Genomic DNA, 144,179 nt, shown 5'->3' on the forward strand with positions numbered 1-144,179 from the left:
GTTTAATTTCTTTGAACTCTGAAATTCATAATAATGCAAACCAGTGCTCAATGTATAGACATTACAAAGGAGGAAAGAACAGAGCTAGATTTCTTCCGAGCACATTGAACGTCAGATGATTTACATTTGTTCACCAGGAACTACTGCATGAGGCAGAGCTTACTAACCTTGCTTTACAGTTTGAGGGTGTTGAGATTTGGAAAAGTGACTTCACTGATGTCACTGAAGTAAATTCTATTCCAAATACTCTCCAAATGCTCTGCTTCCAGTGGGCCCTTCCCTACATGAAGTTCCACAATCCATCATTGACCCAGGCTTGGCCTTAGGCCTTGTTTAAGCCAATGAGTAGAAATATCACATTGTTCACCACGAGTCCTCTTTTCTCCCTCTCCCATGAGGCCAACAATGTCCTCAATAACAAGATACAGGCTGTGTCTTTATTTTGGAATAAAGAAACCATGGAACAAAGACACAGCCAACCCAAAAAAACATGTAACGTGAGTGAGCAATAAATCCTTGTTGTGAACTACTGAGACGGGGCAGCTGTATATCCTAACCTAACCTCTGCTGATGAAGACTCACTAGCAACTGGTGAGGACAAAATGCAAACCCAAGTCTGTGGCTCCAACGTCCATGCTCTTTTCACTAAATCACTCTACTTTATGTTTTCAATATTTTTGGTGAAGTTTATTCTTATGCTGGGAAAGAATGCATAATGAAACAATCGCTTCTGTGGATCAGGGATGTTTTCTAAATGTAAACCTAAAATGACTACTATTTTGTCTCTCCATGATCCTGATACTTTCTATTATACAAGTAATTTTAAAGCTTTAATCTAACACGCTGTGAAGTATCACTCATGCTTCCTGACTGACACCTCGCTAAGATTCCAAGGGTTGGGTTAGCTTTATCACTTGAATGTTCAAATAGAAAACCCACATTCAAGTGAGACCCCTGCCTTTTCACTTTGGAAAGATTAATTGAACTCATGGGTATGTGCCACTCTTATTTGCAAACCATTTCTGTGGATGAGGACATAGACTTTTTTAAGGCTTCTGCTTTTGTCTTGGCAAGGTGGTGTTAAGCCACACCATGGGTGGGAACCTCTCAGTGCGAGCATTCGAGATGGCTCAGACCTATCATGAAGCCTTTCCTAAAGAAATGGGGATCCTTTCCTACTGGGCATAGCTATTTGCTGCCATGGAGACTCAAACTCTTGGCAGCTCCTACTGGACTTTCTATAGGATTTTAGAAAATTCCTGGCAAGCTCACCTGCACTACTTCAAAAGTCTGGAAACTAAAAGTTAGTTTCTAACTGCTCAAAGTTAGAGCAATAAAACTAATGATCAAACCTAGTCAAACTCATCAAGTTTTGACCTTGGGGCCCAAGAGCACACATATGAATGTAAATACATGTATACTACCTCCTTTTCTTAAAGGAGCCTAGAGGCCCTGAGGTAGCCCTCGGGTGCTACCAGTCTTGAGTATGGCTGAAGTCACAGCAATTTTTATACCTGGTGTCTCTGGCTCATCTCTCACTTTCTCGTGTTAAAACTTCAGCCTTCTTTAACATGACATCCCTATCCCCTGCAAGGATCTCCTGTGCATTCTGGAACAAGTTTAATCCACTGGACACAGTATAACTTCCAAGGCTTTTAATGGAAAACCAGCACGCTCAGGAGCATCCCATCTCCAGCATTATTTCCACTACTTCTAGATGACAGTCTTGGTAAAGGTGCTGTCTCCTCATATATTGAAATTATATGGCCCTCAAGGCACTGAAATACAGCAGTGTTCCTCCCATCCTCTCTAAGCTAGCGATCTGAATCAATATGCCACCATCGACTATCTTTATTCCTATCCTCTTATCCCTCCTAGAAATGATGAACAAGCTGTCTCCCCCAATAACCATAACATTGGTTAAATTAATGTCTCATCCCTTCTTCGGGTTGTCCTCACTGAGGACCAACACAAAGTTCCCTTGCAGTTCTTATTTCTTGACAATTTTTTAAGTTTTCTTTAATTTATGCTCATAGTGCTCTAGAGAAGTGTAGTTTACGTGCAGTGTAATCTAAACCTCGGGTGTACAGCTTGATGAAATTTTGTATACATCGATGTAGGCTGGTCAAGATAGAAAATATTTCCTCAACTCCAGAAAGTACTTCAGTCCCTTCACAAACCGCATTTTCCTCCCACCTCTGCAGGTAGCCACTATTTGAAATTCTAGGACCACGGGTGATTTTTACCTATTCTTGAACTTTATGTAAATAGAGTCATACATCTACTTTTTGTGCCAGGATTCTTTTGCTCAAAAAAGTTTCAAATGTAGTAGCTGAGTTATAGTCATATATACATGCACATTACAGTTGGTTTTATCCATTCTTCTGCCAATGGACATTTGGGTTGTCTTCATCTGAGGCCTGTTGTGAACAAGGCCACCATGAAAATGTTTGTAAAAGTCTTTTTATGGATGCATACCTAAAATTGAAGTGGATTAGCCATTGGGTGAACACATTTTTATTAGAACCTGCCAAACAGTTTTATAAAGCGAAGTTATGATTTTATCTTCCCACCACCAGTGTTCCAGCTGCTCATGTGGTGGTATTTCAGTGTCCTTCCAGTGAGTTCCTGAGATTCCATGAGCCAATCTAACCTAGTCCCATGGCAAGCATAATATACGTAGCTCCTGTTTCCAGGTTAAACAATGATTTTGTTTCTTTCATTGAAATAGAATTGATGGAAAATATGATATGTGTACGATGATGATTTTTATATGCCCACGGGATCCTAAACACTAGAAGCTCAAGAAAGATTTTCCTTTTCAGATATTAGAAAAAGAAATTACAAAAAATAAAAGAAAAAGAAAAAGAAAAAGAAATTACAATAAAATCTTGGAATCCTTGATCCAAATGCAACTTCTGTATGTGGGCTGCTACTGTTGTGCATGCCTGAAGGAAAAGTTTTTCATTTTATCTTGACGTTTTTATTACTTGATTGCTCATTTTCAGAATCTCTCACGCTTGAAGGGTATTTTGTGATTTCACACATTCATTGGCTCTCTCGCTGCAGCCTCCATAAGTGAGGGAGATAAAAGTGTTATCGTGCTGTCTGGAACTTCACGGTTGGCACTGGGTGCTGAGCAAAACTAGCAGCCACAATAATGAGGTTTCCCAGAGAAGGCACCTACAGGTGAGGCTCACTGTTGGGCCTGCACTGCAGCCATGTTCCTGGGCAACACCAGAATAAGAGCCGAAAAGATTCCGTACCTGCAGATGGAGTCACTTGAGCCCCTACTGCCCCTCAACAATGTTGATGGCACAGCATCACGTGCTGTTTACCTCACCTAGGTATTGTATAAGCAACCCGAGCTGGTCCAAATCCACAGTTGGAAGGTGGTGACACAAGGAGGGAATAATTTCCTGAGAATTTCATAGTTAAATAAACACCACCTCTTCGTTGGAAACCTTCATATGCCAGAGACATAAATCCTAGGTTTCCTTTTTCTCTGCTGCTCTTATATTAGCTGCATTCAAAGCTAAATAAAGCATGATTTGACCAATATATTCCCTGGATTAATTTTCTATCTTCTCTGTGTTCTAAAAACGTAGTCAACAGGCATTTGCCCCGGGGAGCTTGTTGGTGGCCCAAGATGCAGCTGTGACTGCTGCTGAGGATGACTTTTACTCTTCCTTAAGTCATTTGCTTTCCAACCCTCCTTGTATTCATCTCAAAGTAACAAGGGGGATTTCTTAAATCTACTTGAGGGAATAGCCTAAGTGATTCCCTAAGAGAATATTCAGGACTCATACAGGTTCTTGGTCCACCCACGCAGAGTTGCTTGACCTTTGAGAGCATCAGTTTTCTCTGAAAAACAAAATTCATAATATCTCCCCTTGGAATAGCTGTGAAAAGTGAATGGACTAGCGAATGTGAAAGTCACTTATTAATTTATGACATTATAAAAAGTATTTTTTGTTACCCTTAAAAACAGAAAAACCAAAATGAGTGCATAGAGCACGATATCACTAAATGTCTGCCTCTGAATGTACGAGTAAGACGTGTGGAATTCCTCTCAGAGTGCTCTATGTTTCATGTCAAGAGGGAAAAAAATAAGCTAAACCATGTCCAAAAAAAGAACGTGTTGACGAAACGTGGGTCAAGATGATACCCGCCGGAAGGTGCTACTAAATCTAAGGATAAGGTAGAGAAAAGAAAGGGCAACCAGAAAAGGAGAAGACAAAGGAGTCCGTGGAGACGATAACCGATGAAATATAATTGTGCTCATCAAATGTAGCAAGAGTCACGAGTATATGGTATCCACCTTCTCCAAGATACATATGAAGTGACATTTAGGAACTGTGTGAATCAAAGAACTGGGTCGATTCTCTCTTCAGGTATCCCTGATGTTTGCAGAACTTGTCCCTACTTACCACTCGGGCCCTTGTGCTGCAAAATCACTTTGAACCTTTGGCCCAAGACCCATTCTAGCGCCTGTGCTTTAGGATTCCCTGCGTGCTGCAGCTGTTTATCATCCACACCCAGCTGAGGCTCATCCGTGCTCTGGACTCTATTTGTCCTACTTCAGTTCGCCTTACTAACATTCCAGGGGCATCTTGCTTTCTGTGTCCTCTGAAAGCTCAGTAGAATGGCACTTGGATCAAAAAGGACCCGAGTCTTGCTCTTCAGGATCTATTATTACTGCTGATCAGAGCTTCAGTCATTGCAGTGAATTTGGAGGTGACTCCGGTTAAAGTTCTCTGGCTTTGCCTCCAGTAGGATTTTGTCTACTATAGACATTGTTCTACTCACACCTGACGAAGCCTGATTCACAAAAATGCCTACCTTTTAAGTGAATTCATTTGAAAATGTTCCTTGGGTTCAGGAAAAGATTTGTTATGAGATTTATTTAAATAGCTCCTTTACTGAATTGGAATAAGACTTTATTTACCACTTTTTAGGAACACACCTGTCACAGGGAAGTGGGGTATTCCTGCATAAGAATATCCTTAAACGTTTAAAGCCCTGCTGGGGTGCCTGGAAGGGGCACTTGGTTAAACAACTGACTCTTAGTTTCCTCTCAGATTGTGATCTCAGGGCTGTGATATTGAGCCCACCTCAGGCTCTCTGCTCAGTGGGGAGTCTGCTTGAGATGCTCTCTTCTCTCTCTGCCCCTCCTGCTCAAGCACTCTCTCTCTCCCTCTGAAGTAAATAAATAAATATTAAAAAAAAAAAAAGTTTAAAAACCTGCTTGAAAAGCATAAGAAAACATATCAAATGTTAGTCTTGCTCATAAAGAAGAAAATGACCTCGTTCTTTCCCCCAAGTCTTGTTAAAGCTCTATCCAAACATGAGACACCCACTCCTATGTCTTTTCCATTCTGGTTGCTTGGACTTGACACCTGATGTATCCAGAATCATTTTTTGTTTTGTTTTTATTTTTAAGATAAACCCTCTTTCTTACAGGTAAAAGGAAGAGAGTAGTGCCTAGAGGGAGTCATAAAGTTAAACATTTATTTTGAAAATAGGATGAGGGGTGCCTGGGTGGCTCAGTTGGTTAAGCATCTGCCTTTGGCTCAGGTCATGATTGTGGGGTCTTGGAATCAAACCACACAGGCTCCCAGTTCAGCAGGAAACCTGCTTCTCCCTCTACCCCCTGCTTGTGCTTTCTCTATCTCTCTCTTTCTCTCAAATAAATTAAAAAAAAATATTAAAAAAAAAATAGGATGAAAGTAGAAGCAGCCCTCAATAATCCATGTTAATAAGGGGCAAGATTAGTTTAGTTAATCCAAAAACTTTCATTTTAGAACCACATTCTAGTTTTTAATTAATTCATTCATGATAAACATTGCTTTTCATTTCTTGTTAATACCTTCACCAATTCTCTGTCCTAAATTTCCATTCAATTTTGGTTTCCTAAGACCCCAGTGGTACTCTGCAGACATGAAGGAGTTAGATCACACATCTTCAACTAATCCATCTAATTACCCAACTCACCCCCAAGCACTGTGCTAACCAGAAAGACAACGTATTTCATTAGTGAGTAACTGTGGTTTGCAGAACTGGATCAACCAGATTCTGCTCTGCCAAGGCCCAGGTTTCTGAAAGTCTGTCCTCAGTGAAGCTCTGTAGGTTCGGGTAGTATATCAGAGACATTGGAAGCTTAAGTTCATTTCCAGCTTCTTCCTCTGTACCTTCTGTCTTCCAATAGCCTTTAAACATGTACTAGATTCTCCCATAATCACTTAAAAATTTTTTTTTGATTGAAATCGCTTTATTGTTCCTCCTCCCAAGGTCACCAGGAACTTCTAAGTTACCACATCCAAAGGATGTTTTTCAGTCTTTACCTGTGGAAGGCAACTTGGTTTTAATACAGTTGATTACCTCTTGCTTCTTAAAACTCTACTCCCTTGGCCTCCATGCTGCCATACTTTCCCGGTTTTCCTTATGTTTCTGTGAGTTTTCCTTTTGCCTGTTTTCTCTGCACAACCATTCAACATTGCCCAGGCACACAGAGCTTTCTCTCACCATTTTCCATCTACATCCTACCCCTCTGTGGTTTTATCTACTCACGTAGTTCAGGAGTTATATATTTGCTAATAGCTTCCAGATTTCCCACTAGAGATTGAGATTTTTATGGCGAACTATAGGCTGGATAGCTCCATGAGAACACACAACAAAATTTCAAAACCAACATGTACAAAGCTGAAATTATGAATTTCTTCCTTAAATTTGTTCCTATTTATATATATATATATGTATATATATAAATTTTTTTTATTTATTTATTCATGAAAGACACACACACAGAGAGAGAGAGAGAGAGAGAGGCAGAGACACAGGCAGAGGGAGAAGAAAGCTCCATGAGGGGAGCCTGATGTGGGACTCAATCCTGGGTCTCCAGGATCACACCCTGGGCCAAAGGCAGGCACTGAACCGCTGTGCCACCCAGGGATCCCCTCTATCTTTGTATTTTCTATTTCATTTATGGGGCTACCATTCAAACAAATGTGTAAACTGGAAACCTGGGTGTCATTCCTGACTGCCACCTCCCTCAACCCTCACATGTAATCAATGAAATCACAAAATCTTGATGATTTTACATCTAAAATGTAAACTCTATTACCCCAATTGCTAGTATTAATACTAAGATTCTTATCTCCTCCTACACAGTGCACTAACCTCCTCAATCATCTCATTTACATTCTTTTCACCTTCCACCAGCCTCTAGAGGTAGATCTACAATATCTATCTCTTTAATGGCTCCCTACTTCTCACAATGAAGACCAAGCTCCTTTGCAGAGAACAGAGCCCCTTGCCCACCTTTCTGCCCTTATTTCTTGCCACTCAATCTCATACTTTTAATTTTTTTACCATTCAGTCTCACGCTCATATTTCAGAGAATTTGAAATGCCTGTAGTTTCCCACACAGCATTCAATTCCTTGCCTCCATACATTGTTTAAGCTGTCTCCATTCCTATCTCTTCTTATCTTCCGCTTACCTCGGCCAACACCCCCTACTGTGTAGCTTCTACTCATCCTTTGAGAATGAGCTCATGGTAATCGTCTAAAGCTTTTCTGACAGACACACCCTCCTTTCCACTCCAGGGTAGTTGAACTTCTCCAAGATTCCAGACATTTGAATATCTCCCTCTGCATACTCAACCTCAGTCTTCAGCATAATACTTGACAAGAACGGGCTCTCCTGGATATTTGTTGAATGAATGAGTGTGGAATAACAGGTTGGCTTCCTGCTGACTGGGCTTTTAGCAGTTGTATCAGCCTAAGCTATGATGTCATTTATTTCCATTGTAGAGGAGGCAGAGAGGAATATGACACATGATTTTATCACATTTCCTTTTAACAGTTCAGCCTCATGATTTTGTTTGAAATGTTAGAGACTTGCAGAATACTGAACACATCCAGGTCTAAATGTGGCCGTCGGACTATATTTCAAAAGTAATAATTTCAAATAGCTCCCACTGTGGAAACTGTGTGACTTGTTTTCTCTGAGAGAGGACACCGTCCAAAGGTTGCCTATCGCTCTCAAGTCCTTCTGATCTACATTTTCCATAGGAGACACCAACAAGTAGGACAAGTTTCATCCGTGTCTGCTTTCTCTCCAGCTCCCCCGTGCAGGGGGCGGGTAATTGATGTGAAACTTGGTTAAAATTGATCACCAAAAAGGAGAGAAGGACAATCTAAAAGCATGGGAACCACCCTGCCAATAATCAAGAGATAACATAGTGCATTTTTACACTATTTTGGCATTTTCAATTCCAGAAAAAAAAGAACAGTGCTTCCTGTAACTCACAAGTCAGCGCCTGGGCTTTGTCTCACAGGAAGCATCTGGGAGCTGCAGGTCAGAGGCGAGGAAGGTTACAACGGGCAGGTTTCACAGGCAGTGATTAAGCATGTGGAAACTGGAAGTCGGGGAATAGGATGTGAATAGTTTTTAAGACAAGGGCAAAGAAGCATAGACAACGGAAGAACTATCGGAAGGTATCTGAAAAAGAAACCAAGAAGCTTCAAGAAATAGAAAAAAAAATAAGTCAGATAATTACCACCCTGTGTTAGAAATAACAGAAAGGGAAAAGTTAAGAGACAAAGTTTTTACCTTAAAAAAAAAAAATGACAGAAGGAATGCCGCAGCGACTGTGGATGATGCATCTAACATCCTTTGGGAGATGATGAGGAACCAGGAAATACTGGAAGGGAGAATGATAGTCGTTTTTGTCAAAAAGTTTTCCAGCTTTATAGGCAAGAAAGTCTTTAGTTCTGTGCCTGCGTAATGCTTCCTTTGTTAAATCTTATGTTACGTATCACTAATGTTCATTTAAACTTTAAAAAATAAAGAATTTAAAAATTGCCTTAAATATTTGATTCTAGATAAGATACAGCTCATTAGATTTTTCCACATATGTTGGTTTATTTTCTAATTTTGCAGTATTAGCCTTTGAAGATTTACATTCACTTCCATCCATTGGGTAGCCTCCAATCAAAGCACCGTCATGAAACCCAGCCCCAAAACTCTCCAGGCTCATGGATCCCTTCAGCTGCCAGAAGGACTCAGCATGCTCTTCATTTTCCATGCCCTTCCTCCAAAGGCCCTTGACTCCCAGGCCAGCCACTCAGGGTGCCGTAAGCTTCTTAAATAACAGTTTCTAAAGAGTCAAGTTTTCATAATAGGAATAAAGCTTATAAGAGTAGACAATTACAGGTAGACAGATTAGTTTTGTCCCTCTGGTAAGTGAAATAATAGAAGCAAATATATGCACAGGTTATTTTAGCCTAAATGCAAATGTGTTTGGTCTGAGCTTGAAAAGTTCATTATATGGGGTTGGATTAATGCTTTGCAGTAACTCAGTACATATGTACTATTAACAAAAGCTATCTCTTTAGATATTTAGACAATATCTTTAAAATTTAGTATCAAGTCATCTTATATACTGGAAGCCAAAGCCCTACACAAAACAATGTATAACCCACAAATGTTTTAGGCCTAGCACAGGGGGAGAAAAAAAAGCATGCTATTGAAAAAGTCACATTTATTGCTACATTGTGGAATCCTAAATTCATCCACTTATTATGCAAAACAGCAATTTTGTTTTTCATTTCTAAACTATAAACACACCTGTAAATGTTACAAATATAACATCCAATTGATGCCTAAATCAGCTAACTCCATCATGAAACAGCCTGGCTGCTCTCCATGAGCTATAGAAGCAAAGAGCAAGAGATAGAAGGAGAGGCATTGGTACTTTATATTTTGTTTGGTTTAAGCATTTCTTTTTGTTTTAGGATGTCCCCAGGCAGTCATTTCGTTAATTTTCATGTAGGGTATTCCTACTAATCCAATGAGAAGTTCTTCTAATAACATTTCTCCATAGCAGTTGAAATAAAAACAAGGTACCAGGAAAAAAACAAAACATTCTCTGCCACACAGGAAAGCAGGATCTGAAAAATCGAAGCAGAAGGGTAGAAAAATACAGCTTATTCCCCTGTATTTTGCTTGTTCAACATCCTTTTTGGGAGGAAGAGAATCTGGCTTCTCGGTACAGGGTGACATGGTATGTGTATCACTCATCCATCGCTGGTTACAAATTACCCCTAAATTACCATAAAAAATAAACAATACCTCACACGGTTTCTGGAAAGTCAGGGACCTGACAGCGGTTGAGCGGAGTGGCTCTAGCTCAGGGGGTCCCGTGAGGTTGCAGTCAAGCTAGGATGATCAACATTCCCAGTTTGCCAGTGACAGAGGAGTTTCCCAGGAAACGCAATGTCAGTGCTAAAACTGGAAAAGTCCCTGGAAAACCTGGACCGTTGGTTCCCATAAATCAAGTGTCACTTGGGCTGTGATCTCTAAAGATGACTGGGGTTGGAGGATCCACTTCCAAGTTGACTCACACGGTGGTTGGCAGAAGGCTCAGTTCTTTGCTGTGTACACCTCTGCACAGAGCAAGCTCATACCACGGCTTCCCTCAGAGACAGTGATGCCGCGCTGCCGTTTATGCCCTAATCTCCAAGGTCTACCATCTAACTTCTGCTGCAGTCTGTTCCTTAGAAGCCAGACACTAAGCCCAGGTCACCCTAGAGGGTAGGAGATTGTAGGAGGGCTTGTATTCCAGGAGACCAGGATCGTTTAGCATCTTGGAGACAGGCGATGGTGTGGTAGGGTAGGGATCCTAATAGAACGTATTGAAATACCCCAGGTAGTTGTCCAGATGAGACACCTTCATTTTCTTTTTTTTTTTTTTCATTCAGTATTTGTTATGAACCAGATGCCATGTAAAATGTTCCTGTTTGAGCTTATACCAGGAGAATGATGAAAGCAGAGCAGTCCCCAAGGCACTCTATCACTCATATGGGAGTTTTCATGGAAAAAAAAAGCGGGGGAGAGGGAGCTTAAAAGAATTTCAAGATGAACCTTGAAAGGGAAAATAAGTATAGAAAGCAAAAAGTAGGATAAAGAAATCATCCCATTTTTCAGCTTCTGTGGAAACGCTAAAGGCCCAATTCTTGGTATAGCGCAATGCAATGCATGAGCTCAGGAGCCAGACCACCCGGGCTCAAATCCTAGTTTTACCCTCTTCTAACCACATGGCTCTTGTTAAGCTACAGCTAGAAAATGGAGGTAACAATGACATCTACCTGATGGAGTTGTGAGGGCCAAATAAGAATTGTACACAGTGTCTAGAACGGCGCTTAGCATACAACGTGCAACTATTAGCTTTTGTTACCAACTTGTCACCCTTCTTGAAACCAGTGTCCCTTACTACTTTACCACTGTGCACTTTTTGTTCCCTGTCCCCTTTGCAGATCGTCTCTTCACTAACTGATCTTTGGTTGACTCTCCTCTTCCTACTCTCGTGTTTCTCAGGATCTTAGCTTCAAACCCCCCCACCTTTTTTTTTTTTTTTTTTTTTTGAGAGAGAGAGAGAGATGCAAGCTCTATGCAGGGAGCCTGATGTGGGACTTGATCCTGGATCCTGGGATCATGCCCTGAGCCAAAGGCAGACGCTCAACCGCTGAGCCACCTAGGAGTCCCCAAACCCCCCTTTTTCCCTACATGTGCCCCCTGGGAAATGCCATCCTCACACACGTGCGTGCTGAGGACTTCCAAAACACACTTGCCTGTTCACTTTCCTCTCCTGTGAGCTCCAAATATCACCTACACTCACAAGCAGTAGCAGCACAGAGATCTAAAACTGAGATGGGCCTGCTGTGTTTCCAACTCACTATTTCCCTTGCTTGGTAAATGGTGTCACTATCTTTCTAGTTGCCCAAGCCAGAGCTCCGTCTGAGTCACCCAGCCTTATTCCCCCAAGTCACATTCAACATTCAATCAGTCCCCCATCTTCTCTCTTAAAATCTCTTAAAATCTTTGAAATTATCTCTGTCCCACTGCTTCCATCTAATGCCTGAGCAAGACCTTCCTATCCTTAGAGAGGCTGGCATAGTACGCAGAAAGGACATGGGCTTCAAATCCCAGGTCTGTCACTTTCTGGTTATATGACCTCTGTATGCCTCAGCATCCTTTCCTCCTAGAAGAAAAAAGAAAAAAAAAAAAAAAAAAAAAACAATGAAACAAAACAAAACAAAATCCTGTCCCCACCACCCTAGGAAACGTAGTGCTCCTTACTCACGGCAGTATCCTCTACCGGGGTATTGACATCTATCTGACCTCCCCCACCAACACCACCCCTGTGCTGGCAGGTCTTTAAAAATAGAGATGTGTCTCAGTGGTTTTGTATACGCAAAAAAGGGTGGTGCCTAACTCAGAAAGCCCACAAGATGTGTGTGGGATGAAGTGCATCGTAGTCAATGGTCGTCAAGCTTTTACAGTACCCAGTGTTAGAACCATCACTGAGCTCTTGTCGGCTGCATCCCTGAGCCCAAGTGCATGGACGTCCACCACACCGCCCACCTCTGACCACCAAGAACCACTAAACTGAACAGGGTCAGTGAACTGAACTGCTGGCTATTTGACCTGAAACTGCCTCTTATCAACCACAAACATATTTGCAATCAATGGAATACATTTTCCTCTTCCTTTTTTTTTAATTGACTAATCAAATCCACAATAAAACCATTTAACTTGGTAAGAATCAAACTGTTTATACTCAATTATTCATCAATGATAGAGAATTAGGGAGTAAATAGTATTCTTCACATTTTGTTTTCCTTTAAAAAGAAATCATAATCCCTCATGAAACTTTGTTTCCACTTTAGGCCGGACGGTTGCGATAATGATTTGAATCAAGTTTGAAAAAGAAATAATTATTTTTGCTGGGATAAGACCTTGAAGTATAATTGGGTTGCGTGCTGGGGGAAAAAAAACAAACAAACAGTATCAGTTGTTATCAGGCTTTCTTGGGTCTCAAACTACAAATATAAATGCTGAGGCCTTTGCAACACCAGCAAGAGATCCAGGTGTCCAGTAGTAGGAATAGGTAGAAATATCTCAGCTATTGGCAAATACCACGACTGTAATCTTGTGTCTCTCGGAATCTATAACCCTGCCATGGATTCCCAGTCCTTCGATACACTGCAGTGTTCTGAAATTCTCTGTGACTCCAGCTGCTGAATTGGTTCATACCTAAGAAAATGTTCTTGTTAAATCCTGGTTGTTGTTATTCTTGTGATCTCAGAGCAATTGACATTTGACATGTGGTAGGAAATGGCAAGATATTTTGTACAAAGGACAATCCCAACCGTTGGTCATGGGCTTAGTAATAGCAGAGAGCTCCAATGTGATTTAATCTCCTATCTAGTTTGGCTTTCTTCCCATAATCACTCACACACAGTAAATGACGTCATCAGGAAGAGGGTAAATACTCTTAGAAGGAACAAGCCCACTGATGTTCACAGTAACCTGGATAAATTGAAACTAAATTTGTAAAACTCCTTATCATAAGAGAGCAAATAAATGTAATATTTAACTTTGGAATATCAGGAACATTTCTAAGGTTTTTTTTTAAGAGGATTTGTTTTTTTCTCTATGCATGATGTTTGTTATCATTTCTCATAATTTTGATAGTCCTTTATTTCTAAGTTTTAAACTTTACCCTTTGTTCTTTTAAGAATTGATTAAGATAGCGGGATATCAATAATCAACTTAGATGTGGCAAGCAACAAAAATAATGATACAACCAATTCAGGACATAACATTCAGGTTCTGTTGCCATTTCATAAATATATGAGAAATAGCTCTCTTTATAACTTTTTTTAAAAGACTTGAGCACAAATGCTGTTTCTGGTCTCTCCCTCTGTCCCCCAACATAACTCAAAGTTCTGTACACAGAGAGAACCAAGTCATGATTATTGTTAGTAACAATGATCAGAATTAGCCACTTTTCAAATTTTTCAATAAAAATTGATGTCTTTTTCCTCATCCCCAATTCGTCTAAACTTATCGTAAAAAGTGTTAGAAATTGTAAATAAACACAAAAAAGAAAATGTAAAATATGCATATAATCTCACTTCCCTAGAAAATCACTGTAACATTTAGAGATGGTCCTTATCTCTCTCTTTTTTTTCTAACTCTTAAAACTTAAAAGTAAGATATCATGTCATACCTATATTTTTATAACCATCTACAACATTTTATGTTGATACCTCTGAGAATAGCTTCATGTCATCATGAAGAAGGAAGCAGTAGATATACTCCAGTGACCTCATGGGGAACACTTACACAAGTGCTCTCTAAAAATGAATAAATGAGTGAAGGAGTACACAGATGAATTTGTAAGTGAACACACGAATAATTTGTGGAAAGCTGACTGATTGCTTTCACAAAGAACTGTTGGCAAAATGATGGTACACAATCGTAACTCAACTTCTTGGCCTTTTTTTAATGCATTGCTAAGCTTCACGGTCACCTGAGAAGAAAGGTTTTGTCATTTCTCACCACCATATCAGTGATCTCTGAGACAACGAAAAACCTGCCCATGTTTTGAAGTGAAGATTCAAACCCAGACTTGACTGAAGTGAAAAACTCGGAGCTCTTTCCACCATAACACAAGGCCTTTCAAATATGGCTGATACACTGAAGAGAAGCTTTGTCGAAAAGACATCCCCACCACCTACCATGCAGGGATTGCATAACGACAAGAAGCCTTTCAGGGCTGTGCACTGCACGGACACTCACTGTCTTCCCTGGTGGCAGAGGACAGCTGTTACCGTCCATTTGTGTAGTAGCTGTTTCATACTGGTACCGTCAGGGTCATTGAAATCACAGACACATTCACTCAGAATAAAATGAGTGGGTTTTCTTTCTCTTTTTGAGAAAGCTTTCTACAATAATCCACTTAATCCCGTGGCTGATTTGCCATTGAAATCTGAAGCACAGCGCCTTTTACCAGGAATTTCCTAACTTTGAAAAAAATTTAAAAACTTAAATTAGCCAATGAGATTTTTTTTTATTGCTCCTTCTTCCTTAACTTTCAAAAAAAAAAAAAGAAGTGTGTGTTTGAGTGTGTCTGTTTGAGAGGGTGAGGATGGAAGGGGGAAACAGATGCATTCTTTCAGCACAATGAATATTATTTTACCTTTGAGAAGAAGTACGGCATATCCCATAAAGGCAGAGAAAACTTAATTATTGAATAGTGGCAAAAAATAGTCTGTTTTTTTTTTTTTTTTTAAGAAGGCAGGATTTGGGATACATGTCATTATGTATTTGTCAAAACCTACAAAATTCACAGCACCAAGAGTAAATCTTAATATAAACTATGGACTGTGGGCGATAATGATAAGTAGTTGGGGGAAAGAAGTGTATGGGAACTCTGTGCATTCCACATTCCACTCACTTTTGCTATGAAGTTAAAATTGTTCTAATAAAAATATTTTTTTTTAAAGCAGACTGGCATGACACAAATAAACTTACTCTGAAGTTTTAAAATGAAGTAAATGATGTTTTTTTCATTCCAGTGGACTAAACAGAACTAGATAGATAGATAGATGATAGATAGATCTATATATAAATACAAGTAGATATATAAATATAAATATAAATATAAATAGATATATAAAAATATAAATATAAATATATATATCACTGGCCTCACAATTTACTCATTTACATAAATGATTCCACAGCCATAGATTTCTGCCTTAGTCTTGAATGACATCACAACCTCCCATTACTGGGCTCAGCCCAATGCAACAAAAGTATCACCAGGGAACTTAAAAGAAATGTAGGTTCTTAGGCACCACCCAGACCCACTGAACCAGAAAATTTGTCTTTTAATAAGCCCTCCAAGTGATTCTGATGCAAACCAAAGTCTGAGGACCAGGGTTTAGAGTGTAGCACCACCGCATTCTCTAGGCGGGTCATTCACAAGCACGGAACCCAACTGCAGGGATCAAGAGTTCAAACATCTGAACATGGCAAAGCAATACCTATAAGACTGCTACGGTGATTAATGACTTAGTAGGCACAAAATATTGAAAACAACACCTGGCATATATGTGCCTACTAAATAGTAGCTATTGCCGCTACCGTTGCTACCATTGTCGTTATGCAGCTTTTTGAAACGGTCATGAGCATAATTTAAAAATCACGTTGGCACAACTGAACTCGGATTCTGTTAACTGCCCTTAAGTTCCTTTTGCGGGGAAGTGTTTGTACGTGTTGCAATGAGAGTGAACTCTCAGCGCTGAGGTAGGCCCTACACACAGGTTGTTTTCTTCACTGTCTAGCCCAGTACGGCCACAGACAACGGCCTCTCCTCACAGGTGCACAGGGCCAAAAGGATGTTGTGAGCCGGCCTCACGGCGCACGATACTGAGAACAGGTAAATAACGGCCGAGTGCTCTTAAACAGGCACTCGATTACTGGGGACATGGGGGCTGGATGACACACAGCTAAGGGAAACGTTGTGAAGAGGCACTGAAGAAATAAGCTGTGTAGGGAAACAAAGTGAGCCACCCAGCCTCGCCGCGGAGACCCATATGGCCAATTTTCCACAGATGAAGGAATAATAAAGGAACAAAGGAGGACGGATTCGGGAAGACAGGATGAATGTTGGGAATGAAAGATGACCCCATCCCTTCGGTATACTTAAAAAGTGGGGAAGTTCGATGACTTGTTTTAGCCCACGGCAAAACAGCCTTATCCAAATGGCCTCCTCAAAACGGCCATGAAGACATTAGAGACCCAACAAGGACAGAGCAAGGAAGAATCTGAACTAGAACAATCACAATGGCCACAGCTGTCACCTGGTCTCTTAAGATGCAGATCAGATGGATATAAATCCTCATGGCTCAATGCCCTGTCAAGATCTCCGTATCTTTCCAGCAGATTTATGTTACGGTCCTCATATAATGAAGACAGGCCACTGATTCACAGTAACAGCTAACACATATACCACTTGCTCTGAACCGGGCACTTTTCTCTGAGTTTTACGAACTAGAGCTCATTGACTAGTCACAACACGCATAGGGAGGGTTATCAGTATTATCAGAGGAAACTAAAGCACAGGGAAGGTCACAGGCTGCCAAGGGCCCAGCGCTGGGAAGTGTTGGTTTGAGGGCTGGGCCCAGGCGGCTTGGCTCTAGAGCCTGAGTTCTGGTCCACGGAGCTTGGCTGACTTAATACCGCCCGTCCTGCATGGGCTGTGTCTGCTTGCACCTCATGGGCTCTGCAATGCCCCCTCTACTTGACTGACCACAAAAAAGGAAAGAAAGAAAAGATGATCACTCAAGACCTGTACGTGGATAGCTGACTTTATGAAAGGTCTGAAAAGACGGATGGAGCACGTCGGCCTTACAGCAACTAAACCAACTCCGAATTGAATCGTAAATGCCAGTGTGCTTAAAAAGCCTTTTTTCTTGTGTCTTCACTTCCAGACTGAAACCGGGCCCCCTTTTTCACATCCTGGTGGCCCATGGAACTTTGTTCATAAAGAAAGAAAAAAAGGAAAACCAGTGCATTCCCTAAAAATAATTTTGGCACTTGTCACCGAGGTGATCATTTTTTTTTACTTACCCCTGTTGCCCTGGCATTCAGGAACCAGAGAAAACCAAAAGCCAGTTTTGAATAAGTGCCCTTGAAAGGGCCAAGAAGGTGCAATTATATAAGAGGCTCTGATGCAGACCTGGTTTTCCTGGAATGCAAGACGAAAAGGACTATGGATCATATTTTCGTGGGGTTTTTAGGTCATGCGTGCGTGTTAAGGGGCTACTCCATCCCCCATAGCACCTACAAATCTAGATGTCATATGGGCCCAATTAGACACCAGGATCAGTTGCCTCTTAGAGGAACTGCAATGCGGGCACCTGGCATCTTGCTGAGATGCTCGGTTCACTGACAGCAATTTGAGGACTGCATTCGGGGACAGCATCCTTCACATGTGACCTGTGCCATTGCGTAGACCCTGCCTTCAGAAGAGCTCCATACTTGGTTTAATGCTCTGCTATCACTGTCTTGAAATTCTTCATAATTTTGAATAAGGAGCCCCATATGTTCATTTTGCACTGAACCCCAGGCAGTATGTAGCCAGTGCGGGCCCCTCTAGCCAGCCGCCTTACCCCCATCATCCTATGTGCTGGTCAGCATAATGCCTTCTAAATAGACCTCAAGGTTGAGTTGAAACCATCAGAAGACATGAAGCCAAATAGCATCTCGGCTTGATCACACACCAGCCAGAATCTGACTTTGAACAGTATCAGGCACCTTGGAGCCATGTCCCTCCAGTATATGGGCCAGATACTTCAAGCCCATCGGCAAACATCAGTCCTCAGAAAGACAAATACAGAAACTGAGAATAAGCATCTGGAAAAGTTTTTTTTTAAGATTTTATTGATCTATTTTGAGAGAGAGTGTGTGCATGTGTGAGCAGGGGGAGGGGCCGAGGGAGAGGGAGAGGGAATCTCAAGCAGACTCCCACTGAGCGCGGAGCCCAAGGTGGGGCTCCATCCCACCACCCTGAGATCACGACCTGAGCCCATACGATGAGTTGGGCGCTTAACTAACTAAGCCACCCAGGTGCACCATTTTTTTTTTTTTTCTAACTATTTGACATTATCACTGTATCCAACTACATGGTCGTTTCTCTAGTCATTCATGTTCAGTAGACTTTATAAAATTATGAGCCCATGACAGACAGGGCGAGGGGGAAATACTCTGGTCCTTATGGATGTTTTGAAAAACACTGCCGAGGTCAGAATCTCTTTTCCAATCCAGACTGAGCAACAGGGCCACCTGGAGGACTTAGTGGTTGAGCGTTTGCCTTCAGCTCAAGGCATGACCCCGGGGTCTCAGGATCGAGTCCTGCATCAGGTTCCCCGCAGGAGCCTCTCTCTCTCTCTGTCTCTCATGAATAAATAAATAAAATCTTTAAGAGAAAAAAAAAAAAAAGACTAAGAAACAGAGACCATAAATGTAATGTCAGATTCAGAGGCTGCTCTTAGGAATCTGAGGCTCTGGGAATGAAACATCTTGAAGAGTTTTAAAAATTAACAAAACACCTAAGACATTTTAGAAATTCTGGTCCAATGGTTGCCATAGAAAACATAACATTATTATTTCTTGGAAAGGCTTCTTGATGTTACTGAATTAAAAGTACATTCTTTGAACTCAAAAGTAGGGCAACAGCGGTTTTATATTTCCTACCATTTCCAGGTTCAGACTTAAACGTTAAGTGACGTGCTCTAGGCCGGACTGGACCTTTCCACGTCTTAGGAGGGTCCAAGTCTGCTCTGGGCATCGTTTACTGCCTGGTGGGCTGGTCCCGAGGAAAGACTGCACGTAACAGCGCAGTGCCACCACTTACGTTCTCTGGAACTCAAGTAACTGTATGTATAGACCTACTTTCGCCCTCTCTGGGTGGACTCGGACGCCTGGTTGGCTTATGTTCCATGGAGGTGAGGAGCTGGGTGTTCGCCTATGGTCCAACCAGGATGCCCCGGCCTGTCTGCTCTCATTTCCTCTCCTGAGCCTTTTGAGTCACACTCTTGTCTATGCAACCGATAGGAAGAGGCAGAGCAGGGACCTGGGCTCACCAACTTGTCGTGGCTGAACGGAGCTTTGGCCAGATGCCATCCGCTCCCATCGAGGCTTGCCCTATGAGACAGCCCCACAAGGCCCATCCTTCCGTCTACCAGGAGGTAGTTTGTTGCATTTGCTCTTTGTACCGTTGTGCTCTGGGGAGAAATTCCTGCCTGTCCTTAATACAAGCAATAGTTCAGTTTTTCCTGCCCAATTAGTCTCTCCGTGCCATGGATGCTGTACGCTGGGTAAGTGGTCAAGCAGCTTCCTCTTTCTTCCTGGCTGCCAGGGTGCCAATTAGTACCGGATTCATAGTCCTTTTGTACCAACCGTGTACAAAAGGACTATGTTTTTATACATGGTTTCTTCTCAGCTCCATGCTATCCCCCTCTCTAGCTTGCTTTTTCTTTTCTCAACTACTTATAATTCACATCCTAGCTCACTGTAAAATACCTCAGCTGTCACTGAGAGAAGATACCAGGTCAAAAGAGAATGGAGAAAAAAAGAGATGGGAAACAGATCAGGGGAGAAACAGGAGGAAGGGATAGAAGAAAATTAAGAAAAAAAACAAAAAAAAAAAAACAAAATTTAAGGCATGGGAGGGAAGGAGCTATATTTTTGTGGAAATAAACTAAATAAGAGTCTCGCAGGATTCAACAGCGAAAGGATCGTAGAAAAGGAAGTAGAGTCTTATAGGCATTAATTATATAAAAATCATTTCAAAACTAAAAATGGGGAACTCTCGAAACAGATTGTTTGCTATTTGTTGCTATTTAATGATGTCTAAGACCCAGAATATGTAACAAAGTATGGAATGAAGCTTCTTCTGTTGTTTCTGAGGTTTGGCTTCAAATCTAAATTCTTTAAATCCGAGAATCAAGTTCACTACCATTCCGTTTCCCACTATAAAAAGATGTTCTAGACACGTCCCCGCAGAACTCACTAAGTAGCTAAACTGGTTTCTTCAACCACCAAGTCTGTCAGCCAACACCAGCCTGAAGGAGCTGAAGATGCACTGGAGGAGATTTTTCTTAGAAGGCATTAGTAGGAATGGGGAGCAGTTGATGTTTTCCCTCGCCTCCTCCTGGGAGGCTTCCTCTCCCACACACCCCTCGCACTAAGGGAGCCGCCTTGAGGGAAGCTCTCGTAGAGTTTGGAATCATCTTCTCCAAGATGCATCTGGCACCTCAGCCTCCAGGTGCTATCTGCTGAGCTGCAGACCCTTGGATGCCTGTCCCTGTAGAGAGCTGTGAAGTGTCTCCAGGAGTTGGGTGCGAGGCATGAAGACAGACGCTGAGGCCGCCTCTCCACCGAGATGTCAGGGTGGGGGGCTGGCTGACCACTATGAGAAACGGTGAGGCCACACAACAGCAGTGGGGGTGACCTGCACCTCCAGAGTTTTCCTTGAGGTCAAGCGAAAGTTGCAGAAGGTAGATAGATTCTAGGCAGCTTGAAAGGATCCCAAAGAGGGGATTGCCTGCCAGGTGGAGGGAACCCCAGGAGTCGGCATCTACGGTGAGAGGCGAAGAAGGTTCTGAGACGTGAACTAGAGGCATGCTCACTTGTGTCGGGAAATGGCAGTGTGGACGTGCCCAGGGGGCCTCCCTAGAGAACCCACCAACACACCTGGCCAAGGAGTCAGCCTCCGGCACGGGCCCCAGAGAAAGCTGACAGCTGAGTGGAGTGCAACAGCCAAGTAGGGGCCGTTCATCGCTGCTTTTCCTCTGATGCTGGGAGCAGAAGCCATGCCTGGCTTAGGCCTCAGTTACAGAGAAGCAGTATATGCCTTTGAACTGAGAACTACCTCTATTTTGTTTTTAATTTTAAATATTTTTATAGCTAGAGGAAAAAAAATACTATTGTAATACCTAAAAGTAACTTCAAGAGCAATGGGATCTCTGGTCCTGGGATGGAAAATATAAAAGATGTTGGGGGGCAGGGAGGGGCCAGGTGCGCAAGTGGCTCAGCAGTAGAGTGTCTACCCTCAGCTCAGGGCCTGACCTGGGGGTCCCGGGATTGAGTCCCGCATCCAGCTCCTTGCATGGAGTCTGCTTCTCCCTCTGCCTGTGTTTCTGCCTCTCTTCCTGGGTCTCTCATGAATAAATAAATAAAATATTTTTTAAAAAAGATGTTGGAGGGAAGAAGTTTTTCATGATTTATAGATGCTCTCGGGTCTAGCCCATCCAATAAATCATTTACGTAAAATAAAAGACAAAATAATTGAAATATCACCCCCCCAAACCCAAAGTTTGGGATACCTGATAATACACACTACCCATAGTCTCCTCAGAACACGTACAAGGTATTCAAAAATCATGTTGATCGTGTTAGCTCACACCTTAATTTTTTTTTCTTTCTCAGATAAACGATTGGCCTTCCATCTTCCCAAATCACCCCATTTTTAATGTACTTTTTCCTATTTAGTTGAGCTAGAGTAAAAGGAGGGGGGAAGACAGCAAAGGCCAGAGTGCACCTTTCCCAGCCACCGCCTGGACTGCAGTGCATCAGGGACGGCAGCCTGGACCCTTGCGGTCACGGACACGCGTGGACGGAAGACCTGCTGGCTGCATTCACCGGCCACTGCGGGCAGCGCCCGACCGGCCAAGGGGCCTGGGCCGCAGGCTCCAGGAGCATAAAATTCTCCACGAAGACATCCTGAATCATTTGCAGACTGCTCTCACGACGGCCCCTACATGGAGCCTTCACACCTTTTCTCCCTGTAAGACTGAGTTTTCTAAATGCATATGCGTTTTCTTCTTTCCTCATGACTCCTTGCAGAATCTCTATGTTCCAGGCTATATTTTAGCTGAGTTGAAACAGGTGGCTGGAGCCAGAAAACCTGAGGCCTGACACTCCAGCCCCCTGAGACACATGTCCTCCCTAGAGGCAGGTGCCCCTCGGAGCGCGTCCTCCCCTGTGAACCTCCAACAGTACAACTCAGCAGTGACCGCTTTGCGATAAGTGCATGTAAGATGGAGAATAGGATTGCATCAGAAACTGGTCCGCCCAGGAAGCCGAGGCTGTGGACTGTGTGTAAGCCTCAAACTCATAGATTGTTTGGGAAATGCATGAATGAATGAATGAATGAATGAATGAATGAATGAATGGTTTCATATATATTTCTTCTTTCCCTTCCTTTTTTTTTTTTTTTTTTTAGTTGCTTAGTTCAGATTCCATAGGAAAGCACACGGACCCCTGCTCTCCATGGAAACAACATCATAGAATTTGAGGATATGTGGGGCACCCGGAGGGCTCAGAGGCTGAGTGTCTGCCTTTGGCCCAGGTCATAACCACGGGGTCCTGGGATGGAGTCCTGCATCGGGCTCCCTACTTCTCCCCCTGCCCATGTCTCTGCCTCTCTCTGTGTCTCTCATGAATAAATAAATAAAATCTTAAAAAAAAAATTTAAGGACACATTTTGAAACCACCACATTTCAGTTCATCTATTGCAACAATAATCCTTCCCCCCCCCGTCCACCCCCCCACACACACACACACAAAAGAAAACTTCATTTTCTTTTGTGAAAAACTACCTTACCCTTTAAAAATCCTGGCTGAAATGTAAAGCATCTGAAAATACAGAATTTAATTATTTAGATTAAAATTTTTTTGGTTGTTGTGGGGTGGGGGGGTTGAAAGATATTTTGTCTATTTTCACCTGGATGGTATGGATGGAATTTTTTTTTAATTAATTTTTATTGGTGTTCAATTTACCAACATACAGAAAAACACCCAGTGCTCATCCGGTCAAGTGTCCACCTCAGTGCCCGTCACCCATTCCCCTCCACCCCCCGCCCTCCTCCCCTTCCACCACCCCTAGTTCGTTTCCCCGAGTTAGGGAGTTAGGAGTCTTTATGTTCTGTCTCCCTTCCTGATATTTCCCAACATTTCTTTTCCCTTCCTTTATATGCCCTTTCACTATTATTTATATTCCCCAAATGAATGAGAACATACACTGTTTGTCCTTCTCCGATTGACTTATTTCACTCAGCATAATACCCTCCAGTTCCAGTATGGAATTTAAACATTTTTAAATGGGTTTGACATTGTCTCACTGAGACTGAGAAGTCTCTGATGAATTTTGTTCGAAGCCATGGTTTGATAGCATTTTGACCCCATGCACTTATTTTTGAAAAAAGCGACCCGTTCAAATTTTAACCGCAAAATAATGAATCTCAAGACCCCGGACAACGCCCAGGTCATTTATAAGCATCACTATTCCTTTTGCAATGCAAAAGGTCCTTAAACGTTGTTGTTTTTTCATGACTCTGGAGTTATGCTTGGCATTATCCTCTACCCAGGCAGACCAAAAGCACTGGGTAACTCCTGGTAAGGTAAATGAATTCACCATCTTTCCAGTCAAACTTCTGAGAGTTGAAGCATTTCTAAAACTCACTTGTCCCAGAAGGAGTCACCTGCCCATCTTTCCTGTCCCACTTGCGCTATACAGGCTCAAATCCAACAGGTTGCCCAGTTAATTGTTTACTTGTCTACATACTCCATGGCAAGGGTGGAGGTTCCAGCCATCATTTCATCCCCAATGGCTACAACATAGAAGATGCTTAACAAACATTGAATTATTGTATTTTTTTTCTTTGTCTCAAAAAGGCATTGTTGCTGAAGCTTTTTTAAAAAATGTGTAAGTACATACTGCTTCTGTAAAAGAATGTCGAATACCGTGGGTTTCCATACCTTCCAGGGACTACTGTTTTGGTAACTTAAATCAGTGGGTCTCAATCCTGGGTCACAGTGAAGATCTTAAAAAGTTCCACTCTTAACCTCAGAAATCCTAATTGAATTGGTCTGTGATGAGGCTCAGACATCCATATTTTTAAAAGCATCTCTTCAATGTTTTATCTTGAGATAAATTTAGACTTACAGAAAAGTTGAAAAAAAATAGAACAGAGAGCTTCTATATGCTTTTCACCCAGCTTCCTTTAATGTTAACATCTTATAAAACCAGATTACAACTCTCAAAACTAACAAATTAACATCGGTTCAAAACTCTTAACTGAACTAGAAAGGGTATTTGAATTTTACCAGTTTTGCAGGAATGTGCTTTTTCTGTCTCAGGATCCAATCCAAGATCCCACATGGCATTTAGTTGTCATGTCTCCTTAGTCTCCTTCAATCTGTGACATTTCCCATTCTTTCCTGGTCTTTCATGACCTTACCAATTTAGAAGAGTATTGATCAGTGGATTTGTAGAATGCTCCCCAATTTGGGAGCATTTCATTTGCTGATTATGAGGTTGAGGCTTTTCATTTTTGCCAGAACACCACAGAAGAGGTGTGCTCTTCTCAGAACATGTCAGTTGCTACTTTATGTCAATATATCTTATTTCTGGTGATGCTAATCTTGATCACTTGGTTGAGGTTGTATCTGCTGGGCTTCACCACTGCAATGCTACTAGTTTCACCAATGTAATTAATGAAATTCCTGGGGAAAATAATTTGAGACTATGCAAATATTCTCTTTCTCCTCAATTTTTTTCCTCGGACGTTGAAACTAAATTTAACACATATCCATGGATCTTGCCTGCAACAATTCTCACTATGGTGTTCTAGTGGCAGTTTTCTATTTCCCTTCTTTCTTCCACAGTTATTAAATTCATCTGTACAGAAATACTATCCCTTCTTCTCCCATTTGTTTAGCTATTCATTTATTTAATTATGTTAGTATGAACATATGGATCAAATTCTTGTAAGCTCCCAGGTGATTCTAATTTGTACTCAGGATTGAAAACCACCACTAGGTGATCTTTGAACTTGGCTCATGATGTGCTTCCCCTAGTCTGTCTGCTAATATAATGGTCTTTGTCTCTTCAATGTATGTGTTGTTGATATGATCTGTTCAACCAGCTTGTTCACCATTTAAAATTATATGGAAATTGAAAGGACCCAAAATAGCCAAAAATTTTTGAAAAAGAGATCGAGAACTAGCGCGCCCCGATTAAGACTTGTAAAGCTAGTAAAGCTACAAGAGTCAAGACTGTGTGACATTGGTGCAAAAATAGGCAAAAGAGCAATGCAACAGAATAGACTCCAGAAACAGGCCCACACGTGTATACAGGCATACCTCTGAGATATTGCAGGTTAGGTTCCAGACCACCACAATAAAGCAAATATCACAATAAAGGGGGTTAAATGAATTTTTTGGTTTCCCAATGCATATAAAAGTTGTTTACACTATACCACAGTCTTTTCAGCATGTAATAACATTATGCCTAAAAAAACAATGTACATACTGTAATTTAAGAGTACTTTATTGATCAAAGATGCTAACCATCACTGGAGCTTTCAGTGAACCATAATCACTGATCACAGATCACCATACCAAATATACATGAAAATGTTTGAAATGTTATGAGAATTACCAAAATGTGACACAAAGACATGAAGTGAGCAAAACTGGTACTAGAAAAATAGTGCCAAAGACTTATTTGCCACAGGGTTGCCAGTGAACTTCAATTTGTAAAAAACACAATATCTGCAAAGCATGATAAAGCAAAGTACAATAAAATAAAGAATGGCTGTAATCAATTTATTTTCAACAACTTGCCAAGATAATTTAATGGGGAGAAAGATAATCTTTTTGGCAAGTAGCCCTGGAACAATTAGATATTTATATGGAAAAATACAAATAAGTCTTGATCTTTTCTCATAACTAACTTATAAGGATCACAGACCTAACTATAAAAGCAAAAACCATACAACTTCTAGAAATTTCAAGGAAAATCTTAGCGACCTGGAGTTTGTCAAAAGCATAAACTGCAAAAGGAGAAGTCAATAAATTTACTTAACCAAAATCACAAATTCTGCTCTTCAAAAGATACTGTTATGAAAATGAAAAGGCAAGTTCACAGAGTGGACTTTTATCTATAATATCTTAAAAACCCTTACTACTGAATAATAAAAGGACGGATGACCCAATTTTAAAAAGTTGAACAAACACTCCACCAAAGAATATATATGATTAGCAATAAGCAGATGAAAATACTCTCAACATCATTAGTTATTAGGTAAGTACAAGTCAAAGCTACAATGAGACATGACTACAAATCCATTAGAAATGACTAAAAATCTAAAAAGCAGTTGTGTCAAGTGTTGGCAAAAATGTGAAGGAACTAGAATTCTATTGCACTGCTGATAAAAATACAAAATGGTATACAGTTGCTTTAGAAACAGTTTGTCAGATGTTTAGAACTTAAATATACATTTACCATGTGTACTCTTAGATATGGAGGCAAGAAAAATGGAAGCGTACGCCTATACAAAGACTTGGACACGAGTGCTCACAGTGGCTTTACTTATAATAGCTACAATTCAAATCAAATATCTATCAATAAAGGAACCAATAGGCCAGTTTTGGTTATTCCATACAGTGGAATACTACTAGCAAATAAATAAATAAATAAAATAATAATAATAAGTTCTTAACATTTTTTATTAAATGAGTCATTGATATATCCAACCTCTTTCTGGTAAAAGACACCAGAACAAACAGTACATACTGTACAATTCTATTTACATATAATTATAAGAAATGCAGACTAAACTATAGAGACAGAAAGCTGGTTGGAGGTTGCCTGAAGTTGGTGATGGGGAGGGGGGAACAGAAGAAAGTGTTCACAAAGGGACTCGGGGAAACACGGATATATTCATTCTTGGTTGTGGTAATGATGTCACAGGTGTATACATACATCAAAACTTATTATATATTAATCATACCTCAATAAAGCTGTTTTCAAAGGGAAAGACATTATAAGGAAACAAAAGTATAGGCCCATATCCCTCACGAACATAGGTTAAAACAACAACAACAATAATAAACCTGATTCTGGGTCCCTTGCCCAGAAATTTGGATTTAATAGATTAGTAGTATGATCCAGCTATCAAGATTTTTATTAAGGTTCCTCACATGATTGTGGTATGCAGCAAACTTTAAGAATCACAGTTCTATTCCATGACCCTAGACTATACCCCTAACCCTGAAAAAAATTCACTTCAATGAATGCCCTTAGTTGCCAGGGCACAGTGTAGGGAAAATATGAGTGGGTCACAGAGACCTGTCATCACTACCAGAAAACAACCTGAAGCACTTAATATTGACAGCTCATCAGTTGTGTCTTCTTAGCAAAATAAAAGATTAGGTTTTTTAAAAAGAAAGGAAGAGGGGATCCCTGGGGGGCCCAGCGGTTTAGCGCCTGCCTTTGGCCCAGGCCGTGATCGTGGAGTCCTGGGATCGAGTCCCGCGTCAAGCTCCCGGCATGGAGCCTGCTTCTCCCTCCTCCTGTGTCTCTGCCTCTCTCTCTCTATGTCTATCATAAATAAATAAATCTTTAAAAAAGAAAAAAAGAAAAGAAAGGAAGAAGTGAGCTGCTGAGGGTTCCATGTGAGCGCTAGTAACTGAAAAACATGTAACTATGCCTGCAGCGGGTGGGGAATAAGTAACTCAGAAAATAAAACTTTCTGAAATGCCCTGACGAACAGGGAAAGATGAAAAGTACCAGATAAGTTAAAAAAATAAAAAAAGGAAAAAATCAGAAGTTCTGGGCAATGGATCAGGAAGTCAAGGAAGTCAACAACTTGACCCATCTGTCTTAAAGGCATTATCTGTCAAAAGAAGCTTATGTTTACCCTCATTTGGTGCCTTCTATGTTTTTTTTTTTTTATTGTATAGCATTCAATATACTTGTTTTACTGTTCCTTTCTTCAAAAAGATATCTGAAATTCTTTTCCTTCTTCTTATCAGCCATGCAAATAGCTGTGCAGTTTTATGTTTTGGTTTATTCGTTTATTAATTTTAAGGATTTAGGGCTTCTTTTTGAACTCCTTTTACCATAAGAATGTTTACATTCCTTTTCACCAACTACTGCTTATTAAAGGATGTGAGGAAATGAGTTCACTGTGTTCAATCCTCAGCTGTTTTCTCCCAGCAACACTGATAAGGCCCAGCAGAATTCCTTTAGGAACAAGAAAAGAGACAGAAATTGTAGATTTTAGTCATATGTCCCTCCTTAATGCTAACATTTGTCCTGAATTCCACTGAAACACTTTGTAGATAATGACAAATCTGTATGATCCTAACTGAATACTTGGCAACCTTGCTATTTTATAAAGGCAGGAACCCAGGAGGGAAGTAAGAGCACTTCCCCATCATGTTCGACCTTCAACCAATGTGCAAAACTAAAGGTGCTAAAGTCTCAATGTTTTGCATAAGGACAAAGTCCAATTTCCTGTATTTATTAGAAATGGCAAAAATACAGTTTTGTTTGATAATTATTTATAGGTGGGATACTATTCAACTACAAAAGGTACAGGACTCTTTTCCAGAAAATATGAAATAAAAGAGCTCAGATCTATGTCATTTCACACAGAAATATACCAGGTAACAATACAAGTTGATTAAGACGTGTCAAAAATGGATTCTGAATATTTATGTCATGAAATCATAAGTGTATTAAGATAAAAATATTTTTTTTTGCTTTGATTTCTATTAATTTCTATTCACAATTTTTCATTTTGTAAGAACTCTAAAAGTAGTGACTCAATAATGAGCTGTACACTGGAAGTGATTATAGACCCAGTTTAAAAAATGGACCCTGGTTCATTAATTAAGAAGAGAATGTAAACTTCCAGGCCCTCACTGTTGTGTGGGGTCCAACCTTAATGAAATGGGCTATAGGAGACAAAATATACTAGGATTTCTGGAGAGAATCTGGTGACTAGAGGAGGGAGCCACCACATGCGATCTTGAGCATGGCTTAATAAACGTGAGAATCATGATAAAAAGAGAACGAGAAAAAAAAAAAGATGACATATATTATTACTTACAAGCACGAGGGCAACTCAAATACAGAGAATTGCGAAGTAAATTCGTATGACATGCATAGTCCTGACCCAAGTCCCATACAGATATAATGAGCCTATAATTTAATATCCAAACAGGACACGTTTGAGAGTAAGAGGGCACAATTAACAATTGCTCTGGGGCAGCAGGCATAAACCAGGACCATCTTGGGCAAGCCAGGATATATAACTCCTTACAGATTGCAGAGTGTAATGAGATTTGAAGGAAGAAGGCAATAGAAAGACCAGAATCTCTTGACAAGCTTGACAAATTTGATGTGACAGGTCACTAGAAACTACTGCAAAAGAGATCATGTAAGATAAAGATAATGATATTTTTGGTGTGAATGCAGCTGATCAGATGAAAACAGACTAAAGGCAGGGAAATTGGTAAGGAGGTTTCTGGAGGCAGCAAGCTCAAGGCCATGTGGGTGTAGAATGAAAATATGCCAAGAGTGGACTTAGGAAACACCTGAGAGGAAGACATACAGGATGGACAGTATGCTGATTGCCAGACAGTCAAGTGAAACAATACAACGATGAGACCAACAACATGGGGATGGGGAAAGAGATCAGAAAAGTAACCTGGAGAACTGTCAGCATGGATAACGATGCTCGAGGAGGACATACGAAAAATGCAGGCATGTAGATAGAACACAAGATGGGAAATTAGGGGAGTCCAGGAAGATGTAAATGAAGGAAGAAGAAGACGTGTGAGGATGATGAAAAGAACAGAGTAACTATGAAATGAGGAGCCTCTAAGGTGAGAAGGAAGTTGGAGGTGTTAGAACATCATCAAGCCTGAGACGGAAAAGATAGTACATTTGACTTGAGGGACATCGTGAAGAGGTTTCATCTTGAGTAACTGAGGAAGTGAAGCCTTTTTTTTTTTTTTTTTTTTTTGTAAATATGGCTATGAAAAATGAGAGAGATTTCAGTCTTTAGAGAAATACCTGTGATCCTTTGCACATGATGTAAGGAATCTATTGCAAATATAATCAGAAAATGGGGATTTTATTTGCACAGCAAAGGAAACCATCAACAAAACAAAAAAGCAACCCGCCAAATGGGAGAAAGTGTTTGCGAATGATATATTCAATAAGGGGTTAATATCCAAAATATATAAAGAATTTCTACAGTTCAGCACCAAAAAAACCCTTTGACCTATTTTACACTTTTACCTATTTTCCTGATAAAGGACCTGAATAGACATTTTTCTAAAGACATACAGATGGCTAACACATAGGAAAAGACACTCAATAAAAAAAAAAAAAAAAAGACACTCAACATCACTAATCATCAGGGAAACAAACCACCAGTGAGATACCACCTCACACCTGTCAGAGTGACTAGTATCAAAAAGACAACAAATAACAAATTAGTGAAGATGTGGAGAAAAAGGAGCCTTCCTGCACTGTGGGTGGAACTATAATTTGGTACAACCACTGTAGAAAATGGTATGAAGCTTCCTCAAAATTTTTAAAATAGAAAAACCATAATAATCCTGTAATTCGACTACTGAGTATTTACCCAAAGAAAACAAAAACACTAATTCAAAAAACATATGCACCCCTATGCTTATTGCAACATTATTTACAGTGGCCAAGATATGGAAGCAACTCAAGTGTCCACTGACAGGTGAGTGGATAAAGAAGATGTGGTGTATATATGCAATGGAATACTACTCAACCATAAAAATGATAAGATCTTGCCATATGGAACAACATGGATGGAACTGAAGGTATTATACTAAGTGAAATAAGTCAGAGAAAGACAAATACCATACAATTTCAAGTGTGTGTGGAATCTAAAAAATGAACAGAAACACACAGAGAACAAACTCGTAGTTACCAGAAGGGTGGAGGTTGGTGAGGGTGGGCAAAATAGGTAAAAGGGTTTAAGAGGGGGGCATCTGGGTGGCTCAGTGGTTGAGCATCTGCCTTCGGCCCAGGGTGTGACCCCGGGGTCCCAGGATTTAGTCCCACGTCGGGCTCCCGGTGCATGGAGCCTGCTTCTCCCTCTGCCTGTGTCTCTGCCTCTCTCTCTCTGTGTGTCTCTCATGAATAAATAAACAAAATATTAAAAAAAAAAAAAGATTTAAGAGATACAAACTTCCACTTAGAGCTGAAGGGATTTGGGCAGTAAAAAATTCCAGTTATAAAATGAGTAAGTCACAGGGATGAGAAGTACAGCAGAGGGACTAGAGTTAATAACATTGTAATAGTGTTAGATGGTGACAGATGGTAACTACACTTATGGTGACCATCGCATAATACATGGAATTGTTGAATAACTACATTGCACACCTGAAACTAATGTAACATTGGATGCCAACTATATAACAGCTAAAAAATAAAATAAAATAAAATGGGAATTTTATAGAATTTTGGAGAAAAAAAATCATTGATAGCTGCTCTTTTGCTGCATTTATTTATTGTTGAATTCAACATACACAGCTCATCATTTCATCTCTCTTGATACCCTCATTCTTGGTATCTCTGGGCCCTCCTTGCTTTACTGTTTATAACTTCACACTCTATTTTGACTCCAAACTCCTATTAGTCAAGTTCAGTTTAAACAAATCCCACCCAAGCCAGCTAAAATATTTTAAACTATTACTCCATTATGAGCAGACTTAATTTTCACTGTGATCTAATTTGAGGAAGTATTAGACATGAGAGAAGTTGCTCTTAATGGAATTACAGAAATGGGGAAAAAATGGAAATATCTTCCAATGACCTAGGAAATGCAGAACTAGGCCCCTCAGTCACCTGTGAGATTTAAGCAGGAAAGAATTCCTCTTTTCCTAAATTGCTTGATACCTGAAACTATGTAGATTTATTTTCTAATTAATTCTAAACTTTTTTTTGAAAATTAACTGTGACACCTGAAATTTGGGTATTTGCAATGTTGTCTAATGGGACACATATTATATGGCAGCGTTTACTGTCTTCTTGTGCTCAAATATGAATTGGATTATATTCTCACTGCCTTCTAAGTGAATTGACTATGAAATAAGAATCCTAATAACTCTTCTTTGGGGCTTAATTCTCAGCTTTTTTTTTTTTTTTCATAATTTTGTTCTGATTCAGTCCCTACTTGCTTCAAGCTTTGGTATATATTAGAAAAAGCATTTCCTTCTTCAACGTTTTGCTTCAGCCCTGTTGGAACAATATAATAAACGTGAACATCTATAACCTCGCTGACGTGAACGGTGCCCCTAGAATTGTCTGGTATGTAGCCTGCACAACCACACACAGCAGCCCTGGGAAGTAGCTCCTGGTGACTTTTTCTCTCTGCTCCAGTGCACAGAGTCACCTAGATGAGCTAAGACATGGACCTGAGGCCCAGAGGAATGAGGCAACTCTTCCATAAAACACACCGTGATAAAACAAAAAGGGAGAAATGCAACTTCCTGGCATTTATGACCAGGATAACCTGAATTCTCAGTAATCCTCCCGGAGCCGCCAACCTCCCACTCAGTGGTGATGCCCTAGCATGCCCTAGGAAGGATGACATCAACATCACCTCTGCTCAGGGCTGAACCTTAGTTAGGGAAGCAGCCTTGTTCTGGAAAGGAATTTCATTTTTCTGACAATGTATCTCTAATACTTGTCTGTACTTAGAAGTATGAAGAGGGTGGGGATGCTTACCTGCACACCTTACAGACTTTGAGATTCTCAAAGGGGATCATCTATGTGAACATCTTCTTAACTCTAAGATGCTGACATCAGATACGCTGTTAGAACCTGGAAACATAAAGACATTTAATACAAGGCAAAAAAAAAAAAAAAAAAAAGAATTAAGAAAGAAAAGAAAGGAAGGGAGGGAGGAGAGAGGGTGGGAGGAAAGAAAGCAAGAAAAGAAAAACTGACTTATATATAATTAGAGGGAGGGAACTTTGGGTCGGGCTTTCCCCCTGGGGCTTGTTCTAAGAAGACGGAGTGGCAGGGCTGCCCTCTCTGTTCTTGCTTTTCCAACAGGTAGCCGCGATCTCCCAAAATAACCTGGCTGCCAGGTGATCCACGTCCAATCCAAACACATACCCCGCTCCGTGCAGCTACTCTGGAATAAGAACCTTTTAGTTTTATGCAGTACCTACCTTTCATCTAAGGATTTCTAGACAAATTTTAGTCAGTAAATTAAGTCTCAGAGTATCCAGTCAGCCTCTTAAATTCTAGAAGAGTTGCTAAAGATCAACGCCTGGATGGGAGTGAGACGTCATTCACTGAAGTCCATTCCTCCTCTCAGGACAGAAATCATCTCATTTTTACTTCTTTTCTGCACTTGTGAAGTCAATGTACATGAACTGAATTGGGAAGAGCCTTGACTCGGTGGGCAAACTGTGAAAGACCTGGGCTACCAGTACTGGCTTTGCAGCCATCTGGACCCATGGCCAAGCCACCTTTCCTTTCTGGGCCTCAGATTGTGTGCATGTGAGGGGCCTGGGGCCACTGGAGTTATTGGTTAGAGCATCAACAGGGGGTAAATACAAACTGATTCAGGCCCACGGGAAGATTACATAGCGAACACCTGCGCTGCCATTTAAATGCACGTTCCCTCCCTAAGCCTTTCATCTCCTGTTCTGTATCTGGTCTTTGCCACCAAACCTCTCAACCTATTGATCTAGTGAAAATGAGCAGTAATGAGCCAGTGATTAATTGGTTCAAACCAATGAACATATCATCAGATCATTGTTTTGAATAACAAACACTTCACACCGAGCTTTCGGAAAATCTATCAACCTGATTGGATTATTAACTAAGATACCTGACCCTCCTGAGTGATTAGATTCTGGTAGTGCCTATTCTCCCCCAAGGCTGCTTCTGCCTCATAAGATGCTCCCAACACTTAAAAATGCGACATACCCAAGCGAATTGTCATAAGATATCTCAAAGCCTCCAGCCTGCTGAATCTTCACAAATGTCTCCCATGCTTGGCTTTTCTTTGAAGTTAGCAGACAAGAATGCTTGATGTGATTTTTTAAGCTTCTCCCCCTGACCCTCATCCCATGTTGCTTTCAAAAGCCTGACATGAGATTTGTAAGGAGGAGGTGGAGGGATAAAGACAAAAAAAAAGCTGAGAAATTATATATATACCCCCTCTTCCCAGAGACACGGTCCTGTTACTATTAAAGCATCGTTTTCACAGAGTTATTTTATATCCTAATTTATATCTTACATTGCTTTATATCCTAATCTCCCAAGCAGAAGAGGTCTGAGAAGTTCTTCAGATACCCACTTCCTTTCAACTATGTGGGATACCTCTTCTCCAGAAACCTTAAGATACACTCAGTGCTGTTCTGAGGACCCTCCTTTATAAAAATAAGAATCCAAAGAAGTTTTAAAGCAGTGCTTTGCGGTTTAAGTTTTGGTACTGGCTATGCCAGGCAACTCACTCTTTTCATGATTTGGGGTGACACTTAGCCCCTGTGGGCCCCTCCGTATCAATGAGGTAGGACTGAATGACATCCAAGACCCCCCCTCACTGAGAACCTGGGTACTTTGGAGGCCCTACGTGATTAAGAGTGCAGGCTCTGGGATTAGACTGCTTGGTTTTGACTCTCGGCTCCACCACTTCCCAGCTGTAGTTTCTGTAATACATTCTTTATTCTCTCCCCAAATGTGGCCCTCATGTCCACCACACTCTGCTCAGATGCGCGTGTCCTGAATCCTTTCCCAAATGGTCTTTTTCTCCTCAGCACCGGATTCTCTCTGAACACTTCACAACGCTTCCTCTCCATGTAGCCCAACATCCCACGGCTGCACAACATGCGACCTAACAGGAAGGGCCAGAAATACTGAGGCGCTGGGTGTCCAATCGCCCACATGGAGTTGGACAGTATCTATTCATGAACTCAGGCTACCATCACTAACCTGTATGTCTCCGTGAGAAGTTCAAGTTGGAAATCATGAAGAGATAAGAAATTGCATGCTTTGCCACTCAAAATAAAGGTCAGCATTTACACTTACCCACTCCTCCTTTGAAAAATGGCCTTTATGTATTTCTTGGCATTTTTCTGTGTGGTCACTGTGGTGGACAGGCCCTCAAGTGCCCCTCTTGATCATTGCCCCATGGCGTTTACATACCCTTGTGCAGCCCCTGCCCTTGACCATAGGTGGGACCTGTGACTTGTGTCCTACCAGTAGAAAACAGCAAAGGTGATGGGATGCTTGTGATCACGTGTTTGTGGTTACTTCTCATAAAATTGGGATGCCCTTCTTCCTAGGAGACTATCCCTTTGGTCCTGGTTTGAGAAAGTAAGCAGCCATGGTAGAAGGTCCACATGGCAAGGAGTTGAGGGATGACCAACAGCCAGCAAAGAAATGGAATGTGACAGCCCACAAGGGATGAAATAACCACTGCCAACAACCCCTTGAGCTAAGAATCGGATCTTCCCCCTGTCAAGCACCAGATGGGACCCCAGACTCATTCGCTCCGTAACACCTCTCTTCCCATTGCTCACTCTATTACCCCTTCATGAAATCCCTTTCTTCTCTTTACTCCAATCCTTTCCATTTTTCAAAGCCAGACACGCTTGGCTCTTACTTCTCTGGGCTCTTAAAGTACCAAAATAAAACATCAGCCCTTTAAGAGCTAGAACCTTGTTTATGTAATAAAGCCACTTCATGGATAGTGGTACTTGCTTTTTGAAACCTAAATGAATAATGCAATGTCTTGAATATAAGAGAAACTAGAAAATGGTCATCTTTAGGTTAATAGAGGAAAACATGACAGTTCCAATTTGTATTGATGAAAAAAGTATAATGCTATGCATTTTTAATGAAAAAATTCAATTACTGTTAGAAATGAGTGTTAATAGTCCCTTAAATCAAATATATATTTTAGGGCCACCTTGCAACTTAAAGTTGGGTTTAACACTGTATCATAGAGGATACCAATACTCTGTGGAAAGAATTCCTAACAAACAAGTGAATAGGAAATAACTTTAGAAAGAACACTTTTTGTTTTGCTTATTATTTTTGTTTCCTTTTGGAAATAAGTACGTGTTTCCAAAAGGGTACTTATTATAGAGTGCAAAAAGTTAAAATGTACATTAAAATCTCGGTCTTTGGACATTATCTTTAGAAAAGAAGATAATTACTTGTTTTAAAGATAGAGTATATTTTAAATAATTCATTCATAAATACAAAAGGCTCTTTAATACCCTAGTCGGTTAAAACTAACCCTCGTTAAATTACTCATAGTAGTGAAAAAGAACAGTCAGACACTAAAATGCTGAAGTTTAAAATAACCCCCGGCACTGATGTTGTTTGCAGGGTTCACAGTGAGCTCAGACAAGGCAAGATTTGGCCTCTCTCCTTTGACCAGGGCTCTGAAACTACATGTGTTTGCACAGGGTCTGTGGGAGGTGGGGTGACTCACCCGAGGATGCTCTTATTCATACAAATATATTACAGCACTGCTCTGAGACGCAGACCGAATTGCTCTTGGGCAAATCAGAAGAGTAGGAGCTTTGTCTGTGTTTGTGGACTAAGAAAATATGCAATGTTCATTCTAAAGAGCAGTTTAAACCAGATAAGGCCAAGGAGGGAAGAACTATGCGTCTAATATGAAAAGTATTATAGAGAACCGTTCATTTTTACTTTGTTTGAGGAAAACCAAAATGGATTTGCCTTAGAAGAAAAGAGGTCGACAATTTCTGATGAGAAAAGAAGGGATAATTTGTGGTTCTAGTCCTTGACCCTGAAGTTTTCCAGGATTGTTTCTTTTTCGCATTTTATCAGACAAACAGAATGTAAGACACAATGGAGGGAATGGACATGCGCATCGATGTGTGTGTGTTTATGTGTATACAGAAGGTAGAAGAAAGTGAGGGAACAAGAGCGGGACATGATTTTTGCACACCACCAATCTAAAATACCTCTCGACCAGTTCTTTTAGGACTGAAGTCCACTCAATCCCCAACCTCCTACCCCTACATATATGTAACTATACATGTATTTATCTTACAGAAAGCATAGGAGTATGTTACGAAGCTTGACTGTATTGTCAATAAAATATTTGAAGTAATTGGGGAAAAAAGTTCTTTGCAACCTTAAGGCTTATATATTGATAGAAGATTGTACCGTGGCATTTTGAACTTGAAATAGACATGGAAACTCTAATGGTTAAGGAAAAATGAGTTCAAAACAAAGGACACATATTTTTATAGTAAATATGACAAATGCCCTTCACCTCACGATTATTAGCTTAGCTCTAATGACACAGATCACTAGGTAGCGAGTGCCCACAGTGCTAAGAAAAAAATCTGACTGGTGATAAAGAGTAGCCTGCGGCAATTGAGAAAATGGAGACTGGAGCGTTATTATTGGTTCTTCTCAGATGACGTAATCTTAGAAGATTCTAGAAGTGTCATATCACCAACCCAAGAGGAAAACAAAGCATATAATCATACAAACATTTTAATTTTCCCCAACTAACTGGATCTACTTCATTGCTTGTCATGAGTATAAAAATAAGTGTTTACAGAAAATCGAGTTTGGTAGAATGTTAAGACTTTAAGATTAAATTGTCACATGATGGATACAACCCAGATTACAAAGAAAAAAAATTCAAGATAGTCACGAATTAGATGATGTCACGTAATTATTTGGGTTTTTTTTTTTTTTTTTTTTTTTTTAGTTCTTAATAGTCAGGAGAAGTCCTAACTGAGATCATGTGATTCCCACATGAAGCTGACCAGGTTAAATTTAGACTATCCAGCTGTTATAATGTCTTGCTATTTTGCTTTTCCTTGCTGACCAAGTTGGGAGAATTTGGCTGTGGCGAGTACCTTAGTCATTTTGCCTTTAGCAGCATTTTAACTCTCAGTAATTTATCTGGCATGAAATGGAGAGAAGCTCCAACCTGTTCTGATTTCCACCGTGAAGGACCAGGGAAAAAGAGAAGTGGTAAATGAAGAGCCTTTTAAAATGCACCAAAGCAGTATTTCTTAGAATATTTGCCTTGAGGTCCGAGCTAAACTTCTCTTCTCTCCCAGCAGGGCAAATGGCTTTAGGTAAAATCCCAGAGTATTCAGTTTCAGCTCCGGAAGCCATTAACAATGGGGGCCCCTTTAGTGGAGAACAAATGATTTGCAAAGGAGCTATCACATTCTCCATTGTGGATAAGAATCTAAGTCAAAAAACAGTGATACCTTTTCTTTTTACTTTTCCTATTATCACCAGTATAAAGCAATTCCTAAGAGTTCCCTCTTTAGGGCTGTCGGGCAAAATGTGATGCTGCAGAGTTTAATATATTTGTGCCCCAAACTCTCTCTTCAGCATCTCCCCTCAAAATTTTCCCTTCCTGTCCTACTCCATCCTCCAAACCTCCACACATAAGCATACTCCAAATCTGTCCTTAGCATCTTTGTAAATATTTTGTATGCCAATGTCTAATAATCCTGTTGAATTATTCTTCCCATAGCTCTTTGCATTTTGCCAGAATCAAAGCCCACTGGGGCAGTACCAGCCGGGGCAAAGACTAGGCCTCGGAACAGGAGAAACAGAAAAGACTTGTAATTCTTAATTTTACTATTTGGGGGGACTCTTTAGCAGCAAGCCAGTTCTGGGGGAGCCCGGGGGGTTCAATCTTCATTGCCAAGAGTTGCAGAAAAGAAAAATCCTTTCAATGGAAGAAGTTGCTTTTACATCAACCAACCTACCAAACGATTTTGAGGTGACAAGCTTACGGAATTCGAAGACCATGGTCCGAGTTCAAGGCAGCAACCACAAAGATTTTAAGACTAAAAGCCACACACCCAAGGTCTGTTAATTGTGGAAATTTTGGAAGTGCGGAATTATACAAACACACAAAGGAAAAAATGAAAATCACAAATCACCTTCAACTATACTATTTAAAGAAATAATCCCTGTTATGATTTTGTTTTACATCTTTTCTGTCTTTACATCATGTATAATATAAATTGGGGGTGTTTGCAAAGTTATGACTTGATCTTTTACTCAGTACATAACCACTATTTTTCATGCCATTAAAATATTATTTTAAGACCTCATATTCGATCTTGGCTACATCATAATCTACTTAATCAATCTCCTGTTGTTGACATTTAGGTGGTTTCCAGTTTTTCACTATCATACTAATGCTTCAATGAAAAGGATATCCTGGTACATAAAACATTTTATACTGCACAGTTATTTCCTTGACATTAATACCTAGAAACGAACTTGGTAAGGCATAGGGACTTAATATTTTTAAAACTGAAATATCCAGCTATGTTGCCCTCCAAAAAGACCTTTATACTGCCACCAACAATCTGTTAAATGGCTTTTTTACCTAAACCGTTATTAAAATAGAGTAAATTATTTCATATCTACCCACATGATGAGTTGAAATGTATCCTCTGCATTACTTTCCCACATGATGCATTTCTGCCAACTGATACAAAATTCAAATGGGTGAAAATTGGATAATAAAGCAACACATCATTATGGGTTCCAAAACAGACAAAAAAATATAAAATTCCTAAATTCTTTTGTGTTTGTCCCATACTTCTCTCAATGGTATATATTCTTTTTATAATGCCCTTCAAGTGTACACTGAATTGGACGGCCTGACTTCAGTCTAATAAGCAACTAATTAAGACTATTTAATGAATGCTTTCAAAATGCCAAATGATTTCCATCCTTGTCTCTATTGCCTCAGTGTTGAGCTATATATCTTTTGTCAATAACATAAAAATGTTTAATTTTCCATTTCCACTCATTTTAGTAAAATAAAGCAAAATATGATAAAATATTCAAATAATTTTATAAACACTGTTATATGGATACAAGAAACACTGGTGAAACCAAAATGTTGGCAAACAGCATCAACCTGCCGCATTTTAAAATACTCTTTTATCAGTTAAATGTTCACATTAACTACAATAAAGGCAGCTTACATGACCCCTGGGTGGCTCAGTGGTTGAGCCTCTGCCTTCGGTTTAGGCCATGATCCTGGAGTCCTGGGATCCAGTCCTGCATTGGGCTCCCAGCACGGAACCTACTTCTCCCTCTGCCTGTATCTCTGCCTCTCTCTCTGTGTGTCTTTCATGAATAATAAATACAATCTTAAAAAAAAAAAAAAAGGGCAGTTTACTTATGTCGATGTATTAGGCACAACAGTATGAGTCAAGCCTAACCAAAGACATGGAACCCATATAATCTCATCAATGCTTTATTTCCCCCTCCTTTGATTGCTAAGGACATGGGACATGTTTCCGTAAGTGTATTGATCAATTGTTGCTCCTTTGCGAACTTCCAGTTTATGTTCTTTGTCTATATTTTATTGGGATGTATGTAGTTGGCTTATAGAATATTATAAATGCTCGTTACAAATTCAGAATATAAAAACTGCCATAGTTAATTTGAATAATGATTCCTAGTTGGCCATATGCATTTAGACTTGGCTTATGGTGTTTATTAGGAATCTGCAGATATTCTTAATGTTTATGTATGCAATTATGCAATCAAATAATCTCAGTGCTACCACTGAGGTGTTTCTATGCTTCATTACTTTAAAAGATGATTCTAATATATTTAGATCTACTTTTTTCAAGCTCTCTTTTTAGGAGGAAGAGGGATCTTTGCTCACATTTCATTAATTTAACTGCTATAGATGTAATAGCTTCTTTTAAGGTAGGAATTTAACTGTATTATATATCAAGTTATGAACAATTAGTCCAGTACCATTTTTTGACTAATTTATTTTCCTCTTGGATTGAAATGCTGTCTTATTTTTATACTAAGCATATACATATATGTGGGTCTGTTTCTTAGCTTTCTACACTGTGGAATTTCTGTTTCTTACAATTTCTTGTCTAGTTTTTTTACACATATATTACAATCAGAATTAACCTTCTAATATATTTTCATATCTCACAACCCAAATCCCCTTCCTTTCATTATTCTGTTTTATAAGTTATTTGTTCCTTTCATATAAACTTTTGGATAATTTTGCTGAATTAAAAGAAAAATCCACTTGGGTTTTTATTAGAATTGCATTCAAATTAGGAATCAATTCAGGAAAATTTATACATTTGCTATGCTGAATTTTTCCCATCCAAAGTCACATGATTAATGAAATTCATAGAACACTCCATTACTTTAAAATTTTATTTACAGTGCTCAGTAAAGTCTCATGGCTTTCCCCATAAATTTCCTATGTTCTTGCTATGTTTGTTATGTTGTGAACTTTTCCCTTTTTAAATGGTGACCACTTTCCCTAGATTGTGAGGTCTCCAAGCACATAGAACTTTGGGAAAATTGTAAGTGAACCTTATTTTATATTGTTCAACTAGTTACAACTGGTATATAGGAAAATTAATTATTTAAGCATATATTTATTTTGCTCCCAGCCACTTAACTCTAATTTTCAAGAGTAATAGTTGATTTTATTGTCATTTTTAATTAGACTATCATTTGATCTACAAATAGTGATAATTTGCAATACTTACAGTGACTCTTTTCTTGCCTGATGGTACAAATCAGTGTTCCAGAATAATGTTGAATAGTAAATGATAATAGTGACATTGTATATTTCTTGGACATTAGCTTGATGGATATTATTTACCAAGTTATAGAACTATTCTTCTGTTTTTGTAAGACTTTATATTGGTTGCTGTTTCTGTTTGTTGTAAAATTAAACATGAATGTTTAACTTTATAAAATAAATTTGGATCTTTCTGTTTCAGTGATCTCAATGGGGAAAACTTAGGGAGAAGGAAAGAAAATACTCCATAGGAAGTTACAACAGAATCAATCATGGGTTTTTTTTCAAACTAGAGTATCTTCTCACATATGTGAGATTCTGATCAATCCCACCCCTTTCTTTCCTAAGGTAAGACGGGTGGTATTGATTATTCCTATTTTAGAATTAATGATGGTATGAGCCAATTTTCTAAAACAAAACAAAACAAAAGACAAACTTTGCCAAGTACCAAATAGACAACACTATAATTTTTCTTCTTTTATCCAAAGATGTGATAAAAACAGACTATTCCTAATATTAAACCATTCTTGCATTGCTGAAATACACTTCCCTTTTGGTTTTTTTGGTTTTGTTTTTGAGATTTTATTTATTAAAATAAATATTTAATAAATAATAAATAATAAATAATAAAATAAATGACGTGTGACTAGATCCCTGGTCTCCAGGATCAGGCCCTGGGCTAAAGGTGGCGCTAAACCACTGAACCACCCGGGCTGCCCCCCTTTTGTTTTACTACACCACCAGATATGAGTCACAGACGTTTTGGGATCTCTGTTTATAAATGAGATACTTTTGTAGATTTCTATGCCATTTGGGGGCAAATGTTCATATTACTGTATCATCATAAACATTGAAAGTAAGTTGGAAAATTAATTATACATCGTTTTTCCTCTGACCTTAAATAATTTTACATAAATTGTGAAAATCTGTTCCTTGGAAGTTTACAGGATCTCATCCATGAAAGCATCTAAGCCATGCTTTAATGGAGATCATTTATCAACAACTTCTGATGGGTTCTTTTTTTTTTTCCATAATTATTGGACTACTTAGTTTTCTATTTCTTTTAAGTCAATGTCATTAAATTTTTCTAGAAATTATTCATTTCAACAAAAATTGAGTTAACAACTATAGATTTGTTTTTATAATTTTAGTCACCTTTATATATATAGTTTTGGTTTTTTTTTTTCAGGTTCTTATGGGTTTGATCCCCTATTGATTAGATTAGTTAAAGGTGGGCCGCCTGGGTGGATCAACGGTTGAGCATCAGTCTTCGGCTCAGGTCGTGATCCTGGGGTCCTGGGATCGAGTCCCAAATCGGCTCCCTTCATGGAGCCTGCTTCTCCCTCTGCCTATGTCTCTGCCTCTCTCTCTGTCTCTCATGAATAAATAAATAAAATCTTAAAAAAAAAAAAAGATAAAGGTTTGTCATTTTGTTGTTGGTATTTATTTTGTTTGGTCAAAAAAAGCTTTTGGATTTTTTACTACTACCATCTATTTTGTTTATGTATTTTCCATCTTTTTGTCTCTTGACATTTTGGTCTAGACACTTGGATGACTTCTTTCCTATTTCCAGTTCTCTAATTCTGTTTTAATGAAATCTATCTACTCTGTTATTTGCAATTATTACATTTTTTTCATTTCTCAAATTTCCTTTTAACTTAGGTATATTTTTCCAGTTTCCTGCTTAATTCTCCATTTTTTTTCTCTTAATAAATGAATCACAGATATTTTCATAACTGTACCTGACATTTCAAAATTGGGATCAACTGTGGGTCTGATTTTATTATCTGTTTAATTTTTTCTCTTGGGTTTTGATCAATATGACCATCTATTTTTTTAATGTAGTCTGGACATTGTATATGAAAAATAATTCAAAGTCCTGGACAATATTGTCTTTTTCTAGACAATATTGGATTTACTTTTGCTTCTGGCAGTGAAATAAGGCAAAGGTATATCACTTTAATCTAGTTGATTTTAGTTAGTTGAACACACTCAGAACTGAGATCTTTTTTCCTTGTGACAGCTGCTTAGTTAACTCATACTTCTAGAGCATAATTTTTCAGGAATCCCATTTGAAAGCCTTAAGTATTTACTACGGCAACTCTTCTTTAGCGGGCTCTCAACTGTAGTTGGGGTCACCAGCCTCACCCTAAACTCTACTCAGCTTCTCAGCCTCTCATATACTACTTTCTGCAAAACTTCTAGCCTCTCACCATTCACCCATGCTTCTAACTAGCAGATGCCTTAAGATGACAAGTGGTGTAAAAAGTAGGGTTCATCTCTCTGTCCTCTTCTTTTCTCCGGGATCCTGGCCCTCAAGTCTTTGCCACCTTGGTAGATTTTCAGAGTCTTCAAAAAGATTTTGTTGTTGATTTGGCTTATTTAAGTTTCTCCAGTGTGCAGAGTTGGTTTAAAATAAACAGTCTGCCATGGCCACAAAGGGAAATTTTTCATTCTGTGTTCTCACTAGTTGATTTCTGCTTTTGTCTTTATTCATTTCTTTAGTGTATTTTCTTTGGTTTGTTTCGTTGTAGTTTTTCTTACTGAGTTAAATATTTTGTCTACCTTTTCTTTAGTGCTTGTACTGTTGCCTTTAATGTAAATTCATTTTGAACTTGTTAAGTAAATGTCCAAATAAGTGTCCATCAAGGTGACCAGCAAGGTCATAGAAACTGATGTGATACCTCAAAATTAATCTAATAAATATTTAATGATTGTCTACCTGGTATCCGTTATCTACCACCCACTTTTTAACAGCACTCGGATTTGGTTCAAGCATCTACTATTCTCCCTCCAGCTAAATTATTTTGAGGGAAACTGATTTCACCTTCATTTCCAATCTTAGGCCCTGAAATGGCTTTAATCAAATGATACATGTCATTTTTTAGGCCACAAAAATTGGTTTAAGTATATACATATGATCTCATCAAATTCAGTAAGAGTGATCTTAAGATCTTGTTTGAAATCCTAAGATAGAAATGCTTTTTCTCCCCGTGTATGAGTAAGAGAACATCAAACACTGTTTTCTCTGGTATTTATCTAGCAACCATGAGAGAAGTCTGCCAGGGACTAACATGGTGCATGCATGGAATTGGACAGAGCTGGAATAGTCACAGAGAAATTGACCCAGAGCCCTGACTAAGCCATGCTGGAAGCCCACCTTCCAGCTGGACTCTAAAGTTACCGAGCCAATAAAATCCCTTTATTATTTAAGTCAGTTTGAATAGAATTGACTTTTCTTTCACACACAGCCAAATACATCTAGTACATTTGAGCACCTAACAAACACTTTGTAATGATGGTGCATTAAAGAAATCGAAACAAAAAAAAAACAAAACAAAAGCTAGGTTTTTAAGACCATATCCACTGGCCTGTTAAATAAAAATCGAAGCCACTCATTTTTAGTGGCTTCCAATCCCATGCCAAGGAAGGACTCTTAGCACTCATACGGTCTCATTCCAATGAAATACTTTTTTCCTGAGATTTCACAGGTTCAATCAAAGGGTATGTGTATAAACAATGAGAGTAAATCCCAAGTACTTATAACAATAAATTTCATGACATGTATTTTTATAGAATATCAATAAGAATAGCAGCAATGTGCAAATAATGTTTAACCAAGCCACAAGACAGTTGGGTTCTCTCATTTGTAAAATAAATTAAATGAATGATTCTAAGATTACTTCGGTTCCAAAAATAATATGAGTTTATGATCCTAAAGTTGTTCTTTTATCATCAAAGTGATCAAATTCATTCACAACTCCAATTGTTCCTTAAAAAAAAGGATATTATTTATATATTTGAGAGAGAAAATGAGAGACAGATCATGAGCAGAGGGGAAGGGGCAGAGGGAGAAGCAGGCTTCCCAGCAGAGCAGGGAGCCCGATGTGGGGCTCAATCCTAGGACCCCAAGATCATGACCTGAGCCGAAGGCAGATGCTTAACCAACTGAGCCACCCAGGTGCCCCCCAACTGTTCTTTGGATGGCTTCTGTGGCACTTTCACCAGTGAGGTAATCAAATTCAGACTGAAGAACCTTAGTGATCTGGGATGTGCATCTCCAAAAACCAGGATTACTTCAAAAAGGGATCTAAGCTTAGCTGATTAGAGACAGCATGAATCAATACTCCTCACCCAAGGGAGGACTCACAAAAGAACTCTTCGGTGAAGACTATGGATGGCAAGCGCAGGGTGAGATATGAATCCAATCAGATACACTCCAAGCTAGAGCAAGGGTCGAATTAAAGTAGGGTTTACCAGTATGGACAATATTGGGGTTAGGGAGAAAAGAGGGAAGTCATTGTATTCTTAGAAGCAAACATAGTTCATGTTCTTATATTTTTCCAATAGAGGAGGATTTGAGTCTACGCCAAGCTGGTAATAGCAAATGCTTGGCCTTCGAAATGTTTCCCACCCCAACATCTGCCACGGGAGAAGAGACAGTAGCCAGTAAGTAAGGGGCTGTGGGGACTTAGAATCAACAGCACTGGGTGGGGGAGGAGTGGCAAGGGTCCTGGGTAGCAGCACAGGTGGCAGCCAAGTGGCAACTTGCATGCCAGATGGGAGAGTGTCACATGCTGCCCTCTGGCATACACAAAGCCCATTTTAGAGAATTAAGGAAGCCCTGTACTGCTCAAATGAACATATGGTGCCAAAGAGGAAGGTATAAAATTTTACTTTGGGAAACTGATGAATAAAACCAAAATATTTCTTTTTTTTTTCTTACTTAGAAGCTGTAAATAAATGGAATCATCAATTATGATTTTCTAATAAAAGAGACAAAAACTTCCACTGGAACCATTAGAAAGAAATCTGCCTAAATGAGTTCATTCCCCAGGATGGCTACGCCCAGGTTCCGTGTACAATCCACCTCCTTTCTCGGCATTAATTTTCTCCCATCTTTATCCTAGTTGCTCATTTCAGGGCTGAGCTTCCCCCATAAGTTACTATCGTGGGGGAGCTTTTCCAATCCACCCACATTCTTGTAGGCATGGTAATGGATCCCTTCAAATAGGAAATTGCTAGTGTAAAGATACAGGACACTTAAAGCTGGGGCGGTTGAAAAGATGTCATTGTGAGTTAATACAACAGACAAACAGAATCTGGAGAGAATTCTTTCCAAATGTATTTGGACATGAAGAAGGAAGTGGGTCAGAAAATTATGACCTCTGTATATTTAGCCTAATCTACATCCTCATTCCAGGCAACTAATTGTGAGCTATTGAAAATGAAAGTCTAAAGAGAATGTCATAAAAAGACATTCTCATGGCTTGTCCTCTGAAGATTCCATAAATAGATTGGAAATAATCTCCAGGGGACCTTTGTAACAGCTTGTGGACTGGTAGCAGTAATTAACAGAATCCAAACACAATGTAATCTACTTAAACACTGTCACCATTTCTTATTTTTCCTTAAAATTTTGATTGTTTCTTGCTAGCTTTCTTGGCTCAAAAGATATATTTAAATTGCCCTACTTCTGTTCCCTCTATATCAAAAAGGAAGAAAAAAAAATGTAGCCTAGTGAGCCAGAAAGGAAAACAACATTTCTATAAGTATATAATCTTACTTTAAGACTGGCAAAGCAAACAGAAGTGACTAAAAATATTCTGTCTTTGATTTCCACATTCATTACCTCGAAGTGAAAGCATATAATATGTGGTAGTTGCAATAATCGGGTCTTTGTTTCTCCCTACATGTAAAAAAGTTCAATCATAAATTTTTTAAAAAGGGGATTTTACTTAGATATTAGGAAGAATTATCTTCCTTTAGGGGATTCTGAAATGCTGGAAGAGGAAACGAGGAAGGTTATGGAATTTTCTTTTTATGAGATTATACAGAAGAAAATAACAATTTTTAAGGACAACTTATCAACAATACTTCAGAGAGAAAGAAAAAATGTGAATTCGCCTATATCCCATAAACTCATTGATGGCATGATACTGTAGTTTATTTTTTTTAATGAAGGGTGGGGATACCCTTTATTACAGAAAATACTTGCCTAGGAATAGTTCATAAATTCTCTACATTAAATTTTGAATTTCCTTTCTTCTTTTGAGTAGCAAGATGATTCTGAAAATTATTCCAATGGTAACCGTCCAACTAATAAAATGAGGTTCAAAAGCAATTAGGCTTCTCAGCCACTGGTGAGCATGTGTATAAAATACAAATTCTATGGGGTCCCCTTTAAGGCACATCTTTTGTTTCACTATGATATCCAAAAAAAATATGCATAATTTTTCAATGTGTGGGAATGTGAGTGTGTGTGTTCAAAACTAGCATTGAAATTAATAAGGATTTGATCTAAACACTGTTCCAATACACAATACTAATACAATGCCAGTAGGAGTTTCCTAGGGCTGCTCTAATAAAGGACCACAAACCGAGGGGCTTAAACAGCAGAATTATTATTATCTCATAATTTTGGAGGCTAGAAGTCCATGATCGAGGCATTAGCAGCGTTGGTTCCTTCTGAAAGCTAAGGAAAAAAATCTGTTCCCACACTTCTTGCCTAACTTTTGGTGGTTTGCAGGCAATCTTTGTCATTCCTTGGCTCAGAGAAGCATCTAGATCTAGATCTAGACCAATCCAGAATTCTATCTTCATCTTCACATGGCATCCTCCTTGTGTGCATGTCTGTGTTCAAATTCCCTTTTTTTATATAAGGACATTAAGCATATTGGATTAGGGGCCACCGTAAAAACTTCATTTCAATTTGATTACCTTTGTAAAGTCCCTGTCTCCAAATAATGTCACATTCTGAGATAGTAGGGGTTAGGACACCAACACATCTTTTTTGGGGAGCTGAGAGTTGGGGATGGCGAGGGGACACAATTGAACCAGTAACATATAACCTAAAAGAATGACTACATCAATAGGCTGGGAGATAGAAAAGCAAGCAAGCCTATTTAACCAAACCAGATGCCTATATTTATTTATTATATAAAGATTAGTCCTCTTTGGGCAGCCCAGGTGGCTTAGTGGTTTAGCGCCTCCTTCAGCCCAGGGCCTGATCCTGGGGTCCTGGAATCAAGTCCCACGTCAGGCTCCCTGCATGGAGCCTGCTTCTCCCTCTGCCTATGTCTCTGCCTCTCTCTCTCTCTCTCTCTCTCTCTCTCTGGGTCTCTCATAAATAAATAAATAAATAAATAAATAAATAAATAAATAAATAAATAAATTCTTAAAAAAAAAAGATTAGTCCTCTTTAATACCAGAACACATGGGCATTTTAATTTAGTCCTCAGATTGAGCTAGCTCGTTGATTAGTGTTTCAAAGATACGTAACTCATTGGTTCCTTTTTTTAAAATTCAATTTTCATAAAATTGAACAATGTGTAGTCACTGCACAAACTAAAACTGCCATACCACTGGAATGACTCAGAGCTCTAATCACAGGTCACATAGGCACAATGTCTTGTTCTAATGATGAATATCAAATGGGCATCACAAAGAAAACTCTTACAATTAATGGTTTCACTGTCTGATGTATACAGATTACTTCAGGCACTCCCTGAAACAGAACTTTTCTAAGTTTTATATTACAATAGTGAACTTACTACTAGAAGAGAAAATAGAAGATATTGCAACTTAAAAGGGATTTCAAAACCGGCTGGTCTGATTATAGATCTGAAAACTATGTGTCTGAGCAAGTAAATGACTTGTTCAAGGTCATCTAGCAAATTAGAACAGAGCCAGGAAAATAATCTGAGATTTGGCTTTTCCTTCAGGTTAATCATGTTCGGCTGCTATATCTCCATCCCATCACTTTGTCTGAGAAGCGCCCCTCACACTCGAGTTAGGCCCTCAATGGCTACATGGAGGCTAGTTTAGAATCAGTCACAAAGGTCATGATTTATCTTTGCACAGGCTAGAATTGCAGTCCCCCTCATGGACTCACACAAGGGCTGTGCTGTCCTAGAGCTTTATTTAAAATGTAGTATGTACTTTTATTACTGTAGTTGTCTGCTTCCCCCTTTAAATCTTGAGTTCTCCTTAGATTATGGGTAGAAGTGACATATTTTCAAATCTAAAAATCAGGACACATGCTCTACTAGGAAATGTGTTTATCCCAATAGGTTGGCACACAACCCAGTATTTGTTTCAAAATGACCCTTTTGTGAAAGTCTCAAGTTGGGTTGGATTCTTTTGCACATATGAGCGTGACACTGACACCCGAGGTGGTATATGGCAATGGAACAATTGAATCTGGATTGCCCAGGATTGCTGGTAAGATGGGGTGGAGGGCTATTAGGACACTCTGGTTATGGCAAACAAAAGATTAGAAAAGCTTGAATGGGTGGGGAAGTGAGAATGATTATAATGAGGGCTCTACAAAAAAACATGTTTTCTTCCGATAAGTGACAGGTGACAAAAATATGAAGGTGAATAATCGGGAGTCGTTTTGGTTTAGGGATTAATATACCCCTCATCAGGGCTGGAAGTAGGGCAAATGAGGCACCGAGGATGCAACGTTTAAGGAAATCATCACTTTTAACTCACTCCTTGATGGACGGAGTATCTCCTTAAATGTTACATTCTGAGGGCTTCTCACCTCACCCGGGCCCCGACTGGCTCCCAGACATCCCCCAACGATTCTTGAGAGAAGCATTATTACACTACGATATATTAATTAACGTGCATAACAATTATTCTCAATCATTGAGACACTAAATTACTACAGTCATACTCTCTGATAAAAAAGCGAAATAGAGTTAAAAGTTTTAAATAATTTAAGTGTTAAGTTTTGCCAAACAAGCACTAACCTCAAATTCTCTGAACTATGCAGTCAACCAGGATGCCTCATCCCTGGTACCGTTCCATGACTCTGGCGATGACCGAACATCATTGTTGGCACCTTATATGTGGATGTGCCTTTCCCTTTCCTGATTGGTCCAGCGCAGAGCTGGGTCCATCAAATGCTACCTTCAGAGAATTTGAAATTTAGATGCAGAATTTGAGGTCACCAGAATGTGAGCATACTCATCGCCACGTTGTAGAGCCTGAGTCCATACATTCCTGCAGTCAAGGTGGTGGCTCTTCCTTTCCAGTCTTGGCTCTTCACTACTTAGAGTCCATATGATGGCTCATCACCTTCGATAAATCCCTCTTTGGGCTGAAGTTTGCCATTAACTTCTGTTCCTTGTAACCCCCAAAGCTGAAACAGAAACACTCTCCTCCGCGGCAAGAATTGTGCTAGGAGCTGGGGTGATGAGGATAGACATGATACAGTTTCCACCTCTGCCCATTTCACAAAGCGTCGATCAATGCCAACTGTGGTATTACTCTCCCTTATTTGATTATCCCATAACTAACATACGTGGGCCCATATCTTTTCTTCGTATGAAGAATTCCCTTGGTGTTGTTTGATGCTGGAAATCCCGGGAAGATAGAGCAGGTCTAAAACACTGTGGTTATGCGCATTATCTATAGGTTTCAGCTAATGCTGATAACTTCATTTGCTCAGCTATAGGATATGATCTCTTAATAAAATGGTGTTTCGGGGCAGCCCGGGTGGCTCAGCGGTTTAGCGCCGCCTGCAGCCCAGGGTGTGATCCCAGAGACCCGGGATCGAATCCCACATTGGGCTCCCTGCATGGAGCCTACTTCTCCTCCTGCCTGTGTCTCTGCCTGTCTCTCTCTCTCTGTCTCTCATGAATAAATAAATAAAATATTTTTAAAAAATAAAAATAAAACGGTGTTTCATATAAGATAACATTTGATCTTAGTAAAATTTAAATATCATTTAGAGACATTTTGAAGAAAAAAAAATTTTTAGAGAAAAAAAACAAACAAACAACACCATCACCATAAGCTTCCTCGATGATTAAGAAGGAAGAAAGGAAGGAAAGTATTTCGAACGCAAAACTAGTATCTGGCGAATGTTTTTCATACTTTGAAAATACATTTTGCTATAAACATGCAAAATCTCAGCAGCTGGAAACCTGCTATATGTTGAATTCAATGGGCCACACATGTGTTTATAATACACAGAACTGTGGCCTGTGAACGGATCCCTGGGGCGTATGGTCAGACTTTTGCCTCAATCGAACTCCCATCTGGAGGTCATGGGAAAGGGGGTACTTGTTTGCGTTTTCTCCTTCTTAGGGACACATTTCCTCCCCCAGCTACTGGCGTACAAACAAACTCATGTCCTCAAGGTGACGGACTTCACTGACCTCCCCTGGCCTGAAGTGCCAGACCTGTCCACGCGTCCTCGGGATGAGACCAGCATGTCCAGCTCACCCCGACTTCCCCTAGGGGAAGGCCCGGCCTGTCTCCCCCAGGCCAGGTTCATCTGACTGATTTGCCTTTTGCTCCCTTCTTCCCCGGGGAGGGGAGATCCTCGGCACCCACTGGGGCGAACAGAATGAAGCTGAGATGCTGCTTCTTCCTTAATGAGCTCAAGTTCTCCAGATGGCAGCAAGCGCTCGTCATGCAAATTCTTGGCAGCAGGGAGCCTGTCAAGTGGCTACTGCTGCTTATTGTTACCACCACTCCCCACCCCCTCCACACAAACGCAGAAGAAATACCATCTGTCTACCGTGGGGCTGAGTGGTACTTTCCCAGTGCTGTGGCCGGGGCGCTCAGGCCTGCGCTGCACACGCAGCCCCAACATGAGCTGCCTCAAGACGGTGTCAGGCTGGAGAAGCGCTGAGCCAGGAGGCCCACCCCAGCTGGCAAGGCCCCTGCGCCCGGCCTGGCCCCCACCTGGCTCCGGGCAGGGGCAGTTTGCTAGCAGATTTCTCACAAGACCCTTATGGAACAAAAATAGCAAAACCCATTCTGTCCACCCCTGCAGAGTCTGAGAAAGGAACAAGATGAACTGACTTAGCGACGTGTCTCCGTCCCTAGTGACCAATGGCGTGGAGAGGAGAACTGGTTCCAGAGAGCACGCTGGAAGCGCAGAGGGTGCCTGGGTCATGGACATGATTTCCTTGTGCTTTCCTTCCTCTCTCACAAACATCCCAAGTCCTGAGTGGTAACGAACTGTCCTTAGATGTAAAAGTCTTCACGGTACATGACAGCGTCACACAGAAGGTTCCAAGCTCTAGGGAGGGCTCAAGACCTGGTCCGCCGCAGAGTCCCAGGACCAATGTGGTCATTCAATAACCGTTATTTTTTTTTTATTTTTGTTGCTGATTTTTTCGGACATGCAAGTAGAAGGCAAGATCATATTATGCCATATCATTTCCCTCATCCCTAGCGTTCCCTCCACGGGTAGGGGAGTGAGCTGTTCACGTGCCTACATTCAAGTCACACGACCTTCCTCTATTTGTGCATATCTCCTCTTTTTTAAATTTTCAGTATTAATCCCCCATAGACACAGGCACCGACATCCACAAAGTATGTGTAATCTCTACTTTCTAATCCACCTTCCATATATTTCCTTAGATAAGCATCCCTGAAAACTATGCTGTTTACTTTGCATTTTTGTTCCTTTTTTAAAAGAAAATTATACATGTATGTGTATATACAGCCGTATGTAACTATGCATTGTGTCATCGCCAACTTTTCCCACCAATATGGGAGTCAGTTTTCCCAATCTATAGACCTTTAGGTCTATCCCTGTTGCTAATCTTCCTCGCACAGGAGGTCACTTTCCCATAAAGAGCCTCATTTTACCCTGCTTTTCACTCTGCTTTTGGGAGGCACAGTGACCTCTTGATGAGTAATCTGAGAATGGTTGGCACGCTCTGCTCCGTGCTGCCTCCTTCTTCATGGGTCCTGATACTTGCAGGGAGTTGTTCACCTTGTCTTCGGCTCAGAGTTGAAGAGCCTGCGTACTTTGGTTTTCAATTACTGCGCCCCTCTTGAAATTTTGACAAAGTCCAATAACTGCATTGAACTTTGTCTTCCAATACCACACGATCAGTAGTAGGAGCACGATGTAGACCTCCATCTATTCCTGCCTTTATTCCTCTGTTCAGAATCCGAGTAAGGAAGGGGATCATTCTTTATTGGGCGGCCTCCCGAGAGACCTCAGTAGCTTTAATAAATCTTACACATGATACTTAGGTATTTTTCTAGTGATGAACACACGTAGATGCCTCCTACCCTTTTTGCTAATGTAACTAAAACTGTAATAAACAGATCTTCCTAGTGAAGCAGAGAAAGTTCCTCTGGCGTGTATGTCAAGAGTGGGATGATTGGATCACAGATACACGAGGACTTAATTTCACCAAATACTGACCATTTCTCACCAAAGTGCATCTTCTTCCCTCCACCAGCAGTTGATGTTATGAGGCTTTTTAATTTTTTTTGGTAATGATATCTCATGATTGCTTAAATTATTCGATATCTGCTCCTTACCATTTGATCCCTATCCTCATGCTGCTGTGAATTCCATTTATTTTATTCAAGTGTTCCTGAAGTTATAGACTTTCTTACTTTTTGCAGAAAACCAACTTACACGCCGTATGGGTCTAAGTAATACAATTATCACTTGTTGGTTTTCATGTTATAAATATCTTCTTTTGATCTACACCTGCCTGTTAACTCTGCGTACCGAGTCCTTTGTTAAACAGAATGTTTATATTTGGACTTTGCTAAATGTATCTTTTCCTCTTCTCATTTGTGCTTTGGGACATTTTGGGGGGTTCCCCAAATGAGATCACAGAGTTAAACTCCTATATTTTTCTTTCCATGAATGCTTTAGATTTTTGTCTTTCAAGTTAAGAACTTTAATCTGGTTGGAGTGGGGTTTTCTTCTTTTTACATGGTGTAAAGTATGAATTTCAAATTCATTTTCCTTCAAGTGGTGACCTAATTCTTCTATTGCTTATATTAAAGAATCTATCTTTTCTTTTCTAATTTATGATGTCACCTCGATCATATTCTTTCTTCTTTTTCTGGGGTCTGTTCCATTCCATTATCAACCTTTATGTTCCTACACTAGTACCATGGATTTTTCAACAATAGTTTTGTGATATGCCTCAAGTTCCATTTGGACAAGTCCTTTCTTGGCTTCTTTGTAAAAAAATTCTTTAACTATTCATGGGCCTTTATCTCTCTACTTATATTTATTTTAGAATCAATTTTTAAAGTTTACTCAAAAGTCCTCAGATTTTGACTGGATAAGATAGAATTAATAGATTAAATTGTGAAAAACTGAAATACATATGTAATATTAAATAGATCTTTCATTTTACTCGAGTCTTTTTGTCCATTTATTATGTGAATACTGTATTGATTCTTTTGACTTTTCTGTTATATATAATTAAGGAAATTTTTGTCTCTTCCCTTCTAGTATTTGTGTTCTTTATTTTTTTTCCTTTTTTTCTTCCTTTTTTTTTGTTAATTTTTTTATTTTTTTTTAAATCTTATTTCACTGGCTAGGAGCTCCCAGAATGTTTTTTCACTGGGACTGAAAGTGGACATCCTTGTCTTCTTCCCACCTAGAAATGAGCTGGACCTGGAACTTTTCCATTAGAGCTGATATTTGCTGTAGTTTTTCTCACATAGCTTTGTCATACCGAATATTTCTTATGAATTGAAATGTTAAAATTGTTTGATGACACTTCAGGCTTATACTTTCAAGTAGACCATTACAAAAAAGTGAGTGAGTTTATCTCAGGATGCTGGCAATCCAAAATGTTAAAAAGGTTTCCATCATCTTATTGACATCCACTTTTTCAGATATGAATCTGACCATCTTTTTGATGGTATTTTGCAGCCGTTACCGACATTTGCCTCTCACTTGAAAAAAAAAACACATAAGTTTCAAAACACAAAAAGCATTTGCTGTCCTCTAATCCTAGAGTAACGGAGTAATTAACCTCAGTGTGTTCTGACAGTGGAGCTTCTAATCCTAGTTTCATCTTTGAGCAGCAGCCTTGACCTACTCATAAGACCACTGTTTCCACATTTGTTCCACTCTCTGAAACTTCTCAAAACACTATCTCATATTGAAATCTCTGTCCCTTGGTTCCTTTCTCTCTAACACTTTTCTTTATTTGTCCACTTAGCTACACATCTCATTAATATAGGTCTTCATTTGTTTCCTTATATTTGGGAATATATATGCATCAAGTGGTTTTGTTCCTTCTTCAAAACCTCACCCCCTTCCTTGATAATAAGGAAGTATGATTTCCTACTACCATCAAATCTTTTCTAAATGGGAGAATGAAAGGATAGCATAAAAGACAGAACTATAAGCATATAATAACTCTCACATTCAAATGTATAGAATAGAAAGATTGTGTTGCTGTTGTGTTTTCTATGTCACTTGGCATAGATATTTAATAAATATAAGTTAAATTCAGTTCAATTCAATTCTCAGTGATAGTGAAGACATATATTCTGGAAAAGCCATAGTCCAGGGGTTCTGAAATATTTGTATATATCAAAATCATTTGAGGGCTTATTAAAGAATAAATTTCTAAGCTCCACTCCAGTGTCAGATTCAGAGGATCTAGGGTGAGGCTACATATGCATTTCTAATAAGTCTCCAGGTGCTGCTGCTGCTGCTAGTGGTCTAGAGAACCACTTCAGCATCCCTTGACATAATTACTTTCACTTAATATTGATCTTCTAGAGACAAATTAATTTTTTATTCCAGATTCAAGTTACACTTTGTGTCTTGAGCCAATAATCATTACATCTTTAACTTATTTCAGTATCTCAATGTATCTTGCTGAAGTATATGAAATTTTTGCTATTCATCCATTTTTAAGCATCAAAATTGAAATTACATATAATTTAACCTAATATTAAACTTTACCAAGAGAGGCTTTTTAAAATATTTATATCTATTCAGACAAAAAAACCTCCTGATTATAACTTTCACATAATTACCCCTACTCAATTTCTCAGCCTGAAGAGTCTAGTTAGCTTCCCCAGGCTTGAGTTACATCTTGTTTAGTTCCACAGAGAAGGATAAGAGAAAGAAAATGTTCTTTGCTTAAGATAACACATAGAAAATTAGAAGATTCTTAAAAACCAAATAATATATCTTTACAGGAGTAGACCATAACCTTTAGGTTAATTTTCTTTGTTAGGCTGCTTTTTAAAGTCAAACTACTAAAAAAAAAAAAAGTATCCTTTAAAATCCCAATTTGTGGGCAGTCCAGGTGGCTCAGCGGTTTAGCTCTGCCTTCAGCCCAAGGCATGGTCTTGGAAACCCTGGATCAAGTCCCACGTCTGGCTCCCTGCATGGAGCTTGCTTCTCCCTCTGCCTGTGTCTCTGCCTCTCTCTGTGTGTCTCTCATAAATAAATAAATAAATAAATAAATAAATAAATAAATAAAAAGTCTTTAAAAAGAAAAAGAAAGGAACATGGACTTTTAAAACTGGTAAATGTGAATTTTAATCCTAATTATGCCACCAATTATCTAGGTGACCTTAGGCAAGTAATGTATTTCCTTGAAAGCTTATGTTGTTTCCCTTTTAAAAATAAATGTGTAAAAACCTGTCTCTGTATGAGAAAAATCAGCACAGTTCCTGAAATTTAGTTGAAATACAAAAATTTTAGAAGGTAACACTATAAATATATTACATGAAAAATTATACTTGAAGAAAAGTTATAAAATATCAGACTACCTCAAGTGATATATGAAGCTGATTTGAGTTTTTAGGAATTAATCCATCCCACAAACATGTATCTGTCAAGTTTGAGATCTGAGTCGCCATGAGATTTAGACCAGAGTTTAGAGATCCCCATGGGATCAACTCATAGGGTGAGTCCCTAAAGTAATGTAACTTCCAGGCAGTCTCCTAGGCACTTGGCATGTAATCTACAAAACATCACTTTGGACCAGGTCTTGGTCTCTCTTTCCCCAAGCCCTATGTTCTATTACAACATCACGCTGTGAAAAAGAAGGCTGACGTTTACTCCTGGCAGAGCCGAGCTTTGTGATGTTTCACCCAATCCAGTATGTCAAATCTTGTAACATACCATTATTTTACATATTGCTAAGAAAGAGTAAAAGGTTGACAATGAAATTATAACCCATACTTTTTCTCTTAGAATATTAATTTTACACGTACTGAAAGAGCCCATTTGGACTTATTCAGCGTTATATGCTACTCTTACGCGTATAAAAAGGAAAACATAAGCAAAATAGATAGGTGAAGGCATTTGAAAAGCTTTTTCATATTTCAAGTTCAGCTCTACTAAATCATGTTTTGTACAAGGATTGTTAATGTCTGTGATTTTTCACACAATAGCATCATCTGTGCCATTAAGAGCATTGGTGATACAGCATTTCTTACAAAAGAGCTCTATCATTGTGTCCAGAATTTTCTTCCAAGCCACTGGCACTAACTCTGTCAGTTCCTATGCACATGGGCAAACAATAACACCCACAATAGGAGAGCCACCTAGCCAAAAGCAATTGTAAAACACCTAATTTCAGAGATAAAAATATGTAAAATTAAATGTACATCTTTGAATCAGTAAAACAAAACCCTCAGTGAAAGAGCTATAACTTATTAGGTAGAACTAGTTGACTAGCTCATAGAGGTTGACATCGGTTTTAAATATGAAAGGTAGTTTTCTATCGATTTGTATTCTGTCCTCTCTTTTGTTGCTGTTTCCTCATTCTTCCTCTGGAATTGCATTTTGTTTCTAACTCTCTTAAAATTCCATGAAACAGAAAACTGACCACAGCAGCCAAGTCAAATAGGGATTTATTCTTCTCACGTAACAAAGAAGACTTGAGGTGGAAGCCACCACAATGCCATCAAAGATCCATGCTGCTGCCTTTCTCTGCCATAGTTCAAAGGTTATCACATCCTAATGTGATAGGTTGCAAGATGGCTGATGCACCATGGCCACATTCCCAAGAAGATTTGGGAAAGATCAAAGGGTGAAAGTCATCATGGAAACACCAATCCTTCTTCATCAGATTTCTTCTTATATCTCACCAGTAACAATGGGTTATACGATAAACCTAATTTCAAAAGAGTCTAAGGAGAGGCATAATGTTTACCTGGGAATATTGCTTCTCTGATAATATTGTTGTTCTCTTGGTATAAATAAATGGAAGAAGAAGAAGAAGAAGAAGAAGAAGAAGAAGAAGAAGAAGAAGAAGGAGGAGGAGGAGGAGGAGGAGGAGGAGGAGGAGGAGGAGGAGAAGAAGAAGAAGAAGAAGAAGAAGTTGTTGTTATTGGTAAGAAAGTAGCTCCACCTGTTACCACTCCATGGCCCCAAAAGTTCAAATGAAGCAGTATGTTTGCCACATGCACGTGGAAAGCTATGGTTTTTGCTTTATTTTATCTAATGCAGTTGGGTAGGATTTCACTGGTAATTAAATACATCTCTTTGATAACGTGGCTAATATATTGTTCATTCTCATCTTCATAAAAAGCATTAGCCATAAAGTAAAAGCAAATGAAAGACATCAAAATGCTTAAGAAGAATTAAAGTAACATAATATTGTAGTAGTCATCTAATCCAGAACACTGCTTTACACATAATAAGCATTTAATGAATGTATATAGTATGAATTAGTGGTTTTTTTTTATCACTTTTCAAAAGATCCGTTTTGGGTTTTTTTTTGGGGGGGGGGTTTGTTTTTTATTTCTACATCAGATTTGGAGGAAAGATCGATATGAAAGAGATCTAATAATGATTCCTAACATGTGAATAACATTTAACCCTAAGTACTTTCTGCCACATTCAAAGTTTAGCTTCCAAAAAGTTAAATTATGTAAGATATATACATAGTAATCGTAAATTGGTATGATCATTCCACTAGCAAAGCGAACAGTATGTCCCGAGATATTACGGTCACGCTGGTATTCAGGTTTTACTCTGAAATGTTTACTGTTGCTTCTTCTCCTGTCACCTGTCTCACCCTCACCCTTTCTTAGCCCTTTGCTCTTCTTGGCAGTTGTTTTAACTCTTTCACCCCTATATGTACTTGGAATTTGCTGCTTTTCCTGGAAACCATCACCATAATACCATGATTCCCTGAGATTCCTTAGACTGGTAAGGATAAGATATTGCAAACTCTCCTTTTCTAACTAGGCTGCCCCTTCCTTCTCTCTCCATCTCCAATCGGCTGTTTTCTGGACCCTGCTTCCTTAAAACACATGAGGAAAATTGACGTTGCTGTGTTCGTTCTTACCTGTACCCTTCTCCAGGAGGATACTGTCTCTACAACCATAGAATTTTAATCCAGAGGCATTACATGGGGTATCCCACGGACATCGGCTCGGTGCTAGTTCTTAGATGTCTTTACAGACAGTTGACAGTCATAATACTCAAAACTTCAAGTTCATTGACTGATTTCACAATCAGTATTTGATTTTGTTAGTGTGTTCTGACTGTAACACAGTCCTGTGGTGGGTTTGGTTTTGTGTTGGTGTTTTTGTTTCTGTTTTTGTTTGTTTGTTTGTTTGTTTGTTTTTTGTAACCCTTTTGAGGTTTTGAGTATAAACTTAAAGTTTATACAAGCCTACATAATCTCTATTGCTTTTTACCTGCATTATATGCTAGGTCACTAGGAATACTGAAATTATGTCTAAATAATCTGCATAATCCTACAATTCCAGAAGACTATAGAAATGCACAATACATTTTGGGGAGGGTGAATGATCCTTCTACCAGATTTTTTATAGCTCCCCCTTACTATTAAAAAAATCATTTTAAGTGATGTGCCCATTTCACCAGTCATTTGACAAGAACAGGCGGAAGCCAAGGAGCGCCCTCATAATTGCTCATGCGTTCAGCCTTCTAAAGTAAACATACACATCAAACTTGAAAAACATCCAAATCGGTGTGCCTGGAATCTCATTCTCTTTTGGCAAACATTGTGAGCTGCCTTCCTGTTTGCAGTGTTGTTTCATTAGGTCATGACAAAGGCCTCATCAGAAGGCTGGCACGCCCCATTAGTGGAATTACACTCAACTAAGGTTGAAAAACAAGTTAGCAACAACAACAACAAAAGAAACATTTGATCAATATCACTGTTTTTTTTTTAATATTGGTTTGCTGACTTCTCTACTGCCTATGTTTTCATCTGTTTTCTTTTGCATCTTCTTCCCATCAGAGGATACTCCAAGAATGTTCATTGGCCCTTTTGTTCACGTGTTCAACAAATGCTAAACCACGCCCACTTAGCTCCTCATGCTGCATCCTGGACTCTAATCTCCCGTAAATTGGTCTACCTCTTGCACTAATGCTAAACATTTTTGTAGCTGTGTGATTAATCTTCTGGAGCTGGTATCCACCAAAGGTAGGAGAAGGTGGTCTCCTTGGTAATTTTACTGAAATGATGTATAAAACTGAAAATTATGACTTGAAAGCAAACAGAATTTAGAGAGAGGATAAACTGAATTATCTTCTCTTCTCCAACCCCATTCTCTTGACCTTAGAATCCAGATGTTGTCTAGTATATGCATGAGGTTGGGAGGAGAAAAATGGCCATTGCCGTAGTGACATCAAAATGAAAGTAAGGCAAGGTGGGAAGCAAAAATTTGGACTAGTGACTGAGGAGAACAGTAACCAGACTGTAAGTTATTTTCTGTTGCTACCCATTAGACTGAAGAAAGTTTTGTTAAAGGCTACTGGTCACGCTGTGTGGTATGAGGAGACAGCCTCACATCCACTCATTTCAGAAAAAGTGAAGGAGAGTGTCCCCGAGGCCAACAAAGACATGGCAAATTGTGGTTAGTGAGATCCCTGAGGGAAGGACCAGCTCCTGGGATATGCTGATGTTCTGAACACCGGCAACCCTCCCTCACGGTGGGATTTGCTCTCTACTGACAACCTTAGGGTCGAATAACTTGCTATTATCAAGAGAGCTAGGGGTGGGAGTGGGGAGGGGCACCTGCAGAGCATTCTGTGAGCTACTTATTTTGAACAGAAGGATAAAGAAATGGACAACTCTAACCAGAAGGAGCTTACATGCTAGGAAAGCAAGTAGCCAATGCAACAAGCAAGTCTATGAAGCATGTGACATGATAATAATATGTATCTGGGAGTCTTTCTTTGATACCTTCAATACCATGGCAAATTTTTTTTGTCTCTCCTTTTTAAGGCTTTCTTTGTTGTACTAAAACCAGCACAGAATTTTAAAACTTTAGACACTTCCTCCTATTGTAACATAACAAGCCCTGTGTTTACCATGTAAAATACTCTATAGTTTTCCGGGAGTCCTTAAAGCCATAGGATCAAATGATTCATTTTCTAAGAATTGCAATTGTACTAGATTTTTAGAGGAATAGCTTTATTCCAGTATTGAAATAATCACCGAAATATTATGGAGTAGAATGCAAACTTAATGACCAAAGTTTTTAATGTCACTGGAGAATTCAAAGACAGTCTCTGCTCAAAGCAAGGGGCTTTGACTTTATCCCCAGACCTCAGGAGTAATGGTTGCTTAGTGGAATACTTTGAGAAGTTCTAATTAAAAACTGTAAGTGATATCAGCCCACACGCTACCATTGACTCTCTTAGGACAAAAAGTATACATATACACCAAAGAATACGTATAATGTATACGTAAGGTATCAAGAACAGTACAATGGAATATTGCATTGCCATTGATGTGTCCGTGTATCTTTGTCCGCCATACCACTACCCTCGAATTTTTACATTCTGTTTTTTTGCTTGATATTTTTGTGATACCCTAAGCAATATATTGGTTTTGCACAGGTTGCATATTTGAAAAGTTTTTATGAAGGTATTCCCACCGTATTATCCTGCTGAAAATAGATATTTCCACTCACATAGATACTTGTAGCTATTGTTTATTGATTTTTTTTTCACAGCTGTATAATTGACATGGTACAAAAAAGGATAAAAAAAATGTTTCATATGTTCTAATGTCAATAAACATTTAGGTTGTTTCCAGACATTCACTTTTATATCCATTGCTGCTGTGAACATTATTGTACACGTTTCCTGGTGCACATTAGCAGAGATTACTCTGTTTATCTAGGAGTGATTTTCTGGGTCATAGGATATGCACATTTTTAACTCTACAAAATAGTGCCAAATCATTTTCCCAACTATTTATACTATTTCCTGTCCAAAATACATGAGTTGCTATTGCTTCATATCCTTTACAACATCCATTATTGTCTGGCTTTTTGATATTTGCCAATCTTTAAAGCTGAAATTGTATCTGAGAGTTCAACTTACCTTTCCTCGGGGTCTTATAAGATCCAACTTTTATTCATGCCTATTGGCCTCTGAGTTTCTTCTTCTATGAATTGACACTCAGGTAGTCTTCCCTCCTGCCCCCATATTTCTATTGAGTTGTTTATTGTATTGATTTTATTTTATTGATTTTTAGGACTTTGGGGTTATATAACCTATTTTAGTTGAACATGCTGCACAGACAGTCTGTGCTCCGCTTTCATGTTATTCATGTCTTCTAATGAAAGTAGTCCTTAATCTCAATGTCTTCAGGTTATCGACCTTTTTATTGGGGTTTGCCCTTTGGGGTTCTTATCTACAAACCTTTTCCTATTTCTAAGTAGGAGTAAAGGTAAGAAATAACTTCTTTGAGGAGCAAATATCATAACAATTAGAAGCTCTGTTTTATTATTTTCATTTAATAGCTTTGCCTGAATAACCGACACTCTTTATTTTCTCCATAAAAAAATTGAATTTTCAGGGGCACCTGGGTGGTTCAGTCAGTTAAGTGTCTGATTCTTCATCTTGGCTCATGTTATGATCTCAGAGTCCGGAGATCAAGCCCCTGTTAGGCTCCAGGCTCTGTGCTGGGCGTAGAGCGTGCTTAAGATTTTCTTTCTCCCTCTCTCTCTGCCCCTCTTTGTCCCCCTCACTCCCTCCACCCTCCAGCTCATGCTTGCCCGCTCACACTCTCTCTAAAATAAACAATAAATAAATTGAATTTTCAAAGTTAATAGATTTCTTCTCAGTTGTGGTAGATTGCAAAAATGATCGCAAATGCCTCCCTTCGCTACATACACTCTCCTTTGCAATGTGATATTGCTGCGTCTACCATGGTGAGATGTTCTTTATCTTTCCACCCCTTACAGCCGGAGCATATCCATGTAAACTTCCTTGGTCAATGGGACTTTAGCAAGTGTATGCAAGCAGAGGCTTGGAGATTGCTTATGCCTTCAGAGCTTGCACTCTTGCTGCTTTATGGAACTCTGAGATATCTGTGAGAAGAAGCCTGGGCTAGTCTGTTTTAGAAGAGAGACCACGTGAATCAGAAACAGATTATCCTAATGAGATCATCCTAGTTCATGCAACCCCGGTTAAGCCAGCCAGACCAGAAGTACTCGACTAATTCAGAATCATGTGGAGAATAAATGTTTGTTGTTTCAAGTAACAAAGTTTGGGAAAATCTGTCATGCAACAAAAGTTAATCAATACAATATTATATAAGACTGACTTCTATTTCTGCTGAGTACTTTCTTTGTTTATGGGGTTAGAGACTGTGAGTGCCAAGCATTCATCCTCTCTTTCTTCCTTTAAGTAGCAGATGTTCCCCCTTTATCTGGATACACGGCCAGCTATGGACTACATTTTTCAGCCATCTAGCAGCTATGTAAGGTCACGTAACTAGGTTTGCACCAGCAGAATGTGAATAGTAACGGCAAGTGCAGCTTCAATGTGTCTTCCTAAATATAACGCTGCTTGCCTTGGACTCTCTCCTTTTCCCTCCCCCTACCCCCCTTCTTTGGATTGGAATGTAGGCACAGCATAGTTCACCTTTAACTAAGCAGGAAAAGAAAAATACCTCCAGGGTTATTGTTTACACTCACCTGATTTTGAACTGTCCTCTGAAAATATATTTCCACCATATTGAAACCACTCTGTTAATCATCTTTATTATAGCAACTTAACCTACATCTTAACTAACATACTTACCAAGAGTCCGTTGTATTTGTCTTCAAAGGTGTTTATGACAAACTTATTTGCTATTGTGATTATATGGTTTTTTTTAAAGAATATTATTTGATCCGATGAAATAGAAGTGTAAAATAAAAAGAAGTTATGGTTTCCATGAAAACTAACTTCAGTACTTTGGAACAATTCAGTAAAGGCAAGTCACTAAAAATTAGATGTGAATGAGACAATTGGAAATGATGGGGAGAAAATCATCAAAATCGGAAGGATTCTTCCCTCAGAGTGCTTCACAAACATCTATAAATTCTCCCTTTACTTTAAAAAAAGATATTGAATGGATGGTATTATGGTTAAGATTTGTAGAAAAATGACAGCTGACTTTGAGCTCCAACCAGTAGACATATGTAAAGAAAGGACCTTGACCCAAGATTATAAATACAGCCAATGAAAGTAAATTTATATGCTTTAGAATAGTATAGAATGTCCAAAGGACCTTTTTAAAATTATTATTCCCTGATTTGCCTATTTTTACTTTTTAATGAACCAAACAAATACCGACCTCAATTACATGCATAAGAGGACTTCTAACTAGAACTCCTTCAAGCATGAGTTGATCATATGTAGGTAAAGTAAAGTAGGAGTGGGATTGGGGCAAACATAGAGGTGGTGAGGATGCTAGTGACCCAGAGACAGCATGTGCTTTGCAAAGGGAAGCTACTACTTGACTCCAGCAAATTGTTGCCATGTGGCATTCAACCAAATTTCCCAGATATTTCCATTTGGGAGAAGTTAGAAATTGGCCTCTGTGTGTGTGTGTGTGTGTGTGTGTGTGTGTGTGTGAAATCTGTGGGTTTTAAATGTCAGCAACCATGGCAGAGACTGCTAGCCAGTACCAAAATACATTCTGGTCTTTAGCGAGACCACACTTCCCAAGCTTCTCTGCATTTAGCTGGGGCCACGTGACCAGATTCCTGCCAATCTCAAGTATGCAGAAATGATTGATGTGTTTTCTTTCCAGGTCTGGTGGAGAGCACATCATGAGATCCTTTCCCCCTCTACTGCCTGCAATGCTGTTAACCAGAGAATCCGTGGAAGGCACCTGTTGAAAATGATGGAGTTGTGTGCGTCTCAGGTCCCTGAAAGACTGCATGCATAGAGCCCTTTCACCACCTCCTAACCTAGAACATAGGAACGTCCAGTCTAGACTGAGTGGAAACTCAAGTTCAGTTGCAGCAGAGCAATTACACTTTGACTTTATTGGTTATACCATTTAGTCCGCACTCCCCGTGAGAGCTGCTACTAACTTCAATGTACAACATCGTGTGGGGCAGCATCCAGTCCTGTTTGGAACCTGCATGTAGACATCTTCGGACTTTCATCACCCCCTCCTGAAGATGCAAGGGTTACCTTATTATTTTTCTTCCTCCTGGGGCTCACTCCTTCCACAATCCCTCTGAAGAAGATGATGGACTGATAGTTACTTCTTTCTTTTCTTGTTCTCATTTTACCCTCCATTCTATCCTTTTCTCCTTCCTTATTCTGCCTTTGTCACTTGCTTTTCATTTTAGCTTTTCCTTTAGATGCCCTCCTTTTGAAGCTCTCTTGTCCGAGAGTAAAAACGTATGTGTCCAAACTCGCGACGCCCACCTTCCCACAGTTCTGATTTTCTTGTCCATGTTGATTTTTTTCAGTGAGGGTTTCATGACTTATACTCACATCCCGGCCTCACAAACCTCAGCATGAACAAATATTTTTAAATAAATGGATCTGAAAGATGAGGATTGGAGTGTAGCCATGTTGAGGGGGACACAAGGTAACAATACTCCTGAGCCAACAGGTACCCAAGACCTCACCTCTCTTCCTATTTCCTCACTCCGCTCTTGCCAGCTTTCCTTGCACATTAATTTCTCTTGCTAGGAACTTCTTTTCTGACAAATGATCAAAATGAAATGGTAACTCTTAAAATAGATTTTTCAGCGTGGTTCTTTATAAAAGGTACTAGTCTGCTGGAAGGGGACCCAGTTGTCACAACACTACCAGCAGCACTTGCTACGGATCAGACACACACTCTAAATGCCTTACTATGATTCCAGAAGACTCACAGCAAATCTGTGAGACTGGTGGTAGTAGCAGCAGTATCTTCTAAACACTTTACAATATACTGTATCTAATTAGCATATTCCACGGAACCTCTTCTCTTGAAAATACCTTCATTTTGGGCAGGCATCTACAAAACAAATACATTAATGTTCTAGTGTAACATCTGGGTATCGTAGCTGTAATAGTTTCAAATTGTTGAATATGGAGAACACGTCTTGTTTAATATTTTGTAGGCACACTATCTAAATATCTGATAGCATTTTTCATCTCTATCCAGAAGTTTTAGCTGTTAAGTGGGTAATCTTAAATGTTTTCATTCGAGGGGAAAAAAACTATATTGACTTCTATGCATCTGACTGTTTAATCTGTGTATATTATGGCTGCCTATTGATTTACTCCGAGTACTCTGTTGAGATTCATGAAACACAGATATTGAGATCTCAAGATCTTCCCATTGCCTGGAGTACTCTTAGCTCCCTAGGGAAATGTAAACAATGTGGTCCCTCAGGAAATATTTTTAAAGTGCTAGTCATCTTTTGTTTTGAAACTCGGCATAAAACAGTATACATCACCTCCTTCCCCGATAAGGTACAACAATTGGCAGAAAACTAATAAGGTAACTCCATGAGGTTATTAAACCAATGGAGCAAGGAAGCTTATGAGAGAACAACTTGAAAATTAAAATTTGGCTGGAATACTGCCCCTCACATTTCTCCAATACTGAGGTGATGTATTTGTACACAAAGTAGAATAAGAACTGTGGCAATTATTTGGATAATTTAGGCTAAGGACCCCTTTTGCTGATAATCATTCACACAATTACAGTCTCTTTTTTGGCTTGGCTAGAATTACTCAGGCAGCTGCCTCAATTTTCTTGCTTCATGTTCCATCTGTAGAGATCATACAAAATAAAAGGAAAACCATCATTGGAATTTTAAACAGTTTCCCATTTCATTCAAAACATGAAACTTGTTAGGCTAGAGAAGTCACTTCTAGAAGGAGATGGTCCTACAGTGACAAAAACTCCATCCATTCACAGTTCCCTACTGAAAGAATGACTAAGTCAGGGGCACCTGGGTGGCTCAGTGGTTGAGCGTCTGCCTTTGGCTCAAGTCATGATCCCGGGGTCCTGGGATCGAGTCCTGCATCGGGCTCCCTGCATGGAGCCTGCTTCTCCCTCTGCCTGTGTGTGTGTGTGTGTCTCTCTCTCTGTGTCTTTTATGAATAAATAAATAAAATATTTTTAAAAATAAAATTAATAAAAGAATGAGTCAAATCTTAGCATTCACAATGCTCGCCCTCTCATCCAACTTTTTAAAGCTATATAAAGAAAAATAATTATTGAACTCCTACCTACTAGGTCAAAAAGTATGAGTGGCAGGATATTAAAGCTTATTTCATTTAATTCTTTTAAAAAAAATCCTTTATACAGAGATACCGTTTCATCTATCTTGCAGATAGGTACAGCAAAGATAAAACAGAAATAAGACATTTGTCCCACAGCAAAATTTAATACATGAAGAGCCAGATCATTCTCTTGATATCAAATCTAATAGCGTATCCACTACAGAGACGTGAATGACAAAAATTTCTAAACAAGAAATTGAAAAGTCATATCTTTGATAGTTTTCCCTTTTTAGCATAAAAGTCTTTAAAATATAGGAAATCTTCTCTAATTAGTAATATCAAAGACATTTGGAAACTTTCTTAGATTTTGCCGCTCAATATATCTTGGCTATTAAGTTAGAAGTCTTAATTTTTTTTTTTCTTTTTAGAAGTCTTAATTTTAAAAGTCAAGTAACTTGGTTCAGCCAAAGGGAAATTCATCGGAAAATAAGAAAAGGTAATAAAATCATATTTGAGAATGCTTATTCTTCACAAAATTTATGTTGTGATAGATAACACCATCACGTATGATGAATCATGTATGATGAATGAGCCTAGTGTTTGAATGGGTTCTTTGAATTAGGAATTTAATAAAGGCCTCATCTTTATCTTGAATTTTACTTACATAGAGTTATCTAACAGTTAAGCATGAGTACAAACCAAGTAAATTCCAAATAACACGGAGATACAATCCCAAAATGGTTGTGGAGTTTACATCTAGGAGTTGATCTCTCACCAGGAGTTGCTCTTGTGATCCTATTAATCAGAGAAGCAGATCAGAAACTTGGAAAGCATTATCTCATTACACAGGTCAGATCCCATCCTAGTCCTTTAGGATCCAATTTCTAAAGGATAGGGCTTGGACATATGTATTTTAAAAATTTTCCATATGTGATTTGATGTCTATCTTGATTAAGAACTACTGGATGATGTGTCAACCTGAATTTACTAGAGCAGTCAATGTCTTCCGTGATTCTAGTCCAGATACTCCTCCAATTTCATCACCCATGTGTTAGTTTTTTACTGGTTCTACATCAGCCCCTCATCTGCCTTGCCTACCTCTACATGTGATTACATCCACGTTACAATCATTCCCGCATGCATAGGAGAAGCGAAGAATGGAAAGGCTGCTGTAGACCAGCCTTTACACTGGGAGATGTGAGTTAGAGAATGGCTTCCACCACCAGGGGTTCAGAGCCTTGTAGGGTCTCTACATGGCCCTTATTTGTCATGGCTCAGTGCCAGAGTCACGCCCCAATCCCTTGCAGTTCTGATGAGTTATTGTTTCCCTTCATGAGCCTTCCCAGTCTTCCCTTTATATCTCTCCCATATTGCTCATTGTGATGACCAGCAGAACTCCAAAACCTAATAGACTTTGATATTTGTAAATTACTAAAACTAAAACCATCATTGGAGGCAACTGAACTCTAAAACTCAATTGGTTCTTTCTAAATGATGCCATACCAGGCAAGAGTTTCTATGAGGATGTAACAGAAATTTTATTATAGGGCCAGGAAGGGCAATCATTAACCACCATACTTTAAAATGTTTATAGATAAACATCATTTTATCTCCGATTTATGGCAGCGAGCTTTGGGTTTCTGGTTTGTGTTTATTTGTGTCTTTAAGATTAGAACTGGGAGATGGTTTCGTTTTGTTAGATGCCCTAGCCCACCAACTGTGGATCAGTCCTATAGAGTTGACAAAAAGCACCCGAAGTTAAAAATTTCTACAAAAGGACATCAAACTATCCTTCAAATTGTTGATAAGCAACACATGCTGATTAACCCTCAGTCAACGACATCGGAGATGTTTGTGCTCTGTATTCTTTCCAGAGCACAACCCCGGACATTCTGCTGTTTAATTCTTGGGAAGAACTTATTTATAAATCACAGAAATAATACTTATGGAAGATTTTCTGAAGGCCATGTAACCCCATCATCATATATAAATAAAATAAGCTTTTTCCTGGGTCAGGCCAGACCTTCAGAGACCACCTATTTGCCTATGCTGTTCGCCACCTTGCAGGTTTCTCACACTACACTTGAGCTTGTACTTCAGGCTGTGCCACCGGTCGCTTCCTTAACTTCTCTGACAATGACGAAAATCAGCAATTCTCTCTAGTTAGGTCCAGTAATAAGTACAAACCCACATCTTGAAGGAAGAACAGAAGGTAATAGAATTAGGCCCCTGGGAAACCTGCTCTGTCATCCAGAAAGCACCAGGGTCCCGGCGATCATCTCAAACCCCAGCTCAGCAGCAGGAGCTTATTGATTACACCATTTCTGTCCCCACGAAATCATCACCTCATCCCTCGCTCTGTGTGTCCCTTTCACTTGATGCCTATTTATTGTTTCAGCTGCCTCTTGGCCTTTGCAACCCAACTTTTCTCTCTGTGCCCTTTGGTTCCTGCTCACACTTCCAAATAATTGCCTCCCTCTGTGTATCTCTTATCTTCAAATGCTCCAAAAGAAAACATCCAATTGTTTCCTCTCAACTTCGATCGTCCCTTTTGAGCAAGGGTTTTTTTGTCAGATGTCCTTGTAGGCCACCAGCCAGTCTGTAAACATCAGTTACTCTTGAGTCAAGTGCCCTCCCATCTGCAGGCCAATTAGCTGTGGCCATAATGTTTGTAATTGGGAGGTTGGATTACTCTGTGTGTGTGTATGTTTGCGCGTGTGCTGGAGGGAAGGTCGTACTGTGCAGAGCGCGGCTATTTGTGGTCAAGCCAACTATGTACCTTTCATACAATCCATAAAGGAATTTTCTCTTATATGTCAATACAAGTAAAAGCTTGGCTTATCATTAGTTTCTGTTGACTCTGCTCTTATGTACACCATCGATTTTGTAAACAATACTTTTTTAGACTGGCTACTAAAAAATTCAAGGTCAAATCTATGAATCACTTCTGGCAAACATATAGGATTTTACGGTCTGTGTCTAGAGCTCACCTTACCCATATTTTCATTTTATTTTATTTTCTGTGTTGCCTTTCCTTCACCTATTCATCCTCGTTTTTTGAAAAATATTTTGTCGTGTTATGTCTCCTGAAGCTACATCAAATCTTAATTCAGAAGAGATGAAATATAAAAAAAGTGACAAGAGCCGTAATTATCTATTAATATAATTATCCATTTCACTACACTATAAATTTTTCAAGAAAAGCAATCATAGTGTCATCTTAGCCCCTACAGAATTTCATCCAGTTCTGGTCCGCAATAAGCACTTACTAAAAGCTTGTTGAATGAATGAATGGTTCAATGATTTTTACCAAAATATTGGACAATGATAAATTTCATGCTGCAAATATTAAGTAAAATATGCATTTGGAAATAAATCATTTTATGGCAACTGGCATATTTTGATAAAATCATGGTAACAATATTGTCAGATCCCAAATTCTGATTTATCATAGCTACAATATCTCTTTTATTTTCATTGAACAACACAGCTACAGTCACTAAGAGCATGAAAGTGAGATTCTTTTAAGTTCATGAAGGTTTTGAGAAAAAAAAAACAAAAAACAAAACAAAACATGACTTACAGTGAAGACCAAAGCCAATACTTTAAAAGCAAATTGAAAGTTCTTTTAGGGCTCATTTTGGCGTTACTATTCATCATTGTGACCTGACTCTGAATGAAGTTGTATTTTCATGTTAGTGTCCTTTGAAATATGTAATTCCATAAGCATTCCATTGTGATGAAAGCTCTTGTGTCCATCCAAACAGAGAAAACACTGTATCACAAGTTACTCATGGCAAGTTTTTGGCAACTACTTAAAGGGGACAAATAAGAAGAATTTAAGAGAATTCAATCAAAGACGGACAATCCACACGAGAGAAAAACAAGGCCGGACAGAAAATTAGTATAGTCAGCATTATTCCTGAATGCAACACTTCGCAGCGTTTTAGAACTGCCTCGAAGGAATGCATTGTGTAGCACCATACAACAGCTAATTGATGTGTGTAACTACTTAAGTCAAAATAAAAATTTAGCTGTACGAGACATTGGGAAATCTGGCATGAGGGTGTCCCTTCTTGTTTCTGGAAGCCTAAACAGCCAGCCAGGATTTCTTTTCATTGGTTACCAGGGCCCAGGAAGGCCCTCGTGTCCTCCTGTGGGCTGGCGGGTGCGTCTTGTGCAGTTTCAACCTGTCGCTGGGGATAACGTGCTGCACCACGTTCCAAGGCGGCCTGGAGAGGAGAGCAGGTCTCTCCCTCTGCCTTTGCCCCAGTGCCCAGCTCCCAACGCCTTCTCCCACTCCGAGATGAAAGCCCTTGACCTTTGCACTGAAAACTGAAGTGCAAGATCATAGGCCCTGATAGTCTACGTGCATTCCCGGTCCCCACTGGAAGCTCTGACACGTTCTCTTGGTTTCAGATTCTTATTTAGAAGCTTCTAAGAGGGAAGCATCATGGAGGGTGAAGTTTGGGCTCCTGAAACTCTGCATGAATTATACACTGACTCTGCACTATTAAAACAAAGCCCTTTGACAAGCGGCCATCAGATACCTTTCAGAGGGGGGGCCCGGCTGCTATTCTCACAGCGCCCCTGAAAGAGCACTGATCCTCTCTGGCTGTAGCTTTTGTTTCCAGCCCTTCTTTTTCAATGGTTGTCATGGAATCGACTTATTAACATATGAAAAGCCATGCACAACACTCTTCCCTGCACCCCTACCTCCCCCTCCACCAAAGCCTGTTGCTAAAGCCTCCGTCCTTAATATGCATGTAAAGGAGGGTGGGGTGTGAGAACAGAAATAAAATTGTGGGCGGAAAAAAAACAAAGAGGTTTTCAAGTTGCCTCCACTGGGGCAGAAGTGGTTGGTTTTTTTCGTGGAAATTTTCTCAATTTCTATCTTTTCACCGACTCTTCCCCAAATTATGGTAACTGTAGTCGCCTACCCTGTTACAACCGATTTATTCACCAGAATTGATTTTAATTGCTTCGTGAGTCAGAGGAAAGACTTGCATGCTTCTCTGTGTATCCTGTCAACAGCTTTCGCTGAATTTAGAGTTCATGTCTAGGGCCAATTGTTCTGGTTTCTTAAAAATAATTTTTAAGTTTCCTTAAAATCCTCACCTCACAATTTTCTCTAAAATAATGTTCGAATTTCTTTAAAATCTTCTAGGAGTCACAGAACTTTTTATTTGTTGTTAAAGTTTAGCTTAGTGGTTATCTGGACTGCAGCTCTTGGAAAAGGCTAGAACTGTGTTTGCTTTTTGGAGTTGTCTAACCCCCTGTCAATAAGCCACCTCTTGTCTCTCCTTGTGTATATAGTCAAAATGATAAATTGTATTTCCATGTAAAAATAAATCTTGCCGATTCCCCCCAAATGCACTCATATACTGAGAACACTAGCAGAGAGGAGACTTCTTAACAGAAACCAACAACCTCGTGAAGCCTGTTCTGCTCCATGTATTACACTCATGTGGACGAAACTCCAATCTACCTGCAAAATGTTCTCGCACAGCATAAAGATTTACCACTTTCCAACTTCCAGGCAATTTCTCAACCTAGTCTCTATTGCAGTAACTTCTGGCAAACATGTAGGATGAAGAGATAATGATGAACGATAGTCAACAAAACAACTTGAACCGTGCACTGAGTGCTAAGAGCTTTGTATGACTGACTTAATACAACAATCACAGGGACAAAAATGGACCCCTTCTTCCATTCGGGGACTTAGTACACTCAATTGGGAAGGTTCTTTTTGGGAAAGAAATTCTGGAAAAATAGACCAATTTGGCCAGGTTGATTTGGATAATCCACCTGGATATTCCACAGATAATGTTAACCAGGATTCCTTTAGTTGTCAGACGCAGACAACACATTCAAATAAGTAAGAAAACAAAAGGGGAAGATAGTTGTTAACTCTTGCAGGTAGAACATCCAAGCGAGGCACTGACTGTAGGCACCACTAAATCTGGATGTCAGTAAACATCCAATGTTTGTCTGACCCTTTCCCCGCTCCCTCTTTCACCGCCTTCATCTCTTGGCCTACTTGTTTTTGAAAGCGCTGCCTTATGAGCTGTCACAGTGAAGACTCCTTCCGGGTACCCCAAGAAAATAGCTGAAGGAAGTTCCAGATTCACATCCACTCCGAAAGAGCTCACTCCTTTCACCTGGTTACCAGGTAACAAAATCGGGGAAGGGGAAAGATTTTGGCTGGTCCTGCTTGACTCCTATGCCCAATTTTAAACTGTATCTTTAAAGCTAGGGGACTATTTGGCTTGTCTTGTTACAGCCTACTCCTATGGCTGGAGGTGACATCTATCAGGCAGTAGGGGAGACAAGGAAGCTTCCGGAGAATGGACAAAAGCTATAGCTACCTATGATCCACACAGACCTTTATCCCTCCGTGTTTGAAATGAAATATAACTCAAGTTGATTCTGACTTTCTCTAATAGCAGCTTCCTTAATGATCTAAACTAATGAAGGTAGTTGCAATGTGTTTACTCCCATAAAAATGAGTAATATTAAAATAAGCTTCGGTAAAAATGCATCTGGTAGCCATGCAGTGTGAAGTCTTAGACAGCTGGAATGGTTCAGTGATGGGGAGACATAGTGGAGGCCCAGTTTTACTGAGATGAAGCACTTTAAAAAATAAAAATCAATCAAAATCTATTTCCCTAGTTCCTATTATGTGACCCATACTGTGCTTTGTGCATTGAGGGAGAAAAAATGATAAACATCCAGGCTATCAGATGATAGAAATAATGTATAATAAGTTCTCAACACCCAGCTGGAGGGTAAACTGAGAAAGAAAATTGGTCCTTGTCCACCAGAACAATCTATAAGAAAGTGATGAGCCCATGTCTGAATAAAGGAAGCCTTGCGCTTAGTTAGGCTCCCTTATTGCCCTCCGACACCCCTGCCTTCTGTAATATCCTGCCAATCCCCTGTGGTAGCTAGCAGGGGCAGGATGTAGGATCTGGCTTAACTGGGATTGGGGTAAAGAATCTGTAAAATGCCATGCTTGTCTCCCCTATGCTTGTTGCTCTTCTACCAGACTCGAGACAGACGTTTACCCACTATCAGAACTTCTTTGCAGCCTCCATGTTCTTAGGGTTTTCTCCTATTACACATCTGGAAGAAAGATGCCATGCAAGGGGAGCCTAGGCCCACCCTATGGCCTCTCAGCACCCTCCCAGTCATCACACAAACAGAAAGGAGTGGAAAGTATGGATGTGAGGATCTCAAACATCGCCTGTGTGATCCCATAAGCCATTCTGCAATAGCCAACAAGGCCCGAGCCACCATTCTTTCAAGCATCTTTATTTGGAGACATTTCAAGGCCTTAAGGACTTTCTGCAGTTTTGATTCACTGCAGTCACTGACCCATCTGTTTTGTGTGTGTGTGTGTGTGTGTGTGTGTGTGTGTGTGTGTGTTTCTCTCCATTGAACATTTGGGAGAGTTACCCACTGACAACCAGGTACCACTGTACTCTAATTACTTTTAAAACACAACTTTGGTTTTAAAAGTCATATCCAAAATAGCTTTTCCAACCAACCTAAAGATGTCCTTATACTCAGTGGGTTCTATTTCATTAAAGATAATCATTATAAACTCATATTTCTTTTAATGAATTAAAAAAGCATCATTAAACAACTCTCTCTATTTTCCTATCTCCTATATGGAGTCCCTCATTTCCAATCAAATAGTCCTTCTTTCCTTCTTCAAAAATCAGTTAAAAAAAAATCAGTTTTGAGTACATTTCCATAAGAAGCCTTCCCTTAGTAAGCCCACCCTACCTTAATCAATATATTACTTTACCCTACATAAAAATCTGCAAGAATTGGTAGCCAATCAATCTACAAATAATTAATGAGCATTTATTAGATGCTTAGTACTACTAAAGTATGTGGGAACATAGAGAAAAAGTATAAGACAGGCGCTCTTCCCCCAAGAAGCTTATAGTCTAGCTAAAGAGAGAGGATTTACCCATTAGAAATATTTTTTTTATTTATTTATTTTTATTTTTTTAAAGATTTTATTTATTTATTCATGAGAGACACAGAGAGACAGAGAGGCAGAGACACAGGCAGAGGGAGAAGCAGGCTCCCTGCAGGGAACCTGATGTGGGACTCCATCCCGGGTCTCCAGGATCATACCCCGGGCTGAAGATGGTGCCAAACCGCTGGGCCATCAGGGCTGCCCACATTAGAAATATTTTAAAATAAGATAATGTATAGTAAACCTAATAAACTATATGATTCAGGTGTAAGTAGAAGATTTTGCCAAATCACAATTGAGACAGGTTGCAATCAGGGCATGGTGCAACTTGGCCAGGGGAGGTGAGAAAAAGCGGAGGTGACAAAAAGGAACGATGCGTCCAAAAGCACTTTGTGTTACATTGCCAGAGTGTAAAGAGCAAAATTTTCTGCCTTAAAATCCTTTTGGAACGATGAGACGCACAAACAGACAAATCAGCAAAGAAATAATACATGTTTGCAGAAGAGCAAAGGCAGATTTACCAGACACAGAGAGTGCTGGAACCTTCTGGGCTTTGTGGAGTGTCCAAGGTTAGGTGGGAACGTCATGTTGCAACCAGGAAGCATTCTAGGCAAACAGGTCTGGAAAACTACCTAACAGGATCTTAGGGGACCGAAGACTGTCCAAGGATCCAATAGCTCCAGTAAACTTTTACCTCGTTTAGTGTTCTTTGTCATTGAAAAAATCCCCTCTAAATTGCATAAAATTCCAATTCTCAGAACCTGACTCTCCCCTGCTGTGGAGAGAGACTTGCAAGGGAATTATTTTGCCACAAAGATAGGCCTTGACCTGGGCTTTGACTAGAAGGCCCCCCTGCTGAGCAGTGAAAGAAATTGTTTTCCAAGTGGGAAAATTTTGTCTCTGGGATGACTTAAATGCAAACTTTCCCAGAACCAGAGGTAGACTCGATGGCCATGAAAGATCCCTTTCTGTCCTGTGATTTCATAATTTTGAAGTGTCAGATACTCACACTTCACTCACATTGTAGCTACAATCTCAAAGTCACAGATCCTACATTTGGGGGACATGAATGTGATCAATTGTTAAGCACAGCTCTGAGCGTATTTCAGAATTTATGCATAAACTTCAGAATTAAAAAGCCTATTACGAGTCTCAGAAATAAATGTCATTCAAATAGAGGTTCTGAACTGCCATTTCCCTCCTGGTGTGCGTGCAGATTTAAGCCAGATGATCCATTTTTTAGATAGTGTTTTATATGAGGCCAATAATATACCTTCCTTTAGGGCTTCTTCTTTTTTTTTTATTTTTTTTTATTTTTTACTTTAGGGCTTCTTAGGCCTGTGTTATAAACTAAAGAACACAGTTTGTGCCAACGAGAAGCGCTACGCAAAGCTGTCGGGTATAACCGATAGGTCTCAGAAGCTGGAGTTAAAAGACCTGAGTGTGAGTCCCAGCCCCCCCCACCTTTCTTGAAAGTCATCTGATAAATGTTCGCTGTAACGTCCATCCTCGTCCATCCTCGAGGATCTGCGGGAGGCGTAACCAGACTAATCTGTCAGACAGTCAGGCCCGACAGCATTCTAAGGCTGGAGTGGTTCAGTGTTACCGATTTTGAATTTCGCCCTGCTTGGGGCACAGCGGAGATGCCGGTTAAGAGTTCCCCCGACCACTGTCAGAACCCAGTAGAGCAATCACAGCTCCAGGACTGAACTCATTGTTGGCTGCAATTTCGGGGTCCCATTTTTCTGGATATAAACATCTCCGGAGTCATGATGGTTTTGAGTTCCTAGGGATAGGCACCGGGACTGATGTCCTAACAAGAAGCAAAGTTGTTAGGCTAGACCCAAACGCTCTCAGTCCTGACTGCACGTGGAATCACCTGGGGAGCTTTTAAAAATATATATATTTGTGCCTGGACCCCACCCTAGATGAATTAAGTCAGAATTTCTATGTGCGGAGTCATGGTGAATCTTTCCCAAGTGATGTCACTATGCTCTCAGAATTAAGGATCCTTGCAATTAGACTTCTATTCTCCTTTAGCATATGAGGCAAAGAGCACCTTTGCCTGTTGTCCCTCCATCTGCAGACACTGCGGCAAGGGGCGACTTTCTAAGTGAAATATCCTCTTAGAAAGGACCTACCTTATATGTACTATTCATCAATCCAAGCAAGAGGGCTGACAGCTTTGTGCCCTACATTTTATAGGGCTCGGCCTGGTCTTTCAACAGTGCTTCTGTTCTTGGCAAGAAGAGTCCACAGGCCAAAGGGACTGTACCATAGTCCCACACTCATACACCCTCGACGATGCTCTTTGGGTTCTCAGGACCCTTTTCAACCAGCCAGAGTCCATTTCCAGGATCTGTGTAAGGTTTTCTCCTGGGTCTGTCCACCTAAGTACAAACTGAACACCTCTCTAGGCACAGCAGTGGCCAGGGGTTGGCCGTTGGCGTCAGTGGAATTTTGACGCATGGGGGAGAGTGACCTACATGAGTCTGAGAGGCCACACACATTGCAGGTTTGAGCCAGACTATGAAGAGAAGAGGGTGGACCTGGGACCGAGCACAGTGCGCTGAGCAGTGAGAGGCCAGGTCTCACCGGCCATTGTGTCCCGGAATGGAACTCCAAGGAGTCAGAGAACCCCAAATGTGAACACAACATCTAAATTATCAATAAAAATATCATGGAGCGAAGATAGAACACATTTTATGTTTTACTTAAGGGTTTTCAAGCTTAAATCGTAACTTTTTAAGTATTTAAGCATGTGGCATGTGGGCCTCCATCTGCATGCTTACCCTGGGCCCCACGAGTGTTAGAGGCGAACCCAAAGGACACATCTTTGCCCTGCTTCCCTCCAGGATGTTTTCTTATTTGAAATCAGCAGCCATGGAAGCTTTCCAAGGCTGTTTAAATGCAACGAGAATGTGGTCCATCAAAAATGCTGTCTGGTTTTATTGCACACAAGAGGTTGTTAACTCTGGCAATCTCACCGAACTGGGCTATGTTCTCATTGTCTCTTCAGCCTCCCCAGCCAAATCCTGATGGGGGAATGAGTCGGTGCCTATGGGATTTGAGGGAGGGGCTGTGGAATATGCAATCAAGCAGATCACCGAGTGTTGAGCTGAAACAAAGTTCCTGCTCCTTTGACTTCATTTTGAATTCACTTCATTTAGGGTTTGTGTTTGTGTTTTGGTTTGCTTTTTTGGCAGCAGGAAAGAAAAAGAATGGTCTTTTCCTCTTACAAAACCTGGAGCAGGATAACTGCTCCGGTCCCACAGGAGCCCTGTAAGGAGGCTCTCGGAGGACAAGGACTGGTTTACAGCCTCCACATGAAAATGTGTAAGAACCCATCACCATCCCCTTCCACCATTCGTCAATCTGACGGGATTTACTAGGGTCGTGGAAGGGAAGTGTGGCCCCGTCTTAAGAGAAGCTACAGTAGGGAGGTGATGGGAGTTGGGCACAGCAGGCCAAAGGCAGAGGTCAATTCACCCTTTACGGACCCGGCACGGGGGTGGTGAACTGCTTCATGACCTGGCCTACACCAGCCAAGGAGGAAACTCAGAACAAACCGAGGGTCGTTCTCAGGCAGTCACTTCTGCCAATGAATTGACCAGGAACCACGCAGAGGTAGGAAATTCCAGAATCCAGGCAAATTCTATGGAGACCATATGTCTACAGCTGCTGAGGCAGCTCATGGATACTGCGTGTCAGGGGGGTGGCATGGCCCTGGGAGGAAACAAAAGTCCCGGAGCCCAGGCCTCTGGGGAGCAATGCACAGGCCCGAGGACAGCCAGGGGGCCAGGGCCCGGGGGTTGGGGAGGAGATCCAGCTGCCCTGAAATGGGGTGGTTGCTGGTATAAAGGGCTGGGGTTTCAGCTGCTTAGGGCAGCATGGCTGTTTCTCCCACTGGGCAGAGCAGGGTGCTCAGTGCCGACCAGATGCCCCGGCGGGCAGGTGGGATGTGGGCTGCAGGCCGAGCCGCTGCCCTGGAGCCTTGATGTGCACCGGCTGAGGACCCACCTGTGCCCTGGGTCGGGGCAGGTGAGCGAGGCGCTGGGCGGCAGGGGTGGGGTGTCCCCCGGTCCCGTCGGACGGAATGACCTGCCTGGAGCTGGCACTGGGCAGCTCGACTCGCACAAGCAGCTCAGATCCCGTTCGCTGGCAGCAGGGAACCTGTCTCGGCTCCGGGTCTCATCTAGTTTGGGGACCTACCTGGGGGGCGGAGAGGCCTCTTCACTTTCCCACCTCACTGACACGGAACTTGGGTTGGTGGCCGGCAGCCAACCTGGAAATGGACCGACTGGCAACAGACTGAAGTGGACAGAATGTCTGTCGGACAAGGGTGGGGAGAGCAGGGTGCGTGGGACCCTGTGGCCCTCCCGCCTGGGCCCAGGGACCACGGGGAGCATCCTGGACCCTGGAGACACGCTGATTTCCTAAAGCCTCGGTTGACAAGCACCAATGACCGTGTAACCTGAGTCCAGGGCCTGGAAAGCCCGAGAGCATCCGTCCTCATTTAAAATACACACCGACCCAGGCCAACACGCGAGAATAATCCCTCACTCCTGTGGGCACTGGAGTCCACGAGGGGTAAAATCAATGTCTCAAGCGACGATTCTCAGGACCGGGAAGATGGCCAGGGAAGCCCGGACACCACCGAGGGGGGTGGGCACCTGAGACAGAGCAATCCTGTGCCTCCCCCCGCCCAGGCTCGGTAGGCCCAAGGAGGCGTCCCATGCGCTTGGGCACCTTCTATGTCGCATCATCTGCAACATGTTCATGTGGCCACAGAGTCCCGTTAAGGGTGGAGACAGTCAGCTGGGCAACTAATTATCACAAATCTATAAAAGCCACCCAAATGTCGCGGGAATCAATGTGCATTGATCCCAGTCCCAACTTGCTTGAGAAAGACGGAAAACATGCCCTGCCGGGCGACACTCTCACAGGTGAGGACCTTTGGGAGGTGGCAGGATAGTCTTCACCTGAAAGTCACCATCGAGGCTGAATTCCGGCAACGAAGAGCGCCCAGCACAACGCTCTTGAGAGGAAAGGTGCATTTTGTCAGCTAAATTCTAAACACTTTATTATGTCATCAACAAATCGAAGCTTGGGAAAAGCAGAGGGGGAAAAAAAGTAAAAAAAAAAAAGAGAGAGAATCACTGAAGATTGGGAAAAGCATTGCCAGTTTTTTCAGCAGAATGTTCATATTGGACACCGAAGGGAACTAGTTGGTAAGAACCTGGTATATATATAATATTTAACAAAACATTCATTTCTCTGCAATCCCAATGTGATGAGCATTGGACTATTTTTTAAAATATTATTTTTAAAATATATTAAATCAGGCGCTGATTCAAGTTGCTTCAGATCCTATTCAGTCCTGCTGGTGTTCCTTCCAAACAAAAAAAAAAAAATTGTTTTCTATGATAAATAACTGAAAATCTACTGAAATTGTTCATGGGCCAAATATAGCAGAACCACTGTCCTAAAGACAGTAAAATAGACATTTCCCCTGGAAAGTACCTACTGATAAAAAATAGACTGAATCGCCGAATATACTCCAGTTTTCCTGGTGGTCTTGATTACTAAATTAATTTGATTATATGGTTAATCAAATTGACTGGATTAGTTTAAATGGCTGGGGTGATCCTTTTTCTGGGTCGTAGTTTGTGGCCAATAATCATGGTCTTTCCAAAGTATTTCAGTTGAATGAGATTCTGTATTACTCTTGAATAAATTTTTCCAACGATTCAATGCTTTAAAACTCAACGTGATTTTGTACATCTAATCTCAACTTTCTTGGTGTAAACTTGTTGTCTCTTTGCTCAAGATCACTTTTTTTTTTTTTAAAGATTTTATTTATTCATGAGGGACACAGAGAGAGAGAGAGGCAGAGACACAGGCAGAGGGAGAAGCAGGCTCCCTGCATGGAGCCCGATGCGGGACTCGATCCCAGGACCCTGGGGTCACAACCAGAGCCGAAGATAGACACTCAACCTCTGAGCCACCCACGCGTCCCGATACCCCTATATTTTAAAAGCTACTCTACAATTGTTCAATTCTGTAACTTTCTCCACTTATCTATTTTTCGCCTCCTTCGCATTTCTTTTTCTTTGGAGAGCGGGTGAGAGAGTATGAGTGTGAGTGCAAGTGAGCCTGCGCCAGGGCAGAGGGAGAGGGAGAGAGAGAGAGAGAACCTCAAGCAGGCTCCATGCCCAGCATGCAGCTGGATGTGGGGCTGGATCTCACCCGAAATAGTGCCCTGAGCCAAAATCAAGAGTTGAGTAGCTTAACCGACTGAGCCAGCCAGGCGCTCCATAAACTTCTTGTCCTCAAATATTTATATATCTATTGTATGTCTCCAGGTATAAGGTTTGTGAGCTCAGGGACATTGTTTTTGTTCACTGGCAAATCCCCTACACCAATTATAGCTCTTTTATAAGTATTATTGAACATGTCTATGGGACAGATGCTGAGACATACCAAAATCAAAGTGTACCAAAAAGATGCAGAACCAGATGTTTCCACGGAGAAGAGTAGGATGTCAAGGGGCCATACGCTTACTTTGTGAGCTCTTCTCTCTTTTCTATTCTCCAGCAAAGATAAACAGCATAAACCTTTTCCTTCCTTCGTCTTTTCAATTTTTTAACTACGTAAACGTCCTATTTTGATTGCTCTCGCACTTCTTAACGGTGTTTATCTTCAGACTCATTTCTTTCATTCATAAAATATCTTTTTTAACAGACTGAATTTTCTCTTACAAAAGGGTAAATCTTATTAGTTGTTGTTGACTCTTGCCTAGAACCTGAAGTCGTAGTGTTCAGCAAGGTTAATTATAGACAAACTCAGGTAGTTTTAGAGCCTCAAACTGGTCCAGGCTCAGGAAAAATACTAGGAGCTAAAATGTTTCTCTGACGCTCTTAAGTGGAAGGGCCACTAGGAGTGCAAGCCCCCCCAGATGGGAGCGTGCTGGTCTTCCTCAGCTCTCGGGAGCCACCTGCCCCCTCACCGAGGGCCAGGGAGCGGCGAACCTGTTAGCGAGGATCGGTTCGGTGTCGGATTCGATGTGCTCAGTCAGTGAACTTCAGCCTGACGTTCTTGGATATCTTACTTTGTTTTAGCAACGTATCGTCTCCACCACCTGCTCCCATAAAAACTGTGGTGCCATCTCCGTAGAGAGAAGTTAACACGGCGTCTTCTCCAGTTGTGCTTTCATCGTGAGCTCCCCACCCTTAGTTCGCAGTATTTCCACTTCTCTTCCCACCCAGATGAATACCTCCTACAGACCCTGAAACGGAGGATGACGCTAACTCCTTCTGATTATCCACACCAACAGTTTGGGTTTCGCTTGAGACTTTTGGCCAAGATTTAGGACAGTTCCTATGTTGTCAAACACGTTTAGCCAACCCAACGGGGAACTTTATTCTCCTGCTTTCTACACAGCGAGGAGAGAGAGAGAAGTGGTGGCAGGTTATGGGAAATAGGAGAAAGGCCTTTCTCTTACCTCTGGGGATTGTCGATGGTTGATATGGAAGATTACACTGGAACAAAGATTGCATTGCCAGCTTGTGTAGTTTATGCTCTACTTGTACTACATTATTATGGACTAGTTCTATTGTCTTGGGGGACAATAGAGGGTTTTATTTCAACATTATGTACAGAATGCCTGTATGGTCTCTTTCTTCCCTCCTCCAGATGCAGGAAGATATTTAGTATCAGGTTTCTGAAGGAGCCATGTCAAAATGAGGAGGTATAAACATTTCCTTTTTTTTTTTTTCTTTTTTTTCCCCCCTTCTTCCCCCCTGTCAGCTTTCAAAGCCCAGGATTCTGTTGTTTGTGAGAGAAGACTAAGTCATAACCCATTAGAGTGCGGCCTTCTCAGGCAACTCTGCATGCACAAAAACGAGTTATACATAAAATGGGATCCTGAAAGAATGATTTTTATGCCAAACACCTGAGAGAGAAGTCTTTCAGTGATGTAAGGAAAAAATGCTCTAAGAACCATGACGCAGAAAACTCTGCTTTTAGGTAAAACTTATCTTTCTTTCTCCTCCCTGTTCCTACCTCATCATATACGTGTACAAAACCATAAATTCTGTGTTCTCAGGTAGATACACAAATGCCCAACCAATGTACACTCGCAGCAATTGTTTCCAATAAACCGTGGCCTACTGGTGTCATGTGCCGGGCAGGATGTGCAATGGGTGATATCGTCAGAATCGTCAGAACTTGCATTCCACTGATCCTTAGGTTCTTTCAGATGTGTCGATCCTCTCTTCCCATTGATGAGTCCAAGATTATTGTTAAATAGACAGTCTTAGGCAGCCTGTAGATTGGGACATATGCAACGCAAAGTGAAGAATTAGCAGGTCTTTTTCTTTTTTAAGTTTGAGTAAGAGACAACAATTACTCCAAATAATCCATGACAACAATCCAATGTCATTGTCCTAAATTTTCTAAATTATCCACGCCGGTCTCAGCAATTAAGGACAGTTCCTTGTTAGATGAGAAACCCTAGTCCTCCACTTATGCTCAACCTTAATTATTCCCAATTAGGCCGTTTCATCAAAAGTGTGGTCTGGTCAAATTATTTGGCTATAAAGTAGTTGTCACCTAAAGATAGTCTGACCTGTCTCCTGCTAAAGGAAATCAGTGTAATGAGAATATTGCTTTTGGGTCACCTTGTATACTTAAACTTTCTGGGCTACGGTTTCCCCATCTCCAAAACAGAAGTGCTACATCATTCTCAGAGGGATGGAGCCCTTGCATGGATGGAGGGAGAGTGTGGGCGCTGGAGGGTTGGAAAAAGAAGTGTATTGGGCTTAAGATGTTGGTAATCACTGCCTATCATGTGACGTATGTCTTTTTAAATCACTGATTGAGTGGGTTTCGTAAATAAACCATGGGCACGATTTCTGCAAAATAACTTGCTACATCTTTTGAAGGTTTACGAGCAGCATAACTGATTTCATGGCTTCACCGACCAACACAATCTCAGTTCTCTGGGGAAATGCAATAACACTCATATGTAACGTATCTTCTCTTCCTTTTATTCATACTGCTACCACCACCGTTTAAATCTTCTCCCACCACATTGAGTGTTGCCATAGTTTCCCAACTGACTTTCCTCCCTCCTGTGCTTCATCCTGCAGATTGCCCTTAATCGGTTCTCTGAAAGCACAGCAAAATCACCAGGATCCTACTTAAAATTTTTGACTGCCTCTTCACCGCTGATGGAATTAAGACCAAACAATTTCACCGAAAATTCTGGCTCCCGTCTGTTCTTCCAAACTCAAGCCCTACTCCCCCTCGAGGTCGAGCTCTAAATGCGACTATTTTGGATTATTTCCTGATCGTAGAATGCCCCGTTCACCTCCCTGTTGTTTCTTCAGCTGCAGCTTCTCTGCCCAGCACTGCCCTCCAATCTTTGTCAAAAGGAAGTCTACTCTTCGGCTCTCTAAATATCATTCCCAGGAGAGCCGGAATCCCTTCCATTTCAGATTTCTGGGGTTCATGGTCTGCATCACAGATATGGCACGTCATCACTGCCTGGAATATTGTGCATAAGGGTACAAGTCTTAGCCATCCCACCAGAATGCAACCTGAATATCTTGCATGGCATAGTACCTGGCACAAGGCCTCGTTGGAGAAGGAAGATGGTGTTGCCTTCACATCCGCTTAGTGAATGAACTAATAAAGTCAATAAACATAAAAGCAGAGCTATAAGGGAAAAAACGAAGGACCATGGTTTTTAAAAGAATGGAAAATCACTTTATCTGGCAGTGAGATGACCGCCATAGAATGAACGAACATGCTATAAGCCATTTCTTATGAAATTCCAAGTGGAAGGTGATAACTTTGTCTCAGAACTAAATGCATCTGTGTCTAGCCTGCGTCAGGAGCACGTACATTCAGCCTAGCACCATGCTTTTACAGGTCAAAACAAACAAATCTTTACCATGGACAGATGCTCTGGTACATCAGAAACGGACTGGCCATTTGCATCATTAAATATCCTGTGGTTAACTCTCTTTGAGGCAAGCATCCTAGGAACTTGATTAGAAGGCAAAGACTTTTGAGGAATGCATCTTCACTCCGCCTCTAGACTTTCCAGCCTGCTCTTCTAACCTACAGGTTGTGGACTTGAGCAGCAGCCTCCAGCTGGATCTCCCGCGTCCAGCCCAGCCAGCTCTGCTCGCTACAGACTGGCCAGGCTTCAGAGCCCAGAAAGGCCCGAGCCAGTTCCTTTACTTCTCCTGTTGCTACTGTTTCTCCTTGACTGGAGATTTAGTGCAATTCAGCGACTTTTGTATACTGACAGACTCTTTTTAGTTTGTCTGAAGTCTGAAGCCAAGGTGAGATCCTTGTTAGCAACCAAGGACCTCTCCCTTCAGTCCCAAATGGGTTTTCCCCATTGCAATGCAGTTTTACAGATCTTACTGCCCTTAGAGTTTGCTCATACCACTCACCGTGTAAATGTATCAACAGAATTCACCGCCTGCTAGAGTCTCTAATTATTTAATATAAAGCCATCCATTTTATCTTTACGATTCAAACATCTGGACATGAGCCAAGGCAAGCATATACTTCAACGCAGTATTTAATAATGAAATTCAAACGTGTACAATAAAACATGAAAACTACACCCCTCCCCCCAAAAAATGTCTTGTAGTTAAAGCATCAGTGAACTCATGGTCAATTCAAAAAGATGATTCAGTTCATGAGATGCTGCATGTCTGGATAATGAATCCCATTAAAGCTGTGCAGAAATTCAGAGCTGAAAGTCTGAAAGCCTTTGCAAAGATAATGTTTACACTAGTCCTTAAATACTCTGGCAAGGCAAACCCTAGAAGATAATAAATCAATGATTGAGGGGTGGAAGAGAGACAATATCACAACCATTAGGAGGCTTTTGAATGATCTAATGAAATACCTTACCCTATATTTTTAAATTTTTCTGTGAGAAACAATCCACTAGAATTTATTGATATTATAAGGCTTAATTTCTCACACAATAAAAGTAACTACCATATAATTAGGCTGCCAATTGTCTGCCAATTTAATTGAGAAATCGACTGAAATATGCCATGCATGCATTATTCTTTTATATCAGAAGTCCTAGTGTTGCATTGATCCCAAATATTCCCTGTCTACCAACTATGAAACGATAGACACACTCTGGATGTCTGTGTGTGCTTTCCCACAAATGTCATTTTCAGAAATCTATAACTCCGCTTCCTAGACCAAGGAAAGGAAGGCTCATGAAACCAGCAGGCTGTTTTCGACTTTGCGTTTCAGATCATTTATACCGGAGTCCTGCTGGTCACCCGGTGTCAGGTCGGCTTCACTGACGTTGAGGGCGTAGGTCTAAGAGCAAGTGAAGAGGCTAAGGGTGGCTCTAAGGGTGGATGCCAGAAATTCCACCGAGAAAGCTCTCCCTGGGTCTTTCAAGTCTTTGCCCCTTTTAAAAATGCAAATAACCCTTCAAAAACCAGACTTTTAATGCACTTATCGATCATTTGTATATCGGTGATAGTGGAAGCCGTGGGAGTGCCAGACCTTGGCAAGAGGACCAGCAAGAGAGATGCTGAGAAGAATCGCTCAGAGTTCAGAGGAAAACATGTAACCCAGGGGCATGGGGCAGAGAAGACCGTCCTGGAGGGACCAAGCTCCGTCGTGAACCTAGCCTACCTCCCAGTCGGGCAAGGCTCCCTCCTGGATTCGCTCCTGAGAGCCCCTAACTCTACCCCGTGAAAGCCGTGGAGCTTCTGCAGAGGCGCTGACCCAAGTTCTCAGAGAAAACCCTCTTGCTAATACAACCACAGTCACGTGAAAACAACAACAACAACAAAACAACCCATAGTCATATGCAACAAATTAAATTATAGAAAGACACGGAAGAAGGATGTTTTAAGCACTGAAAGACCTTGTTAGGAAGACCATGGAGTTTGTCATTCAAATGGGGGCCCAGAAAGGGGCTACCATCTTGACCAGGATGGCGGACAGACAGGTGGACGAGAGTGTCTGGTTATTCCACTCCCACATCCATTTTGAGCCGTGACAGAGTCTTGGGATCGTCCTGGCATAGGCTGGGTAATTAACGTTCATCTTCCGTCGTCCCTCAGAGTTGAAGGACTGATCCCCCGGCTACTACCCTTCGCACGTGGGATGTGTTCTCGGATTCCTGACCTAGTTCGCAGGAATGTATTAGCTGCTTAGTTAACTCGCAGCTTGTCCCTGGCAGGGGCCCGGATTGGGGCGCCCAGAGGGGGGATGCCTCTCCCGCAGGAGGCCAGTTCTCACACCCGAGGCGGCCTCAGACCAGAAGGATCTGGGCGGGAGGCAGAGTCCTTGCAGCAGGAAAGGGAGCGCTGAGTGGCTCCCACATCCCTGTGACAAGAGGAGCGGTGGCCTCGTTTCTTTTGCAGAGACCCCTCTGGATGCGTTTCCCTGTTTCCACGAGCTGCTTCGGGGCGATTCCCACGAGGGCCAGCCAGCTCCTCCCCTCCTTGGTGGCCTCGGGGAGGCCTCGGGGCCCAGGGCCGGCCGTGGCCGGGAGCAGCTGGTCAGCCGGGCCGGGCCACTGTCCCGCCGCGGTTCCCGGGTCACTCGGGAGTCCTCCGGTCCACCCTCCCCAGCTAGTTGGAGAACAACAACAGAGCAGGGCTCGGAGGGGTGCCCGGTTCTGCACAAAGGCCTGCGAACGCTTCGGATTCCACTTCCACGCTGTGCTTTTTGTCAAAAAAGCAGTCGGAGCACTTTCCTGCGGCCCGGCCCAGCCTCGCGGATCTCCTTGAGTCGCACGTGCCCGGTGGGACTCCTCGGCCAGAGCCAGTGCCCGCCCCCAGGGCCACTGTGTAAAGTTGTCCCCCAAACCTGACGGCCGGCTCAGGCCGAGCCAAGGTTGCAATGATTCCACCTCTAAACACGTCCACGCATCTATCAGGAGGCTTCAGGTTATTTGATCCTGCAGGTTCTAAGGGGCCACAACGCACACAGGCAGGGGACCCAATGCCTCAGCCTTTCCACCTAGTTACTCTATGTTTATCGCTCCACTTGGGTTAGAAACACCTTCCTCACCCAGCCCCTGGCGGGGCACAGACTGCGTGCCCGGCTCCGCGGTGGGCGTGGGGCACCGACGAGGTCACGGCCACCGGGCCCACCTTTGCCTTTCCCGACTGTCCACTGCTGTCCAAGACTGTCAGCCTGCGTCAAGGCTTGCGCATGAGTTTTCTCAAAAACCTCTGAGGACGCTTCACTCTGAAGGCTCGACGATGCCAGCAGCGAGTGGTCCCTTGCGCAGCCTGGCGCAGAGCGGCCCGGGTGGTCATGGGGAAGTGGGCCCGGCCACACGGCCACACGCCGAGCAGGCTGCTGGTGCCCGGGCAGAGGCCGGATCTAGGTCACCAGGGCTCTGCAATGCTGCAGCTGCCAGGCCCTCCCAGCCCCAGCACGTTCTCAAAGCGACAGCACACTGCCACGGGCAACTGCCCTTTCGCTCCGTCCCCTCCTTCTGTTGGCCATGTGTCATTCTCCGGATTAATGGAGGACCCCCAGCCATGGGAGCTGGAAAACATTCTGTGTGTGTGTGTGTGCGTGTGTGTGTGTGCATGTGTGTGTGCAGGACACGGACAGACAGAGATTTTGCTCTGGAGCCTGCGTGCTGAAGTTGCTGTTTATTTTTTTGTTTGTTTTTTTTAAGAATTTTTTTTTCAAAAAGATTTTACTTATTTATTCCTGAGAGACACAGAGAGAGAGGCAGAGACACAGGCAGAGGGAGAAGCAGGCTCCCTGTGGGGAGCCCAATGCAGGACTCGATCCCGGGACCTGGGGTCACACCCTGAGCCCAAGGCAGACGTTCAACCGCTGAGCCACCCAGGTGCCCCTGAAGTTGCCATTTAAATGCAGATTTCCACAGAGTGAGCTAAATATTAATATCACATTCCTCTGTTAACGTAAACACCAGCAGCAAGATTTGGCAGCTCATAAATCGAGGAAGAACTTAAGCTTTTCTCCATATGCAACATGTGCATTTTCTTTTCTTTTCTTTTTTTCTTTTCTTTTCTCTTCTCTTCTCTTTTCTTTTCTTTTCTTTTCTTTTCTTTTCTTTTCTTTTCTTTTCTTTTCTTTTCTTTTTCCTTGCCTGAGTGCCACTGAAGTGAAGACCACATCCACAGTGTGGCAACATGGCAGGGAGATTTTATTTTTTTTAAAGCTCATATTCTTTAATGTTGTACAAAAAAAGTAAGAGTAGAACCAAAAGTAAATTAAGCCTTATCACGTTTGTTTACACCACTATCTAGTTCTTCATATTAACTTTACTATTCAAACAACAGAAAGTAGGTAGCAATTTAGGGATTGGGAAAGAGATAAAAACCAAAAGGACTTTTCTACCATGTTTATTCTACGCGGTGTTTAGCTGCACTCACAGAGACGGCTCCTTCTACTTCTCCACCGTGCAGGAATTCTGTTGTATATAAAACTGAACCTGCTCAGAAGCTGAGGGAGACTAGAAATGATGGGTCCATATTCTGGGGCATTGTCATACAATTCAGACAACGGTGCAGCTACAAGCTTGTCATTTTTAGGGACTGCCAACAAGGCTTTCTCTTGAAGTTGAACCCAAAACAACTTCTTATGGTCCTTAGGTTTTGTAATATGTGCAGGAATATATGGATACTGAGGAAGTTCAAAATTTGGTCTCCACCAGTTGCCAATGCAGAGTCATCAATGACCCAGTCCTGCAGGACTCCATCTTGACGACCCAGTGTCTCTGTCATTAAGCGTTTTAGTCCTTCAACTTCATCTTCTCCTGGGTTAAGCTCACCACCAGGTAATTTGAAGAAAGTTGTTCCCAGTTGTAGCAGAACTACACAGCAGGGAGTTGGGGGGGCTGGAGATGTGGGTGTCCTCTCCGTGGTCCTTTGTCCTTCCTTGTCCAGAGCTGGACGCTATACATTGGGGACCGTTTATGTGGCGTTACCTTTTCCATTCTATGTAAGGGCAGCAATCTGCATTTTTCGTATAGACAAGCAATCTTCGTTAACATTTTTTTTTATGATTACTTTTTTCTATAGCTGGGCTTTCCGTGTCTGAGGCATTGTTCACTTGAAGACAGGCATTTTTGTTTTGATTGTTCATCCAAATATCAGTCAGGATTTCCTGGTTTTCTGGCTACATGCCAAACGCACACACCTACACACACACTTGCTGCTACCTTATCTGCACTATATAAAAATCCGAAAGCATCTTCTCCACTTAGCTACAGGGGAAAAAATACAAAGGCATTCTATTTCCACAATAAATGTATGAGGCAGGAAGATTTATATTTATCCACCTCTTTCTTCAAAGAAAAAAAAATGCTTGAATAAGTAAATATCCAAAAGCAACATGACCTAGAGCCCCAGATATCAAGCCACTGAAAAAGAGAGGAGGAAGGCAATACTTGATGGGATGTGGGAGGTGTGCAAGGATTAACCCTGAAAAGGAAAAGGAGCGCTCTGAAAGCAAGACGAAGAAAGCAAGAATGATTACCATTATGCGCTGAGTGGTGCCCCTTCCTAAATTTAAATGTTGAAGCCCTAAGCCCCAGGACCTCAGAATGTGACCGCATTTGGAAACAGGACCTCTAAAGAGGAAATTGAGGTCAAGTGAGTTCATATGGGTGGGGCCCTCGTGCAACGTGACTGGTGCCCTATGAGATGAGGGAGAACTAACAGGTGCACAGAGGAAAGGCCATGTGAGGACACAGGGAGAAGACACCATCTGCAAGCCATGGAGTGAGGCTCAGGAGAAAACAAACCTGCCGACATCTGGATCTTGAGCTTCTAGCCTCAACTATGAGAAAATAAATTTCTGTTGCTTACACCATTTAGTCTGTGGTATTTGGTTATGGCAGCCCGAGTAAACTGATATGGTTACAAACACAAATTTGGAAGGTGATGTTCACGAATTTGAGCAAATGTTTTCCTTTGCTGGGCATCTGAGACCATTAGTAATAAAGACAACTATCATTTTTATTTTTTTTTTTAGATTTTATTTGTTTATTTGGCACACATAGAGAGAGAGAGAGAGAGAGAGAGAGAGCACATGTGGGGGGAGCAGCAGGCAGAGGGAGAGGGAGAAGCAGACTCCTGCTGAGCAGGGAGTCGAGGGGCTCGATCCCGGGACCACGACCTGAGCCAAAGGCAGCCACTTAACCACCTGAGCCACACAGGTGCCCAAGACAGCTGTCATTTTAATCAGTGTGAGTTATGTGTCAGGAAGCCTGCCGTACTAGCCATGCACTGTCTCACTGACTCTTCACTGTAACACCAGGAGATGAGCACTATCACTGCTCCTCTTTCATGGTTGGGGATTGTGTGTGCATCATCATGTACATATACATGCACACATACATGCACGGGCCCAGGGAGTGAATCGGTGAACCAGAATCTCAAAGATAGGCACTGGTGGGCCATCAGATGTGGGTAGTCTCCCTCCAGACCCTGTGCTTGACCACCTCTTGACAGCACGTTTCCATCCGCATGGCCTCCCCGAGGTCCTTCCAGAAGAAAACACGTCTTCTCATTCCCATCATGCCCTTCCCTTCTTCCTTCTTGAATCTTACCTGCCAATTCAAAGCACAAGTGAGATTGTAGCAACCAACGGAAGCCCACGTATGCTCTCAGCCTCCTCTGTATCCTAGAGCATGACATTCTATGGATTCCTATAGCACTGCCTGCGTATTGCTGGGAACTATCATGAATTATCTGCCTGGGGGTATGTCCTGTATCCGTGTCTAGAGAAAAAGCTTCTTGAGGCTAGGGGCTAGACCATGGACTTCCTCCCAGCATCTGTTACCAGACTAGCATATAAAGATACTTAAGAAATACTATTTGACTGGAGCTTCCAAAAATAAATTTCCGTACAGACACTGTAAATAAACTTAAAATCTATGAAAACACCTCAGCCTAAAATGTGTGATTTCAGCTGCATTAAGAGTCTGGCCTGCCTCACCACTTGGAGACTCTACATGGTTGTGGTGACCAACAAGGTCACACAAGGACAAGTGGGGAGCAAATCCAGCGGCCCTCAACTGAGTTTGAAGCTGTTTTGCATCCACTACTCAAGCATCCCCACACTCCCCTTGCACGCTCATTGCCAACATTCACTAGTTTCTCAATTAGACAGTTTGTGTTATAGGAGATGCAAAGTCTTAAAGTCAGATAGTTAATACGTGAGAAACCTTGAGCAAGTTAATGTCTCTGAATCCCAGTCTCTTATTTGTAAAAGACAACGACTCTTACTTCAAAAACAAACAAATAAAATAAAACAATTCTTACTTCAGGATCCCCACCACAACCTCATGGGGTTGTAGTAAAGTTTAAAAGCCATATAGGTAAGTACCCATCATATAGCAGATAGTCTGCATATGTTAAGGCTGTCTTCTCTCCCTTTTTCCTGTGCCAAATGTTTAAAAAGAAAAAAAATCAACAAACTGTCACTAGTAATTAAATTGCTCCACATAGCCACTGGAAAAGGTTCCAATCATACTGATACTTAACATTTGATTAAAGATTTGCTGTTTACAAAGGGCTTTTATGAGCCTTAACATTTGATCCTTAGAAAAAGTTCCATGAAGGAATCAAAGCAAGAATTATTACCATTTCAATTTTAGGGGAAAAAATAAAAAGCACTGTAAGTCCTCTATAGAACAAGTTACTCAATCAAACTTACTCAACTGGAAAGTCACAAAGCTCAGGTTTAAACCCAGAGAATCAGGATCTTTCTGGGAAAGCACAATGACTCCCTGAACTGGGCTCTGGGGTAAGAAGGTTGTTCTGAAAAACACAATGGGAACATTTAGCACACATTCTGTGAACAATCATGACAAAGGGTTCTGCTGCTTTTTTTCTCCAATCCTTCCTTAGGTTATACTCCCTTCTAGGGGTATTCTCAGTATAAAGGGAAAAAATTACCCATTTCCCATTTCCGATAGTATAAGAACATGGTGACATCTCTGCAATTTTCTCCTAAGAGACACATAGTGAAAAGGCTGGGAGGGATTTTGCACATTGCATAGCTTGATTCAAATTATTTTTCATGTGATGCCTCAGTTTATAGTAGAAAGTAGAGTCAGTTTGTGTTTTTATGAGAAATAACTCATGTAAATGTCAGTGATATGATTTGTTAAGTTGCAAATGTATTAATCTCAAAGTACTAAAGCTAGAAATGACTTTTTAAAAACTAAATTTAGACAAAGAACTGGAAAATAAAATTTCAAAAGTATACTGTCCACAATAAGATCAAAAGACAGAACTACTTAGGAATAAATATGATGAAATCTGTGCAAGAGTAAGACACAGAAAAGGATTAGACATTGCTGGAGAAACATTTAAAGATTTGAATAATGGAAATATATACTATGTTCATGAATTGAGATACTCAGGATTGTTCTCTATTCTCACCACATTAATCTATAGATTTTATGTAATTCCAATCAAAATCCCAGCATATCTCTTTTTTTTAAAGAAATTGATAAGCTGATTCAACAATATGTATGAAAATGCAAAGGATCTAAGAGAAAAAATAATTATGAAAAAGATGAACAAACGTGGAGAACTTAACGCTATTTGATTTTAAGACTTACTGTGAAAAAATCAAGGGGGTGCAATAGAATAGAGAGATCGAAAATAGATCCAAACATGTGTGATGACTGTGTCAGGCAAAGATTTCTTCACTAGGTCAAAAATAACACCAAAAATAAAATAAAATTCATTGCATTTATCAAAATTAAATCCTTCTGTTTTCTTCAAGAGAAAAATACAGGAAATGGAAAGGAAGACTGGGAGAAAATTTTTGCAACACATATAACTGATAAAGGAGAACATCCAGTGTATGTAAAGCACCCAATTATAAGACAAATAATACAACTTATTTAAAAGGGTAAAAGATTTCAGTAGACTCTTCACAAAGATATATGAATATCCAGTACTCAACATGAAAAGGTACTCAACATTACTAGCTTGTAATGTAAATTAGATTGTAAATGTAATGTAAGTGTGAATTAATGTAAGTGTGTAATGTGATATTACTTTACGCTCACTAGAATGGCTAAAATTAAAATGACTGGCAATATCAAATATCGTCAAAGACTGGGGGCAAATGGAATGCTCATACATTGCTGGTGAGAGTGTAAAGTGGTACAAGGGCTTTGAAAAGCAGTTTGGAAGTTTCTTAAAGAGTTAAAAATATACTTACCATATAACCCAGCAATTCCACTTTTAAGTATTTACTAAAGAGAAGTGAAAATGCATGGAACAGAAAGGACTTGTACACAAATGTTCACTGGTCATAGCAGTTTTATTCATAATATTCCACACCTAGAATCCACCCCGTATCCATCGATAAGCGAATAAATAAACAAATTATGGTATAGTCACACAATTGAATACCCTACTCAGTAATAAAAAAAAAAAATGAATTACTAGTACACACCACAGCCAGGATAAATCACACAGACATATTGGAGGAAGGGAGACAGTACCAAGAATGGGTATGATTCCATTATATGAGAACCCACAAAATTAATCTATGATAATAGAAATTGGATTAGTGGTTTCCTAAAATGGTGGAGGAGGAACTGACCATAAGTAGCACAAAGAAACTTTTCTAGAGAGGTGGAAGTATGCCATATTACATTGATCTGGGTATGGTTCTACGGTGTCATCAACCTGTATGTTTGAAATAGATGAACTTGATTGCATGTAAATTATACTTCAGAAAAGTTGATATAGGGATCCCTGGGTGGCGCAGCGGTTTGGCGCCTGCCTTTGGCCCAGGGTGCGATCCTGGAGACCTGGGATCGAATCCCACATCGGGCTCCCGGTGCATGGAACCTGCTTCTCCCTCCGCCTGTGTCTCTGCCTCTCTCTCTCTCTCTGTGACTATCATAAATAAATAAAAATTAAAAAAAAAAAGAAAAGTTGATATATTAAAAGACGGACAGGGTCAAATTTCTTTAAATATTCTTTTCCTCTCACTTCATAAAAATTTGTGAAGGCTCTAAGTGAGACATGAGTCTATACCGAGGGCTATTCCCTCGATACCGATTAATTAGAGATTAATTTATATGAAGGGAACTTTGCCGAGCTTCCCCCTCAGATATTCCAAACACTAGTCTCCTCAGACCAAAAGTTCCAATATTCTTTAAATGGTGAGTTGTAAAAGAGGGTCATATTCTAAAACCACCAAGAATATTAGACAATAACGAGACCTACAAATCAGACACGTTCCACGGGCTTCTAAAAAAACACTTAAAAAAGACTTTATTATGGAAAATTATAAACATACATAAAAGGAAGAACAGCAGAAGAAATCTTTGTGTCCTCATCACTTAGCTCCAAAAATCATCATTATCTGGCCAATCGTGTTTGTCTATAACCCTAAAGCTCCCCTTCCCCACCTGCTCAATGAATATTTTAAAGCAAATCCTAGGTGTTGTATCATTTCATCTGTAAATACAAGAAGCTCTAAAATCGTGATTTGTTTGCTCATGCTGTATTCTCTGCCTGAAATGCTTACCCCTGTGCCCTGAATACAGCTGAATCTTTCTTATCTGTCAGATGAGACCTTTCCAGAAAGACCTTCCCTGATCTCCTGATAGAAATAGCTCACCTCTACCTCGGCCCCGTTATTTTTTGTCCTGGTAATTTTTGACAGTTTGTAATTATGAGTTCCTGGGTTTTGTCTGTCTTCTCAACTATATTCAAAGTCCCGCTGCACGGGCACTAGCACAGCGCCCGAAAGGTGGCTAGTAAATGGCAGGTCCTTATTGCTAATTAATTGTTCTGACCAGATAAACTGCAACAACTTTTCAGAAGTCAATGATTAACATTTCTTCTAGATGGGGTGAGGTACTGGATTACCACCAAAGGTGAACTGGCATTGTGTTTCCATGGTTTTTCAAAGCCTACAGTATAGGAGGTGTCGAATAGAGCCCGCGGGTGTGTTTCTTCTTTTATATATTTTTATAAGAACCATGGAATGTTATAAATGGAAGCAGCTTGAGAAATAATCTACATTCATAGATTTGTTGACTTTTAGAATGAAAAGAATGCTTAGGTAACATTTTGTTGAAGACAGTTCAAGCTTTTCCTGTTAACAGATAACAGAATGTCATACCCACGCCTAAAGTTGCAGGATTTGTGATTTTTAAATGGCCAGTAATCTGAGATCTTTGTCTAGAAATATAATCCATTAACGTAAGTGAGAATTTAATTTCATGAAACATTAGAAAAATCACTCGATTTTGTATTATCTACAGCTCATTGACTCAGTTAAGCTATTTATTCAATAAATATTTTTTTATATCCATCTTGTAATAAAACTCCTGTAGGTAGTTGGGGATATAATAACACTGGAAAGGGAGCAGAGATGTGCTAAGGCCCAGCCTTGAATCCAGAAGTGTCCAACGCACCCAATATACCTTTGAGTTTCAGGTAACCATTCTAGTCGATTCATACAGAAGAGCGTCTTCCATGCCATTGTCTCCATGAAGTTACGCCAAATACTCTGTCCATTTCCATCATCCCTCCTCCACTCTGGCCGGGGCGCTACTCACAAGATAGGGTTTAAGGATATGGGTTGCCAAAGGGATAGGTTCTTCTGCATTGGGCATGGAGTCAGGGGCAACTTCAGAGGTGGAGGGACAGCAGCCGGGGAGCTGGGGCTGGCCAGCAAGAGGGACGGCTCGTTTCCCCGAAGTAGAGCCGATGCAACATCCCCCACTACGATCCCAGGCAGGGTGATGCCTCTATTCTCATCTCTGTCTCTCCAATGTTCTTTTCTACCACCACCATCACCACCATTTTGTTAGCAAGGGACTTTGCTAGTTTGCTGGCAAAATTCTTCTCATTGTCTGAATATAGGCTTTCCTGGGAAATTCTAGCTAGACTCCCTGCTTCACCTGGACACCAGCCCGTGAGGCACCCACTCTGGATGACAACAGTATGACAGCAGCAACACTAGTCTAACGAGTGTGGATATTGAAACGGTGGGGTACTAAGTGTACAGTGTGTCCCCGCACCCAAGAATAGAGAATACCATGTATTGCAGTTTTAGAATTATAAAATAATGCAAATTTCCTATTTTAACATCTCAAATCTCAGTTGCCAAGTAACAAAACCACAAGTTCTCCTATTTTCCATGAGCTTTCAAAGTTTATGTTTCTGGCATACTTCAGGGCACAGAGGAACTTGTTGCTAAATATATCGTATGTTCTGCCTACAAGAAATTTGGGGATTTCTCAGAACGACCTTGGGGCTGATGGGGTGATGGAAAAGTCACTGCCGGGCTTTTCTTTTCTGAGCTGCTGGTTCTATTACTATGGAGAGACAAAGCCTAACTGTTCCCCTCAGGATGAATGTTTCTTTGAGAAGCCAGAGACATTTCTGGAAAGATGGAGTAATAATCCTGAAAAGGGCATGTTGGGGAGCAGGCCTGGGATTCCACCTTCCTTGTTGGAAAACTAAACAAAACCTGCAGAATTCTAGTCTCTTCGCAGAGCTAGATGTCCAGCCCTTGGGCTGGTCTTGCTGGTTCTCCTTCACGGTGAAAATTAGTGCCTCCTTCCTCTAAATTCTTGAGTTGTAAAGGAGTTTTAGAACTCTTATTTTCCACACACGCCCTTGGTACTCCTCATATGTTGCCCTTGTTATCGGTGCTGCTGTGCATGTGATACATCCCTGACTAGATCACAGGCTCCCAGGGAGCAGCTATGGCTTGGACTTCCTGCTTATCTCCCGCTGCCCTAGGGAAAATACTCTGTGCGTAAGTTCTAAATAAGTATGTGTTAAATGACTAAACGTCCGTAGCTGACTGAGCGAAGGGAACAGAAGTGGTATCTGCCGACAATATTCCCCCCATTCTCTGTTTCCTCCTGTAAATACCAAACACACACACACACACACACACACACTCACAACTATAGACCCTAAAAGCAAAGTCTTCACTTCTATTGCTCCGACTCCTAACACCCCTTGGCCTGTCTTGATTTCTTATGGTAAAATATATGAATTATCGGGCCTGTGCTTAGCTTCATCTTGATTTTCTTAGATTCTGTGATTCTGCAGAATGGGCACTTCCTGGCTTTCTCCCTATTTCTCTTCATTCTCAGTCTCCTGTGTGGATTCCGGCCGATGGCCCACACCGTGGTTATTGGTGCCAGCACTCCTCTCTCAGCACTCACTCCACGTAGTACCTTTTGTTACCATCTACATGCTGTGACTGCCAATTTGTATTCACAGATGAGCTCTCTCCTCTGAATGGTAGGGCCATGTAACTGATGGCCTACTGGACATCTCCATGTGGATGTCCCCCTAGATGACCCAAACCAGAATTACCACCTTCCCTCTTCAAAGCTGACCTTACTCCTGTTTCTGATCTCTGAAAATTACCTAAACTGGACACTTTCCTCTTGGCTTGACTCACCACCAATCATCAATGGCTGTAGGCTCTACCCCCATCGCATACCTCTTTACCTCACTGGTTGCTGGGCTAGATCAGGTGCCAGCATCCCTCACAACAGTATGGACCGCCGGTTCTAACTGGCCTCTCCAAGTATGGTTTTAAACCCTCCAGGCCATTTAATACTGAAACCACAGTAATCTTCCTTTCTTTTCTCTTTTTCTTTTTTATGTAGGCCTCATGCCCAGCATGGAGCCCAGTGTGGGGCTTGAACTCCCTCCCCAGAGATCAAGACCTGAGCTGAGATCAAGAGTCAGATCGTGGGGATCCCTGGGTGGCGCAGCGGTTTGGCGCCTGCCTTTGGCCCAGGGCGTGATCCTGGAGACCCTGGATCGAATCCCACGTCAGGCTCCCGGTGCATGGAGCCTGCTTCTCCCTCTGCCTGTGTCTCTGCCTCTCTCTCTCTCTCTGTGTGACTATCATAAGTAAATAAAAATTAAAAAAAAAAAATAAATAAACTATAAATGTGATTATGTCACTCTGTGCCTAAAAATCTTTCAATATATCCCATTGTCCTTCATGATAAAGCAAAATTCCTTAACGTAGCTTAGAAAACTCCTGCACGACCCCAGCCCTGCCAACCCAGCCCCAGCGCTAACCTTCTTTCTAGCCCACCTAAATGCCTTTATTACCTCAAATGTGCCATACCACCTCTCATTTTTGAGTGTTTCCTCAGCATATCACACTGCCTCCCCCAACCCAGTCCCCAGTTTTGCCATAACCTCTGCTTCTGCTGCATTTTAGCTCCACCTCTGCCAAGAAGCCTTTCCCAGGCCCTCAAGTACACTGAAGGGCCACTCATTGGCATTCCCAGAGCATACGAACTCTGTGATTTCATTTATCATACTGTGTTATCCTTCGCTTTTTTTTTTTTTTTTTTTTTCTGAATCTCTTACTAGCCTCACCCAGAAAGACAAAGATTCTATCTCTTTTGTTTAAAGCTTAATCTCCAGCATCTGGCCCAATGTTTGGCACATAATTAGTGCTCGGAAAATATTTGCTAATGACTGCCCCGAATAATAAACTACATGAAATCACTTTGCCTACACGAATGTGATATACGGTAGAGAAAAATATTTCTTACCTGGTATTTAAAGCTAGAAATGGGGATGCCTGGGTGGGCCAGTGGTTTGGCTCAGGTCGAGATCCCGGGGTCCTGGGATCGAGTCCTACATCCAGCTCCCTGTGTGGAGCCTGCTTCTCCCTCTGCCTGTGTCTCTGCCTCTCTGTGTCTCTCATGAATAAATAAATAAAATCTTTAAAAAAATAAATAATAATAATAATAAAAGCTAGAAATGGATTTTCCCCTTTCCTAACCTTACTGGCCATTTTAATTATCAGGAAACGGCAACTTCCTGATGAAGTGGGGTGAGGCTGAAACTGTAGATAGAAGTTTGATATGAATGGTTCTAGCGTCCAGTGAGAGCAGATTCCCCTTTATCATGAGATACACACAGAATGGGGGTCTAGAAATCTCTAAGTTAACTCCCTGGGGATTGGTTTTTGTTTTTGTTTTTTGTTTTTTTTTGTTTTCTAACTTACTGATCTATTGACTGATCTGAGATAGAACCGATAAGTACATTTCAAGCTCCTGGTATGTTCTGGAAAGTTGCGTATCAGTTTTTCTATGCACATTAAATACATACCGACAGTGGTCATCCAGATCTCACACTTAGCAGAGTATTTACATTAAAAATCCATTAAAAGTATTTACATTAAAATTTCTTATTTGACTACTCAGGCCACTTGGCACTCCTAAGTTCAAAGGGACTCTGGGTTTGATTCCTTTCCAATTAGACCCCGAGCAAGACAAGAAAAAAAGTAATAAATTCAAATACTCGGTGATTAATCATGTCAAAGTTAAAGACCAGGGTGCAAAGAAATCCACTATCTTGCCCTGAGTGGATTAGAGAGAGTGTTTTTAAGGAGGTGATTAAAACTAAAGGTTTTAGCTGGGAAAGCCTACAGAATCTGTTGATTCTTTCTTAGAAAATAAACTGCCTAAATTAAATAGTAACTCCATCAAGAGGCATTTGAAAGCCACTTTTAGCAGAATGCTCTCATCAGGAACACAGGCCTAATTTTCTCACCAGGTGCTGGGGCCACTAGTTAGCTTGCAACAAGGAGAAACAAAGGAAATAAACTACCAGTCTTTTGTCATATTCCTGGATCCAACATATCTTACATTAGAGCTAATGGGCCTTAGAAGAACACAGGGAAAGTAAGCTTTTTAAATACTGAGTTTACAAACCTAACCTTGAAACGTAGGCTTCGGGACTCAGGTGGGGCCCTATTCGAGCTATCTAGGGCTCCAGCGCTCTGGTTCCCCCAACATTCAGGTGCACATGTGACAGAGTCAAACAAACACAGAACTCAAGCCAGGAGGTTTTATTTATTTATTTATTTATTTATTTATTTATTTATTTACTTTTAAGATTTCATGTATTTATTTGAGAGACCGTCAGAGAGAGAGACCACAAGCAGGGGGAGCAGAGACCTGACTCTAAATCCAAGCTTTTACACACACCAGCAGTGTAAGCTTGGACAAGTAAATTCCTTTCCAGAGTCTGGGAAACCTGAAGGTACAACTTGTAGACGGAAAAACTGGGTTGGGGCACCCGGGTGGCTTAGTGATGCATCTGCCTTCAGCTCAGGTCATGATCCTGGGGTCCTGGGATCCAGCCCTTGCATCGACTCCCTGCTCAGCAGGGATTCTCTGCTCTTCCCCACTGTCCATGATCTCTCTGTCTCTCACTTTCTCTTTTAAATAAATAAATAAATAAATAAATAAATAAATAAATATAAATAAGTAAATAAATATCTTTAAAATTAATATGAATTAAAACAGGTTGTAGGGCCTCTTGTCTTCTTTTCTAGAAACAATCTGCTATGGAAGCAGCAAGTCGCAGCAAGCCTCCTTGGCAAAGGGTTAACATTCACCTCACATCTTTCTGTGGTGCTTTTAGCAGCAACCTGGAAAGCTCTTTCACTTATGCCCAATTACACTGCAAAATGTCAAGCTTGTGAATTTAAAAACTTACTGTCAACACTTTTGCTGCAAGTAGATATTAATTGATATTAAATCACTGTGGAATGCCTATAGAAAAGCACTGCATGCCAAAGACTTTCTGACTGAGGAAAGGTAAGCACAATGAAATAATTAGATATGACTTTCCATTTCTTTACAAATGTTGCTAAATACTTAATTCAGCAGCACTTGGGTTCTCACTGTCTTTATTATTAGCTCACATGTATTCATTTTGTCTAGTTCTCCGTAGGTGTTTTTTTTTTTTTAAGCCCCTTAAAATAAAAGAATATAGTATTCAAAATAAATTTGCTCCATTAATCATAGCACTTTCTCAGCATTGACTACTAAACTGAAATCTGGGTCTGCAATAATACTGAGACGATTCAAGACTTACAAACGTTTTTATGAAAGAAGATGGGTACCTTGGACTTGAGCATGCAGTTATCATTATATTTGGAAGAGTAGATGAATATTTAAAAAGTATTTAGAATTCTTCTCTACCCTAAAAATTTGGGATCATGGAGTAGATGGAAATGCTGCTTACCAGTACTGCTAGCTTTCCTCTCTTCAGACTGGAGAGGATTATACTTTTGGGTCCTTGAAATTAGATACAGTCATGTGACTTGCTTTGGCCAATGAGGTAGGAGTGTCATTTCTTGGCAGAAGCATGTCATGGTTGGTGTGAAAGGCTACAGTGTTCTCCTGCCTGCCCCGGTTATAGAAGCACATAATGATAGAAGACACAGAAGAAGGTTACCCTAGGGAGTCACCCACCCGTGCAGTAGACCCAGCATGAATGAGAAAGAAACTGCTAATGCTCTAAGATTTAGGGCTTTTTGTTACCACAACATGGCCTAGAGTTTATAACCAATAACCACCAAGCCCTACCATACCAAGCTCCCTGGACTCCCTCAGCATGTCCTCACAAACTGTCCATTCTCTCCTCTAAGTTGCTACTAAACTTAGAATCATGCATATTTTTTTAAGGAAAACTAATATGATATATTGGATGCTAGCACCAAGAAAAACAAACGATTGAATTGACCATATATAAGTATATGACTATATATATATATATGTATATAACATAGGCAGAAAAATTCACATATTTATATACTGGATTAAGTGTCTCCTAGGATTTCTTCTTATTGAATCAAAGGGTGTATTAGTTTCCTATTGCTGCTGTAACAAATAAAGTGACCGAAAACAACGCAAACGTATTCTTTTACAGCTCTGGAGAGCTCGATCTAAACCCGTGTTACGAAGGCTGTGTTCCTTTTGAGGGCTCTAGGGGGCGGTCTGTTTCCTTGGCTTTTTCAACTTTAGTGTGGCCTGTATTCCTTGGCTTGTGACCCCATTTCCAAAGAGCAGCACTTCAACCTCATTTTTCATCATCACGTTTGCTACCATTCACTCTGACCTCCTGCCTCTCTGATAAGAACCCTGTACTTACATTGGGTTTACGAGGATAATCCCCCCCTCTCAAGATCCTTACCTTAAACACATCTTCGAAGACGCTTTTGCCAAATCAGGTAAAATTCACAGTGGGTGTTTGAAATCATCTGGCCCATCTTGCTTCATCATCACTCCACACCCCTTCTCACCCTTGTCTAGCACAAGGTCTTAAATAGAAATCCTTGCTGAAGAAATGAACGTTTAGCTCAAATGTGCACTGTATTATATCTTCCTTTATCAAGAGCCCAAACAATATGGTTAATAAAGATATACACACAGAGAGAAAAAAGTAATGCCTCTCACAAAAGCAAGAACAGGGGAGCTTAAAGTAGCTGGATTTAAGCTGATCAAAATTAATGGGAAAGAAAGTAAAATATCTTCTCATATTGGCACTTAGTACTAAGTCTTAGCAATATGAAAAAATGCTTCAAGTCTCTGACTATTCATATAAATACACATTATGCATACATATGTCAGCATTGGATACATCTGCATGGATTCAAATCACTAGTAACTAACCAGAATATATGCTATATGTCTTTTTTTTTTAATTGAAAGATTTTATTTATTCATGAGAGAGAGAGAGGCAGAGACACAGGCAGGGGGAGAAGCAGGACCCATGCAGGGAGCCCAACGTGGGACTCGAGGGTCATGCCCTGAGCCGAAGGCAGATGTTCAAACACTGAGCCACCCAGGTGCCCCTGCTATATGTCTTTTTTTTTTTTTTAAGATTTTATTTCTTTATTTGAGAGAGAGAGTGCTTGAGAGGGCACAAGCGATGGAGAAGAAGTAGACTCCCCACTGAGCAGGGAGCCTGATGCGGAGCCCCATCCCAGAATCCTGGGATCTTAACCTGAGCTGAAGGCAGCCATTTAACTGACTGAGCCACCCAGGTGCCCTAAGTTATATGTCTTCTTGCTGAAAGTTGTGTATCAGCTGTCCCTCATTCTTCTCATATGAGACGATCTGCTGAAAGGAAGAGTCCGTTATTTCATTCTTCTCAGTTTGGGGTCTGTGCAGGACAACTCCCTCTGTTTCTGTTCTTTTTGTGCCTTTGTATTACCCAATTCACATGGGCTCTAAGGTTTAAAAAAAAAAAAAGAGTAAAAATTCTTAAAATGTGTGATCTCACTAGGTGTCTGGATGGCTCAGCCCGTTAAGTGTTGAACTCTTTATTTCTGCTCAGGTCATGATCTCAGAGTCGGGAGATCAAGCCCTGTGTTGGGCTCCACGCTGGATGTGGAGCCTACTTGGAATTCTCTCTCTTTCTCTCTCTCTCACTCACTCTCTCTTTTTCTGCCCCCCTCCCCCCCCCCCCCCCCCCCGCCACCCTGCCCACCCACTGACTTGCACGGTCTCTCTCTCAAAAAAAAAAAAAAAAAAAAGTGATCTCCCAATTCCACTAAACCCTGTGACTCCATGATAATTATTTTTCTAGCACTTTCCTCCGCTCACCCAGTACTTACAGCTTGAGGAAATTCACTCTTACGGGCTGTCCAATTTGCTGTCACCCTAACAACTGACCTATAGCTTGTGTCATTCTTTCTGACAAACAACTTGAGGTGACAAACCTCAAGGGATTGGGATTTTCCAATGGTGAGTATACAATTATCGATGGGTTTCCTAAATACCCAGTGAATGAATCCCAATAACTAGATTGCAAATAAATCTCAACCATAGTTTTTTTTAAAAAAGGTTTTGTTTGACTGCAGGTTCTGGAGTGAAAGCTAAAAATATGAAAGACCCAAGTGTTATTTTAAAAGGCTATTAGAAAGAAAATATAGTAAGTACTTTTTGGCCCTGACAAGTGGTAGCCAGGGGTCAGGAGTCACAGAGTGGTCTGGGAATGCCTCAAAGGTGGTGGCCCCATGGCTGTGGCTGGGAACTAGGACCAGCTGAGACACAACAGTGAATCCAACAACATTCCTTGACATCCCAGACCAATACCCTGCTCATGTAGGCTTCCTCCCCTTGAATTTCAGATCTTCTTCCCATGCTTGTCAATTCTAGGTGTTCAGCTCACTTTATTCCTAGTTTAGCTTCAGTTTCCTCATCCATAAAATAATGTTAGAAGAATGAATGAGGACAACATATATAAAACACCTAACACTGCAGCACAAGAGATCACCTAAAAGTGCTATTGATGGATTGCTAGGTTGGTTGATTCATTGATTGACTCATTCATTCAATGTATCCAATATGTACAAGGGTCTCTACTAGGTGTGGGAAGTAATCCTGTCCAAACAGTCAGGGTGCTGGCTTGGTCCATTATTTCACAGTGCAGAGGCCTATGGAACTCTCAGGTAAAGATACGTAACTTCAGAAGTTCTGTGATGTTATGCAGTTATAAGCAGAATTATATTGTGTTCCTAAGTCCTTTTGAAAAATTTTCTAGACATAGAAGATTTTATCAAATACTCGAAGGAATCTGCGTTGTGGTCATCTTTGCCACCTCGTGGGGTAGCCTACCTACAATGGAAGCCAACAAGGAAAAAAAACTAAATAGAAATCTGGAAAAAAGACAAAATCACAACAACTTTTGTTTGCCATAAATTTCTCTCCTTTTAGTGAAAGGCCATCTGGTTAATTCAGGGCAACTACTCTTTACAAACAAACAAAGCCACTAGTTTATTGCTCCTAGACACTAAACTATTTTGTGGTCATTGAGTCAACTTAGTTCTCTTATTTTGGGGGTCCATTACTTTACCCATCTCCGAATTCAAATTCAATCCCACCATCAGCCCATGACTTGCCATGCCTTCTCATTTTATTATATCACTTCCACATTCTCTTCTTCCCTTGTTTCAGAACATGACTGTAGAGATTACTTTTCCATTCTGATTGGCCCTGAGCCACTTGCAGAATTACCAAACCAACAATTGAGTTTCCTTCATCACTTTCACTCCCATATTCACCAAGCCAGAGTGATGGTATAAGCTCTGTCCCAATCAACATAGTTATACTCCATACTCACTGGGCTTTTGTGAAATAAATGAAATAAAGATTTCCCTGTGTCTTTGGAATCTTTCTCTTTCATTCTTAAAAGGAAGAGAAGCACCAAAAATGGAGTTTGATTCCAGGGCCTCACAGGGGAGCAATCCCCAGGACAGGAGAATGTTATCTTCATCCTAACTTGGTGTGTTATAGGTCTGAGAGGAAAGTGTACATAAAGTTAGAGAAGTGGGCGGACCCGTTGCAATAAATTTGAGGCAACATCTAGTTTCACTTTTATAGCACAAAATTTTTAAAGCCTACCCTAAGCAATCATAACACATAAATAGTAAGTGAATAAGAAAACGAAAGTTAATATTTGAAAATGAAATCAGTCATTAGATGAAAAGGACGAGATTAGAGCCTATTATTTTCTCTTTTCAAAAAATTCCTGTATCATGTTTACTGTTATTTAAAGTATCTGCAAAATATTGGCATAAATTGCTATTTTTTTTTAAACTACTGCAGATAATTCATTTGTGTTGCAACATATCCTCAAGTGGGAAAATTGTCTGGTGACAAAATAGAAAGTAGGCCACTGGGGAGAAAATACACACACACACACACACACACTTGGGGTAAAAAGACAAATCCATCTGATTAAATAGACTCTGTTTTATCACCATATGTACATAATATTTAAAATAAAGAAAAATGTCACAAGAATGGCCGGAGATTCTTTTTTTCCACTGCAAGACCTGAATGAACATAAGGCATGTATTTCCGGAGCTATGTTTAAAAAAGAAGAAGAGGGCCTTTGCCCCTAAGTGGCAATCCCCCGTCGGGGTGGGGGCGGGGAGCTGGCCCAAACTGCTGGGCAGAGAAGGAAGAGGCTTCTTAGGAAATCCCTGTGAGCTATAAAGGAAGTGAGGACACAGAAAATGCAGAGACCCAATAACCCCCTAAGAACCACAGAAGCCTCTAAATTTCCATTGGAGGTTTGAGAGTTGGCCCTGGTGGGAGGAGAAAGATGACACAGAGACCAAAGGCAAGAGAAGCAACAACAAAGGCCTTTCGGGGGAAGCCAGAGGAATTTGGAGGCGCAGTGACTGACAGTGGAGACCCTGGGAGCGGAGGTGGCCAGGCCCTCCCTTCGCCACTGTCCTCAGGCTGCCCGCAGGACACTTGGGGAAGGTCCTTGTCTTGGCCAGACACTTGGCTGACGGGCTGACTGTGCCATTTGAAAGGGACGTGGGAAGCCCAAGGGGGGGTAGGAGCCTCTTCGGGAGGGGACTTTCCCTGGTCCATGAGGTTTCAGATCATGTTCTGCAACAGCCTCAAGGCTTGTGACAGCGTTTCGGGGAAATGAGACAACTCAAATGCAAATCACAAAGGAAAAGAAGTTCAGCCTGGCTTGAGAAAACCAACTGGGCCCTGCCGAGCCTGACAGGCCCGCCCCGAAGCTCGCTGGAAGGGGACACAGAGGCCAAGGGCCACAGCGCTGGGGGGTAAACACGAAGCAGGGCCTGGGTGCCCGGCGGCCTGCTCTGTGCTTGGGCCCTGCGTGCATTGCCCCTTGTCCATCCAGAAGGAAACGTCACAGAGACATTATTAACCCTATTCTCATCTGTAAGGGTGAGAAAACACACTCAGGGGAATTAAGTGGGAAATTAGCCACCATCACCCAGGTCCGGGGCCAAGATTCAAACCGAGGCCCATCTGATCCCAGGGATCATGCTTCTCCCCTTGACTCTTCTGCCACTAATTGAGGTGACTCACCGCACAAATCACAGTTTTCTTTATACCTAGACTTTTCCTTGGGGACGTGGTACAGGTAATCTTAACGTCAGATAAGGTAGCAGCTTAAAACTAGCCAATTGCAGCCCTGATATGTCCGTCCCTAAGCCGTTTTGTGGAAAGGGGTAAGTCAGGCAACTTCCCCGAGTCTCTGCATTCTCCTCTATAAAATGGGTCAGGCCTGGGCGCTTCTCCAGTTCTCAACTTCTGTGAGGCTTTCCTAGTCCTCATGTGCTGAAGGGAAAACATTTCAAAGTTGTATTTGTTTTTTTTTTTAACAGCGCATATGATGGGATTATCACATTCCAGTTCTCTGTGGATACTGTATGTGTAAGGACCCCACACTCAGAAAGTAAAAATATTCTTAAGACAGTGTTTTAGATGGCCTTGCGAGTGGAGCCAGAGCATTCCCAGCCAACCCTCTGTTAGCACAAAGGCTGGATGGAAAAAAAAAAAAAAAAAAGCCACTCAACATTCTTTGCCCCTTCCCAGCATAAATCATCACTTGCTGTGGGAAAATGATTACTTGCCAGGATGTAGGGCCTATGACTCATGATGCCGTTGTCCTCGGCCCCCGGTTGAGCAAGAACTAAAGGTGAAAAGACTGAGAAGCTGGGCTGAGGACTCTGGATTGCCGACTGTTCCACCTATGACACCGTAAGAGAGGAAAACCGAAAGCTAGGTGAGCAGCTGGGCCAGTGGAGTCACACGCTGCTGTGCTGTGGGGCCAAGTCCAGGGCAGAAGGACGGGGGCCCCTGGCTTTCTGAGTCATTCCTTGGGTCTGAGTCGTTATAACCCCAAAGAGGCATTGATTGACAAAATGCAAATAATACCACCCCTGGGCTTGTCCTGACAGGCAACCAGCGTGCTAATTAATGCTTGTGTAAGAGATACTCTCCACATCCGGAAACACCAGCAAACTTCACAGAGAAGGGGTTAAAATTGCTCAACATGAGCATTCTTATTCTAGCCTAGAAGTACATGAGGTCTTAGATACCACAAACACCTCCCTTTGTGGTTTCAGCAAATACTGTGCTATACTTTCTCCTTTGTTGCTCTAAGTTTATGGAATATCTGCTGTAAACACACTTCCTATTATATTGCTCTACGTGGTCTTTGGTGTCTTTAAAGAAGGTTTGGTTAGAACAAAGAGCCATCTTGTGATCAAAAGAATAAAAAGCTAAAATTACATACTGCATATATAATGTCCTAGGAACTTATGAAATGCAATAAAAAAATTTTTTATAGATTTTATTTATTTATTCATGAGAGACACAGAGAGAGGCAGAGACCCAGGCAGAGGGAGAAGCAGGCTCCCTGCAGGGAGCCCCATGTGGACCCCAGGACCCCGGGGTCACGACCTGAGCCAAGGCGGACACTCAACTGCTGAGCCACCCAGGTACCCTGCGATAGGAAAAATTGATGTTATCTACTCTGAGCATTGTTCTTTACTTTCTTCTTTACTGTCTTAAAGATAGTGAAAGTAGAAGCTCATTATGGAGATGTTGTAGAAGGGAAGTTTTTTTTTTTTTTAATTCTCCTAGTTTGGGGAGGGGCCATTAGATATGGTCTTAGGGTGGTGGTTTGTGATTAAGGAACTAGAGTAGAGCTACTTGGGATAATGAAATGAAACCAGAGTTAGCTCGTCTTCAACTGATGTCAGGAAACAGTAGGTCTTTGGATATGAAAACCTCAGAGAATGGAAGCCCCTTCCTAATGCTAGCAGGATAAATGAAGAATAGTAGTTCTTCAAGTATGTTCCACAGAACTCTAGACCCATGAGGCACCTGCATAAAGAAGGTTTTGTACTCCAAAGTAAGCAGATGGGCTAAGTCTGCAGAGTGGTGTCTCCTGCACCACAGCCACCCTGTTAGAGAAGCCGGGCACCTTTGTCACACCCAGCATATCCCCAAGGCACTGAGGCCCTTGGAACCATGCCCCTCCCCTTTTTATGTTTCATGTGACACTTTTTAATCCTGTACTACTAGTGCTTCACGACCAATTCTTGGTGAAATGCTGGTGAGGAAGGAAAATATAAGGGGAAGAATTTACACGGAAAGGGATCCGCAGAAGGTTCCTGATCAGTGAGGCCCCAAAAGGTAAGATCCTAACGTGAAGAGAGGTAGACAAGGGACACCATGCAGATGAGCGATGGGTTGAACTGACCAGGAGAGGGGATCAAAACTTAGAAAAGGAAGCCAGCACTTAGAGTACTTAAATTATATGGCACACAGTGTACCCAGCTTTGTGGGGAGGAGTTATTACTCTATTTACTATTAGGAAGAATAAGCAACTCACCCAAGACCACATACCAAGCAATTTAGAGCATGAAGGCTCAGGCAGGCCCGTCCAGCCAGACAGTCACGCAGAGCACGGCTGCCAGGGCTGTCGGCCACCGAGACTGGGACGGGAATGGTGTGTGGAGCTGTGAGGTAGCGGTGACACGGCCTCCTGGGATCTGAAAACAGATATGACGGTTTTCAAAGCTGGAGTGTGCTTTCCTCTGCAGGCAGAAGCAGGCTGATACAGTGGGAGAAAAACAAAAAAACAAAAAACAAAAAACCCACACTTCTGTTTCTTTCCTTCCTTCCATCTTGGGTCCCTTAGTTATCAAACTTCTGGAGAAACAGGCAGGAATCCTGCCTTTAAAACTTTCTCTTGGGGCCCCTGGGTGGCTCAGTGGTTGGGCGTCTGCCTTTAGGGCAGGGCGTGACCCCAGGGTCCTGGGATCCAGTCGTGCATGGGGCTCCCTGCATGGAGCCTGCTTCTCCCTCTGCCTGTGTCTCTGCCTCTCTGTGTCTCTCATGAATAGATAACTAAATATTTTTTAAAAAATAAATAAAGGAAAAATAAATAAAAGAAAACTTTCTCTTGCCAATTCAAAGCAGGCAGCATTTTCTCTCATAGGAGGTCCTCTCTTCTGATGTCCAGAGGAAAACAGGCTCCAGTTTGTCTCCCCCAGAGGGGACAGGCCACAGGCACTCCACCTGGGCACCCACACGCGTCCAGTTCCTCTGGCTTCCTCAAAGCCCTGCTCTGTGAGCACTGCCGCTGGGTCCAGGAGAGACGTCTGACGGCCGTGACACTGAAGGATCATGCAAAAAGACAGGTGCTCTGGGCTAAAAATAAATGTTCTCTTTTAAGAGCTGCCATCGACTTTATCTAAACTAATACTAAAAAAAAAAAAAAAAAAATACACTACTACTAGATTCTCTAGGTGGTTGGAATTCAGGGAAAAGCTTCAGATTTTCTTGGGTATATTGTTTACATGGGAGACGGCGTCTCAGAGAGCCCATCTTCGTACACTGCGTGGATTGGAGGAGCTAGGCATGGTAGGCAAGGTGTTGCTTCATCAGTAAGCCTTCACCTTATTTAATCTCCCCTGTTTAACAGTTTAAAACAAGATTACCCCAATATATCTGTTTTTACCTACGAATGACCTAACTCTGCTGCCCGGTAATGTATTATGAATGATATAAAGCATTCACAAAAAAAGGCTTTTAAAAGATATTTAAAGATACATTTATTTATTTTCACTATTTCCCCCATACCTCGATAAATCAAGGGATCGGCGCACCTCACTTTGTGATCACTGACCTTACAGTTTGCCTGTCATGAGAGAACTCATCTATTAAATGAGCTCAGAAAGCTTTTGAGTCTCTAAATAATCTCGTTAAAAACCTGAACAGCCCATTAATAACCTGATTGGTCTTAAGGCAATTGAACTATGCCCTCATAAAAAACCATTAAGCAAAAGAATGTAGGCCGCTGGTTGGCTGGCTCGCAAGGAGTTACTTCTAGTTCCCCAAATGCTTTTGGATCACTGCCCACTGGATTTTAAGGGAACAGCTAAATATCTTCTCCTCGGTAATGTTATTCTCCCTCAAGTGCGTGTAATCTTGCAGAGCTGTTTCTCCAGAAGAGAACAAGGTTATGTGAAGGGGAGAGAACATCTCTCCCTCCAGGGCAGTTGTGCAATGCAGGGTCAAGGGCTCTGTCTACAGAACTCAAAACCAGATCTTCAGGGAGTGCTAGGAGAAGAGAAGGAGCTGAACAGGGTGATCGTGCCCCTGCTTGGGCACGGCAATTACTTGGTTTTTCAGATGAAGAGTGCTGTCGGAGGCCCAACAAACTATTTGGCACGACCAATAAAAAAATTTAAAAAAGACGAAAAGGTACCAGAGTGGGTGTGGAATATTTGCTGGGTACGGAACAGCACTAACTAACGCCCTCACACGCACTCTCCATCTAGATGCCCCATGCACAAAATTCTCCTACTTAGAAGGGGAGTATTGGTCGTTCACCTCACTCTTCCTTTAAAGGTATGTTCATGTCTCTTTCCATTTAAAAAAGTGTATATTTGCTTTTTAAGAGACTCCTTGGCAGAAAAACCGACCAAACCACTATTAACGTCTTAGTGTGACCTTGGGGAAAGGTCTCATGACTGATAAAAGCGCTAAGAGGATTGACAATTTGGTGATCCGTGACTCTGTAAAGAAGGAAGATGCAAAGGGAAAGGGCTTGGAAGGGCTACGGATCTCCAAGGGGGGACCCTTGGGGAAAATGGAGAATAGGAGGATCTCGGAAGGGCAAACAGCATCGTTCAGACTCTGGTTTAGAAACCATTCTAATGGCAGCCACTCGAAATTTGGGTTCTTTGCTGGGCTAGTTCAGCGACCACTGAAATGAGGAAGTAAGCCCAACGCTTTTGTAAGCCTCGGAGTCCATAGAAGTTATGGAAATTCCTGGTGGGCTCACAAGAGACTCTACACGGAGGCAAGGAAAGGCAGGGAGATTCCACCAATGAGTCAGACCAAAGGGCCAAGGAAGGCCTACAAAAGCTTTTCTCAGACAAAACGAATCATTGAGAAACTTGGGAGAATGAAATCAAGTTAACAGATTTGGGAGAAATGGGTGTATTTCCTACAGGACCTGGGAAAGAACACTAAACGACAAACCTTTGGACTTAAAGACTGAGCGAGAAGGTTGCTTGGGTGGGAGAGAGACAACAGAGCGGCAGGCGCCGGCCCCCGGGGCTGGTGACAGTGTTGGGGGAGGCCCAGTGGGCACCAGGAAAGCCCCCAGCATACCTGGAGGGGCTACGGGGAGCCGAAGGCAAGTCCAGAGTCTGTGAGGGGAGGTGACAAGTGAGGCTGAGCCTCTGTAAGGCCTAATCCTCGACGCAATGGGCCTGGCGATGACCTTGCCCGAGGCTCTCTAACTCCACAGCCCCAAGGACATGGAGATGAACTGCATCAGGAGGGAGCACGTTGATGGGAGATGACTAATATATGGACGAGAATTTCTCGTAAGCTTTTTCTTATTGAACACATCTGTGATAGAGGCTCTGGCATCACATTTTATACAACACAAACTCTGTAAAAACTCTGAAGTGACTATTAAGTGCGTGATGTCAGGTCTAATGTGGGCCTAAATAACACCGGACACCACAGACGGTAATTTAGAAGGTTCTAATCACATCTTGACAACAAAAACATTAGAGTCTATATAATAATGTCAAAGCATCTGAATGAAAAGAGAAAAACACAAGCAATATTTTTTTTTTCTGCAAAAGCCAAACATCTGGATATTTTGGAAGACTGAACAGATATTTCATAAAACCACAGTTTTTAAAGTTAAAATGTTCTGTGATCTGCTTGGATCTAATTATTTTTCCATGGTTTTGCGTGAATATGGAAAAGAGTATTGGTTCAATAACTAATAACTGAATATAATAATGATAATTCATAGGTAGTGGTGGTTGAGCTTCAAAATTCCTATCCGATGTATGTATTTTTAGCGCCTGTGTTTTACAGGGAGTGAACCTTTCACGCATCGTTAGCTCAGCTGCGGAGGGCAGGGTCCTTCAGAACTCACCACTATGGTCAGCTGTTGAACCCGCGTTGGCCTTGTGGTCACTCACATCTTTTAAATTAGATTTAAATAAGAATTTTGTTCTTCATTAGCCATCATTTCTCTTACATGTTTTTATCTTATTACACCCTGTTTTACCGTAGCCGAAGTACCTGCTGGCTTGTCACCTTCCCGACTAGGCTGTAATTCCTCTGCTGCTTACACGGGGTGGCCGGTTCCTGGCTGTGCTGGGACACAGCAGGTGCTCAATTAATATTTATTAAACTAAACAAGAGCTGAAACCCATGTAAAATTAGGACTTCAGCTAGCGTTCAGAGAGCACGTCAGATCATTTGCACCTTAGCTAATTTCCATACTTAGGCCAAGGTAGGCCTGCAACTTTGATTTCATCAGGTTGCTCAGTATTCACGTCAACTTGGATGCAGTTTTATTACTTTAATTTGTTAGTTCAGTGTGTTCACCATGACTTTCCTTTTGGTTTTCCCTTTTGCTGATCCCTCGCCAGCGTTTCTACGCTTCCTTCTCACTCCCCGCTTGGTCGCTGCCTCTGGACAAATCCAGGCAGTCATTTGTTAGATTTAAGATAAAAGTTAGAGACACAGGAAGAAAAAACAAACAGAAACCTTGGGCATCACGTTTTTGCTTTTAGTTTTATTTCCCAAATCACTGTAAAAACAACTTGGAGCTATTTTCTTTCCTTTTCCCTTTTTAGCACGTTGTACACCCTGGACAGGCAGCTATGGTTTCTTAATGATTCTACATGATTTTTAATGCCTGGCCTTTAAATATTCAAAACAGTTTGTTAAGTCCATAATTAAATTTTAACTTGTTTTTCGAAGTCTGTGCCTCTGCAGAACCACTGAGAAACACGAAAGACAAATGTTGGCACTTGTTTTCGTAGCATAATCAGAATCCATTTCCTAGGGGGAAGAAATGTTTCTGTGGTTTGTACTTGTATGCACAGTGACCCACCTCCCTGCAGACCCAGGCTGGGGTACACTACAGGCCACGCAGGGCACAAATGCAACCTTTAAATGCTCCCAATTCCCCAATAGAGGGCAAGGTCAGGAGCGAAGCCCATAGCTATCCTCCAGTGTGGATCTCCAACTCTACCTCTTGCCTCTTGCCAACCTACAGCTTAAATAATTTTTTGAAATTGTAAATTTTGGGTGAATTTTTAAAATCAATTTCAGCTGCACAAGAATAGAGATGGGAGCATAATAAGCCCTCCCACCTCCCCAACTCATTAATCAAATATTAATTCTGATATATTCTCTTCTAAATGTTTTTTTAAAGATTTTATTTATTCATTCATGAAAGACACAGAAAGAGAAGCAGAGACACTGACTTTAAACTGTTAAACAGGGGAGATCAGGCAGAGGGAGAAGCAGGCTCCATGCAGGGAGCCTGATGCGGGACTGGATCCTGGGACTCCAAGATCACACCCTGGGCCGAAGGAAGGTACTCAACTGCTGAGCCACCCACCCTGCTGGGGATCCCCCAGATACGTTCTCTTCTAAAGGGGCACACCTCAGTCCATGATTTCCAGAACATGCCAGGTCAAAATGTTACACACATCAAAGTCAAATGATATTCAAAATATTCGTCTAGTGTTTTTCCTGCAGCATAGTCTAAGCTGGCTTCCAAATCGACTGTAGAATTGATTAATCTTATTTATTAAACTTTCTGGCCTATCCCTCAGCTTTCTAATTCCCTGGGGAATCTACACTTGCAGACATACTTCAACACCTAAGTATGAACTAGACTTGATCATGTCTACCCAAGTCTTGGCCCTCACTGTTTCCATGCTGCAAGAATCACGCTACTTGAATGGAATTTGGTTGTTTCAAATGCATTTAATTCAGGGTTTGTTTTGTTTATTAGTTTGTTTTAGGGCTTTGCTCTCCCTATTTTGCCTCACATGGATATTTTGCCCAATTTTCCCTACTTTATCTTCCTTCTTCACTCCCCACCTTGCTACTGCCTCTCAACAAACCCATTTCCAGATCTAAGTATTAAGGCTGAGCTAAGGCAACTCTGGAGAAGAGTTCAGCACAAAATAGCAACTCCTGATCCAGGGGAAGGCAGGTGGAGCTCTGTAAGGGCTGAGTCTCTCCACCCTGACGCAAACTGATACGAGATAATTTCTATATCTTTCCATCCACTCTCAAAAAGCATATGTATTTTTACTACATTTAACCAGCACATTTAGATGGCTCTTGTGTGCTAAGTATAAGCAGAGAGCGCTGGGGCCAAGGAAGGTCAAAGACGTGGAAGGGAAGGGAAGAACTATATGAAGGAACTAGATCGGGGCTGTGGTCTTTATATTCACTCTCTTTTGTAATACCTAACACAGGACAGATCACCTCTGAGTGATGCAGAAAGAGAGACTCGGAGAAGTTAATGAACTGGCCTGTGCTTTCACAGTCAGTAGGTAAAAGAACCAGCATCTGAAAGCAGCCGGCCTGATCCCACAGTCCATCATCTTTCTACTTGCTGCCCTCTGCCTTCACACCAAATGCGTCTGCCCTGATGATGTTTTAAAAACCATAAGGAGAGGCAAGATTTACACAGATCGGAAAAGCAAAAAAATAAAAATAAATGGAAAAAGAACACGAGATGGAAAAAAAAAATAAAGAACACGAGATGGGATTCAACAAAATCCAACAAGGAAGGTGCTCAAAAGCCACAATGTGTGGTCATGAACAAAAAGTAAAGACGGGAGGGACAGTCTGTGTGGAAAGGAGGTTGGCCTTGATGTCCACCCCATTAAGTTCAGGAATTATCGCCTTTTCCTGTGCTGATGTGAACTTTGGATTCTTTGGGTGACTGTTCCTTGCTCTACCATGGCGTCTGAATTCAATTCAGAGCCCTGGAATCCATTTGTACTGTTGACTCTTCTCATTCTTTAGCCCCCTACTCACCTACCTTCACCGAACCCCTTCCCTAAAATACCGGTGAGGCCAGTAATCTTTCAGAAATAACAAGAAAGCAGGATTTACAATTATTTTGATAATGTCTGTGCAAACAGCCATAAATTCTATACTTTACATCATGCAAAGGGCTGCAGTGTTGACAGTAAGAAAGGGTCAAACCAAATATTTGCATCTGGGGCCTCACCTGTTAGACCGGCAGTGAAGAGTCCAAAGTACAGCCCCAAGGCACCCGCCGAGGCCCAGCAGTGCATTTACGACTATTTTCCTGAAAGTTCCTGCTAGCCAACCCTCGGGGGCCCACTGCCGGCTCCTTTGAAATGGGGATCTCACCTCTCCCCATTCACTTATCGAAAATATGTCCATTACAGGATCAGATAAAGTCATTTGTATACTTATTTGAAATTCTTAGCAGCCCTGCCTGCTTTGGACCAGGAAGACAGTCATTTAAAGCTACAGTCTGATAAAAGAAGAAAAAAAAAATCACTGGGGAACTGTCTCCTCACCCTCGACACCTCCTGTCTCCTTCTAGGGTTTGACCTGAAATCCTGGTGTGCAGCAGTGAAAGGGAAAATATGTATTCATGTTACTGGGAACCCCTAACACCATCTTCCTTCTGCTCCTCAGATCATAGGAAATCAAGAATTTTTGAGGAAGCAATTTCATGTTGGTTTTGGTGGATTGAAACAAATTCAGGCCACCAGATAAAAGAAAGAAGAGGAATGGAAATAAGATCACCCTGCCCCACCTCAAGCCTGGAGACCTTACTGTCTCGAAGCAGCATTTTTTTTATTTTTTATTTTTTATTTTTTATTATTTTTTTAAATTTAATTTTATTTATTTATGATAGGCACACAGTGAGAGAGAGAGAAAGGCAGAGACATAGGCAGAGGGAGAAGCAGGCTCCATGCACCGGGAGCCTGACGTGGGATTCGATCCCGAGTCTCCAGGATCACGCCCTGGGCCAAAGGCAGGCGCCAAACTGCTGCGCCACCCAGGGATCCCAGCATTTTTTTTTTAAATATAAACTTAGCATAAATAATTACCAGGAAGAAGTGAACCCATATTTCTTACAATAAAGAATATTCTAACTAACGAGCTCCAACTACGCTGAAGTCTCATGTCATGCCCGCATGGAGAGTGGGTATCATACAAGGCACTTCCCAGAGCCCCCATGTGCCATACTGATAGACAGAAGCACTGTACAGACAGCAACCAACCTGTACAGTCAGGATTTTCTGGATATTCTTGATGTAAATATCTTGTCCCACTGCCGGAATAGCAAAACGTGTGTCTCAAAAAAAAAAAAAAGAAAAAGAAAAAAAGAAAGAAAGAAAGAAAAAAGAAAAATGTGTGTCTCTACGTCCATCTGCGTTAAGCTCAAGCGTGTGTGTTCTCTGTTATAGGATGACTCTGTCCTCATTGAATACGGTCTAACAAAGCAGGGGCATCGGTCATATTCAAAATCTTTCTGCGTAACATATTCATCACATCTTGTTAATTATAGACTAAATAGAGTCTGAGCCCAGTTTTGAGGGCTAATAACAGGGGAAATATTATTTACTAACCTGATTTTACTTCTCGATTAACAGATATACCAACGTTCTGGGCTCGGAAATGATTTTCCCTATTATTTTGGTTTTTCCATGAGCAGCCCCAGAATAATAGTTAGAAGCTGAAATACAATCCCATTCCTTAGATGCTGGCTTCACTGGTTTTTTCAAAGAACCAAGGCCTCTTGTAGTCCTCAAGCGTATCCACACAGCCACCTGCCGATGGGCTAGTAGTTTTGGTGTGAAAGCATCAGGGTGGGGGCTCAGCTGTGGAACCCAGAAAGCTGGAGGATGGCCACCGAACACTCAGCGTGTAAGAATAATGGAACTGCCTTAGCTCAGAAAAAAAAAAAAAAAAAAATCCTAAATTACATTTTCCTGATGCGTCCAGCAGAGTAGATGCAAGCCCCCGAAGCCTGGAGTCGTCCACAGGGTGCTGCCCCAGTCATGCCCTAGTGGACGCTCTGGGAGGTTCCATAAACCCCAGAGAATATGCTCATGTGTGGAAATGTTGCCAGAGAATTGTGGTGGGTGTATATTGTGGTTTGAGTTCCTTTATGACTAAATGGTTTACTTACTTCTTTCTTTCTTTCTTTCTTTCTTTCTTTCTTTCTTTCTTTCTTTCTTTCTTCTTTCTTTCTTCCTTTCTCTTTCTTTGGGTCTGAGTGGCTATGAACCATCACCGTGAGGACAGTTTGCTGGGTTTGGGTTTGTTTTCAACGAGTGCACCAGTCCTTTTCGAGATGCAGCTGCCACAGAAAAGGAAGAAAGAAACCATGAGGTGAGTGGCGGGAGGAGAGAGGGGAGCACCAGGAGAGAGAACGCACCAAGTCTGACCACTTGTGAATCTAGGCCTCTGCCTGGTGGGGGGAATCTCCGGCCAATAATAAAAGTGTGGTGGAGTCTAGGTCCTTTATTTAGCTTGGCTCCTTCCAAGGACAGCCAAGCAGGATGCAGGGGGGTGACTGCTACAGCACCCACCCGTGCCACCCCCCGCCGGGGCGCAACTGCGTGGCCTTGGGGAGCAATGCATGCCAAGGTGTGTCAGGGCGCCAGCTGACCGGCCCGGTGCTTGCAACAACTAACGGCTCCTCGTTTTCATGCTGAAAATATGCGCCCCTTGGAACCTCTTGTCTCCTGGTCAGATGTGCGTGATGTGATCTACACTGTGGAATGCAGCCCGGGCATGTGCTTGCAAGCGCTCGGATCCAAGAATCAGGTTTCTATTATATACATGGTCTGTATTGCCTTCTGCAGTGACCTCCATGCATTTTATTTTTCTTCATTTGAATTGTGGGCTTATTTTTAAATGATCCGTGTTCCATCAATCCCTTAGCCCCAAATGTCTGGCTGATAGGTAAGTGTGCTACAGTTATCAAAACGTCCCGGAGATGGATTTCACAAGCTCCTTTTTCCCTCCTCTGGTCCTACACCTGGGAAGTGCTGTGGTGTGGGTAACAGAGAGGTGGGGGTACAGCTGCCCTGGGCCCGCAATCTGGGCTGGCACCTCTGCTGCGTGGTGCGTGAGTAGACGTGGCCCGGATTGCAGGCTTCTCAAAGAGACACCACGGGTCCCGTGGACACAGCATTAATACATTTGCCAAACTATTTACATATCATTGTTTACTTCCTCGTGAAGCTGGCTGTGTTCATTGAAGCTTATCTCGCAGGCATGTAGGGCGTGAGGAATACGCTTCACGTTTCTGGAAGGTAGAAAGCCTAAGCATCTTAGTTTTAGGCCTTCCTTCTCCACTAGCCTACCAGTAGGCTTTTGTGACTTATTTAATTTTTCTGGGGCTTGGTTTAGGAACCCTTCTTTGGACCCAGAGAAGTTTTTGGGTGTTTGTTTTTCCCTGTAGGATCTCCCTGAGTCTTTGCTATGCTAATGAGGGCTATGAGTTCCAGGAGTGTGCAGTGAATCCCAAGCTGACAGGACTATTGAACACTTTTTCCCTCAAAAAAGTGCTCACATCCTGGACTTTATTGCAAGTGTTCCATAGAATATAGTTGGGGGGATGCCTGAGTGGCTCAGTGGTTGAGCATCTGCCTTCAGCCCAGGGCGTGATCCCGGGGTCCTGGGATCGAGTCCCACGTCAGGCTCCCTGCATGGAGCCTGCTTCTCCCTCTGCCTGTGTCTCTGCCTCTCTCTCTCTCTCTCTCATTCTGTCTTTCATGAATAAATAAATAAAATCTTTAAAAATATATATATAGTTGGAAAAAGCCATAGAACTAGAAGTGTTCTTCTTGCTTTGACGTACTATGAATCTATAAAGACAATGCAGAATTACACACGTTTAATGGATATATAGAGAGGTCGTTTATGATCCTGTTGTCTCAATCAAGGCTTTATGTCCCAGGTAACAGTCCTCACTGCTTTTGGTTACTTGTCCCTCGCCACGGTATGGGTGGCAGGCAGCGTCCTGAGATGGCCCCCGAGATTCCTGCTCCCCGATGTAAATATGCACCACAATACCCTTTCTTTGAGTGTGAGCAGAACTTGTGAATATGACGGGATATCATTCCCATGATTATGTTCCTTTATACGACAAAAAGGGGTCTCGTGAATGTAACTAAAGTCTCCTGTCAATTGGCTGGGAATTAATCCAAGGAGAGTTACCCTGCATGGATCTGACCCAATTAAATGAGTCCTTAAAAGAAGTCAGAGATTTGAAGCCAGAGATACTCTCCTCTTGGCCTTGAAGGAGCAAACTGCCATGTGTAGACGGCACCACAGGGCAGAGAATGTCAAGAAGGCTCGGCCTGCGGGGAATGACCCCAGCAAGAGAGCAGGGAGCTTACTCCTACAACCGCACGCAACTCAATTCTGCCAGCCACCAGGCCGTGAGCTTGGAAGAGAACCCTGATGAAAGCCTAGGCCTGGCCAGCATCTTGTGGAGGAAGCCCTGAGCAGAGGGTCCAGCTACCCTGTGTCCATACCTCCGATCTGTAGAAACTGAGCCAACAAATGGTGTTATTTTAAGCCACTAAATCCGTGTAATTTGTTACACAGCAATAACAAATGCACACTTGCGTGTGCATGATGGAGCCAGGTGGGTCCTCAGCATTAAACTGGAAAGGTTTTTCACTTTCTGCCCTCTAAACTTTAGTTTAAAAAAAAAACAGAAGTGGCTGGTCTCGGTACTGAGTGAATCGATCTCAGCAACCATCTTCCTTGGGGAATTCTTTTCCAAAAGTCCACGTCTTTCAGAGGACATCTGATCAGTATTAAAAAGTCCCTTAGTTTTTTGTCTGGCTTTGGTTTTGTTTTAAGATGGCAAAGATCAACCTAACATACAAGTACTCAAGAGAAAGTAATTAACATTTTTGCCAGCAAGTCCCTTTTTTAAATCAACCAGTTGTCTAAACGGATACACCAATAGTTCTAGACTGATTCCTCTATAAAATATTTTGTTCTTCGTGGAATAGATAACTACTTATTTATTTATTTATTTATTTTTTAAGATTTTATTTATTCATGAGAGACACAGAGAGAGACAGAGACAGAGACACAGGCAGAAGGAGAAGTGGGCTCCATGCAGGGAGCCCGACAGGGGATTCAATCCCGGGTCTCTAGGATCAGGCCCTGGGCTGAAGGCAGCACTAAACCGCTGAGCCACCCAGGCTGCCCAATAGGTAACTTTTTAAAGAAAACAATGCTATTCTAAGAATAGTCTCTATCATGGGATTGTTTTTTTTTTTTTTTTTTTTTTGGAGATTTTCCGTATCTTTATATGTGTACTGATAATGTATATACATACAAGGCCTGGCCTCTGGGTGTCACCAACATTGGGTATATTGATTATATTTTTAGTAGCTTCTTCCCTGAGAATTGAACAAATCATCATCAAAACCAAGCTAATAAAGGAAGGATTTTTTTTTCCAGATGAGGAGTTAAAGGGCAAATATTATTTTTCTGATAATATATACTATTTCTCTCTAGGAATATGAGAAGACAGGGATTCCCATAGTACTCCTGAAGAGTTGGGAAGTTTCCTGGTAAAGCTGAACTTGTTTCTCATCCTTATTCGAATGCCCACTCACATGCCCGATGTCTAGCCTACCACCTTCCCCACATTAAAGTGGCTCAGTTTCTGTTGGTTACATCAAGTAAGTTTGAACCATCTCCTCTGCCCTATTAGTAGTACTCCCTGACCCGACCAAACTTCCTCTCATTTCAGAACGACCCAAGGTGAGGAAGGGTAAACAATGAGAATGACAATTAAGAACTGGTGATTTCCAGAAGCAAAACAGAAGCCCCATTTGCTTTACTTCATGTCGTAATTTCCCAGATCTGTTCCTCTTGGCCAATGTTGAGCCAGGCATTTTCTCCCTTGAAGGCTGAGCAACTTCTTACAAAACCACACTCTGTGGGTTTTCCCAGGTGCTGTTATTTCCTGAGCAGTACATGATAACAGTCCCTTACTTGTCACAGACTGAAAGTTTACAAAAAGTCTTGTCTCAGCTCATTTGATCCTCACAATAGTTCCATAGGGGTCAAGCCAAGTGTCATTATTTCCCACTTCTAAATAACAGAAATGTCTGTTTTTTGGAATTATGTGACTGGTCTAACTATGGCGAGCTGTGATGCTGAGTTTGGAATCCACATCTTTTGAGTGTAAGTCAATCTTTCCCCAGGATTCCTATCCTCCTACAAAAATGTCAGTGAATGGATGGAAATAAATATTCAATAGGCAATGGCTTCCTACTGTTCCCTGGTCTTACCCACCCAAGTCCTCTGCCCCACTTGTAAAGGGCACGTGTGACCATGGCTAACACCATCAAGTACAAGTTCCCAAGCATAAATCTGGATCCTGCCTACCTCTGAGTCTGACCCTTTATCTTCCAGGAATGCTCCATTTCTTATAGTCCCTTCCTCATACTTTCTTTCTGCCTGGACTTGCTCTGACTGCATTTTTCTGTCTGAGTAAGTTGTATTTGTCCTTGAAGACTCTGCTCAGACTTTGCCCAGGCTGGCCAAGCTAGTCCCCATCTGTGTCCAGTCTAGTCCTCTATTTATCACATTATTAAAATTTCTGCTAATACATACGCACCTCTCTAGGATATGGGTCTGTTGATGTGTCTGATTTATCTTCTGTCCTCTGTATTTACCCCAGTGCTAGGAATTTCATCCCTAAATGTTTGTGGAATTAGGATTTTTTTTTTTTTAAGGAGTGATTTTATCGGCTAGGAAATAAAAAGCCAAACACAGTGAACCTCCAGAGGTGTAGCTTCTCTACCTAATCTGGTTCTGAGGGAACTGAGAGTCTAAGAATGGAATGAATTGCTATACATTAGGCTGGAGATGGGCGTGGAGAACAGAGGGGGAAAATGCCCATAAGCTTTGGAAAGTTCTGCTGAGGATCCTGAGGATTTCAGGTCACATGCTTAGGCACTTGGGTGGCCATGAAGTTACCCCCTTTGAACTCTCCCTTCCAGAGCACCTGCAGCAGGGAACATAGCTGTCTGACAGCCCCAAACTGACATAACTTTGGATCCACTGCAGCATTAGAGTTAGGTCTCCTTCCCACCGGCTGCTCCCAGACAAGGAGAACACAGTGGGGGTAGGAAACCTGGGCCTTTTCTGCCTGATCAGGTCTCCTCTGATAGAACGTGAGCTCAGGGAGCCCAGGGATCCCTACTGGCGTAGCTGAGACTTTCTCAGAACTGGACTGTGGTCTGCAGCTGCTTCCAACCAGATCCTCTCTTCTCTCCTGAAGCTTGCTCTTGCCTACTCATGCTCCCCGCCCCTTTTTCTCCTTCACGAGCATTTCCCCTAATTACTCTCTTGCCCAGGTAATCTTTCCTTGACATCTGCTCTTCAGAAGACCTGGACTTCTAAACTAAGAGAGTTAGTACTCTAAGTACTCAAGATTTAGGTCCAAAAGTCAAATTTTAGACTTGCTACTCAAAATGCATAAACTCTGCTTACAATTTAACAACGCCCTTAGTCTAAAGCTATGTAGTAGTTTCGAATCTGAGCTAAAAATACCATAAAACAGGACAAATGGGTTCTGCTTCTGTATAACTGATATACACAGAGGCAAAGTAGACAGTAAAAGTAGCCCAGGTTGGCCTATAAGTAGTGTGAAAAATATCATGGTTCACTTGACTCATGGGACAACAGGAGTGTGATCAAGTCATCGAGGTACCAGAGGGGTTGAAGAGCATGGACCAGGTGTCCAACAGTTACAGAGTATAAACAGCACAGCTGTCCCCATCACTAACCAGCTGAGGAAAGCCCCAGGAAGAGGATATTGCAAGAAGTGAATTGTGTATCAACTGCTATAATAGGGTGACCTTTCAGTCTTTTTTTTTTTTTTTTTTTAATTTGTATGGCATTTCCAATCATTTTATACTTTTGTTGTGGCTATGGATACTCATGACAGGAAAGGTGTATGAGAATTGTGCAGGTTGTTATCTGGAAGCATTTCATCGTATGGAGAAGTCATTCAGACACCAAACAGCAGAGTTACCCTTAAAAAACTCCTTCAAGTTGGGTCTCCAAGCACCATGAGAACACAGCCTCTGGTTCTTCAAAAAGGCAGCAACCAGTCACCCAAACATGCTATGCTGTGTTTCAACTCTTTCACAGGATCTTTTCAGCTACAATTAAATTAAGCTATCAGCCCGACCCTTAAGGATGTGGGCAAGTCCATGAAGTAACAACAGTTCTACACATTGATACTTCAGTAACTCAGTCTGACTGGTTTTCTTATCTTCTTTATTTTTCTGAGCCTTGTCTTAATGTGATCTACAGTTTTGCCTTTCTTCAAAATTACATGTTAAAAAAAAAAAAAGAAAGTAAGTGAACTTTTCAATAAATCCAAAGAAAAAACAAGGTATATGTCAGCCATGATGAAATCCTAGGTGATTAGAGCTTCTTCAGATTAATGCAGCATCTCTCACATTTGTTGAACTCATTGAAAAACATAAAATAATGTAAATTATGGTCCCTCCCACACCTGTGCTAGAGATTCTAATACAACCTCCCAAAAAGAGTCGGCTCCCAACCTCTGTGAAACCTAGGAGTCAACATTTTCCAGAACTTTTTTTTTTCCCTACTGTTTAATATTACAGAAATAATACCTTTCATTTCCTTTTCCAAATATAAAATTATATAATGATACTGAGAATGTTTTCCAAACCACAAATATCCTAATAAATATCCTGCTATATCCTACTCCATCTCTGAATATCAGGATAGGTCTCACAAACATCACTGAGAATTATTGATCTAGTCTAACACTTTTACTCTGCAGAAAACCTGAGGTTGGAGATTAAATAATTTGTCCAAGCTTGCAAAATTAATAAAGACTGAAATGTATTAATGTAATATAAATTTATTTAATCAATTTGAAGAGTATAACCCCCTATTGTTGAGAGGCGGTGAATATAACCACCAAAACACAATTACTACTCCAAAATAATAAACTCTGATGCTATGTTTCCTATATTATAATTTGATTTTGTCTACTAAGTTCCCACCGTCTCTTTTCTATGCAGCCTTTCCTGGTGAACACAGTGCACAGCAAAGCACAATTCCTGCCCTCCGGAAGCTCGCTGTCCAACAAGCACAACAGACAGGTGAATCAATGACTTCGATTTATGATGCAGGTTTGATGACGAGAGAGCAGAGCAAGATTGAAGCACAGAAGAAAACAAGTGAATCAAGTCAAGGCTCGTGGGGACGCCTGAGGGGCTCAGTGGTTGAGCGTCTGCCCTTGGCTCAGGGCGTGATCCTGGAGTCCCAGGATCGAGTCCCACGTCGGGCTCCCTGCATGGAGCCTGCTTCTCCCTCTGCCTGTGTCTCTGCCTCTCTCTGTGTGTCTCTCATGAATAAATAAATAAAATCTTAAAAAAAAAAAGACTCGTGGTCAGGAAGGCTTCCTGGAGCACTCCTCTGGCCACCACACAATGAGACACCCCCAAAGACAGAGCCTGTACCTGGTTATCGCCCTGACTCCACACCGCCTACTACCACCACTGGCTCATTAGCCCTTCGTAAGTATCACTTGCACCTTCGCATAACCGTTTCCTACATGATTCTTTAGCCAAATAGTTTCTACAACTTTGCAAACACATGATTGAACTCGTTATTGTTTTTTTTTTTTTCCTTTCTTGAAATTTGAGCTAAATTTACCCAACCATATAATACCAAAGGGGGGAAAAAATCTCACTTTGCAAAAGGCAATCTCTTTTACCACCTCTTTTTGTTGTTTCACTCATGAGAACTTGGATACTTGAGTGTTTGTGTAAATGAAAACAAAAATACAATTCTGTTTGTATGAATCTTACAATACAACAAAATAAACCCACCAATTAAAAATCTTCAGATCAGATGGATGGGCTGCATTATTTCAATCACAATATAGGGCAAGACTCAAAAAGTTTCAGGGCCATCTTACAAGGCCTGTAAGTTGGTGACCCTCAACTGCTTCTTTCCTCCTCCCTTTTCTATTGGCTTCAGTCCTGGCCTGGACAAGCACTGTGATAGCATAGCCTCTTACTCAGATCTCCAGAATTGTGCCACCCACAGTCCAATGGCTGGAGGCCAGAGCACTGCCAGTCACACAGACATGAGTCAGGCTGTGACATGCAAGAATTCCCACTCAGGTTCTTTCCTGATGGTTTTCTTGGAATTGCCACCATCAACAGCAAGATGGTGAGAAATGTGTGATATAAAAGAAATATGTGGTAGGGCTGGTCAGAAACCTTGACTCCCACTCTTGTGACTTTCTCAATGTGTGACCATTAGCAGTTTTTCTAATCTGTTCTGCTATCTCACAGTTACTGTAAAAATCAGAATGAGATGATGAAAATTAATAGTTTAATTTTTGTTAGTGAGAGGAGAGAGACATTCTCACATTTATTTGGTCACAGGGTAAATTATAAGACCTTCTGGAGAACAATTTAGCTGATAATTATCAGACTTTTTAAATGCCCAGGACTTTGGCCTAGTGATTCCTCTGGAAATTTAGCCTCCGGAAATAATGAAGAAAGTGCAAAAAGATATATGTGAAAGTAGGTATATTACTGTGCTGATTGTAATAACAAGATGTTAGAAACAATCGAATGTCCAATAATAGAAGGTGGTCAAATAGAGTAGAATGTAGAGTAGAATAATAGTATAGTGTACTAAAAATAATGTTGCAAAAATATAAAATACAGCTATTGGTACATAATGGCATGTAAAGGTTATTATTATTAAGTATACAGGCAAGTTAAAAAATGTGTATATATGGTGTGAAAGATATGTGTATGTGTGTATATATATATATATCCACAAACATCTACATAGAGAAGTGGGATGGGTATGGAACTATACTCACCAAAGTGTCCAAAGAGTTTAACTCAGAGTAGTATTTTTTTTTATTTTCCTTCTATTTATGTGTCTGTTTTCTAATTTTTCTATAATATGCATATATTTCTATTATAACAAGTAAAAAATAACCTTACATTTAGAAAGTAAAATACCATGTATGAAAACCTACACTCCACTGTTATGGTATCTCCAGGGATCAGAGTATTATATACACCTATGAATTACAAAGGTTTTGTCATCTCAATGATATATGTCACTGTACATTTGTAATAGAAATGGAATAGAAAAAGCCCCCCTTTTCCATAGTAAGAGATTGCTGAGCCCTCAAAATACTGAAATATTTTGTAAATTTTCCCTAAAATCAACACTCCTTTAGTAAACTTAATTGAGGTTAATGAAGAAACCAAAGATCTCCATGAAGAAGGTGATGTTGTGAAAAGGCTCTGATCCATTCATCTTGTATAACAAGTTTGACCATCTTTACCCACTAAACATACAGCAGAGAGTGTTCTAAAATAGTTACCTCATTTGCAAATAGGAAACTCCAGTTCTATTGCTGGTTCCGGCAAAAACTTTCTGCAGAAACTCAGACAAGTATAACTTGTCTGTGCTTGAATTAATTTGTCTGTGAAATGAACATCATGTTGGCAAATCCTTTAAGTGAAGTTTAGCTTTTGAATGTAAAAATATTATAAACCTCCTTAAAATGAAGTAGGAGGAGAATTTGGAAGAGGACGAGAAGAAAGTTTTGATGATTCATTAAAGAAAAATTCATAGCCATTTCTCAACGAGATGCTACAAAATAGCTTTAATGAGCCAATTCCAGTGATTTAACTCCAAAACATTACTCTGTTGCTGCTAAAATTTGAACTATTGGCATTGATATCTGACTTATAAACACCACTATATCTTATATGGGTCAAGTCTTTTAAACTTTTAGCTAACTTTAATTTAAATACTATTTTTCTCAACAATACTAACCTTTTAATGCAAAATTACCCAAATTATACAGTATTTATTTTTTGAAATAAATTACTGACTATATTTTACTGAATTGTCAACTATAAAATATGGAAACACAACTAATTAAAAGAAATCCATGTCTCTATCCATTGTTGACTGCTTTTCAAGTGAGAGAGTCATGTAGAATTGAAGATGTTCCATAACAAATATATCAAGTCTGAGTCTATTGAATCAGCAGTAAATTACTTGCCTTTAGAAGATATGTTAATGATTTTGTAACACTAGGACAATAATTTTCAAATTTTCCCAATCCCTAGCACATACAAAGAATGACGGTTGGCACTCACACTTCTTCTCCTTTTTTCCATACTCTTCAGTCTATTATGTGTATTTTCACATTCTTAATTTATGAACTGTGTCTCTATGCCCAATCCATTCTGAAAGATGCTGCCATCACACATAAAACACAACATAATTAACCCAGAAAAAAAAAAAAAAAAGATGGGACACCTGGGTGGCTCAGTGGTTGAGCGTCCGCCTTAGGCTCAGGGAGTGATCCGGGGTCCTGAGATCGTTCCCACATCAGGCTTTCTGCTCAGCAGGGAGTCTGCTTCTCCCTCTTACTCTCCCTTTGTGCTCTTCCCTTCTCTCTTTCAAATAAATAAATAAAATCTTAAAAAAAAAAAAAAAAAACCTCTTGATACAAGTAAACCATACCATGCCATAGAGTGCTAAAGAAAATAAGGACAATTCACTTTCAAAGGGAAGATGAGTGCTCCAATGCCCAAATTGAATCAGAACTGCATGTGATCAGTACATGTCCTGGAACATAATAGGTGCTCAGTAAATGTCCGAGGATTTTGTTTTTCCCTTGTGCTATTTCTGAGCCACAAGTTTTGTGAAAGTCAGACCTGAACATTAAAATATGAGTAAGATTGGAATAGGCAAAAGGGAATGGAATAGGCATTAGCACAGGATATTATTAGGACAAAATGTTCAAAGGCAGGATGACATACTCTGATTCAATGAACTGAACCCCTCAGTTGGAGCAGAGGTGTTGGCAATGGAGACAGAGCTATACGGATGAGAGTCCAGTGATCTTTGGTGCTTGCCCTTGGAAATGGGCATCTATCCCATGCTATCAATTGAGTATTCATCAAATATATACTGGATCTAAAATGAGTGCTTGGAGCTCATCAGGACCTCTGGTCCTCTTCTACTCTTTCCTTGCCTAACAGCCCTGTCCTCTCTTTAGTCCCATAACTACCCTGCTTAGATTTTGTGGTTAAACATTCTGACTCCTCTCTTACCAACGCTCTGGGCTCCCCGGTCTCACTGTCTTTCCATAGCGTCTCCTTGGCCAAACCCCAAAACCGGAGACCTCACCTGTTTACTTTTTCCATGCAGCTTACCAGGTTTGGTTCAGTGATGCATGGTGCAGGTGAAAAGTAATATTGGGGGAAGAAGGCAAGATGGTGGAAGAGTAGGGTCCTTCTTTCATCTGGTCCCCCAAATTTAACTGGATAACTTTCAACCCATCCTAAGCACCTATGAATTCCACCTGAGATGTAAAGAAAGAGTAGCTGGAACACTACGAAGGGAAAGGTGTCTGCTCCTTGCAAGGTGCAAGGAGAAGAGAAGAGAAGAGAAGAGAAACAGAGGGTATATATCTGAAGATAAATGTGAGGGGAAGGGAGCCTTTGTCAGCCTGCTGCGGGAAAGTGATACAGCGCACAATTGAGACCTTTAGGAATCTGCTCCAGAGAGAGTTTTCCCTGCCTGAGAAGTGCTCGCAGGAAGGGCAGTGAGGTCTCAATACTCCCGGAGGCACAGAATAGTATGCAGAGGCCTACACTGCCAAAATCCCCAAGCGTTGGAGTGACAAATGGGTTTGGGTGAGCGAGCCCAGGAGAGAGCTCAGTTTGTGCCATAAACTGTAAACCATGGTTAGGTTGGGGGACCGCTGCCGCACTAGGTCCCAGTAAAGGACTGGAATGCAACAGCCCTCTGCGGGCATCTGGGAGAGGTGGAGCAGGTGCACACTCGAGCGGGTGAGTGCTGTCTGCCCCAGGGCCTGGCAGGGGACAGAAGTGGACTATCCCCTGTTCCCACCAGGAGGGGCAGACCCAGTGAACGCACAAGCCCATGATAGCTCTCCCAGTGCCCTTCAAAATGTAGAAATCAGTGTCCCCATGCCTGCCCCCAGGGGGATCTCCGCCAGTGCACACTAAGATCCTGCAGGTTGGTACCTGCTGGGAGCTCTTGGTTCTGGGGCTGGAGATCTGGCTGCAGCTATTTTTTTTTTTCTCCTTCACCTAGGCAAGGCATGGCCTCCAAGGAACAAAGTCCTACCAGGGCAGACAGCTCACACTGAGCCCAGCCACCTGGCAAGGGGTGAGGCACCTCCACCCAGACACAGACACCTGGGAATCAGCACAGCAGGCCCCTTCCCCAGAAGAACTGCTGGAAAAACAGGGGAACAGCAAGTTTACTGACCAAGCAGTTCTGGAAAGCTCCAGGACTGAGGGAAAATAGTATATAGAACTCGAGGTTTTTTCCTTATGATTTGTTCATCTTTCAGGTAAAAAATATCAAATATTCTTTCTTTTTTCCTGCCTCAACTACAATATTTTATCCACTCTTCATTTTTCAGTTTTTTTCCTTTTTGACTTGCGTTTTTTTACAATGATATGTCATAGATACATTCTTCATTTTTGGCTTCCTTTCAACATATTTTTGTAAATATGTAAGTTTTGGGTATTTGAGGGGACTTTTTGATTTGTTTTCTTTTATGATTTTTAGATTTAGTACCTTCTAACATACAGACCAAAATACACTCAGAACCAAGTGGAGCACCATGTTAGTCCATTCTGTGAGATTATATTCTCTCTTTCTTCCCATTCTACCCCTCTCTTTTTTCTTCTCGTTTTTGTTTTTGCTGTTGTTACTGTTGTTTCTCTATATAAATTTTGCTTTTTTATATCAATTTGGAACTTAGTACCTTCTAACATACAGACCAAAACACACTCAGAACCAAGAGGATCATTGTCTTGGTCCATTCTGTGAGTATATTCTCTCTCTCCCATCATTTCCTTCCCTCCGCACTTTTTTAAATTGTTACTATTTTTTTAAAAATTTGTTTTTCACTTTCATTGTTTTTGTTTTTTTCTTTTATTCTCTGGTCCCTGACTTCCTTGGAATTGTTTGGGGTGTATTTTCCTTAAGTGTTGGTTGATATTTTTGCCTTGGCTCACTCATACAGCCATTCTGCACTGGAAAAAAAAAAAAAAAAAAGACTAGAAGGAAGAATTCATCCCAAAAGAAAGAACCAGAATACTCTCTACCACAGATCTAATGGATATGGATTTAAGTAAGATGTCAAAGACAGAATTCAGGATTACAGTTATAAAATTACTGGTGGTTCTTGGAAAAAGCATAAAAGACTCTAGAGATTCTCTTACTGCAGAAATGAGATCTAATCAGACCAAAATTAAAAATACTTTAACTGAGATGTAGTCTGAACTGGATGCTCTAGCAACTAGAGTTACTGAGGCAGAAGAGAGAGTGAGTGACATAGAAGACAAGTTGATGAAAGGAAGGAAGCTAAGGAAAAGAGAGAAAAACAACTAATAGCTCATGAAGAGAGATTCCAAGAATTAAGTGAGTTTGAGAAAGAATAGCATTCATCTTATTGGGATTCCAGAGGGCATGGAGAGAGAGAGGACCAGAAAGTATGTCGAACAAATCATAACTGAGAACTTTCCTAAACTGGGGAAGAAAACAAGCATTCATATGTAAGAGTTAGAGGACCTCTCCCAAATCAACAAAAACTGGTCAACACCCCAACACATAATAGTGAAGCTTGCAAATTTCAGAGATAAAGAGAAAATCCTAAAAGCAGGTCAAGATAAGAGATTCCTAACTTATATGGGGAGAAATATCAGATTGATAGCAGACGTCTCCACAGAGACTTGTCAGGCCAGAAAGGGCTGGCAGGATATATTCAGGGTCCTAAATGAGAAAGGTGAAGAATACTTTATCCAGCAAGGCTCTCATTCAGAATAGAAGGAGAGATAAAGAACTTCCAGAATAGACAGAAACTGAAAGAATATGTGACCACCAAACCAGCTCCTCAAGAAATATTAAGGGGGGACTCTAAGCAAAGAGGTAGCCCAAGGAAAACAATCTGCAGAAACAGGGATTGTATAGGTAATACAATGACACTAAATTCCTATCTTTCAATAGTTACTCTGAATTTGAATGGGCTAAATGATAGTCAGAAGACACAGGATATCAGACTGGACAAGAAAGCAAGGCCAATCTACATGCTGTCTACAAGAGATTCATTGAAGAACACTGAAAATGAGAGGGTGGAGAGCCATTTACCATTCAAACGGACCTCAAAAGAAAGCTGGGGTAACAATCCTCATATCAAATAAATTAGATTTTAAACCAAAGACTGTACTAAGAGATGAAGAGGGACCCTATATCATACTTAAAGGGTCTATCCAACAAGAAAACCCAACAATTATGAATATTCATGCCCCTAATGTGGGAGCAGCCAATTACATCAACCACGTAATAACCAAAGTAAAGAGACACCTAGATAATAATATGTTAATAGTAGGAGATTTCAACATGGCACTCTCAGCTAACGACAGATCTTTTAAGCAGAAGATCACCAAAGAAACAAGGGCTTTGAATGACACACTGGACCAAATGGATTTCACAGATATATACAGAACATTCCATCCTAATGCAACTGAATAGATATTCTTTTCAAGTGCATCTGGAACTTTCTCCAGAATAGACCACATACTGGGTCACAAATCTCAACCAAAAGATTGGGATTGTTCTCTGCCTATTTTCAGACTATAATGCTTTGAAACTAAAACTAAAACTCAATCACAAGAAGAAATTTGGAAGGAACTCAAACATTTGGAGGTTAAAGAGCATCCTACTAAAAGATGAATGGATCAACCAGGAAATTAGTGAAGAATTAAAAAGATTCATGCAGACCAATGAAAATGAAAGCACAGTTGTTCAAAACCTCTGGGATACAGCAATGGTGGTCCTAAGAGGGAAATACATTTCAATACAAGCCTTCCTGAAATTTTTGGAAAAATCTCAACTACACAAGCTAACTTTACATCTAAAGTTACTGGAGAAAGAACCAGCAAATAAAGTCTGGCAGGAGAAGAGAAATAATAGATTAGAGCAGAATTCAATGAAATAGAGACCAGAAGAACTGTAGAACAGATCAATGAAACCAGGAGCTGAATCTTTGAAAACATTAATAAGTAGACAAACCCCTAGCGAGACTTTTTAAAAAGAAAAGAGAAAAGACTCAAATTAATAAAATCATGAATGAAAGAGGAGAAATCACAACCAATGCCAAGGAACTACAAGTGATTTTTAAAAATGTATTATGAGCAGCTATATGCCAACAAATTAGACAATCTGGAAGAAATGGCTGCATTCCTGGAAACCTACAAATTACCAAAACTGAAACAGGAAGAAATAGAAAATCTGAACAGGCCAATAACCAGAGAGGAAATTGCAGTCATCAAAAACATCCCAAGAAACAAAAATCCAGGGCCAGATGGCTTCCCAGGGGAATTCTAGCAAACATTTAAAGAATAAATAATACCTATTCTACTAAAGCTGTTTCAAAGGATAGAAATGGAATGAATACTTCCAAACTCATTCTATGTGACCAGCATTACCTTGATCCCAAAACCAGAGAAAGACCCCACCCAAAACCATAAGATACCTAGGAATAAGCCTAATCAAAGAGGTAAAGGATCTATACTCTAGAAACTATAGAAAACTCATGAAAGAAATTGAGGAAGACATGAAGAGATGGAAAAACATCATGCTCATGGATTAAGAATAAATATTATGAAAATGTCTATGTTACTCAGGGCAATGTACACATTCAGTGCAATCCCCATGCAAAATACCATAGTCTTTCTTCGCAGAGTTGTAACAAATAATCCTAAGATTTGTATGGAACTAGAAAAGACTCCGAATAGCCAAAGGAATGTTGAAAATGAAAACCAAATCTGGGAGCACCACAATGCTGGGTTTCATGCTGTACTACAAAGCTGTGGCCATCAAGACAACGTGGTACTGGCACAAAAACAGACACATAGATCAACGGAACAGAAAAGAGAATCCAGAAATGGACCCTAAACTCCATGGGCAACTAATATTTGCCAAAGCAGGAAAGAGTATCCACTGGAAAAAGGACAGTCTCTTCAATAAATGGTGCTGGGAAAATTGGACAACTGCTTGCAGAAGAATGAAATTAGACCATTCTCTTACACCAGACACAAAGATAAACTCAAATGGTTGAATGATCTAAGTGTGAGACAAAAATCCATCAAAATCCTAGAGGAGAACACAGGAAACAACCTCTTTGAACTTGGCCACAGTAACTTCTTGTAAGACACACTATGAAGGCAAAGGAAATAAAAGTGAAAATGAACTATTGGGACTTCATCAGGATAAAGAGCTTCTGCACAGCAAAGAAACAGTCAACAAAACGAAAAGACACCCTACAGAATGGGAGAAGATATTTGCAAATGACCTATCCGATAAAGGGCTAGTATCCAAGATCTATAAAGAACTTGTTAAAGTCAACACACAAGAAACAAACAATCCAATCATGAAATGGGCAAAAGACAGGAACAGAAATCTCACCAAAGACGACATAGACATGGCCAACAAGCACATGAGAAAATGCTCCGCAGCACCTGCCATCAGGGAAATACAAATCAAAACCACAATGAGATCCCACCTCACCCCAGTGAGAATGGGGAAAATTAACAAGGCAGGAAACAACACATGTTGGAGAGGATGTGGAGCAAGGGGACCCTCCTGCACTGTGGCTGGGAATGTGAACTGGTGCAGCCACTCTGGAAAACTGTGTGGAGGTTCCTCAGAGAGTTAAAAATAGACCTGCCCTACGACCCAGCAATTGCACTGCTGGGGATTTACCCTAAAGATACTGATGCAGTGAAAAGGCAGGACACCTGCACCCCGATGTTTCTAGCAGCAATGTCCACAATAGCCAAACTGTGGAAGGAGCCTCGGTGTCCATCAACAGATGATGGTTAAAGAAGATGTGGTCTGTGTGTACAATGGAATATTCCTCAGCCATTAGAAACGACAAATACCCCCCATTTGCTTCAACGTGGATGGACCTGGAGGGTATGACACTGAGTGAAGTAAGTCAGTCGTAAAAGGACAATCATCATATGGTCTCACTGATACGGGGAATATAAGAAATAGTAAAGGGATTATAGAGGAGAGGAGGGGAACTGAGTGGGGAAAGTCAGAGAGGGTGACAAAGCATGAGAGACCCCTAACTCTGGGAAGCAGACAAAGGGTTGCAGAGGAGGAGGTGGGCGGGGGATTGCGGTAACTGGGTGACAGGCATTAAGAAGGGCACTTAATAGGAAGAGCACTGGGTGTTATACTATGTCAGCAAACTGAATTTAAATAATTTAAAGGGAAAAAAAAGGAAAGAAAACTAATACTGAGCAATTCGCCATCATAAATCTGTGATCACCCCTCTCAGCGGGGCTCTCCAACCTGGCCATCAAGGAGCTGACCAAAATTCCTTAGCCAGCTTCCATTTTTCATGCTGCTTCAAGCTCTCATCACCTCACCCCTCTCAAGTCTCTCAAAGCTGCTCTTTGCTTTGCATTTCCATCTGAGAACCTTTCCTCCTACTCCACTGAGAAAATAGAAGTCATCATAAGAGAACTTCTGACTATCAAATCTACTTTCGTTTTTAACCCTCATTTTCTTTTCTCATACTGGAAAAATAGCAGAATCTATCATTTTAAATAAACCCGATCCCTCAACACACACTGTAGATTTCATTCCTGGTGTTGTTTTGGACACTGATCTGTAATTAATTCCCCTCTGACATATCGACCTTCTCTCTTTCTTACTCCTTCTCATCAGCACTTAAACAAACTCAAATCTTATGACTGCGAAGGAATGACCTTCCCTTTTCCAACATCCTTTTAATCAAACATCCTACTCTTCTACTTTTCATTGTCAATCTTCTTGAAAAACCTGACTATCCTCATTTTGCACTCTCACTTGCCATTCATACTCCTTCATCCACTGTCATCTAATTTTCTCTGCCGTGATTCTACCAGAATTGCTTTTATCAGGCTCACCAAAGTCGACGTATAAATAAATTCAGTGGATATTTTCAGTTGTTGTAACACTTGCCTTTTTTTCAGCATTTAAAACTGTTGATCACTCTTGAAAACATCCTTTGTGGCCTCTATGGCTCCCCACACTAGTGGTTTATTATTTACCTTCTGCTTCTTCGTTTGCAGTCTTCTTTCCAAGTTTCTCTTCTTATCCTTATCCCTTAGAGAGTAAATATTAGCCTTTTACACTCTTTGCATTTTCTCTGGGCTATCTTATTTATTCCCAAGATTCCAAAATCCTCCTAAATCTCCAAGCTCCATCTCTTCTATGAGCACCCAGTCCTTATCTCCAACTCTTTCTTGACTGTCTTTAAGTGAAGACAATGAGCAACTCAGACTCAATGTAGGTCCCAAACTAGGGTCATTCCCTTAATCATCCCTTCCCTTTCAGGGTTTCTGGTCTCCAAAATGCTGTAATCACCCAGCCAACTGCTCAAGTCAAGACTCAAGAGTCACCTGTGTGTGTGCGTGTGTGTGTGTGTGTGTGTGTGTGTGTTCCTCACACACACTCAGCCCACCACCAAGTCCTACTGAGTCTCATACTGATTACTGCAACCTTCCCATCACCCAGTTCATTTCATCTTTTCAACCTTCTCAGTGATTGAAACTATTTAAAGTCATGTCGTCTTCCTAAGTCATCAGTGTAGCTAGAAGGATAATCCGTGCACAAGTTTAAAGTTCTGGTTTCCCTTTTATAGGAGATTGAATAAAAATCTAAGAAAGGTCTTTATGTTCCTTCATCCCATCTTTTTAATGATAGTGTTGGTAAGATGACATCCTCAATTTTTGCACAAAAATTTTTGGCAGGTACACATCATCAGTGTTTGGTCATGCTAATAAAACTGGAAGGAATGTGTTTTCTTTCTGCAAACATAACATTTCTACAGTCTAAGAAAATACAGGCTACTGCTATTTGGCTGGATACCTCAACTATATATGTGTAACAGGCTGAACTGAAATAAATGAATCAGTGTTACAGGTATCTGTTGGAATTAAGAGCAATTGCGAGAATGTCCCAAGGAAATCTGATTATTCATTGCCCTAGTATCTACAAATGAACAGCAGATCACCTAGGTAAGGCAAAGGTCACGGGTAGTGCTAGGCTGGTCTTCCATGGTCACTTGCACCTTTTCCACAGTCTCTGTAGAAAGATGTCCACACAGAGACTTTAGTCTAAAGCTTTCCATCTGTCCTTTAGTTAATATGCCTTTGTGGATAATGTCAACCATTTTCTAATTCAAGAAAGACAGGAAAGAAATTAGTAAAAGACTAAGTATGCTTCTAGTAGAAAATAAGTGTTTACTCATGGGACAGAAAGTCTTTTTTATTTATTTATTTTTTTTTTAGATTTTATTTATTTATTCATGAGAGACACAGAGAGAGAGAGAGAGAGAGAGGCAGAGACACAGGCAGAGGGAGAAGCAGGCTCCATGCAGGGAGCCCGACGTGGGACTCAATCCCGGGTCTCCAGGATCACGCCCTGGGCTGAAGGCGGCACTAAACCTCTGAGCCACCTGGGCTGCCCAGAACAGAAAGTCTTATTTGAGACATAGTTCATATATTTCAAGGGTTTGGAGTATAATATCATTAGGAAGTGGCCAATTTAGCCAAAAACCCAAGTGTAATCCACAATGATGTTTCTCTTTCCTTTGCCTTCCCCACAGCAGCCTTGACAGTTCACCTCCAATCTACATTCTAAATCTGTCCAATTTCTCCCATCTCTCTGGCTGCCCCTCTCATGCAAGCCACCCTCAGCTCTCACTGGGTTGACAGCAACACGCTCTAACTGTTGCATCCGTTTTGACTAACATTAGAATCTCTTTTCCATACAATTGTCAAATTGTCTTTCTAAAATTCATTCAGATCGTATCATCCCTGGGCATAAAACCTTTCAGGTAATTCTCTTTGCTCATAGAGAAAAATACACACTTGCCTCATCCGAAGGGGCCTCCCGTGACCAGGCCCCAGCCTGATTCTAACCCCCTGTCTGATCTCCCCTCCTGCTACTTCCTCATCCCTCTATGATACAATCTTGCTTCCTTGCAGCTCAGACCCTCCTCTTGCTGTTTTTGCTGACTGGGATTTTCTGTTTCCAGATTCTTCATGGCTGACTACTTGTCATTCAGCTCTCAGACCCACTGCCCCAGAGACCTCCTAAACTAACCACCTTCACCCTCTATCACCTTGTTCTGTTGCATTTGTAATACATTCAAAGGCCTGAAATTATCTTGTTTATTTTTTTTTTTTAAGATTTTATTTATTTATTCATGGGAGACACAGAGAGAGAGGCAGAGACATAGGTAGAGGGAGAAGCAGGCTCCACGCAGGAAGCCCGACGTGGGACTCGATCCCAGAACCCTGGGATCAGGCCCTGAGCCAAAGGCAGACGCTCAACCGCTGAGCCACCCAGGCGTCCCCTTGTTTATTTTTCTTAAGTTCCTGTTAGAATGCAATTTCATAAGTACAGAATTATTTTCCCTATTGTTCTCATTGTTGAATTCCCAGTGTCTACAACAGTGATCAGCAAACATTTTCTGTAAAAGGCCAGATAGTAAATGTTTTAGACTTTGCAGGCCATATAGTATGTGTTGCAACTACCCAGCTCTGGTTTGGAAGCCTGAAGGCAGTCATAGACAACAGGTAATTGGTGCATGTGTATGTTTCATTAAAATTCCGTTTCTGAACACTAACATTTGATTTCATATAATTTTGATGTTTCATAAAATATTATTCTTCTTCTGATTTTTTTTTACCCATTTAAAAATGTTAAACCCATTCTTAGCTCATGAGCCATCCAGACTTGGCCTGCAGCTCACTGTTTAACAACCCCTGATCTGGAATGATTATTGCTATCCAAAAGAAGCTTGCAAAAAAATTCTTAACTGAATGAATGAATGAATAAGGAAATAGATTTTCCTTGTAAACTTTCATAGACTTGCCATTGGCCAAGAGTTAATATGATTACCCACTCTACTGTTTCAGTCCTCAAGATGGATTTATTCTATCTGCTTGGCTGTTATTTGTTTATGGGAATGCCTGATTATTAGCCTGAATCACCAGGACCAATGTAAGACGTGGGGTTCTTAAAATGTAAGAAGACAGTTAAGACCTTGTCAGTACTTTGGGTATAAAGGCCAACTAAATCGTATTGGGTTCTACATTCAAGATTAAAACTTATATATTTGGCTTTCAAAAGCTTAAACACCAAAATGACAAAAATGAATAATATATTGCTCTTAAAAAGTATAACTATGGGACACCTGGGTGGCTCAGCAGTTGAGCGTCTGCCTTTAGCTCAAGGTGTGACCCCAGGGTCTTGGGATCGAGTCCCACGTCAGGCTCCCTGCATGGAGCTCTGCCTGTGTCTCTGACTCTCTCTCTCTGTCTCTCATGAATAAATAAATAAAATCTTTTTTTTAAGTGTATCTATAAGTCATGCGTGAAATAAAAAGACTCTTGAAGGTAATTTTAGAAAGATTTTTTTATTTACCTTTTCCTCAACTCCTTACTTCATATAATTGGAGAGGTTTCCTTAAAAAAGTAAAATTTGAAGAGTTTTAAATAAGGGCTTTGATGGGCAATGCTCTCAGGTCCCCTCCCTCTTTGGGAGCTTTGTACTATAGCTCGATAAACTTTTACTAACACTCAAAAAACTTTGCCTTGCTGCTCACCTAAATAAATAAATAAATAATAAGGACTTTGAAATGGGTCAAGTCATATTTATTCTCATTAGGACTGTTTTCCTAATGAGACCGTGTTTCATGAAACTCTTCACTTTTAACCATACCCACCCACCCCCAAACGTTCAAATAAATGGAAGAGATTGAACTTCTGTCCCTAAGTTAAGATTAGAACAAATATTAAGTTTAAGCAATAAAACAGAAATTACAATGAAGGTAAAATCCTTTCATTTAAAAGGCAAATGAAAATGGCAAAGGATTACTGTTAAGATACTAAAACGTTCTCAAAGAATGATTTCCTCTAATAAATCAGGTTAAATCACCCATCAAGGGGAAAACACACATCATGCCTTGAAGAAAGTTCTAGCAAAATCTTCAACAGCTCCTGGCAGCAGAAACTTGGTAGGAAAGTTCGGAATGACTGCATGAGCTTGCAAGAGTGCTCAACTGATAGCTGTAAAGAGAGCATTGAGGGCTTGTTAGAAATAACTGCTAGACTGGGGACAGTACCCTACTTTAGAGGAGCCTGGAATTGTCTGCTTCTAAATCGTCACTTGTAAAAGTAAATCACAAGGTGGAGAAGTTTTGAGTGATTTCTGTCTCTAAGAAGTATTTCACACTTCATAGTCTCACCCTGATTAATAAAGAAAGTGCTCAATATCGGGGGCAGGGGTTATTCTTCTGGAAATTCCAACAGATTATACTATTTATGGCCTTTATAAGAAAGGAAGGAAAGAAGGGAGGCGGAGAGGGAGGGAGGGAGGAAAAGGGGAAAGGTTTTCTTTTGATCACTTTCAGTGTGGAGACTGATGTGAAGTGTCCTCACTAGACAGGCCTCGTCTGGGCGTCCCTTTCATTACTTTTCAAAGCTCAGGCTTGAAATGCTGAGAGCATCCCCAAGGCTTACTCACCTTTCATTGAGCCTGGAACTTGAGGTATCTGTATGAAAGCCAAGTTCTGAGTAAACCTAAGACTATTTACAGTTTCAAGTGGGAATCAGGTGCTGGTCAAGACTAAACTTGGCAAGTTTTGCCTGGATTATGCATTTAATGGTACTTGAATTATGAGGCATGTGGGAGTGGGGGAAGCCCCATCGCTAAGAAACTGAATTTAAAAAGCAACCCACTTAGCTTTGTACATCTCCCACCTACGACCCAGCCCCCTGGCTTAACACACAGCGGACACTCAATAAATATCTGTGGGCCATGTGCAAATATAACTGATCAGACCTGGAGACATACTTTCAGGCTTCTGGAGTTAAGAATTGGCAGTCTCAGCTGAAAAGCCAAAGCAATCTTGAGAAAGAAAAATGAAGCTAGAGACACATCACACTCCCTGATTTCAAACTATATCATAAAGCCATAGTAACCAAAATGGGATGGTATTGGCATAAAAACAGACACATAGATCAATGGAACAGAAGAGAGCTCAGAAATAAACTCATGCACATATAGTCAATTAATTTACAACAATCGAATGCACATCTCTCTGTGTCTCTCCTGAATGAATAAATAAAAAGAAAGAAAGAAACTGAATAAAAAAATAAACTGAATAAATAAACTGAATAAAAAAGAAAAAAATAAAATCTTTTAAAAAAGAAAATGAAAACACAATTTGAAAAGATATATACACCCTCATGTTCGCTGAAGCATTATTTACAATTGCATATATGGAAACAACCTAAGTGTCCACTGATGGATGAACGAATAAAGAATATGTGAATATTATTCATCCATAAAAAAGAAAAAATCTTGCCATTTACAGCAACATGGATGGGCTTCAGGGACATTCTGCTAAGAGGAAACTGAAATAAGTCAGGCAGAAAAAGACAAGTACTGTATGATCTCTCTTGTATGTAGAATGAAAAAATAAAAATAAAACACGAGCTCACAGATACAGAAAACAGATGAGGGTAGTAAGCAGCCAGGAATAGGGGTGGGAGAAACGGGTAAATGGTGTGCTTTTTTAGTTTAAATAAACTGAATAAAAAAGAAAAAAATAAAAAATAGAAGAAAAAAAAAGAAAAAAAATTTCTACCCTATGTAGTAGAAATAAAGTAAAATAGTCATAAGGATGTAATGCAGAGCTTGACAACTACGGTTAATAAGGTGGTATTGCATATTTGAAAGTTGCTGAGAGAAGAAATCTTAAAAGTTCCCACCACAAGAAGAAAAAAAAAAATTGTAACTATGATGGTGATGGATGTTAACTAGATTTATCGTGGTGATCACCTACAAATGTTGAATCATTATGTTTTACACCTGAACCTAATATAATAGGTATATGTGTAATATAATATGTCCATTATATCTCAGCTATATAAAAAAAAATTTTTAAGATTTTATTTATTTACTCATGAGAGACACACAGAGAGAGGCAGAGACACAGGCAGAGGGAGAAGCAGGCTCCCATGCAGGGAGCCCGACGTGGGACTCGATCCCAGGACCCCGGGGTGATGCTCAACCACCGAGCCACCCGGGTGCCCCTATAAAAAAATCTGGCAGTCTCCTCCTTGTCCCCTCTTCCTCCAAGCACATCCTAGTATTTTACTCTGCCAGGAGAAACTTCTCGAATTCCGTATGTGTGCACGTGTGTGTATTTAGGTATGTGTTTCCTTCACTGCACGAAAGCTGTTGCTGGACACAAACTGAGGGAGACAGAGTCAGCTGAGATTTCCTGAGATTAAGACCAGAAGGCCTATGACGGTGGGCACAGAAGTCAGGCCTGGCCTTGCTCCCCCTCAAGCTAAGTATCTGTCCCTTACAACAGGCTCTCGAGCTCAGGATGTTATGAAAAAGTAGGAAAAATTACTGTACTCCTACTGCCTGGCTTAAAAAAAAAAAAAAAA

Source organism: Vulpes vulpes, chromosome 1 (assembly GCF_048418805.1).
Source record: "Vulpes vulpes isolate BD-2025 chromosome 1, VulVul3, whole genome shotgun sequence".
Lineage (NCBI taxonomy): Eukaryota > Metazoa > Chordata > Mammalia > Carnivora > Canidae > Vulpes > Vulpes vulpes.